The sequence below is a fragment of the Nyctibius grandis genome, chromosome 6 (genome assembly GCF_013368605.1).
Source record: "Nyctibius grandis isolate bNycGra1 chromosome 6, bNycGra1.pri, whole genome shotgun sequence".
Taxonomy (NCBI): domain Eukaryota; kingdom Metazoa; phylum Chordata; class Aves; order Nyctibiiformes; family Nyctibiidae; genus Nyctibius; species Nyctibius grandis.
Genome location: NC_090663.1, coordinates 72,118,627 through 72,262,805, shown reverse-complemented (window position 1 = coordinate 72,262,805; position 144,179 = coordinate 72,118,627). Strand labels below are relative to the sequence as shown.

At 38.3% G+C, this 144,179-nt stretch overlaps 3 protein-coding genes across 15 annotated transcripts; 1 reads left to right on the top strand and 2 right to left on the bottom strand.

The window, feature by feature from the left end:
* Nucleotides 1-44,272: 44,272 nt before the first annotated feature.
* Nucleotides 44,273-83,072, bottom strand: ANAPC10 (anaphase promoting complex subunit 10). 5 transcript variants are annotated; one of them, XM_068403465.1, is made up of 6 exons: nt 82,902-83,072; nt 75,930-76,046; nt 74,418-74,508; nt 73,501-73,621; nt 47,348-47,500; nt 44,273-44,659 (listed from the first exon to the last, which is right to left on the bottom strand). In XM_068403465.1, the coding sequence occupies exons 2-6, from the start codon at nt 76,042-76,044 to the stop codon at nt 44,429-44,431; spliced, it is 711 nt and encodes a 236-aa protein (XP_068259566.1). In that variant the 5' UTR covers nt 76,045-76,046; nt 82,902-83,072; the 3' UTR covers nt 44,273-44,428. The 5 variants fall into 5 exon arrangements, 3 of the variants coding, with proteins under 3 accessions (XP_068259566.1, XP_068259567.1, XP_068259568.1); XM_068403467.1 differs by lacking the exon at nt 47,348-47,500 and adding an exon at nt 45,767-45,826 and having other exon boundaries at nt 44,577-44,659; XR_011048401.1 differs by lacking the exon at nt 47,348-47,500 and adding an exon at nt 54,672-54,806 and having other exon boundaries at nt 44,578-44,659.
* A 156-nt stretch (nt 83,073-83,228) lies between these two features.
* On the top strand, nt 83,229-100,896 carry ABCE1 (ATP binding cassette subfamily E member 1). 3 transcript variants are annotated; one of them, XM_068404091.1, is made up of 19 exons: nt 83,534-83,661; nt 87,948-88,161; nt 89,483-89,650; nt 89,980-90,065; nt 90,588-90,685; nt 91,074-91,191; nt 93,168-93,305; nt 93,472-93,541; nt 94,643-94,739; nt 95,736-95,825; nt 96,433-96,554; nt 97,243-97,464; nt 97,964-98,023; nt 98,103-98,161; nt 98,333-98,443; nt 98,539-98,681; nt 98,780-98,902; nt 100,016-100,127; nt 100,370-100,896. In XM_068404091.1, the coding sequence occupies exons 3-19, from the start codon at nt 89,548-89,550 to the stop codon at nt 100,415-100,417; spliced, it is 1,800 nt and encodes a 599-aa protein (XP_068260192.1). In that variant the 5' UTR covers nt 83,534-83,661; nt 87,948-88,161; nt 89,483-89,547; the 3' UTR covers nt 100,418-100,896. The 3 variants fall into 3 exon arrangements, with proteins under 3 accessions (XP_068260191.1, XP_068260192.1, XP_068260190.1); XM_068404090.1 differs by lacking the exons at nt 83,534-83,661; nt 87,948-88,161 and adding an exon at nt 83,229-83,470; XM_068404089.1 differs by lacking the exon at nt 87,948-88,161.
* Nucleotides 100,897-103,191: 2,295 nt separating this feature from the next.
* On the bottom strand, nt 103,192-138,828 carry OTUD4 (OTU deubiquitinase 4). 7 transcript variants are annotated; one of them, XM_068404083.1, is made up of 23 exons: nt 138,608-138,828; nt 134,936-135,453; nt 133,299-133,382; nt 130,304-130,354; nt 128,368-128,414; nt 125,002-125,074; nt 124,431-124,512; nt 123,480-123,624; nt 121,474-121,531; nt 120,972-121,089; nt 119,779-119,843; nt 117,652-117,752; nt 116,173-116,297; nt 115,880-116,060; nt 114,902-115,067; nt 113,408-113,528; nt 111,349-111,404; nt 110,640-110,798; nt 109,946-110,084; nt 108,791-108,870; nt 108,601-108,715; nt 107,849-107,889; nt 103,192-105,856 (listed from the first exon to the last, which is right to left on the bottom strand). In XM_068404083.1, the coding sequence occupies exons 2-23, from the start codon at nt 135,098-135,100 to the stop codon at nt 104,612-104,614; spliced, it is 3,417 nt and encodes a 1,138-aa protein (XP_068260184.1). In that variant the 5' UTR covers nt 135,101-135,453; nt 138,608-138,828; the 3' UTR covers nt 103,192-104,611. The 7 variants fall into 7 exon arrangements, with proteins under 7 accessions (XP_068260184.1, XP_068260186.1, XP_068260182.1 ...); XM_068404085.1 differs by having other exon boundaries at nt 108,601-108,697; XM_068404081.1 differs by having other exon boundaries at nt 108,601-108,870.
* Between the last annotated feature and the right edge of the window lie 5,351 nt (nt 138,829-144,179).

The window sequence follows — 144,179 nt, the reverse complement described above, 5'->3', positions numbered from 1 at the left end:
TGTCCCATTGACCACCACTCTCTGGCTTCTTTCCTTCAGCCAGTTCACAATCCACCTCACTACCCGATCATCCAGACCACACTTCCCCAGTTTAGCTGCGAGGATGCTGTGGGAGACCGTGTCAAACGCTTTACTGAAATCAAGATAGACCACATCCAAGATAGACCACATTCCTCAAGAGTATGGCCATTAAGACTAGCCTGTCTTTATTTCTCCTTTGCACTTGGCTACCAAAAAGTTCTGGGCCAATTTTTATGTTCTAAAATTAAATATTCACACTCATAATTTGTACCTCTATATCACCTTCCACCCAAAGTTTGAGATAACTTTGAAAGGACTAATTAATTATCTAAATATATAATAAATATTAGTCACATCTTAGAGAAAAGGAACCAAAAAGAAAGCTGGAACAACAAATTTGAACCTGACTTTCAATGCTGACGACTCTAACCTCTGAAAACACACCATTTCTGTTACTGGAAAAATATGAATATAGATACTGAATAACAACTTCTAAGTTTGAAAACTATATGCTAAAATGGTGCTCAATAGATTCAGAAAAAACATGATTGGCATTATCCAATAACTTTTTCTTTCTCTGTGTTATCTCAGTCACTACTCTATACTCAGTTCTGTATGAAACTTCCATCGCTCACAAGACAGATTTTGTGGTATAACCCCTCTTTATCTGAAAAGAATCCATTTTCTCTGCAGAAGCCTGTCCCACTCCACTCTGCAGGTTCCGCAGAGCACAGCTGCATGACTTACAAAAAAAGTTTGAGATATTTATTCATTTGTGCTTGCACACCTCACTAGTCTTCACAATCAGTTTAATATGAAACCTCAGATGAACCAGAAGGCTTTTCTAAACATCTGTGGAAGTTTGTGATACCTATGCCCACAAACTATGTGCCTGTTGAGATAGCCAAAACCTGTCATGGTCTTTAAAAAGCTAGCTTCTACTGAAACAGAATCCTTCTCTAAACAGAGTGGGAGGTTAACCAATTTCATTCTATCTGCTTCTATTCTTTGATTTTATCTTTTACTATTAATATTCTTAAGACCACCCATCAGCTAACCTGTTTAACAAACCTTACTTCCCAGTTATCTGATCAACAATTGCAGTGAGGTATAACTTCCTAAAAAGATGCATGCATTTTAAGGTAATTATTTAATTACATTCTTATATCATGGATCATTATACTTGACTTTTTTTATATAAATACTCAAAACAATATAGTGGATATAAGTTCATGTTTAAGATGGTGTGACACTTTAGCACTGAGACTTGGTTCAACAAGATACTTAATACCAAGTAGTTCTGTTCAGATTAATTTGCAAATATTAATTCTCAAATTTCTTACCTTTAGAACTATTTTAAAAAAATTCATCCTCTCTATTTTGAAAACTTCACTTGATGTGAATAAAAAAATAATTCCTATGCAATATACAAGATTTACTGAATTATCTAAAGCTAAAGGAGTGTGAGAGGACTACTTGTGGTGGACTTGGTAGTGTTAGGTTAATGGTTGAACTCAATGATCTTAAGGGTCTTTTCCAATCTAAATGATTCTATGATTCTATTTTTAAAAATTCTCAGGGGAAAAAAAAACAAGAACAAGTGTTGTGCCTCTTTATCCTACATTGCATATGCTATTTGTTTCAAACAAATTCCAAAAGAAGGAAAGCTAAAACAGACCATTGCTAAAGTTCTATGGAGCCTCAGAAGATCGTAAATAAAAAAGGGTTCACATTAAAGATCAGATATTAAAACAGCTGACATTTCAATTTGGTCTAAAGCATACACACATTCTAATGTATTACTGCTCTGAAGACGTAGCCTCTGTCACACGGAAGGAAATACAGGATTAATAACGTTAGCTCCCAGAGCAAAATTTATGACTTGTAAAAGCATACAACGCTCACTATACATTGATTAAAGGAAAAATTTTCCATACAATTTCATTGATGTATTGACACCACCATGTCACCAAGTCTCCTACAACATGCCACCTAGTGGAGCACGTAAATAAATTCTACATTATAGAAGAAGCCAGCTCTGTACCAGCGCAGGCTTTGCCGTCTAGTAAAGCCTTCTGCCAACCTTCCAGCTCTTGTCTGGAAGCACAGCTTTGCATTTACCATTTGTCACACTGCACATCACCCATTCTCCTTAGCCCACCCTGCAAACTTTGCTCTGCTTAGAATTTAACTGAAGACATCTAAAATACCTAGTACTCATTACTAAAAACACGTACCCTAAATGAAGACCAAAATTAGTTGAGCACAGAAAATGTGTAAACAAGTAAAATGAAATGGAGCACTTTCTCTGCTGTCCACCTAAGAATCTGCATGGAATCTGCATGAGATGGTATTCCAATATAGATATTCTTGATTTTTTCCCCCCTAATCAGAAATGTACAATTGAGAAGATGAGAAAAGAGCTATCCACTGCTAAACAACAAGACAGACACACGCATAACTCATATGTCTTAAGAAACAGCTGGGAAAATTAATTTGGAGAGTGAAGAAGAGATATGAGACCAAATAACATCCAATTGCAGCTATCTATAGGAGAGTAACTTCTGAGTCTAAAGACTACTTTAACATGCAATTTTCCAAAGAATGACTTTATTTTTCCAAAATACCAGCATTTCAGACAGCAGTACTAGTTAATCGCTCCTATAAATTTATATCACAAACACAATGGCCTTTACCTTTTATCAAAAACTATTTGATTTTTTTTCTTGAATTTGAATACCAGAATACATGGATCCTTTCAACCTTACACTATAATTTCAGAGTGGAATTTTTTTAATAAAGTGTAATTGTATTAAGCTATAGGAATAGCCCACCACAGAAGGCACTATAGGAACAAACAAAAATTACATTATTTCAAAAATATGCAAGTTATTAGTTGTATACAATATTCAGTTAAAAGTATGAAGTTCTCATTGGTGAACCTCTCTTAGAAGCATACACATAAGACATGTTCATTGACCCTAAAAGACTCTGAAAGTTCTTATGTGCCCTTACCTGTTTTCTAACTGCAACAGAACTTGAGGGTGCTAAAAATAACTGATGGTGAGGTGTAATTTCACTATACACTTTTCTTTCGCATAAAATTTTCTGAGTTTAAGTCTCTTTATTTTGTGTAGTGGGAGGTAGAGTACATAATAAACCTAAGAAATCTCAATAGATGTAGAAAAAAAGTCCAGAGGAATATAAAATACATATTGAGATTCTCTGACAGCTGTATCACCATGCATTTTTAACAAGACAAGACCCACATTGACCTTAGAGGAATCACTTATAGACCATTTTCCCCCTCTTCAAAATTAGTTGTAAGTAAAAGTAACAGTGAAGAAGCAAAGGAACACAACCTACCCTCCACAAAGCACCGCACAAAACCTTTTGGGACTCTAGTCCAACACAACACTGTTACAATTGTGTCTTTTCAGAAGATGTGTACATAGGTATATATGTGAGTATGTAGATGTGCATTCTCACGTGCATCTATACATTTACGTAAGTATAGACGTTTGCTTTACCAGTCAGAGATTTATGGCAGTGCACAGGTTTTTAACACAGATCCAAGACAGGCCGCATCAGTGCTCTGTTAAACTCTTCTTGTTTATGCTTCGAGAAGGAGTAATTTGTCCAGAGAAAACAGACTAGGTTTGATGATAACAGGGAAAACCAGGCATTTGAGAAAACATCCATGTGTTAGGATCACAGGGATGGATATTAAGCGTCTGCTGAGGAAAATTAACATAAGTTAGATTTTTATCATCATGCCCTCTACACTACGGTAGAGCCCAAACACTCCATTTGATTTGCAGCCACATTATTCCAAACAAACAGAAAAAAAAATCCTTGCCATGCAGCCAGATGGTCTAAAAGACTCCATTGGGTGAAAAGCCAGGGAATGTTTTCACACTCTGAAGTAAGAAGAAAACCCCTGCAAAAGAAGGTTGGTTTTGTTTGGTGTCCATCTGCCCCCAAGATACAGCACCTTCTGGGGAACAAAAATAGGCTATCTTTGTAATTTCTTGTAAAAAATAAATTCAAGTGGTTGGTTTTTTACTCTTGTCTTCAAAAGCCTATGCACTTTTGTTGCCAGGACCCTAACTGGTAGATTGGAAAGTTAAAATGCTTCCACCTTCGGCAGATGCTAATATGAACAAAATATTCTATAATATCAGGGCAGCTGCAAAATTACCCAGCTAGTCTCATGAAGATTAATTTCCTTTACTTCTGGTTTGTCAAGTGGTGATTTCCTCTTCTAATAAGAATATTCAGTGTTTTGATAAGTATAGGCAGATCCACAGTATTTGGAACTTCACGCATCTCAATTTTCTCCCATGAGAAGTGACACATTCCTGAAGCTTGTGAGAGCTGGAAAAAAACTTCTTATTTAAAATGAAGAGCCAATTTTAATGAGAAAGAATCACCAAATTAATCATCACACCGCTAATGGTTTCCCCATACACATTTGCCCTGAGTTGTCCAGTACTGTCAGTCCCCACAGTCAGCATGTGCTTTGAGAGACACATGCACGTACATTGCAGTGAACGTGGACCAGAGCATCCATTAGTAATTAACGAGGGATGAGCAAAGCAACTGGTAACAGTTAAAGCAAGCATTTGCGGACCACTTTGAATGGGTTGCTCTGCATTCTTTTGCAATGAAGAGGGAAAGCTGTGATTGGCTCCATATGACTGGCAAAGGTGATGATAACATGACTTATGAGCAACCTGCCAAAAAAAGTATTTATCTAGCAATATATTACGTGTACACAACCAAAGATGCTTCTCTAGAGACACACCACACGGTAGTTAAACACATAGTTTAGTAAGGTGATTATAAAATCACCTCGATACTCATGGAAGGAAAGAGCTTTTACATCCACAAGGCAATCGCAGACAGCAGAACTGTGGAGGAAGTAGTAGAGTTTACTCACTTCCCACCTTTGAAAACAAATCTCTTTTAATCTCAGACCTTGCAACCAGCACAACATGCCAAACTAATTATGCAGGTATCATACTTAAAGAAAATGATAGAACTTTCCAAGTCAAAAGGCACAACCGTGTTCGTGTCCTGCTGCATGCCACGTTACCACAAAGCTCTCCTCTTGGCTACTTCTGATCTTTTCCAATCTATTGTAGTCTGGATTCTCTCTTACTAGTCGCACTTTTGGTTGTTTCCTCTTTCAAGTGAGTTTCCAGATGTTGTTGCTTACCCATTTTTTCCCTGCCACACTGCATCCTTTGCCTGAACTTCTACACCATTCCCTTCTGTGTTGCTCCCCCCCACTATTCCACTCACAATCTAAGTCAAGATTTTGAAACCTGTTGTAAATTACATTAATTGGCAGTTCTTTCCTGCAGCTGTGTGCATTTCTTAAGACCACATACTTACAGGGCTTAGGGGTGTGTGTCTTTTTTACCTTCTTTGGACAAATTTTATACTGAACCAAATTGCATCTGGTCCCAACACCAGCTGAAGAGTCCTGCTGGTACCTTCCAGGGGTCCTAGTAGGGTCAGGTTTATAATTATTTTGTACTGTATTCAAGTGGAAGAGAGATCCACTGGAACCTTAAAAGGAAAACTAGTTTATGCATAACATGCTTAGATACTTCATGCTATCATGGGTAGCTCACCAATATTTCCTACTTGCTCAATGCAAAAATGCATTAATGAATAAAGAGCTTTAAAAATGTGAGTCATAAGTTTGTCTGGGAAAAAGGTGAGGCTGCATGGGCAAAGAGTTTTATTAGCCCTGCAGGAAAGTTTCTTGTTTTCTTTAGAATCAACTCAACCTATGTAGTTTAGAAAATAATTATTTAGAAAATAATTTAGGTTATCTTAAAATTACAGTATTAATTTCCACAGTTTCTTTTTTAATATGGCCTCATAAATTAAAAACAAAATCCTGAAAATATTCAAAGAAAATAGGATTAAAACCTAGAAGTCAGACGACAGTATTGCAGCAGGCCAAAACAAAATCCTGAATCTCTCCAATATCTTTGAGTTCTAACAAAATCATTCAAGAAAAGATTGTTTCTTTATATTTGCCCTATAAAATCAGTAAGAAAGTAAGTGGGAAGAGAAAATTAGAGGGTAACACTTTTCAGCTTAGATATTATAGTGACACATTCCATTTAAAACTAGAAAAAAAAAACCCTAGCTTTGTTGGAAAATGTTAAAGTGCCATCAAAAGATTTTCATATATACATATACCTGAAGCAGAAAGCTCAAAAACACTGTGGCAGAATGTCTGTATCTAGTAAGGTGGACTGTAGAAGGCATGTTTACTCTGACCTCTCATTCATTTTCCCCAGTAAAGTTGACCAGTCTAAAATCTAGACAGCAAGTCCAAGAGACATCTATAGCCATGCAGGAAAATGAGAATTGCCTCCACCTGCTCTTTTAACCCACATATTTTCCAAGAATGTCTTCCCAGAGTAAAAATGGTTGCAGCCTTCTCCTGTCCTATATCCCCAAAACTGAAATAGCTGAAAACAAGGAAGTAAAAGATATGGAGAAGCCAAGGGTCATACAGATGAAGCAGAGAATAAACCTGGTGACAGACATATCTGAGGTCCCAGTCTCAATGTAGCCTGCTGTATTCAGTGATCGGTGAAGTGAACGAAGCCTTGCTCCTTGCAAGATCTGTGCCCCCTGTCCCCGCTTCCCTTCCCCTCCCCTGTGTAGTACTCTGGGTCTTTCCTATACCCTTTCTCCTCTTTCATACATCAATTCCCTGAACTTCTTATTCTCTTAAACATTTCAGAACATTTTTTCATAGCATATTTAAAATTTTCTTTTCTACCCCTCTCACCCACGTAACTGGAGATACGTCACACCTCCCACACCAACTTCCATTAGTAGCTGGTTGAACAGCAGCACATGCTATGGCTGGCTTGGAGGTACGGATGTGCTGCCTGGACAGTAAGCACATGTTCGCTGACTGATCAGCTGCTGGAACAAATAACACAAATGACTGTCAAGCTCAAACAAATGTTCTTCCTTCAGCAAGAGCACTAACGGTGGTCTCCATCCAGTTACCAATTTCCACCAAGACTGGAGTAACATGGTATCCTTCAAACCTCTATCCTTCTGCCAAATCAATTTACAGATTAGTTAGTGAATGCATTTCACTTTCTGTTGGTCTTTACTATACATTTGAAAGTAAACAGGCTGACAAGTAGCTTTCTTTTCATGTCTGGTAGAAGAATGATGCCACTTACTCCAATTCTTACAGCTCTTTGAGCTGTGAGACTCTATTGGCAACCTTTTCACAACTTTTAAATGACAGTATACTAACCAATTTATAGTTGAATACTAAAACGCATCCAAAATAAAAATAAGTTAACTCAATTGTTTTAATCTCTTTTAACAGATTTTATTCACATTTCTTCCAAGAAGATATATTATAAAATTAGGCCAACCAATGCCCTATCAAAATGACTACATGTGTCATTGATTTAAATTTTCTACACACTTTGTTTCACTTGCTGTGTTACCAGGTTTCTAAAACAAAGTTCCTGAAAGCAAGGGTCTTCAGTTTAAATTGACAAATGCTTGAATGCAATGAAGCTCCACAGTTTTACACCAGCAGATCTAAGACATGTTGTGTACAAAACATTGTGCTTTAAAAAGTAATGTTGCTACAATTAAATTAACATGTAATAATACAGAAATGATATGCATTTTTTAGGATTACATGCAAAACTCTGACAAGCGCAGCTTATCTGAGGCTTATCATTGCCCCAACATGGCTTTACAGCTAGCCAATCTATAATAAATTAGAGAGATTCAGTTGCATCCAGTGTTCAAAAACACTTGGGTTCAATTATCATCAAATCAACTAATAAAAAAGATAAATATTTTTATTTTTTTAAAAGAACTTGCATTATCGATTAGACTGTGTGGTTTAAATCATCTTTGGAATTTGGACAAACAAATAAGAAGCATTTTACATAGCCAGCTGCACATCAAAAGTAATTTTGCAACCCAGAAATTTTCTGGCCAGACCTGCCTTTTAGACAGTTATAGATCCCAGTGGAGGCATGGGAAGACCAGAGTTCAAATTCAGTTTACTATGGCAATTCTCCCAGCTCTGAATCTTAGCCATGTGACTGGCAATGCTTACTGTCACCACAGGGGAGTCTTAAAAGGGAAAAGTGGTAGCTCTGACATTCAAAGAAAAAGCAAATACTACCATACATAACTCATATAAGAGCAGAATGTTTCTCAGTAGAATTTCAAGCTATTTCTTAGCATTGTGCAGGTATCTCATCGTTGCTTGAGAATGATAGCAGACATAGAAGAAATACTATTACACAGGGAAGTGCATTTGTCAGCTTGTCTGCCTCACTGAGCATACCCTGAATAAAATAGATACACCACAAGGTAAAGGTAAGAGATACTACAACTGCGTCTGCATTAGCAAGCAGTGTGGTACAATAGAAGTGAGCCTACTGAAGTAACTAACATTGAAGTACTTATTGAAGTAACAGTTACTATACTGACAGCGTCAAGGACCTGACATCTTTGCATATATATGCCTTTTGAGGGGTTCTGTTTCAGAATTGCTCTAGTTTGAGGTTGCAGATGGAACACCAGTAGACTCTAGAGTGTATTAGGTGCACTCCTGGAGCACAAGTTTTGCTTGAAAGGAATCCAGTTTTTGTCCTCTGGGACTTCACTGTGATACAAACCAAAAATGCAGCAAGGAGACCACTGTGAGGTTTGTTTCAAAAGCATACTCATGGATCTGAACTGCAATATACATGTACCTGAGGTTGAAAAGCATTAAAAAGTGTTCCAGGGTAAACAAACCAGCCCCTATTACGATAATTCTCAAGTCACGGACGTATATCATCACAGCAACGTATCCATGCAGTGGGTTGAATACTTTCACGCCTATCTTAATGCCAATGCAATATTTGGCATTTGCTTGAATAAGTGGCATTTAAAATTTTTTTTTGGTGAACATTTCAAGTCCTTTTTTCCCAAATTCAACATTATTCAACCAGTTCTACCAATTAATGTTCTTTTGTATTTTTCACATTAATTACAATTCAGGGAGACTTCTTTCTTCTGTTAGCTTCTTTCAGCGAATTATTTATACTGTATCCAGCATCATGAACTTAAACAAACAGACTACACATTTATAGCAATATAACTTGAATATTGTTAACCGATCTGGAGTCAAATAAGAAAACGGAGCCCTGGCATTGCAACCTGCTATTGGTCAGATTTACCCCTATAATACATTTCTTATATGCCTATACACCAATAAGGAACTGTAACACAGAGGTTAGCTACAGAGAATTTTAAAGGGACTAGGCAAACATGTAGCACCTCTCCATACCTGGGGAATATCACAGATGAGGACTGACAATAAATCTAAATTCAGGATACTGCCATTATACTGTGGTGGCTGGTCGTGAGATCAGCCAGTCTACACTAAATAAAGCAAGAGTGTCTAAATGTGGCCAGTGCACAGTAAAAGCCAAGATGAGTATAAATGCTATTGTCATAGAAGCTTGTTGAGAAATCAAAATACAGCGTAATAATGCAAATCGAGTAGTGTGATTTGTGAGGAAAAAATGCACAATTTCCTAGTTGATTTCTGTTTAAATTTTTGAGGGAGATAAGTATACAGCTTTCTATGCCAAAAACACCCCAAATATAAGCAGATTGACAAGATACTTATTTTGGAGCAGTTTTGGGGAGCAGTCACCAGTACTGACACAAACAACCTCTATTTAGATTCCTCGGTTTTATTCATTCATACAACTGGAAGTAATGACCTCTTCTCCGCTTCAGCATAATGGTGGTTAAGCATTTAATCTGAACCTCTGGCAAGATAGTAACCATAGCTAATCACAAATTGGAGGAACTGATGCATTCACAGGCTGACCCTGCAATAAGAATCAACATATACTACCTCTTCTGTTACTTTTGAAACTCTACAAACTCATAAATGCAAAATTATAAACCGTAATAGAAGATTACTGTTAATGGACAAGTGGACAAATGCTTTCCATCCAACAAATTATTGAGATTTGCACAGGTCTTTTAGTAGTCAAATTTATCTAGATACTTTAAAAACAAATGGAAATAATGATTTCACATGACAGTCAATTTATATAGCATATGAATAGACTTTGAAAACTCCCCCTGCAACAACCTTCAGCTTTGTAATTTTTTAATAATTCAACATCCTTCTCAACAACAATACTAATGCTATTGACACGTCTCCTTGTAAAAAAAGTGTCTCTGACTCTGTATTGTAGAGCCAGTGACAGCTATGACAATACGTCTTTGGTATTTAAAGGTGTTTTCACTATCAAGAGAAAAAAGTGTTAAGCTGAACAGAATGTTTCAGGAGTTTCAGAGAATACAGGAATTTTTCATCTTTAGGTCGCTCTTCACCTCCAGTCAGGCCATCGCTAGCTGGTGTGACAGTAGAACGGATTAGTGTTTTAACAGTAACTAGCAGATAATCGACCATTATCAATAAAATTATTGCTATAGTTGCCAGCATTTGTCAAAAAGCCAGCCAAGAGTTCAAAGACTGCATGGGCATAAAAAACCCACAGAGATTCTATTTCTTCAAATGACTTTTATAATATATTTTAAATCTACACTGCTGACAGCACTACAGTTGAAGTATAAGAACATTTAAACTTGTTTCAACAAGCTAACTCCAGGACAAGAAACAATTCTGCTGAGGTATCAGCGAGCATGGTATTTGGTTAATTATCCTGCCAAAATGCAGTGATTAACCTAGCTAAGTGCCAAATATGTACAAGCACTGCTACGTGTATTGAACCTGTTCTGTACAATCACCAGATTACAGGGCTGTCAGTCTGCTACGTGCGGAGCTGAAATTCTTATGCAAAATGATGGAAAAGCTGGTCTACACAAGATACATGCACAGAATAAAATCGTGAATTGTGGCAGGATATAATTGTAATTGCTGAGTCAAAACTGTAGTCATATTTCTTAAAACAATTTAAGAGACATTTCTGACATATAACTTACAGACAAAACCATGATTAGGCTATTGCTCCCTATGCACTACTGTCACTTATTTTTCAAATCACTGCAAAGTTTCTTTTCAAAGAGAGTAGTGTGCCACTTTTACCCCTCAGACTGAGAAAGTTCGCAAATCCTGAAGTTCTGAAAAAATATTACAAACGTTTCAAATGGTTTCTTTGCCTGTTTTTCATGTAAATGAAATTTTCAACATTCCAAAATTGTAAAAGTTAGAAGGCAGTAGGTTCATATGCAAGGCTACTTCAAGTGCTTCACAGCTCTAGCTATTTGGGTTTCATGCAGTACCAATTTTTACCTGTGGCGAGATTATATTTCAATGATACAGCTTGGCAACTGCACTAGAAAAAGCTACAAAGATGAGAAGATATGTCACAAGATCATAGTCCCCAGAAAGAATAGGACTATTACTCTACCACAGGTAGTCACCTACCAATCTGATGGTAAAATAAAGCATTTTATTATTTTTAACAAATCAAAAATGTGCCATTAAGGAAAATACAACTGACTTTTTTTTTTTCTTCATTTCTTGTTAAGGTCTTTTCTATGAAGAAAACATCACTGATAGAGAAACTAAATTTTTCATTCGGAAGACAAAAAGAGGAGGTCATTCTCCACATATTTTAAATTCTATTTTCAGTGGACAAAATACAGCTTTCATATAGTGTACTTAATAGTCTTTTAGATTAGGAAAATTCCTCCTTGGAATCAGCTCTTCATAGTTCAATGGCAACAGTCAAACTGAGCCTCCATGCGAGCAAACAGGCTCACCAAGGTATTCATAAAAGAAGGAAAGACAAACTTGTTAAAAAGTTAAAGTTAAATGGAGGAGAATGTATTTTGATTCATTCCCCTGGTTGCACCACAGCCAAAGGGACTGCTGTCCTCATGGGGAGAGTGAAAAGACACCAGTTTTATAAAAGTCCAGAGGGCTAGAAGTGGATAACAACCAAAAGTGATGGCTTGAAGCCATCAGTATATTTCCTTCATTTACAAAAAAAGAACTCCAATATGTGCTTGAAATGCTTTGTTTTAATTTGTTAGCTGTTCTGCAAAGATCTCTTGATAATACAGAATGTTTCCACAATAAATGTTGGCCAGAACAAGTTTACTCTAGAGTTTTACTCCATCATTGAGCGTTTACAAAATAAAATAAATTTAAATAAGTAAGGTTGGCCAAATTCAAACCACAAATCAAAAAACCACCAAGTAGGACCATGCTCCCTGCCAAAGCTTAATGTGACCTAACGGGAGAGCTGTAAGAGGTTAGAGGTGGTTTTTATGTAGCTTCATGTAATATTTGGCAAACTGAAGGGGCTGGGCCAGGACTCCTGATCCTTAAACAAACATTTGATGTAATTTTTTTTCACTTTTTCATCATAATAGTACTCTGCATTCTGCCCTCCTATGACCTCAGCCCCTCTTCCCCAGGGTGGGTCAGATTTAGAACCTCCTCCTTCACTTATGAGTGCCATTTGAATCAGCTCCTTCCAGATGTGTTTCACCTCCACCCACAACAGGCCCTGCAGGTCCAGCAAAGTGCAGAGAGGGGAAAGGACCGCAGGGAGAAGGAGCCGTGCCCTGGCAGCACATCAGTTGGCTTGCAATTTCTCACTGAGTTTATTATTCCTAGCACTGGTGGGAGGGCAGGGGGCAGGGTGACTCACACAACATCTCGTCTAAATTGAAAACCAATACCAATCCACACCCCCGCAACCGAGAAGCAGAGCTGCGGTGGGTCACTGTGGTCAGTTTTGCTTCCAGTGGATGTCTGGGCCCCAAGGGACTTGCTGCTCCAGGCTAAGCAGGTCACTCATTATCATTAAAGCGAGAGAGAACAGCAAGTTTATCTTTTCCTCCAACCCTTTCAAAGAAGCTATCTCCACAGCCTGTTCTCTCTGAAGGCAGCTGAGAACAGTGAGAGCCAATGCGAAGTCTCCCAAATTATCTTTTAATTTGTATGAAACATATAGAGAACTGTATTAAAAAACCCACCATTCCAATTTCGTGCCACTCTAATAATGTGTAAAATTAAAAAAACACCTTATGAGCATTGATCCAACTAGAAAAAGGAACGTTATTTAGCCTGAACTCCACCATATTTCAAATGCAAGTGAACAAGAAAATTATGCTAACTACAGATTGAAAGAGTAATGTAGTAAGGCAGAAATAAAGTGGTACTTTCTTTCAGGTACTGCTATAGAAAAAACAATAGTTTAACTGTGTTGAATTTAATAGTAAAGCATTTGCCTAACAAAGTAAGAGTTAACACACTGTTCCAACCATATTTTAAATTTAAAACTCCAGTGTTTTTGACACCATCAGAGAACTTCACTACCTCAAGATATGTGTGTATGTTCAACAGCGATTATATTACTTTTTTAACTTGTCCTGCTGTCCTGGTTTTCTCTCACTGTTTAACAATTCTGTATAATCTTGTCTTCGGTTTGCCCTCCAGTGTAAATTTTGATGACCAAATACCTAAACCTGTTGTCAGCACACCCTGCCCTGAAGAGGGGTAAGGGCAAAGTAAAGAACTACACAGTGCCAGCACCTGGACTAGGTGCTCCCAGTTGGATGGGGAACTGGGATGGGGATCCATCAGCGCTAGTCCAGGGCTGCCGGGGAACCTGCTTAGTTGAGGAGTGATAGGAAGTTCCTGGGACGCTCGAGGTTCTTTCAGTCACCTGGAGCGAAGCAAAGGCAATGAGGACAATAGGAAATGGTCCTGCCTATATACTGCTGCAACTTCTACCTCCCAAGAGCTCCTTCCTGCCTGAGATCCAACAGGGAGGAGATGCTCCATGTTTCCTGCTCAAGAGTGCCACAGTGGCCCCAAGTGGTAAATAAGGAAAACTTCAAGCAGAAACCTGTAAGTCTTCCTGCATCAGAGCCAAATCCTAAATTAAAGGAATGTGTGACAAAGCTGCCAAAAGTGTGACACTTGGCAGCTCTCCCAGCTGCCTTCTACTACTTCCCTTCTAGCCCCCAAAGTATCTCGGATGTGAGTAAGGGGCACTCTTAAGTAGCCGCTGGCCCTTTCCCACTGCAACTCCTTGGAAGAGGACTCTTGGCTTCTTCAGGTGTCACTGGGTTAAGGTAGAGAACGTGGCTCCTGGGCCCTCTGCTGGATTCCTATTCAGATGGTGGAAAGCAGCATAGGAGATGGTTGGCTCTTTCTGAATTGAAGAAAGCTTCTAACAAAATTAGGCTCCTTTCTTCACAAAGCTACACAGAAGAAAATAAAGCATCAGCCAAAAATCTCCGCCCTTGCTTTCTCCCAACACTTTATGTCAATTCGAGTTAACTCCCACTGAACTACATACCTGCTAAGGACAGGGATATCTCACTGCCTTCACATCTGTTTCACAAACCAGTGCCCACCCCAAGGTACTGACTGTGCCTTCACAACCTTCTTTCGGTACCTTCAATCCCAACACCTTGGAAGTGAGATATGTAGGCTTGAGCCATTTTCCCTGTAGGTAGCACACTCGCTCTTCACCCAAGTCACAAAAGCCATAATTAGAGAAAAATCTCTCCCACCTCACCCTTGCTTATAAACTGTTTCCATCTGGCTAAAATTAAGTTAAAATTCTTTCTTCTCAGCTTAGATTGATATTTCTAATATTTCATTTCCAGAGGGGGGAAAAATAGCAAATTACCAAAGTGTTTCATATTATGTTACACTCTCCATTGAACTGAACATCTCACTGACTCCTTTCCACGTAAGGATACTTATGTTTTATCCACTAACATTAAAAAAGTAAAAGTATATGCCATCTTTTACCCTGAAAGTAGAGCACTGTACAAATATGCAGGTATTCAATCAACACAGCTAGCTGCAGACCAATGGAAAATGACTATTTACACACACAAAAGGCACCTCACAGAGGAGCAGAATAAAAATGGAAATATATCATACCCAAGTTATCAAAAGGATAATTTAATTATTCAAAATATAATTTTAGTTGGCACAGATACATACACACAATAGTTATAAAATGTTCGAAATGTGTGAGCAATGCTTTCATATCTTACTGATACCATGAGGGGCACAGGCATGCAATTATTGATCCAGAGAAAAAAGCAGCACTGCATTATTTCACGTTAATTCTTGCAGTTCTTCAGAACATCCCGTCCTGCTACCGATCTGACATCGCTCTGTGGACATATGAAATAGCACACCGTAACAAACGGTAGCTCTTTATTTTATAATTTTTTACAGACCAGAAGATACAGCTTGGTCCAGGGATTTAGATTCTTATCCCTACTGAGTCATTGGCTAATTGTGTGAAATCAGCAAAGTCTATTAATACCTGCAGTAATCCCTACTAGTAAAACCTACCTTTTGTAACCTCTGAATGAAATGTAAGATACCATTATTGCTGAGGTGACCTGAGGAATTTACAAATAAGTTTAAAATTGACAGATCTATGTTAGGGAAACAACTTTTATATTTCTAAACAATAGACAGATTTTTATAGAGAAGATATAGATAAGATATATTGAGAACCAAATCCATTCTTTGAGTAGCCTATTATTACAAAGACCATTCAGAAAGCTGTAGGCCAAAATAAGACCATTTGTTTTACATGACTGATGTCTTTGACAATTGGGCACTTCACAGATATAATTTAAATGTGTTTCAGTATGGAATTTTTAATTGCATCTTGTCAATGTATTTTTAATAGAAGTTGTCTTAACAGGGAAATGTACGGAATCTAGGTTAGTATGGAAGACAGTCATTTATCTGCTGGAAAGTCCACTGAAGAGTAACTGTGGAAAAGCAGACATCTTTCCTTTTCTAGAATTTTAGGTCTCCATTTGGGTCTGAATGCCAGAAATCAAAGGTTTCTACTCCTACCTGTCATCCCTAAAGAAGTAATCATACAAAGAAATTGCAGAGAATTTTCATATTCCTCACAGTTCTGTAAATGCAGCCACTTTCCATCTTCCCAAAATCAGAGACTTCACGCAGAAGTTAAGGCTGCTGTTTTCCAACGGTCTATCTCCCACTTAGCGACACAAGCTCCTTTGGAGCATAACTCTGCGGAAATACTCAAGCTCTATTTGCCTGCTTCTGCACCTCAGGAGCCATTCCTTTTTGAGAGGGATTTCAAAATGGAAAATTGGCCTTCTCAATGAAGATCTGACCATTGGCCCTCCATACAGCGTTCAGAGCCTAGCAGAAAGCTGCCTCACTGGAACTAAAAATTGGAAATGGATATAGGGAATCACTTTCCTTATGCATATATTTGTTCCCTTAGTATTCTTTGAAATACTTTGTTAAAAATCATAATCTGCTTATAAATTAAGTATATTTAAGCATAGGGGTGGGTTTTTTCTTTCAGAAATGGATTTTACTCCTTTTTTTATAAAAATATGTTAAATTTTTGAGGGAATGGGATACTGAGGAATAATGTTCTAATATAAAGTGAAGACTACACTGGCCTGTACTCAAGTCTCTCATGAATTGGTGTTTAATGTTCAGTGGCCTCCAATGTAAACTTTATCTTATGGGTGAAAAGCAGCACATCAGCATACAGTACAGATGCTTCCTATGAATTCAGTTTGTTTCAGAACCTTAAAAAACACCATAGCTGAGATTGCTACTTAGACCACAAATCACCTCGGCATGGCAACCCCAAAAGAGTATGAAAGCACTGGTTATCGTTACACAGCCTGCTATTGTATCACAGCACATAAAAGACAGGGACAGAGAACAGCAATTTTTTTACAAGCGTACAGAACATTCAAATCTGCTTAAACACAGGGATTTTGTAGAACAGGATCAGAGAATTAAAACTGCTATTCTACACATCCCAAACAAAAGTAGCTCAGCAACACAGTGGTACCATAATTGCATTGGGGGCCCTGTCAGAAAATTATTGAATAGCTGAAGCATTAGGTATTTTAAAATTTATTATATTTAGTGACCAAACTGGCAACTGCAGAGGGGTTGAGACTATATTACAGTGTAATAAAAACCTCATAAAACATTTAAACAAACTCACACATCTGCAGAGAGATGGGAGGTATTATGTAATGTAAGTCATTGCTAAAGTCACCTCTCACCCTACTAGCTGCTGCAGGAGCAATGTTCAGTATAAAGTGCCTCTGTGGTTTCTCACTCTGTCTCACTGACCCCCCACTCCCAACACACACACACACACACTCATGCATGGCTGTTATTTACAAAAGTGACACTCTGGTTTTGGGGGTGGTTTGGTGCTTTTGTGAAAAAAAAAAAAAATAAAAGAAAGTCAAAAATTTAAAAAATGAACAAACCTGGAATGATTTTGGTTTCAAAAAAACAAGTGTAGAGGCAAAGGAGATCCAAATTTCATTTTATCTTACTCCCCATAGTTCACAGAAGGAAGTCTTGGATACAGATCTTTCCTTTAACTCATATCTAACAACCTCCAGAGGATTTCACTGGATTTAATAAAGAATATTCCGTGGACAAATTCTTGACCTACATCCTGGGATGGCATTCCTATTGTGTTTGTTCTTAGAAAATGCAACAACAGCTCTACAGCTTTCCTTTTGCAGATTGCCAGAAAGCTTATGTCTCAATTATATGCAAATGTAGATGATAATGTGTGAGGTAGGATCCACAATTTCACTCAAGGGTCTACCTCAAAACCAGTCCAACAATCAACAATCCTCCATCCAAACCACAAAAGACAATGAGAGATGAGTGCTTGGAATGTTTTAAAAAATTATGGCCGCCAAATTGTTTGAAGGCAGTCAGGAATGTATACTGAGGACTCATTAGAGTTCCTCCCTGGCTGCTCTCTTCACTGCAGCATATTCTGATCAGCTCCCAGAAGACCCTTGATGAAATATTAAGTTACTGAGCTGGAAAAAAACAAATATCTTCAAAGTTTCATTTCTTTCATTCTTGATTTCATACTGACCTACTCTGAGACATGACACAACATGGGATATGGAATACACTGCAATGTAAAACAGCATAAACACCACCTTTCCTACTATTGAAAATATGGTTATTTTTGCCAGCTGGAAGCTGAGCAGAAGCTTTGTAAAACTCTGAAATCCTTTGTAGCCTGGTGGTTTATGTGAACAGATGTTATCTTAGAATACTGAAAACTTCCATGCACTTTGTTGTTAATTCAATACTTTTCTCTCCAGCTTTTATCTTCTAACTTAAGCATCACTTTTTCACTTATAAAGGTGCAGACCAACAGCACCAGCCTAAACTTTGTAAGCAGTAAAGCCAGTCTATAAGTGGCATTATATGCTTATTCCTCTTCGCCTAGCAACATCTTGTTAGTAAGAGTATTCTAGCACAGGATGAAGAGAAGGGGATGAATGCCTGAAAAATTCTAGGTGTAATGGATAAAAGGCTACTCACTTGTTCCTGAAGAACAATTCAAACACAATAATCTTTTCCCAGCTTTGAAAACATTTTTCAGAGCTATCATGAGATAAAACAAGCTGCCAATTAAAAAAGCTGCTGAAGACATCTAAACTCTAAATAACTTACCTATTTCTCTCCCACCTACCAGATCAATTTGAATAATATATGAAAGGATACAATAAACTTACACAGTACCTCTTATTTACCAGTCTACTGTAAAATCATTTTGTGATCATGGATTGAACGAGTTCTGAACTTTTTAATGATATTGTGAGAGAGACATTGAAAGAGGAGTTCCAGCTTTATCAGTTTATCTAATGAAACCAGATTAGCTCTTCTTTGAGACACTTCCTCTTAAATCCCCAATAGTTTTTCCTTCCAAAGTCAAGTGAGCTCTGCGCTTCACTGAACAGCTCTACATTGCACCATATAGTTTAACATTATCTGGAAGCTGGGTGCAACAGTGTTTGAGTATGAGGAGCATTGACAACATCTACTTTTGGGAGTCCTGACTGAAGATTTTTCAATGCCTGTGATTGGTAAAGCTCGATTTCTCCTTCAGTGGTTTTGAAAGATCAACATACCCTTCAAAATTACAGTATAAGACCCCATAAAATAAGCTCCTGGTCTTGCAATTTGGGGAGCTAGCCTAGCTGGACTCTGTAGAGAATGCATTACCTCTGCTTAATCTTTTAAGCAGATGATCGCCAGTATGGTTTCCACAAGAATTTAAAATAATTCTGGGACAAGTCATAGTTTCATCAGTTTATAAAGGCATTCAAGGAACCAGTACACTGGTCTGGGAGTACAAAAGCTTAGCATTGTTGCCCTCACACCTTCTTTCCTAATCACCTCTTGGAGTAACTGCTAAGAGAGTAATTTATGTCAGTATCAGTGCAAAGTGCAAAAGTTATGATTGTCTCACAGCAGTCCAGCAGTTCCAAACTAAGCTTCTGTCCAAGATGAAGGCTACATATACAGAATAATAGCTTCAAATGACCTTCATTGGCATTAAAAGATTTGAAATGCCAGTGATGAATTAGATACTTTCTAGGGTCCATATCATTTTTCTGTACTGAATTTTTTAAATACCTGATTGTTAGTCTTCTAATGTACATAACAAAACAAGTCACATGGACATATATACCTGCACACATATATATAGCCCAGTACCCTACCTGCAAGCAGTCATGGTGAATGTTCATTAAAAAAAAAAAAAAAAAAAAGAAACAGGCAAGCGTAAGTGATACTTCTCAGACACACTCTCCCATGTCTAGTCAGTCATGTGTGACTCGGAGATTGTCTGGGCTATCCATGTCATCCTCCTCCTCTTTCTAAAGGGACCATCAAAACCAATTTGCAGCTCATATACTACTTATAGTTCTATAGAACAACTTACAGTGATCTATTTCCTGACCGGAAATAGCAGATTTACAGTTCATTATCATATATATAAAGTTGAGGTCAACAGATAATACAATACAAAAATTCAGTGGAAATTATGGTCCTGTAAAGGAGAGAGGTTTGAGTTAAATAAATAGAAAATAATTATGAGAAGTATAGCTCAAAACTTTTAATTCACAGCAACTTAATTTAAAGCCTGATGTCAGCTGAGAAGTCTTGTGTTAGCTTCAGAGCAAGATGGATCAGGCTCTAAAGATCATAGAATCATTTAGGTTGGAAAGGACCTTAAAGATCATCAGGTCCAACCGTTAACCCAGCACTGCCAAGTCCACCACTAAACCAGGTCCCTAAGCACCACATCTACATGGCTTTTAAAAACCTCCAGGGATGGTGACTCCACCACTTCCCTGGGCAGCCTGTTCCAATGCTTGACAACCCTTTTGGTGAAGAAATTTTTCGTAATATCCAATCTAAACCTTCCCTGGTGCAACTTGAGGCAGTTTCCTCTTGTCCTATTGCTTATCACTTGGGAGAAGAGACTTGACACTCACATCACTACAACCTCCTTTCAGGTAGTTGTGGAGAGCAATAAGGTCTTCCCTCAGCCTTCTTTTCTCCAGACTAAACAACCCCAGTGTCCCTTAGCCACTCCTCATCAGACTTGTGCTCTAGACCCTTCACCAGCTTTGTTGCCCTTCTCTGGACTCGCTCCAGCACCTCAATGTCTTTCTTGTAGGGAGGGGCCCAAAACTGAACACAGTATCCGAGGTGTGGCCTCACCAGTGCCAAGTATAGGGGGATGATCCCTGCCTTAGTCTTGCTGGCCACTATTTCTGATACAAGCCAGGATGCTGTTGGCCTTCTTGGCCACCTGGGCACACTGCTGGCTCATATTCAGCCGGCCATCGACCAACACCCCCAGGTCCTTTTCCACCAGGCAGCTTTCCAGCCTCTCTTCCCCAAGCCTGTAGCTTTGCATGGGGTTGTTTTGAGCCAAGTGCAGGACCTGGTACTCAGCCTTGTTGAAGGTAGATTTGAGTAGCTGATACACAACACAACCATTACATTCTAATTAACCCTATAGCAATGTTATCTCAAAGATTTGCTAACACTCCTAATAGACAACAATCACAGTGTTTTCTTATCTGTGGATAAACTGGTATTTTCTATTTCATTAAAATGAAGTTAAAGTAATCAGTCATTTACTTCCACTTTCTGTCGGAAAGGCCACCTTTTAAAATTTTCAGTGCAAGCTCAGTAAGTTTTTCATACTCCACATAAGTAAAATGGCATCTTTAGTAAAGCCTCTGATGAAACTGTTTGTATATTTTTCTAATGTAGAAACGAGCTGCTGAGATGAATTTTTCATTTCATTATTGTTTCATGTTTTATCTTACTTCCTGGCTCAGGCCTGACTACTCAGTTTAAAAATCTTTCTCACAGTTAGAGCACACGTGAAAACATTTGTAGAATTTTTGCTACCTGCTGTCAAGTACCACATATAGGCATACAATGCAAATGCCCACTCTTGGAAAGATGCATCAAATGCCATCAAAACAAAGCCTTTTTCCAGCTCTAACATAACATTTTCTCAAGAGTGCAAAAGTACAAATAATTTGATGTTCGAGTAAGTTCTAAAATGATTAACATATTTATCAACAGAAGTATGTGTTCATTTTTCTAAGACAGAATATCAATGAGTTGCATCTTAGAGCAACGCATACTCCAGCATTTCATAGTAGCCCAGTATACATTGCCACCACTCATGTACTGAAAAATATATAAATAGCTTTTGTAATGTTAATCATGAAACACCATCAGAGCTGCCAGAAAAAAAAATCTGAAAGGTAATGTGACATCAAAAATAAAAACAAATACATAGGTATTCAAGGAAAACAGATTTTTACTTAAAGGGTTTAATCTCCTTTAAGTGAGAGATTTTGCACCCTATTAAGATTGCAGAACTACTGATTTTGAGCACAGACTATGCATAGATTTCTTTCAAACTGAATAACATAAGCTACGTATAGAAAATTGGTCAGCAATGTTTTTTATTGTGCATTCAAGAGCAAGGAGAGTCTATGCACAAATATCACTGTCTTACTAGTAAAGTAAATGCCATTTACTAAACTGTATTTTAGTAATTGTAGAAATCACAGTGTAGTTTAAAACACATTTTAGTGTATTCTTGGAGGAAATAAATCACCATTCTCAGCAACCAGTCTTGTTCCACTGATGTGCAATAAGCAGCACAACGATGTGTGACTCTTGTAGCTGAGGTCCTTGGCTGCTGCAAATTATATTAATTCTGCTGTAGTTATTGAAGCCACTTCAATTGATATAATTCTACCAGTGTAAACCTGGTATCAACTGTGAGCAGATTAGTCTAGCTTAATAATTCTTCAAGTAGGTATAAATTGATATTATCTAAATTAGTATATATAATATTAATATACTTCTATAGGCATATGTAAGATAGAAATGAGGACTGGAGTTGATGACTTAAAAGGTGTCTTCAATTCTGTATCTCTATCATTGCCAAAAAAAAAGTTTCTATGACTATGATTGTCAAATGAAATTCTAAATTAATATTTAATGATGTTGGTTTGTTTGTGAGTTAGCAAAAATAACAAAGAATAGGAATAAAATGAATTATTAATTCCAATTTAGGTTCCATCCGCTCAGTTGGGAACCAGATAATTGGAAGGACTGTACAAAAATGTCTTTGAAATTATACTAAAATAGAGAATGCTATTCCTCCACAGAGTATGGAAGGAAGATAAGTACCCCACAGAATAATTTATTAGTCTATTAAATTCTACATCTTGAAAAAATGCTGTAGAATTTAGATATTTCTATGAAAATTTGTTGGGTTTTTAAATCTCTTTCTGCCTTCTTATTGCTAAGCAATAGAAACATTAGAAATTCTAGACTTAAAGGCAGTATGTCAACTTATATCAGTTGAGAACATGCCCTCTTGGGAGAAAATGAGTTCTGGTAGCATCACCAGCTCAGTCTTGCAGTTTCAACAACTGTTCATTACTCTAGTCAATCCAGATCCCAGATTCTGAACTGTGTGAAGTGCTGTTCTCTAACAACTGAAGAAAGGAAGCAAATCTAGTTCTAAATAGAAAGCATGCAATCTCCCTCCACCTACCACCAGTAATTGCAGCTGTTTTCAGCAGCTGGTGACTGTTGTATTTGTGTGCCACACCACCTCTCTTTTCACCAGCACCAAGTCTTAGCACAATTTGTGAAGAAGTGATGCAGGGGCCACCCTGGTACACACATAGGAGAACATATGTCTAGCTTTTATACCTGCATAAAGTATGCCACACTAGTGTCCAGCAGCTTATCAGCAGGCCTAATGTCTGCTGAGTATGTAAGGAAATTAACATTTAAAAATTCTCCAGCTATTAGTAATATTACACCTCTATAAGATGAGAGCCTGACTAGAGCTTTGGAACAATCGGGTTGAAATTTGGAATGAGAAAAGTCTACAATTGCAGAAGCTCACCCAAATATTAATTATACCTAAAACTTTGTTGATATTAAATAAATTTGTGAATGAAGAAAACGTAAGTCCATGTTCTGAATTCTTCATTCATATCAATTAGACTAAGTAGTGTTGAAGCACCAAATTCTGTATGAGTAATGCAGATAAATCCCCACTGATTCAAGTGTATAATCTCAGTCAGCTGGGTCTTCTGCAGCAAGAAAGTGTTTTTCTAATTGTTGAGAGACTTGTTCTATTTGTACATAAAGGAACAGATGATAAGTTGGTAAGTTCAAGCTTATTTAGCCCATGTGGTCCAATAAAAAACCTATCTGCATCAAAAACTCTTATAGCAAGGGAATTAAAAGACTCTTACTTGGTGATTAAATGGCTAACTGTATTCCCACTGTGCCTTAGAAGCATGAGAAATCCAGGAAAAGAGGGTGGAGTAAGCTGAAAAGAAGTTGTTAGTTGCTCAAGAACAGTTCATGCCAATTCGAAAGAAAACTTAGAATTATTTCCAAAAAGAGGGAGTATAAGTGAAAGTCACAATCTGTGCTTAATCCATTTGTGTGGGATTTCACGTTGAGGAATGTATTGTTTACCTTTCAGGAGAAGTAGCCGTCATTATAGTAATCTCAGAAATATATGAACTCTATTAAAACACAATTTAATAGCATGGCCCATAAATTACCACTCCAATTCACAGCAGTTTTGTACAGTCACATTATGATCGGGCTTGCTTTCTTCCCTTTTAACATATCTTTATCCTACAAATAGGGCCATGGGGACCATCCCCAAGATCCATCCCTGTGAAGGATCTTCTGTGCTTAGTCTTCTGCTCATTTATAGATGAGGTCTCACCTGCCACTGTAGTGACATCATATTTCCTCAGGGCTCTAAACCAAAAAAATAGTCAGGAAAATTCAAATTCAAATTGTTCTCCCTTTCCCAGCTTACCAGAGCTTGCAAGACAACAACATTGAGCCTGAGTCACAATCAACATAAAGATGCAATATGACAGAGCTTTCCCAGAGAAACAGAGCTATATCACAGAAGGTACTCACAGCTCCCAAAACTTTGTTGTTTTGCCACCCAACGAAAACCACAGTCCCAAGCTGGCTATCTCAGTTCCCTTGGCAATGTGTGGTGAGAGACAAGCACTTCAGAAGAGAGTCCTCAAAGGGAACAAGTTGAGCTTGGAGCTGTCAGGCTTGTCTACAGCAAATGTCTTGGAGATGGATTTTCTTTTCTCCTGGAACTAGAGTATGTTTACACAACACTAAAAGAGTTCCAGCCAGTAAGTCTACAACACCAGTATCTGCGCTGTGGTTCCCAGTACTGATAGCTTAAGGATTGGTGTGCAGGCAGAGCCAGCCCAGACTCTGAGACAGTGGTGTAGATATGCTCTTAAACACCTAACTCAGGGCTACAGGAAGGAGCATTCCTTGAGAAGGACCCTGCCCTGGGGTTTGACTGGACAGTGGAATTCCCTCTCCTTTCACCCTTATCCACCACCAACGCGCAAGGCCAGAGCTCACTAACCTTTCTGATCCAGAGTGATCTTAATCCACATCTATCACTTGCATGGCAGGTCAGAGAGGAGGCAAGAATGAGGAAAGCAAAGGAAGGAAAACAGCTTATTGATTTTTCACGTTAAACTGACCCACTTGAAGGAAACATTCATTGGGCCAGTGCAGGGAAGAGAACACAATTTTTCCCCATTCCTAGAGACATGCCCAAACAACTAGACTAGAGTATTTTCCTCTGCTCTTTTTCATAAACACACACCTGACTCAATAATTGCTAATTAAAGTCAGATGTGGGCGATTCCATAGATATCCAGAGGAAATGAACCAGTGAAAATACAGGTCCTATGTTTTTTTTGATGCAGCCAGATAACAGAGTGGAATTTCTGGAAATCAAAAAAGGGTATTAGGAAACAGAGGATGGATCTTAGATAGCATTTAAGCCTCTAAATTGACTTTGTGATCTAGGCCAGAGCTTTCACATAGATATGGGAAAAACTTAAGTTCCTAGGGCTTCACAGGGCTCAGATGAGCCCAGTAAAAAATCTTTGCAGGTTTTCTGGTACATGTATCTCTTGGAACTTTGCTCACCTAAACTACATTCCAAAAGATGGAGAAATTGCCTCAGTGTTGTTATACCTACTTTATATAGCATTTCTGCCAAGTACTAAATTATCTCAGAAGAAGAGGTAGCTTTAACTGAAGTATTTGAAGGTCCATCGGAAATGTAGCAAAACAGTATTTTTCTTGCATTCTTAGGTTCACCTCTCATGCAAGATAAGCACACCAAGACAAGATTCTCTGATCAACTAAAAAAAATTGATTTGCCATTAATAGAAACTCTGTTTTTTCCTATCTTCTGAAGCCAAAAGAACATTGTCTCCTCTCCTCAAGACTGTCATAAGCTACACTAGTCATAGCTTGGTCTTCAGAGTATCTTACGTTAACTATTTTAATATTACTTTTCCTATTACTTTTATAATTAATTACATTTTTGAGTTGCAGAAATTATTTTATTTTTCTCTTGGCTTATTTCCCATATGTAACTTTCTGTAAGTGATATATAGCTTCATATGAGCTATGCACATTCAACTAAAGGAACAATAAGTTCCAACTCTTTTTCTATCATTAGATTAAAACTGATTAGGCATTTCACGTCAGGAAAAGAGTTGATGTGGTGCAATTTACCAGCACCAATCCCTTGTCTTACTCAGAGTTTCTCATCATAGTCCCTTCCTCACATAATATCAGGATCAGGGAGATAACAAGTATAAGAGAAGCAGACTTTGTTAGCTTTCTGGCACATAGGAAGTATTTTTCCCATGAAAACTCATACTCTGAAGCGTTCTCGGTATTGTAAGCCTCCTCAGCAGAACGGCAAATCTAGTCTTTGGTTTTGGTACAGATTGGTTTCTGCAAGTTTTGACAAGATTTTCCATAAATGTCAAAGCTAAGCACCTGTAGTGTTCTGCACATTTTACACTCTCTGAACACTTCGGCTTCAGAAAATCTGACGCCATTCTATGACCTGTACTCCTTATTTCCAGAGCAATAAAAAGAACTTTCTACTCAACAGCCATCTCTGCCACATGGAGTGAGTCTTGAGCGAAGGCTAGAAATTAGATCTCTGATATGTCAATACAATATATTAAATACAGATTAATGAGATTAACTTAAAGACTAAGGTCAAATAATTGATGCACTTGCAACAGTTCTTTAAGACTGTTCTGACAAATATTGTGTGTTATTTAATATTAATTTTAGTTGTACCACTGACTTTCAGGAGACTGATTCTGCTAAACATGTATGAGTAACAAAAAATGCAAACTGTCATTATTTAGATTAGTATGCCAAAACTACGCAACTTTAAGCGTAAGCTGAAGCATTCAGTATCACAATGCCTTCTTCATGGTCCCACAAAGGTCTTCGGAAGAACTAGACACAAAATAATCACACAAATCCTGAAGCTGTAATTTGTAATTAGAAGTGAAGTTCTACAGAAAAAGGAGCCTGCTTGATTTCCCCTCCCTATAACAACAAGAGGAAATGGTAAGTTTGTGTTTACGGAAGATGAAAAAACAAAAGTGTATTGAGTAACAGTCACAAATGTACTTCAACAACATTTTACTTTCTATTTTATATTACAATATAAATAACCTGCAAAACGTTACGTTTGGAGACTTAATGAATAAACCACTGTAGAAAGTGCAGTTCATCATCAAACAATTTTTGTTACACATATCTCTTGTATCTTCTTGCGTATCAGCCAGCACATCCCTTTACTATTATTTACACAGAATTCTTTGAGAATGATACAGCACAATGATATCATGTTGCCTCATCCACTCAGAGTTATTACAACTGTTTACATTACAGCAGTTTAAAAAAAACAAATTTTGGTCCTAACCCTTTCAGTGGAAGTGTCCTCAAGCACACTATCACTGACAAAACCCCCTGATTTTGAAAGCTATTTTTTCAGCATTAGCAAAGTATAGCCTAACAGTGCCTTTACTGTAGTCTTGCATGAAAGTAATCACTTTTCTGTACTTTTCCTATGACAAATTTATTTTTCCTATATGCTTTTACTGGCTGGTGCAGTTGGCATGGCTGGACTGACAATGAGCCAGAAAGATGTGAGTGTAAGGAAAACTCACAGCTCTCAGCTGTTGGCACAGGGGAGGGTAAGAGCATAGCAGAAGTGATGCATTCAAGCACAGCCCTGTGAGTTAGTATTACCTGCCTGCCAGCTTGTGAACACTACTGGCAGTGCATGTAAACGCAGATTATTCACACCCTTGTAAACTAAGAGAACGTGTTGGAAACTAACTGCATAGAAAAACGTAACAAAATATTGTAAGTACTCATCAATTGTAGGAGCAAGTGAGCACTGTTATTCAAGCCTAGGATTTTAAGAGATGAAGTAAGTCGATTTGCGAAATAAAATGCATCCTGAATCATGCTTAAAACAAAAACTTTTGTTAAGGATGTTAAGAGTGCGTCTATTGTTACCAGAATAGAATTATAGCCCTATTAGGACACCAATCTCATGTATTCTTATAATTTGGGAGACCATCTTTAAATCATGATGCTATAGTTGAGTCTTAAGGAGAACATCTTAATTCCGTCTACCTACTCTGAAGGTGATATAATGCCAAAGGAAATACCAAAGTTGGTAGTACTGAATAATAAATTCACATGACAACAACTCATCCTAAACATCCAGACTCCCAGTTCAGTACTTGCTGGGCATTAGTAATTTGAAGAAAAAGAAATTTTGAAAAAATTCAAAGAAATTTTGTGAATTTTCATTCGTGCATATGAAGTAGAAATCATAAAATATTTCTCTACTAAACCGGTTCCTCTGCTTTCTAAACAAATCCTAATTATGCACTTGCCTTCAGAAAAGTAACTTAGAAAAACCTCAGGAGTACTGAACACACACATTAAAGAATTATTCTCATACTTTGTAAAAAAGAGGGGGAAATCCCATTGTCAGATGAAACAAAAAGTAGTTTTGAATTAAGGAAGTTGAATGAGAATACACACATGGGTTTTGTGATTTAAGTAATGGCACAGGGCCACGTTCTAGGAGATAGATAGCACAAACACACAAGCAAGATAAGCTAATTATCCAGTCCAACAAATGCCCATAAAGTTAAAGTCTTTCTTTTTCCTTCAGCAGACCTCAGTAAGCTATAAAATCCAGGAGAAAAAGAAAAAGCATGCTGTAACCAGAAGATACAATTCAAGAAGAATTTATCTCAGTAAATGCTAAAGTAGACATGGACAGAAGAAAACATACATTAAGATCAAAAGCACTCTCTGGAATCAGTGACAACAGAAACCAAGATGAATATGACACTATCTGACTAGTCTAGGTTTAGTTGTAAGCAGCACTGGCCAAAAACTGTATTTAATACAATATATTTAAGATCCAGTAATGTATGTGGTTGAAAAGGAATGGCAGAGAGGAATATAAAGGGATCTTCTGCAAACAGAGTCAAGTAGATACCAAAGCTAGAAGTGGAAAAGCTTTAGAAACTACACTACTTGTGGTATTTTTGAGAACTGGGAAGTGACAAGTAAGTTCTGTGGCAAGGAGTTTACTTTAATAGAACAGCAGTAAAAGAAATGACACAGTGGAAGCATTTTGTGTGGTCCTGTTCATATTTTCACTGGATGGACAGAGTGCTGATTCCACCATAAGCTTTTATTAACAGCCAAATCTGACAAAATGTGATTTTAAGCTAAAATATATACATATATAAATTGTTTATTATTGAAATTTCAAAACAAGCATAGCATTCAGACTAAGAACTAAGCTCTTGCCAGTTTTATAGAACATAACACTACGAAGGTTATATATCAGTCTAAATATTTTCTCAGTGTACTGTGATGAGAAAACAGTTAGGGTCTTTTCCACCCGCTTTCTTAAATATACTCCTCCCTCAAAAGTTTGCTTTTTGGGGTTAGAGAAGTGAAATGCTTAATTCTCAAATCACAATGTTTCTACTCTCAGTCAGCTTCACATTCTAAGCAAATTTTGCCAACAGTCAAATATTCAAGAACTTAAACCACTAAAGAATATACAAATGGCAGAATCAAGTAAAACCACGAGGTCCATTTAGTTCAACAACCTGTCCCTGATAGGAGCCCCTGGGAAGTATCCACCAGATCCTCAGACATTTTCAAGTACTTTCTAGTGCTTTGGAGGGTGCTCTGAACAGCATCCCCTCCACTTCCTTGTTTTTCCATCTTTGATACTTTGAACCTAACACCCCTTCCTTTTATCACATTTGTTGTCCCCTGTAGTCACTTCATTTCTACAAGCTTTTGTTTCCCTTATCCCTTCCTCTTTTTCCAAGCAAAAGTTCTTTGGCCTTGCTAGGGCTTGACACCATCCTGTTCCTAAAAAGGAACTGGTATAGACCAATGTCAGCAAGCAAATACCTGGGGAAGAGTGTAAGATGACAAGCACGTAACGGCATTTCACTCAGTACTACAGAAATCTCCAACAATTTACGGCCTGTTTTGTATTTCATAATCTTCAATGGATTTTTCTCCCATGAATTTGTTCAGTCATGCTTAGAAACCATGCAAGCTTTACATGTCTACAACCTGCTGCAGTCAGGAGCTACACAGCTTAAATACAACTTTAAGAACAATATGGTTTTATTTATCTTGAACTTCTCATCTGCTGACGTAACTTAATATCCTCTCATTCTTGTACTGAAAAAGACATTGGGCAAAAAAAATAAAATCAATCCCTACTCACTCTATGGTATTCATGATTTTAATCGGTTAATTTGGTAGCACTCAGTTTTCAGCAGACTGCTTTTTAACAGGTGTGTGAAACAAGAAATTACATTCAATGGAGAGATTGTAGCACTCCTTGAGGTAGCACTCCTCTATCCCAACTCACCCATTCAGATGGTAATGGGAGCTAACATAAAATAGATGGAGAAAGACTTTCTATGCCTTAATTATCTTCCAGGGTGAACTGACTTTTTTTTTTTGCTGCTTTCATTTTGGTTTGCGTGCTTCAGGACCACCAGAGCACAAAAAGGCTCCATATGATCAGATTTGTCTTTGTCAAGTACTTCCTTGCCTTCAGCAGAGCTTTTGGGTTTAGGAAGTTTTGGGTTTAGGAGGTTCAGTGTTTAGAAACTCCTGATAGCCCTAATGTGCAATATGAAGTCTTGTATTTGAAGGCCAGATAGACAAAGTAAATTAGGTTTGTACTTTGAGACAATAAAGATGGTTGGAACACCTATCTAGCAAAGAGAACCTTGCACGACAGAAGATATTGGCTTTTTAACAGGTCACAGCCTGTTGGCAGACCTGTATGGCAGGTCACAGCCATACACCAGGAATCAAGAACCATCAATTAGCCCAAAAAAGGCCTGCAGTAATGAAAGTAAGCCTGGGTTGAAACCCAGTGAAAAGCTGGGAGGGTAAGAAAGAGAAGTTTAGTAATGACAGAGCTTGAAAAACAAGAGTGTGAATAAGTCTTGCTCACACAAGTAGCTAAGGAGAACTGGGGAGGAGAACTTTGCTTCTTTTATTACCATACAGACTGTGCACTAGGGAAGCAGATTCACAGCATGGTGCTACAGACAGTGGTAGGTTAAAACTGTCTAAGAGAGCCAGCTCTGTGACAGTGCTACTCTAGCACAAATCCCTGGTATAAACTATAAACAAGTATAAAAGAACAGAGATATTCCCACTACAAATGCCCTTGACAGACTATATCTATATAGAAAGCTACTTCAACTAATCTAGGGAAGCAAATATATTTTTTAAAAAACTTTGACTCTATAAACCCCAAATAAAAATAGCTTTTCTACTCTACTGAAGCTTAGCTACTTACTATAGAGAATGAATTTTAAACCAAATGCGAAGGTCCACACAAAGTGACAAAGCACATTGCCCAGAAGATGATATTTGGTGACACATGAAACATTACCCAGGGTTAATTCCCTCACAAATATCTTCTGAGTTTCTCAAAACAGCCAAATCACAACTCTTTCAGCTGAAATTTCCCATACCAGCTGTCTGCCTCAGGCTGAATTTATTTGGGAAAATTCCAGCCAAAACTATTCAGCCATTTCAGAGAAATACTCTCACAATCTTTTATTTGGAAACTTTTAGCACTCTAATGCCTTACAGTAGAGTTTCTGTAATTAGATGGGAAAGGTGAGAGAAGAGAAGATATACCTACAACCATTTATTTATGAAAGTCCGCCCAATTTTGGCTAAGCCTAAAAATGTGCACACCCCACAGAACAATCCTGAACATGATCTGGTGTGAAGCTATAGGGCAAAGTCAACCTTTCGCTGTAATAGCTGCTTCTAGGTATTGTATCCTTGGGCTGGGTTGACCATTATAACCAAAAGCAGGAAAGTCTCTCCCCTGTGCTCCCAATAATCTTATCTTACTACTTCAGCAGGACGGGAAGAGAGCTGACAGGCAGAATACATATTATGCAGTATGGGGTGGAAGCATATTATATTAGTTGAGACTAGCTGGGAAAGGAAGGAAAATCTTCATGATTGGAAGGGGAAATGGAAAGATTAGGGGATTTGGAGGGGAAACTGAGGAAATAGGTATTGGGTGAGAAAAAATTATGACTAAACAGGATAAAAAATGCTACAACAGTGAATCTGGGAAAGGGACAGAGACAGGTGAGAGCTCTGGGAAGCAGAATAGGAGCAAGGGGATAACTGAAGGCTAGCATGGGAAAGCACTCAGAGTTGGAGAGAAGTCTGGGCGCAGTTTGAAGACTGGGGAGGGAACAAGCTCTGCAAATGGGTGAAGCAGGGTCCAGAAATGACAGCTTCTAGAGCAAGAAATTCAGGGCTGTCACCAGAAGCCAGAGAAATGGACTAAGTGAATGCAAGCTTTTGTCCCCAATATAAGCGAATTACATTGTTTTTAATTAAAAGGTTGTTTTTTTATTTCTTTTAAACAGGCCAACTCTTTAGTGGAATAGAATGGATGATGCAAGCAAACCTCTGTCTTCAGCAACATCTGAGAACACTAAGTACTTTAGAAAATCTGAACCAGGGGTTTTAGAGTAAATCCTCCAAGAAAGAGACAATTAGTGATCACCTATGGAAATATTCAAGCAACTTTGCTAGAATCATTGTGTGAGAAGCTAAAGATGGAGTCCAACTTTCCAGAACAGCAATCTGTCTTAATCAAAAAACCATGTCCTCCCTTTCTGCAAGACTTCACCTCATTCACTCTATACTTTTCAAATTTCCAGATGATTCAGAGGTAACAGACTCTTTTCACTATGCTATTTTGATTCCTTCCTAAAACAACGTGGGGAAAAAAGAATACATAATTATCTAAAGATTGCATCACGATTTATGCGAACAAGAGGATTGCACAAACAATGCAGATAATTAATTTTTGACAACATAGATAAATCTAATTGTCATTGCAACCTTTGCAAGATACTTTTATCAATCTTTTTTTCATTTAATATTCAAGACCTGACTCCTCACTTACACTGTTCCACTGGTTTAATGAGGTTGCCCTTGCTTTATGTTAACATGAGAACACAATTAATTCTTCTATCTGGAAGAAATGAAAACTACAGTATCTGGAGGAAAGCAGTCTAAAAAGATATTTGATGGAAATTATATACTCAGAAAACAGTATTTCTGAGAGATCCAGGGATGACACAAACACTTTGTTGGTAAATACCAAAGACAAATCATCCGCTGTTTTTTCAGGTATACCCAGATAAGCTATCTCCTTTTAGAAGTACCACTACTTGATAACAAGCCTTCATAAAATCTGAACAAAGGAAAGAAAAAAAAAAATCACAGACAGGGAAGAATCAAAAGCAAATTGCTACTGGAGGTAGAAAAGGGAGGTTAGGGAAGAAGACAAAAACTAATAGAAAAAATATTTTGGGATTACCTACATCACTTTATTATGTGTGTGGGGCTTTAAAAAAAAAAACACATTGAATAGAAGTATGAAAATACAGTAGGATTGGGTATGCAGGATACAGCAAGAAGATGTGGTACATGCACTTCCACTGAGGTCTACATACTAGGAAGATGTACAATAACTTGAGACTTAGTTGAGAAGCAACAGAAAACACTCTCTCCTGGTTTTTCAATACTTTGAAGGATGGAAAATCCAACATAATGAAGGTATACATAACTCATTGAAAGATTAGCTAGCTCTGCTAGAAGATTAACAATAGCCTGTAAGCATTTCCACGCACCAAGATTTTGGTTTAAACCTTTGCTTCTTTAAACTACCAATCACATTGTTGGTTTCCCAATGGAAAATGTAGCTTTAGGAAGTGCTGTAATTCTCCACTGTCACCTGCCAAATAATGGGAAATAATATCTGAAACAGACAGAACAGATAAAGCATAATGTTTGAAATATTTAAGACTAGTCTTAATTAAAAGCAGGAGAATAAGCTTTAATATTGAATACAAGCTATCACAAGATCCTGGCCTAGCAGTAGGTATTAAACATGACATTGGGTTTAAAGATAAAAAAAAATTTTAAAAAAAAAAATCACAAATCACACCAAACAAAACACGAGGATTAATTTAAAGACAATTGAAGGATTAGATTGTGTGGGCTTATTTGTTCTTAAGAGTAGAAATTCTCTTCAGAGATGTGTGGTCCAAGATTAAAGATTCTACCCTGAAACACCAGAACGAACATGTTTATTTACAACTGATTTTCAATGGCAGCAAGACAGCAAACTGGAGCAGTTGTATAAAAAACCAGACTAATACTACCTTTGTGAAAAAGCAGTAAGAATTTATAGTTAAGTTTTTACCTGAAATTTCTAATCAGTTTAAACAGAGAAACACATTTTTAAAGGAAATGCACAAATGGAGAAAACAAGACAGTTCCTTTCACAAGGTGTTTCCTAATTAAAATGCCTAGACGTTACTTTTTCATAAATTCATTGCTTGGCATTATAGTTCTCGTTCCAGGGTGAATGAGAATCAGTTTTACAGATTGTTTTCTCCTTTGCTGCTTCAGATTACAGATTATATGAAACTCCAGTATAAAAATATGGTAAACATTGAAATGAAACAGCCATTAGCTATTTTGTTCGGTCAACTCTGTAATCTAGATATTGTCCCCCAGGCAATATTACAGTCTTATACTCAAGAAACCTAGGTAACTCCTTTTGTTAAATATTCCTTTTAGTCTAGTAGCACCTTCAGTTAGAAGGATATGAGTTTTTAATTACAAATCTCATTTTGCTTAAATTGATTAACTAGCTAAATTTTTATTAGCTTTAAGGTTTTTTTACTCAAGTTATAAACATTATTTCTTTTGGGGGTTATTTCCCTTAATTATTACAGAATAAATTGACAAAAACTAGAGAATTAAATTGTTCTTCCTAGCATAGTTTCAGCACCCAAAATCAACTCAAGGAATTGCATGAAATTCCATATAGTTCTCCTAGTGAGCTCTTTACTGACATGTAATATCAGGCTTTCTGTAGAGCCCTAAGCCAGTGCTTTTCCTTCTCAACTTGCATTAGTTCAACTGCCAAACTTCAGTTCAAACAATTAGCAGTGAAAAGTTTAAGCACTACTAATGCTAAAAACACACCTCCTAGCTCCAGATGAAGCAACAGCAAGATTACTGCATCCATGCCCACACTCATCTGTAAGCCAAGTCACTCATCACAACCCATCCCACCAGCAGTTACTACCCTTCAGGTGTGCCAAATACACAAGTCAATCATCCCATACATTGGACATCAATTCCTAACTCAATCAAAAGCAAGTGATAGTTTATATAAATTGTGTTTGTAAATCAACCTGTCTTGCCTGGGGGTGGGGTGGGGAAATATCACACTGTTAGCTCAGCTGCCAGATCTAAGTCATCATTGGGCTTTCCTGAAGATGGGGGAAGATAACCAGTCAGTGTGATGATGGTAGGCATCTTCAGTCAACACTAGAACTGAATCTGTAGCCATAAAATGTCTCAAAACTTAAGTGCTGCAGAGCTCTGATGCTCTCATCTTACACAAGGAATTTTTACTTTCTAATTTTAAAAGATTTCAACAAACGACATGGTCAATGCATGTGTCTGGAATTTACTCCTAAAAGAGTTTTGTATTTTGAAAGAAGCATTTGAGAAATAAATTTTCAAAACTGCGCCAGGTCAGCCTGTTTTTAATCTACATAACTGGGAAGTCACTGATCCCAGTCACTGACTCAATTTACTTGAATTAAAGTATTAAATATTGGCTTAACTGTTCCCTACTATAATTAACAGAGGTAATTCACTTCAGTGGGATCAGAGTTCAGATATTTAATGCTTTCAGTGATCCCAAACTTACTTTCTCATTTCATATATAATTATGTCTGGATTATATCCTCTAGCAGCATCCAGTATTAGCATCATTTTCATTACTTGGGTTTTTTTTCCCCCTCTTCCATTAAACTAAACCATTTTAATACTGTTGACTGGCTGCAAGAAATGTTTATTCTTTGGTGGAAATAGAGAAACTGTCACAGGTAATTGTTAGGCTGATGTAAAACAGCTTGTTGAAATGTCAGCCTGGAACTACAGCAAATGTATCACATGAAGGATTACTTAAAATTTACTTCAATGAACAATGTTTAATGATGGTTTATACAGTTTTATAAAAGCACCTTAACACCTTTCTGATCTAAAACAGAACACTTAAGTATTCCAAACCAAGAGCAGACCACCCAATACCTTTGCCTGGAAGCCTCAGCAATCCCATCTTTGGAGGGCAGCATACATACTCTTAATACTATGAACATTTTAATTGCATTTAGATTATCATCTCATGCTCCAGCAAAAATCACATTTAATTAAAGTAAAATAATGTGGTAGTTAAATATTAAATAAGCAGCTATTTTTGTGTACACATGCAAAGGAATGCAAAGCATTCTTGTAATCAATGGATCAGTGTTTAATAACAATTTACATATAATGACAAAATCTAGGAATAAGAGCCCAAAGGTTACCACTGATGAAACAAGTCAGGCTCTCGAAGCATAGCATTCTGCTGCATGTTACAACCATGTACTCTTCAGAGCCCCAAACCTGCATTTCCCCCACGTAGGCAAGCATGTGCTGATGTCAATCTGGAGTCACTCCAATGATCCCAAAGAATTCTGATGCATTTTACTTAAGTTGCAGAGCTGGATGGTAAATTCAAGAAAAATATCCACTAAAAATGATCTCCATAATTCATTCACATATCAAAACACAGCAAGAGCAATGATGACTAATTATTCTTTCAGTTAGACCTGGCACAGCAATGAACTCTCGCTTTTTGTATTACTAATCCAGATCCATCCTGAAAATAGGAGTTATAGAAAAACCCACTGGTCATTTTGAAACAAAGACATGTATTTACAGTTGACAATGTCTAAAGTCTTCAGGATTTCCTGCAAAGTTTACTACACTAGCTTCTGACTCTCCTCCTTTCTTTATACAACGTAAAGTGATTCAGCTGTAATTACTATATCCAGTCTTGTCACCCTGACTTCCTGCAAGTGGCACTCTGCTCTGTAGCTAGCCCAACTTACTGCACAAGGTGGTGGTACAAATTGCCTGAGCACCTGTTTCACTTGCAGTTCTCGACTCAAGACAATTACAATTATTGGTGGGTATCACGTTGTGAGAGATGTGGATTTTTCAAGCAACGGCCTGCTGCCTAGAGACACGGCTCAGTTTGTATTAGGTGAAGCAATGATCTGCCGTCCCAATAACCGGTAGCTCTCCATGGTCCTTCAGTCTCTTCCATCACTTGATTTATTACACACAAGTTCATGCATTTTTGCTAATCAGTACTGGAGATCTGGACATCTGGCTCTCTCTCCAGTGTATAAACAGATTTCAAGCCTAAATAATGTTTCAATTACTTCCCTTAAACTATTGTAACACAGATGAAGATAAACAAGTCCCAAGACTCACTTCAGTTCTTGATCTCTCATAATTCGTTCACGTCAGACTAAGCCTTTGATTCTCAGAAAACTACCTACATGCCAACTGTTCAGTAAACACCTAGTCTGATAGTCTTCATGTTGGGTTATCAATAACTTCAGCTTGAACTAGAGCTCGAAGCACCCCACAGCCTAGTAGCATACCCATTTATGAAGACTAAGGCAACTACAGAACTAGGCAACAACCGATGCTATAAGCAGGTCACTCATGTCTAAGTAACTGAGGGTCTGGGCTAGAGCCATCTGAAGTCCAATATATAGAGTAGCTATATAAAAAAAAAATAAAAATCAGAAGTCCAATATTCTACATTTACACCAAAGTGTGGAAAATAGCACGTACACAGATCTTTGAGCCAGGCTGCAAGCCAGTATCGATCTCATGTCAAGTATCCCATAGAAAATGCAAGGTAGCTTATCCCTCTTTCACTAAAGAGTATGCTATGCCTTTTTGATAAGGTAAGAGCAAGCACCAAGGCAGCAACTGAAGAGCTTCAGTTGTGCACCTATAGACACAGTGTTGGCAAAAGTATGGAATTACATACAGAAATTGCATTACTTTAAAACAGTATCATTATCTGACAATCTGCTTCACAGTCAAAGGGAAGATAGGTAAAGGAGATATGACTTCAACTTCCAGCTCTGCCAGAGACTCCCTGTGTGAGTTTAAGCCAAACATAAATGTTTTGCTGTTCTCCATTTTAGAAACCAGGAGCAGCAAACACCTTTCTCCCTCTCCTATCTGCCTTTTTTGTTTACACTGTATAGTAATGAGAAGACTTAGTCAAAATACAGTTAACTCAGTCATTTGAACAGGAGTTCCTCAGGATCCTGGTCACTCAGTTACCTCCCTCTTAGTGTCTACAAGAGAATTAAGTCAAGGTTTAAATTAAAGAAAGGCTTTTTTTACCTGCACTAGGAATCAAATTTCTGTTCTGCAAGGCAGAAAGGCCTAGTCTGGTATTTTTCAAAAAAGTTTTTAAAACCCTACATTACTACTATTTGAAGTGATGATTCAGATCACTGCCAAGTCATGATTTCTTAGAACAAATACATGTTCCATTTTGTCTCTTATTTATTTGAATATTACCTTAATCTTATAGTACTCAATATTTATCAGATGTTTCTCATACAAGAGAGAGACTACTTAGCAATGCCATCTTAGATGACAAAAGAAGAGGTATGAAAAACACAATCATCTGGTAATCAAGGAGTGGTATTTGCTATATAGTACATCTAATCATAGCAATTCACATATAATATACTAACAGTCTGTTATTTATCCCTTTTTATGGTACTCTAGTGTTCCAGTGAGTCCATTTAGGATTACAAACTGCTGCCTGCTTTGACAGTGAGGGACAATGCTACAGCTATGCTGGGGAGGGGGGGCGGAATTCACACTGCACAAGTTAAAACAAGATTATTCCTGCCTTTCATTTCTCATCTACCCTATAATTCTGCTTTTGATACTGCAATTAAACATAAAAGTTCAGGATATACTTTTATATCTTGCCTGAAATCAGAAAACTGCCAAACTTAAGCCATGGTGCAACTTGCAATTCTCTTTAATATTATCAAGTGAAGAAAATGTAAAAAACACAAAATTTAAAAGATTGAGGTAAAGTCATGATGAGATAACACTACTAATCAGCCTAGAACAAAAATTTGAAAACCTACGACTTAAAACTAACTGTAATTCAATATGCAAAAGGAGCTAACCCAATACTCTGTTGAAATTAATGACACTATTCCACCAACTTTAACAGAAAACAAATTAAGTACTCATCCACTTACCAAAGTGTGTTTTCAAAAAAGCAAAGCAGGCTTTAGAGTGTTCTGTGTCTTAACTTGGAATTTTTCTATAATTCATTGTTAAGTAAAAGAGAAACTTCACACCTTACTTGCTTTTATAAATAACTCTGCAGTTCCCTCCATTTTTCACATTAGTCACGAGGGACTATAAATTATCAAATATTTTAAGGTATGGCCCCAACAGACCATCACAGAATAAAGGTGGCCTCCTGTCTACCTCTCCTCTCCCTGATAGCATTATTCTCAGCATACAGCTCTAAAGAGTTCTATAATGCTTGAGAAACACACAACTCTCAACTCCCTTGGTTCAGTTTCTTGGACAGTTGTTAATTGATAAACTAGCCAGTTTTGATAGTGCTGTAGTAGTAACACAAAATCATCCCCTATAATCTTAGTCTCCAGCTGGAGACAGCACCAGTGTAAAGAAGGTACCTGTCTTTACAGACAAGGTTTGTAAAAACAAATTGGGAAATTACTTATGGTTCTACTGGGAAAATCTTGTGATTTGGGATAGGGGAAAACAGCCAAAGCCTCTGAAACATCTTTCACATAGGGACATACCTATAGTATACTGCTCAGAGCATTGTTTTAGTAAAAACAGTTACTTGAGAAGCATTTAACCTTTATCAGCCTAAAGTATTAGCCATTACTGAATACAAATATACACCCATCTTACCCTCTCTAAAACCTTTAGATTGGACATGTCACTGATTTGAATTCAGTTATAAACTTCAAATATCTTCAGTTAGTAGTCAGCTTGCTAAAAACCATGCTAAGTTGTATGTTTCTATTCGATAAATAGCAAAAAAAGTCTTTTCTGAGCATACACCTTGTAAAATTTTTAAAGTTTTGTAAAAGCTTTTTTTTCCATGGATCAAAATTCTTTAAGATCAGTTGTCCTTGTAAAATACTTACAAAACTACTCTAAGTTTTAGGCACAAAGTTATAATTCTTAGCAAGCCATGTTTGTGAATATCCGATTGTCTTTTCCTCATTACTTTGAAGCAGCAGTCGTTTGGTCATCATTAAAAAAAAAAAGTATGCTTTAAGCCGGCAACAAGTTGAAAACCTGTCTCTTCTTAGCATCCCCTGGAGTTAACATCTGTAACACCACCTTGTAGGGCAAATAGGTCCATCGTTGACTTTACGCTTTTTAGAGATATAGCTCTGTATTCATTTCTACTGAGAAGCTGACAACTTGGACATACTAAAGACTACAGATTCCCAGGACTTGTCTCCTTCCAAACAGCAGCCAAAGTGTGCATGTGTGGCAAAATAAAACAAAATAGGAATGTAAGATATTGTTAAAGGATGCAAAGAAAATTTATTTTTCACACTGAGCAGGAAGTGAATATGACACAAGTATATAGAGAGCGCTAAAATGTTATTCTCGATTTCACTAAAAACCTGCCATTTCATGATCAACATCAAAATTGTTCTAGTATTCCATCAGCACTATTTATACATGAGTCTAAGAACGTTTACTTTTGTGAATTTTCACTGCAAAGGTAACTCATTCTGGCTTTTCTTTGGGTTTGCAATTTGGGATCTCTAGCACACATCAGCAGTTAACTGTAATTTACAGCACTTGTTGACACCTTCCAAAGAAGCATGTGGCTAGGCAATATATAAGCTTTAACTAAATTAACATTACAGGAACTTCATGTTCTCAAACTCAGTCTTTGGAAAAATCTGTACGCTCAACAATTTTGGTGCTTAGTCACATAAAATTGCTCTTTCAAGTGATAAAATCCCAGACAATTTTGTCTATGAAAAATAAATGAGCAAGAAAAAAAAAGCAGCAGCTAAACACAACGTATGTGTAGTAACTTCCTGCAATGGTTTGGCAGACCAGTTTGTTTATCCCAGTTCAAATACTAAGTACTATATTAATACACAAAGGCAGTAACTTGCTTTATTTTCAGAGACAATCCTTTAGGATCTCATCACTTAAAAATCAGCCTTATGTGACTAAGCACCAAAAATGTTAACACACAAACATACTTGCACAGATGTTAAATACCAACGCAATGTATCTACAATTGTTACGAAACAACATACAAAAGATTTAAGATGGATTTAGAATGGCTACTGCACTTGTTTTCAAGTAACACTAAATATCAAAGAGCAAGGCACAAACTGTAGTAATGAGTTTGCACTTTTATACTGCCTTTCAGGCATGGTCATATATTATTTTGTCAGCAGCAGTTGAAGGAGTTACTAGTTGTACTCTCCCCTTTAAATCTATTCCCACCATCATCACGACTCACTGTTCACTCCCCCAGTCAGATTACTTGCTTCCACCCAATACTAAGAATATACTTATTTTAAAGGGCCAAGGAAGGACCAAGGATCTAACTGTTTCACAGATGCAGTTTAGAGAACAGCCATGGAAGCATCTGAAGAGGCTCAACCATGGAGATGGTAATCTCTGGCAATAAAGCAGAAACAAAATATTGGAATGTGCAGCTTCAGACTGGATCTGCTGTTGATAAGGCATAACTACAGCCTTAACCCTTAAAGACCCTTGTGCACCCTAGCATCTACTAAAAGACTGCATTAAATTTAATTTGTAAGTACAGTTTCCCTCCCCAACAGTAAAGCTTAACATCATCCAGTTTAACACAGGTATCATAGGTTCTTAAAACCACTTGAACACCATCTGTGATTTCAGAGTAGCAGGATAAGTAGTCAAGCCAGGTTTCAGCTTATTCAACTACGCTGTCAGGAATAACAATTCTGAATTTTGGAGACAAATACTGGCACCTATACTGCATGGACATAGAAGCCCTGAAAAATCAATAAAGCTTCATCAATAAAGATCTCTAAAGGTCCAAAAATGATGCCTCCTGAGGCAGGGCAGAAATAAGCAGAACAAGACTGCACTAACAGGCCTGTTCCTACTCTACTGGATAATGTTAGTAATAGAGCACTATTGCTTTGACTTCATTAGCCTGAAGATATTGGGTGCTGCTTTGAAATATGTACTCCTCACCTGGACACTTAATTGTTTATGCAACCCTTGAACTCCTACATGAACTATTCTTGGGGATGGTTCATGCAGAGTGTATCCATGTCCATTTCAAGGACTGGTCTTTTGTGAACTGATGAGAAAATAGACATATATATTATTGAAGCTTGTAACAAATAATGTAGAGTGACATGTAAGAGAAAAAGAATACTTCAAAGCTTCTTTGAATCGAAATATTTTAAGTGTTACTGATCAGAGTTCAGAATTACCACAGAATTATCTGTGGCAGAATCATTAAGTAGGGAACAGGGGCTTGACAATACAAAGCTAGGATGGATAACTGCAATCTTACCTGCTTGAAGAAACACAGGAAAACTGCAAGCCTAATAAACTCCTTCCTCAAAAATCCATCAATAACTTAACAAAATAACTTGATAAATCCAGGGGATTTCATGGATTTTTTTGCTTTGCTTGGGGTTTTTTTGACAGAAAAAAATGAAGTGGTATATCAAAAGTACAAACTCTGCTTCAAGTAAGTGAATAGGAATGTACAACTCCTTGACACTATATAATAAAATCCACTGAACTGACAGACTTGGTGAAAAGCACAAGTTCAACCAGCTTCTGTTGAATAGGAATCCCGCTGTTGATACATCCCATGCATGGAAAGGTAAAGTACCATTAAGGTCCTCCTGAAATGATTGAATGCACATTTAAATAGAGAACTCAGGATAGTCACAGACTTCTCTATAAGGTTCATTATTGGGAAATGCCCATTTTAATTACCCTGATGAAGACTGTGGAATTCAGCCAGAAGCCAAAACTGTTCAGTAAACAACAGCTTACTTCATTAAGTATATAAAGGATTTCAAGACCTGAATCTTTATCCTGCTTTGACAACCTTCCCATTTTCCTCTATTTCACCTTCTTTCATCCTCTGGAGGATGCTGTATCTTTGTTTGATGAGCCTCTCCTATTATTAGCCTTTCCTTGCTCACAATTAAGAGTAGCACCCGAAGTTTTCCTTGGTTGAGATTAGTCTGGATTTACCATCAACTTTTATGGTGCTAGGAGGAAGAATGGGTTTGATCAGTACTGAACATTTTAAAAGAAACTCTTGTACTTCAACAGCTTCTCTTTCTAAAATCTACTTTATTTTTTAAAAGATGAAATAACTAGTAGTTAGATTATGAGACATTAGTAGGTGTTAAATATTCCTACTCTAGCAAGTAGTAGTAGTATACATTTTCCTTGCAATGTTCTTTACTTTAAAACACACATTAAAGAAACTCCATGCTATGAGTCTGAAATTACCTTGTGTTACACGCTTGAGTTCTCAGTAGGTTAGAAGGTACATTGGACCTTCAGATTCATTCCTACTGTTATTGTATGATGTTGGAGCATTCCTAACTCTCCTCCACTTTTGAACAGCTATCACCTGTAGATGACCTACACTCAGTATCTCTATATTAATGTATATACTACACTGAGTAATTTGGAAAGGTTTGGTTTTCTTCACATCACTCATCTTCATTGCGTTATCGGTCACTGCAACAGGCTCCCCAGGGAAGTGGTCATGGCACCAAGCCTGTCAGAGTTCAAGAAGCATCTCAACAATACTCTTAGCCATATGGTTTAGTTTTAGGTAGTCCTGCAAGAAGCAGGGAGTTGGACTCGATCCTTATGGGTCCCTTCCAACTTGAGATATTCTATGATTCTATGATCTACTTTGCAGTTAAGGCAGCTAAATCCATGCAGACAGTCATTAAGCAGAAAAAAAACAGTACAGAGAAGGGTACAACACTAACATAAACAATGATGGGAAAATACTACTGGTAATGTCTTTAAACCATGTCTGCTCAAGAAGAATGCTCTTTTTAAAGAGCAACTTTTAGGTAAAGGAAGGAACAGTAACACTATAGAACAAACTATTTCCATGAATGATCATTAGGGGAAGAAATCACCCAAGAAAAGAACTGTATTATATCAAATCAATTATTGATTCTCAGTCACAAATACATTCTTTTAAAGTGCCCAGGATTTTTTCTTCTCAAATAGTACAAGAGCACTCAAAGACTCCAAGCAAAAGTAATGCAAAAATTACAGACTACAATATATTGTAACACAAGATTATCTTTATTTCAAAATCATACAAAGTATAAACACAAAGATATAATTACACTGAAGTAAACCCTGCTCTTTAAGTATCTGAATACTTAAGCAATGATACAGCCATCAAAAAATGTCTTTATTATTTCTCATTAAGAAATTTTATCTTATGGAGCGATACATCATGAAATCAATTGTTGTACATCTAGGAAATTTACCAATAGAGCTCTCTTCCACCGGGGTGTACACTTTGATTTGTCTCATGTGAGTGTCTCTTCCATTTTGGTGATTAGCTAGAACAGCAATCTGAATCATAAACGTGCGAATAGGCTTCTTATGAGTATCTGTTAAAGGAACATGAATCCAGCCGCTTGGTTCCACTAATTCAAGTTGCTGCCAAAAACAAGACAAAAAAGCAAAACATTCAGAAACAGTTAACATACTTAATATAAATGATCACATATTACACCTGTTTAGTATAGCAGAGTCTTGCAAATCAGATTATAGTTACTTTTTCACATGAATTTGAAATAGTACAGTTGAATACTCATAGCTAATTTACTGCTGATGTAATTGGATACAAATTAAATTCAGTTGACTACAGTTATGTTTGCTTTTGCCTTTCAGAATCTACCCTTCATTTTGTGCCTTAACCTTAAAATAAAAATATAAAAAAATATAGACTTGAGTATAAATTTGAGAAAGTCAAAGTAGTACTATTTGGATCTTGTTACTGAAGTACAATGCTCAAAGATGACAGAAAATATGCACCTTAAAGTTAAATTGTTTTATCTAGACACTGTGAACTAAAATAGCAACAATGAGTTATGCAGGAAACTAAATCCACATACACTCTGGGTTTTCAGAAGTTCCTTAGATTATTAGGGGGTCTGGGGAGGAGGGAGAGGAAGGTGACAGAGGAAAAAATACAGGATAACTCACAGACTTCATCTCACCTATGTGTCAAGATAGATGCCCGGCCAATTAATAATTGCTCTACAGCCATTTAATCACATTCTAAGGCCCATTTTGACTTGGTTTTTATACAACAAGCCAAGTGTAAAATGATTATATTTTTCTTTTTTAATTTTAATCCTACAGAAACCAATGTCAAAGCAAGCAAAGAATTGCATTTCATTGACTAAACCACATCACTGACACATCAGCATGCTGAAATCAAGCTAGATGCTATGCAGAAGTGTGGTAACAGCTTTTGTTTAAAGTTAGTTGCCCAACTTCAAAGCACAGCTCAAAACACATATGGAAGAGCACACAAGTAAGCGGAAGTCTTGAGGGGGGGCACGCAGGGAGGGGAACAAAAACCAAAACAGTTGTCCACAAGCAAGTGGATTTCACACAGCTAAGCAAATAAGACTGCTGTTCTTAGCAGCCGGAAGATCTAGATCTTAGCAGCAGGAAGATCTATGCTTTGAGCAGCTCAAAATTCCCATCTTTCTCCTGAAAATACTGCATGACAAAACATCCTGTCAAATGCCTTGCCTTTGCTGAAGCTTTCAGAAGACCCATCTGAGATCTACTGTTTCAGAGGCAGCAAACACCCTAAGGAAATGACCCAAGAAACAAGTAAAAACAAAAGTTTGATGACTACTTTAAGTTTAAAAAGACAAAAAACCATCTCATACCTCTACCTTAAATAAAAAAAAAAAAAAGAAAAAAGAAACCACAACCCAAAACTCTCCACTGCTGGAGGCTCTCCAACAAATAATTTCCAAAGCATTAAATCCACTAAACCTTAGCAGCAAATCTTTTCACTCCAGGAGCTAGACACTTCCACAAACACACATTCACTTATTTGTTGTAACCTTGTTCCTTTCAAAAAACCTACAAAATCTTTTTTTGCGTAGGAAACGTCAGGTAACGGTTGGCTTTACAAAGCGATAAAAATTATGTACTGTTGAAGTGACTTTACAAAGGGGAAAATTTATCATGGTGAGGTAGTAGTCAGTGGTTTGAGCAAGTATGCTTTCCGTCTCCACAGTGAACCGAAAGGATGAGGATTGCAGTAATATTTTATTCAACTAGTACTAAGGTAAAATGGCTATGATTTAGAAGAGAATTAAAAGGTTATTGCTAATTAAACTTGCATTTTAATATTATTCTCACAGTTTACAAATTTTTGACTACTGATCCAAAGTGGAAAATCTAAGTTCCAGAGCTATGATATTGGGATTTTTATGCTTGGATCTATATGAAATGGATTAGTTAATACAGTAAAAAAAAAAAATCTAGCACTTTATATAGGTTGACATCATTGGTTCCAGATAGATCCAATATAGTTCAGGTTTGCATGCTTTATTGGGAAAGAAACTGCAGAGTGAAATAATGACTCTACCTCCAGAACCAAGAGACCTACCAAGGGATTGGCAAAATTGTACTATTCATATAAGAAGAAGTTGGATGCTTATTAAAATCAGAGAAAAATCACATCTTTTAAGAGAATTATTAGCATCATAAAAGGTAAGCATTGGAAGGTTGAATTGCAAAGGTAATTTTACTAATGTAATAATTTATGTAATAAGATACAAGTGGATAAGTTTTTGATTACATATTTATCAATGCTTTGTTTCATCCATGATCAATGGGATGTGGTCATATGCTTTATTTATAGCATGTTATTTTTCAGTCCTGCTACAAAGGCAACCAATTTCTTCATGAGCCTTTCTACAGAGATGGGACAAGTAATTTCTACATCTGTAAAACAGGCAACTGAGGCATTAGGTTAATTAGATTAAAATATTCCCTAGTTCCACATGTCAAACTTCACATACTTTGAACCTGATTTTTACTGTCCTCAGTAACATACAGTATTTTACATGAGGTTTAGCGCCCACTGAGTTAACTTGCAGTTACAAGCATCTGCATTTCTGCGAATTGGTAAGAGTTCTCAAACCAGCCACCAGAACACACAGTACGAGCAGCCACCTAGGAAGAGTTATGCGAGTGCATCGTGTAAAAACACCATGACTAAGCACAGATCACACACAATTCATCAAGCAGCATTCAAGTGTCTTAGCCACAAAGCCTTTTTTTTTTTATTCCTGAAATCTCTCCTTCACTTACTCCACATGTTCCAACTTCTGTAACAGATGAATACACATCCTTTACTGCACAAATCCTGGATTCATCCCCAGAATAGACCCCCTTCGCCATTCCAATCAAATAGTTCCCTCTTGGACAAAGCATGTGACACTTGTGATGAAGTTGGAGGCTGTACTACAATGTATTAAGTGCAAGAGGTCCGAGTTAGACTTAAATGTTTGAAAAAAGTGAGCTCTTGATTTTTGCCCTCTAAATAACATTACTGTACTGTGACATTCTTTGAGTCTAACTTTTTTTTTTAAATTGATGCCTACATAGTTCAGTAAAATGATTAAAACCTTGAGACCCACCCAACTACTGAAGTTGAAATACAACAAATCCTAACGATTATTATCTGAACATCCACTAGAAATGGAAGTAATATTTTGCCAGTATGATACACATTTTCTGTGACCAAAGGAATGGTACAAACCAGACACACACACGCTCCTAAATTCTTCTCCTCCACATCTGTCATGCTCTTTCAGAAGAGTGAGACAGTTTCTTTTTCCAGAGGGCCCAGGTCCTTCACCAGCGAGAAGCAACAGGACATGGGAATAGGCGGTGGTGGTACAAGACAAAATGCTGCCCACTCTTAGTTCAATGTCAGCACCCAGATCCAGCCACTACAATTCCTAGCAGAAGTGGGATGAAATATGCAGCTCTACTATGCCTGGAGCATTCCCAGTGTGAACAGAATCTAAAGGGAACTTACTGTGAAGTTTTAAGAAATTCCTATTAAGCCCATGCAAATGGCAATCTTTCAAAGCCTTGTAAACTGGTCTGGAAATTTGGGTGGATTTTTACAGGGAGGCAAAAGGCACATCCTCAACACAAAGGCTGAACTATTGCCAAATTTCAAATCCTTGCTTCAGAGCTTGGGGGCACTGGAGCATCAAAGGAGGACACCAGAATATTCTCACACAAGCAAAATAGCATACTTTTCACTAGCCTTATTCTTGGAACAGAACTGCTTTGGCTGAAACTTTCAAAAAAATTCAACCCAAAGCAGACATCTGGCATGGAAAAATCTGTCTGAACTGAACTTTGGCAAAAGTTATAAAGTAACTAAGAGTTAAGGCTTAAAATTTAAAGGGTCGCACAACCTTAAGTACAGGTGGCACTAGCAGCTCTACCTATAGCAAATGCTGTATTTTAAATCCATTTCAGTTAACTTTGCTGTCAATCCTGTTCTTTAAAAGCACTAGCCACTGTGTGCATATATATATGTTTCACTCCAACTCTACAGCATAAGTCCACTATGAGAAAATACTAGATAAGTTTCCTCCTGTATTTTTTCCTCCCATATATGTCCTTAAGAATCAGTCACAATTAACTGGGTTCCAGGAAAGTTTTAAAAATCAGCTACATTATTAATTCCCTGAGTGAAATTAAAAATTGGAAATTTATGGGTTTTACCAGAAAAGGTTAAAAAAAGGGAAACAAAGAAAAGAATCAATGCAAGTTCAATATTAGTAACTCAGGACAGTTTCTACAGCTCTAGACTAATCTTACATACAACACACTAAAAAGCCTAGGGGGTTTTTTGGTTAGTTTTTTGTTGTTGTTGTTGTTGTTTTTTTGTTTTGTTTTGTTTTTTAAATTTGCTCCTAATACTATAAATTTTGTGAAAATTGGTAAACAAGAGCAAGAATCTCAAAATAAAGGAACAAAGGGATAAAAATTGAAATGGAAAAATCACTCACCTGTCCTTTGCTGCTGTTATATACTCTTATCTATCTCTTCTCCTGCTTTCTCTCCATTGGTTTCTTATTTTTCCTGTCCTCTGCGTGCTACAGCTTTACCTATGGACATACACTCCCAACTCCCATAATCCAGGTTATTTTGACAACCAAAGCAGAAATGTTCTCAATGGAAATCTCCTCCCCAGCCAATTTAATAGCCCTGTTTCTTCACTTTTTTTTTATAGTCCAGAGGTTCTACAGAATTCCATACACATTCAGCAAGGCTACTATTGCAACTAATGGGTGTTCTACCATAGAAGATGCAAACCACACAACAAAAAAAAAAAAAAAAATCAAGGTCAAAGCTACTTGAGGCTACACTTCAGAAAGATGACTGAATACAAGACCTGAACTTTTAAGAGGAAGCCTGTTCTACACTGGTATTGCTGGCCTCTTTATAGCATAGGAAATCCAAAGAAGGCTTTTCTATTGTACTTAATCCTACTTAAATTGAATATTGACCTCTTTTCCCTACTCTGATATTCTGCTTAAATTCTGTGGTGTCTTCAAAGTGGCATATAACTCAAACTGCTACTTCTACTAGACTTATAAACCCAATCTAAGTTGTTTGCTGTATTTACAGTAGGCTAACGTCCTTGAAACAATACATGATTTTTGTTGCTTGTTGTTTCATACATGTTGTTTGTATGAAGCTATCTTTTGTGAAGGTACGGAAAGGAAAAAAACCACTGTAAGTAGTTTCATATTTAAGGTCATTACAAACATATCCCAGAATGTATGTTAGGCAGAGCTCCTAGATTGCAGGGGAGTAAGTTTTTCTGTGCATATATAGGAAGAAAAAGCAACCTGTTTTCTTCCCCTGGAGGAAAAAAAATCCTCTTCTGCACACACATACTGACAAAAAGCTGAGAATTACTGCTGCTATCACAGCTTCAGCATGATATAACATGATTCTCTGAGATGTTAGTACATCATCACATTTCTATTTTATCATCTGTACTACTAGATCCAAATGACAACACATATTTCCAGTGGCTGCCTCTAAAACAGGCTGTGAAATCAAACAGCATTTGATTTTACTCCTACTTTTCTCCTAAAATTGCTAAAGCTGCTTCTTTTTATTTTAGTGAATTAGCCACCTTTGAAATTAAAAGTAGTGGCTAGTCTCTTCACAAATAGGATTTTGCCTTTCTACAGGCTTAACTAGTTCTTACCATACAATTACATAAAAAAACTAAGCTTTTCAAAGCAGGTGTTCTCAGTAAATAACGTATTCTTCCAAGCAGAAGATTATAAAACTAAATGCCAGAGGAAATAAATGCTATTTTCAGTAATGAAGTATTTGTCAATACACAGACTTTCTCTGAGTTGAGTGATCTACTATGTGAAAGGCTTTACCCTGTTTAGCCATTATTCAGCTACCCAAATATGCTTCCACAACAACTGGCAAGGAGAAAGACGGCTGGCTAAATTTCCAAAGTTCTCTTCCCATAACTGCCATGTCCTACCACATAGGTACCAGGATTAAGAATCAGTAGATCTCTCCATAATTCCAAGTATTGGAACTGTCAACACATGAAGTAGCAGAGCTTGGGCTTCAGCCATCACTTCACTTAGGAAGGAAGAGAACCAGTTAATAGCAGTGATGCACCAGTTCCAGCACAAAAATGAAGCATGTCCAAAAGAAACTTCGAAAGTTCCAAGTGAGTCAAAGGAGGGACACCACATTAGCAGCTTAACAAGAAACACAGAAACCTGCTCAAAGGCCCCACTATGAAAAGCACACTTCTTTGCTCTAACGAAGCGACGACCACCTAAGGAGGTGGCTCTGTGGTCTTAATCAGTCACCTCCTTAAACGGTCAAGAAATCTAACTTCAGTCCATTAGGTAAGAGAAGTTTTCCATTCTTCCAAGTAGCAGTTCCTGAAGAGTCTAGAGGAGCACAGTCCATCCCTCAGGAAGATTCAACTATGGATCTGGGCAGATAGAAGTCTAGTTGCAGAATAAGCTATATTTTTGTTCAAATGAGTTGAAAGAAATAAATTCTGGGAAGATTGGGAAGGTTGAAAAAGAGAAAGGTCAAAAAGATCCTTGCAAAAAGTTTTATAGAACCTCCTTCTTCAGACTATTCTGCTCCAGATTAAAACAGTAAAAATTAACCAATGCCCAGGTATTAGAAAGTTGTATCTGATTAAAATAAAGACAACTAAACACACAAGCAGGCTAAAAAGAGTAAGAAAAGTTCACTGATATAGATTACCAAAATAAATATTTGTCACAGAATATGTATCTGAGCCTAGAAGTAGCATAGAAGTCAGCTAGACCACAGAGACTCTGAAAATATACTAGAGATGTGCTCAATCAGCTCAACTTAACAGGGAAACACTATGAAAAATGACGAAATATATTAGGCCAAATTTTCATGAATGCACTAAATTTGACTTCATTTTGCACAGATCGGTTTTCAACACATCTTGCCGAGTTTCTGTTGGAATAATTTGTACCCATTTAAATAATCAAATGCATCAAGTGTGCCAATTCAGTTTATGCCATTAAGCTGTTTGCAACAGTGTATATAGGTCCGGAATCACCCATAGCCTGTCTTCATTTCACTTATTTCTGAAATGTTGAATGAAGTGGTAAGAAGTCTTGTAAAATTAAATATCCTTTAAAAAAATGCTCTGTAAAGCACCACTCCTGCTTTATTATGTCAAGCAAAAGCAGCTCACCACCATTTTAAGGATCTTTCACTGTGAACTCCTGGTAAAAGGCAGACATCTAAAAACTAGAGTTATAGCCTCTGATGAGGAAGGAATCAGCTAAGACAATGTTATCCCACTATGAAAATCTCATCCTTTAAAATATGATCAGCCAAGTTTTAAACACACTTGACAAGTAAAACAGCAACAACCTGATGTGCCAAAAGGATTCAAGCCACAGAAGAATTTTTTTTTAAAAAACCCAATACTTGGTAAATAGTATAAAACCATGAAATTGGAGGCTAGTGTAATACTTGGAACTAAAAATATAATGCTTCTACACGGGTATCACTGAAAACTCGCAAGTAGTTTTTACATGAGACGTGCAACTGGATGGATGGAGATCTGCAGACAGATCACTGATACAATGCAAAAAAAGTTATTGACAAACCTGTCTGAAGTCTGATCCAAACTTTATTCAAACTGTGCCCCCCCTCCTTCCCCCAGCTCACTGCCGTCATTACCAACCTAAGCACCAGTATGAGTTTGTCACGGCTATTCAACAGGCACTGTGGTACAGAATTGCCAGTAGGCATCACCTTTGGGCATCACCTCAGGGACACAAAAATATATTTGAAGAACTGGAATTGCCCAAAACAGCCTCATGTATAAGTCCTATACTGCCTAGTGGTCCCCTATGTAAGAAACAAGTTTGATCCATTCTTATTTCTTTATGACTTAACACTTAAATTCCTATGGTTTCTTAAAACAATGCAGGTTCATTCATAGAAGCCAAACTACAACACCTCCAAGAATCACAGTTACTGTAAGTAAATGGCTACTCTAACAAAAATGCATTGATAGGTTCCCAGTGTGGGTAATCAGCAAGCCATATCCTCCTTGCTTGGTGGGCCAAGGATTAGGATCTATGATGCTCAAATAGAGATTCTTATACTGCCTTTCCAAATTTCATGTTTGGATTATGGAAGCAGCACAACACATGTTGGAGAATGTCTGTGGCTTATATCACATTACCACCTTGTAGATCACAGAAACAAGCATGTTTCTGAAGTGGATTATATCAATTGAGCTATGATGTAACCCAGATTTCATTTAGCAGAAGTGATTCACCAGCCAACCCATGAAATGGTTTCATTGACTAGTCCATTTTGATATTCTTTAGAATGAGGTGTCCTGATTAGAATTTCCCCATTCAGTTAAAAAAAGCAAGGAACCATTCGATTTGATTCTGCTGATAAAACAATGCAATTTCTTCCCAGATATACTTCATCTGATTCAGACAGAATTTCAATACTATAACAGGAATAAACTTAGCAAGAATACAGTATTGAAACTTAATCCATGAAATGTTAAACAGAGAAAGTCAGGTTTTACATTATTATTGCCCTCATAGTTTGCCTTTGAAATCTTCTGAAATCAGATGAGGAACATGTAAGAGGACAACAATTAAGTCTTAGACATGAGGGGAGTCTCTGGTGAATGAATATGCACATAAGACTATTGTCAAATGGGAGAAAGTGGGGTACAATTGCACATGCTGTGGAACACCAAGAATTCGATGACATGGACCCACAGGAAAAAACAGCCGTTTCAAAAGTATCAGGTGATAAAGAATCAAAAGTACTGATGCCTGCAAAATGGCCAAGGCTGTGCTGAACTGCCCACATCAAAAACTCCTGACAGGTGAAGTCACTTTGGTGGAAGTCCCACAAGTTGATACAGGGATGGTCTGGACAGATGTGGAGGGACCCCTGTCCGTGGTACTAAAGCAATCACCACGCTGCCCATCACACTCACACTACTGCATCTGCTCACGGAACTTGCCAGTACCACTTGTACAATCAGGTACAGGCCAGCCTGAGACACAAATAAATAGCCTGGCAAATGCTCGGCTACTGTGGATTTGTCAGCCAAAACAGTCTTACTCAATTGTAATTTCAGAAAATATGGTCTGCTTTACTCTGGGTGGCAGAAAGAAAACAAGCAAAATTAAAAATAGACAACAATCTTTGAATACTTCATCCTCTAGAGTTTGGCTGAAAACAACTCTGCATTCTAGAAAATGCATCTGCAGAAACCACTGGGAATTTGTCACAGATTGTTTGCTAGGAAAGTCTCTCCGGAAAGAAAGGAACACTTTTCACATTTGTTGTGCCATATATACTTTTTTTTTAAAATGTTCTGTGAGGGATGATGCATAGGCAGCTCAAAATTCATTACAAAATATAGTCTCAAGATGTACATGATGTTTCAGAGAAGGCCAAAAATGTTAAATAGGCTTGGACAGTTTGCTCTCAAGTCACACATCTTTAAAATCCTATTTTTTTGTTGAGCAAGGTCACTTGAACTTTTACATAATAGAGTTTATGCTTGATACATCCATAAATTAAATCTCATTAGAGAAGGACTGCCTGTGTATGTTTTAAATGGCAGCCATTCTGTCCACTGGGACTTGAGAAAAATACGAAAGCCTTCTTCCTGTCCCTTTAGAAAGCAGAGTGATCAAATCGGCAAAAATAGAGTGACAACGCAGCCTATCATGGAGTTTCATATGTGCATGGAAATCAGGCCCAAAACTCCAAAGCAAACCTTCAACCCACAGCAGGAAATTATCTAAGTTTAGTTTGGTTTCAGCTAAAACAGATTCCATCTTAACAGGAACCTGTTGCTCCAGAAGAAATACTGTCTCCAACTGAAATCTGTCATCACAGCTGTGAAATTTTGGATCTCTGATTTAATGAAAAATGGTTTTCATAATTCATTTAAGGATCAGTCAAGAGTGGAGGAAGGGAAGGCAAACATATCCTAAGCTCATTAGCATTCTCCTGCTGGGACCTACGTCTCATTAACCAGCTGTCACAATAGACAGGAATGCCATACCTTTGCAGGTGCACTGCTATTAAACTTTGAGAAGACTCCTGAAGGTATCGGGGGAAATCCTTCGGACCTACAGGGATTTGGCTCCAATGTGAATCTCAGTTACTTCCCTTGAGCTTGGCAGATAGTATGCTGAAGCTGAAAAAGCAACAAAAAAAATTCTTGTGCTTATACTCTAGAGCAGTGGCCTGGCTGACAGTGTCAAAAATAGGTAATGCAGCCCAAAACAAACTTTCTGCTTCAGTTTGCCTACTTCTGGTACCTAAGTTGTTTAAAGTCTAAGTTGCAGACATACTGGAACACACTGAATCTGGACAGTCTGGTCCTAAAAATGAATGGTAGAAAAGCTACGGTTTGCTGCAAGTCTTTAAACTTTCCAAAATTCCAGCATTCTGAAAGAGGGATGAGGGATTTTTTTTTTTTTTTTTTTTTTTAAAATGAGGGTACTATCCAACTAAAATTATCAGTAGTGCAAAGTATTATAGATGCAGATGGGAGAAAGGAAACAGTACATTTAAAAAACAAAACAACAAAACAAAAAATTGCTAGAAAATATATAGGCAACACTGCACATTTAGAAAGAAGTGCAAATCTCATTTAATGAAATCAAACATTTTGTACCTTTTGGGAAGCACTTCCAATCATAAAAGCTTATCTCACTGCAATGTTTTTTCATTTTACAGACAAGTAACTAAGGAGGAGGCCCCATATACACAAGGTAACAGGTAAGTATCCTACTAAGTAGGATTTTGGCAGATGATGACTGATACAAGTAATTTTCAGTATGCTGTGTGACGATACAGAGAATCTTCTGGTTCTGTTTTAACAATTATATGTTTAAAGGATCAACTGTTGTAAAAATGGAGCAAACGACAGCATAAACATGGCAAATGTGATTCATAGAACTCTTTCGTTGAAAACCCTTCCACTAACTTTTACCTGATCAGATGACAGGAAAATAACAGGGAGACTGCTTTACAAAAAAGAAGTGTCAAACACAACAAAACAAAAAACCCTACCATTTCCCAGGTTCATTCCAACAAATGGCACTATCTGCATTCAATTTTTCTAGTCACAACACAAAATACAAAATAGTGACAGAACTATCAAAAAAACCCCATCTGGTTAAGTAGGTGGACTAAGGTTTTCATAACAAAGGAAATATGGCACAAAGTTGTTAAAAATTACTTAAGATGACACATTACTAGCCCTTTTATTTAAATTCTTATATTAGTCATGAATTTGAGTTCCACCCCCCCACGAAAAAAAGCCCTAAGATTTTCCAATTCCTGTACTAAGATCTAAAAACCTTAGTCTCTCTTCAAAGCAGCATCCATCCAAAATAAGGACACATCTTCTACAATTTCCAGGTGAGTCAGGCTGCTCTCAGGGTAGCACTTCAACCATCTACTGAAGAGAGGTAGGGGAAACCAAGACGTAGGATAGCAGAAAGTGACAGAGCAGACAGCTATACCAAGAGAACAGAAAACAGACTGAACAAGAGCAGTAGAACATGCTACAGCAAAGAAGTCTGAAAAATATATCAAAAAAAAACCCCTCTGAAGTTCAGGTGAATTTACATTACAAATGGGACTGCTGACTGAAAAACAGGACAAGGCATTAATATTGACAGCTGCCTTTTATGAAAGGTAACAGAACACCAGAGAATCCTACAAGAAAGGAGAGAATAAGCAGTTTCCTGTAAGCAAAGAAACAAGTGCTTTAAAAGAAAATCCTACAATACTTCCTTGTTAAGCAATGGCCTTATACAAGATGACCCTAAGGCAAATAGAATTAAGACATCAGAAGCCAGGAGACAGAAGATCATAAAGGAAGAGGGCCTATCAATTTCTCCAAACCAGAACTGCTGGATACAAGCAGAAACAATATAAATGGACTGTATGGATGCACTGCACAAATTTATTGCAAATGGAAGTTAAATGACTGAAAACACTACTGGGAAATAACTAATCTTACAAAGGTGCAGAGGTTTGCAAAAGGGATGAAAACTGTACTTCCGATTTCTGCAGTTCCCATTTGTTCTAACATATATAATGGAATGATATTATGTTTGTGTGAAAGTGCAAAAAAAAAATCAGCTCATAATTTACCTTCAAAATAGTTTAGCCATATCCAGGAAATAAGTCTAGACATAGCTACAGTTATATTATACAAAGAAAGTATTTGAAAAAAATCAGATTATGCAATGAATATTAAAGATTTAAGTGTCTGAAAACTAGCCACACTGAGTTAATACTACATCAAATCATTCTGAATAACTTAGCAGAGATAGCCTAGTGATTACACTTCACACCTTGCACTTTGCATCCCAGAGAATGCTGGAATGCTTCAGAAAATTAATATGGGAAATGAATAAATATAAGAAAAATGGGAATATCATAAGATTTTTAAAAGTCAGTAGTAGTAGTAGTATAGAGCTGCTAGCTCTCAATCACCCTTTACAGGTGAGGGGAAGAAAGTACATCTAAAACAAAAGAAAAACATTCCTCTTGCTGTAAAGGGCTCTTATTACAGACTGAAGAGAACTAGATTTCTGATCTTCTACCAGAAGACAGGCCCACAAAGCTGCATAGCTCTAAAATTTTATCTGTTACACAAAAACGTAGTTCCTGAGCGACTTAAATTGTTAGAAGATGACTGCAATAAATTATACCTGAGTGCTACCCCAAGTTAAAAAATGCTATTTATTCTTTACCAGCAAGAGGACAAGTTGTTGCTTTGTAAGACACAAAAACCACTGAGGTTAAGTGAAAGCATTTCTCCTAGTTCCACAGGCATGACCTGTTTCTGAGGAAGTACAAAATGAAAGAGAGTTGCCTCTCCTAAAATCAAGGAATTTAAAGACCCTAAACCTATGTAAATAATCCCCAAATCCTACAGAAGTATAGTATACAAACAAGTAAAACATTTTTGCATCTGGATAAGGACTGTGTGGATGTGGATACTCAGTAAGGGCGAGTGGGGCAAAACCTCATAAACTGTAACATTACTCAAGTTCATTATAGCATGCCAGATTTCAACAAGCAAAAGCAGAGTAACATTTCACAGGATCCAGAGCAGATGTAATGCTCAACTCAAGGAATATTTACTCATTGGAAATAACTGCAAGAGACTGTTGTGAAAACTATTTGTGTAAATTTAAAATGCAATGCAATGTCTCATCTGAGAAAGATCCCAAATTCATAAACATGTCTCACTGGAGATATATTTTCGTACAAATGAACTTTAAAAGAGAAGAAATAGGAGTATATCTGTCAGAGGTTCAGCTGGGTAGTTTTATATGAGCCAGAATACACTTTCATAAATTTGCAAAGTTGGAATCAGGACTGTTGCCCAATGGAAGCATTTAATTTTACATCTACACACAATCTCTTTTTCTTTAATGTACTGGAACAAATGCAGTAGAGTTTTTACCTTTTGCTTGTGCTTTCTTATATATCCATATGTAAGTGTGTCCAGAAAAATGCAAGACTATGTTTCATTGTTTAATGTGGAAGTCAGACTCTAGACTCTGCTTCTCTCAGTCTAGATGAATTCTATTTTTTGACTTCTTTCTCAGAGTCAAAGATTCCTCAAGTCATCATTCACTCAAAGAATATACAGTTCAAAAAGATATTCAGATGGAGCTACGCAGTGTTGGGTTAATGACTACCTTACTGCAACAGCACGTCTACTATAAACAGCAGTCTGGAGTAGTCTTAATGCTACATTCAACAGAAGTAAGAATATCAGCTCTTCCGCAGAAACTGTATGAGAATCAAAATAAAATTACATCATGTATGCTCCTGAAGAATGAGGCGGCAGTGGAAAAAACACACAAGAATGACATAACTGAAAACTTGCTTACCAATAGGCCTTCTAAGTCCTAAATCTAGAGCTACTGTTGGATATCATCTTACAACTTAGAGTGTGAAGTCAGTAACAAGCTGATGGAATTGGATTACAAATGTATGTGACTTACTGTATATCTTAAAGTTCTATGGGTACATATGCTTCTCTGCTTAATTTAATTCTGCTATGCAAGTAAATCTTTACCTCCTCATGATTGACAGTATAAATAAAAAGAAAGTATAATAATTCCACAACAGAAGTTCTTATCCCAGCAGTGCTGGATTTACCCAAAGTCGATTTATGAAAACCTCTCCATTAAACATGGTGACCGTCATAATCACAAGAGACCTGTTCAGAGGGAAGACTACCTGAAAATTTTACTGAATCATTTCTCCCGATATAGAACTACAACTCTTTTCACAACAACGAAAAAATAAAGTATGATTTGATTTAACCTTACTAATTATCCTCAGTAACATCATCTTGCTAAATAGTAACATATTAATCTCAGCATAAGAGAAACAAATTAGGATTTTCTGCATTTGCTAGTAGAAATTATCCAAGAAATCCTTTACACATACAGTTGAATTTGACCTCTGACAGATACAGAGGGTGGGAAAAAAAATAAAGAAAAGGAGCATAATAAGTATTAGGGACTAGACTCTCATGGTTCACTCGAAGACTGTGACTGAGAACAGCGTTCATAAAGAGCCTCAATAAAAACTGTATTTGTTAACATTCCTTTAACATGAGACATAAAACACTCCAGAATTCATTCTGAAATAAAACAGGAGTGTGAGATAAACCTAGTTTAGGAATTGGATGAAGAAGGCTGTAGAGTACAGGCCATCAAGCCAGACACATACACTACATTATTACTCTCATTGCACCCTCTCTTTCATATTCCTGCAGAAAACAGGAAAATCCTGGGAAAGGTTTTTCCAATTCAGATGCATTATCTCTGTTACCTCATGACAGAGTAAGACAGAGAACCGTCCTCAGAAAGAAATAAATTATACTTCAGATCTATAGAAACGTTTCCATGCACTACTTGAGATAAGGAATAGGATAAAACCACATTTGATTTCCCCTCCCTGCCCCACCAGAAAACTTAGCAAAGGATATGATGCAGACACTGTCTAGCAATGTTCTCATCAAAGCTTCAAGCAGACACGTGATCCCTGACCAAAATAACATTTCAGCAATCAAGGGAGCAAGACCTAACTCTAGAAAGGACTACCATGATGATGGTTCTGAAGCAACTGAATTTCTTGCTCATGAACTCTGTATTTATTCTAGATATCTATTACTTGCCAGGTAGAATTTTCTTCTAAATGTCAAGGATTGCTTTAACTTACCATGTGAACAACATTCCTTTCCATAACTACCCTCTTAATGACACTGAATAACCTCAGTTTTCCACTAAAATGTTAAGCTTCAAGAATAAAAAAAAGGATGGTTGCAATGACAACTCCCCCATATACCTACATGAAATACATTTCTTCATCTACTTTTACCTGAAGAAAAAATGTGTTTTCATTTTTAGAGATACAGAATAATATATTCTTACTCCTGTTTACACATGCTAACACTACTTGTGAATTTATGGAAGTTTTCCGTTGTTTGTTTTGGTGCTGGCCTGACATAAAGCATGGCACATCCAGTGCATTTTATGGATTTGTTTGGGGATTTTGTTTTGGGTTTTTTTGGAAATCTTACTTAGTAGCAGCACCTGATAACTTTGCCACAGGGCAATACCTACTACAAATAGTAGTTCTATACAATTAGAAATTGTACTGATGCAAATAAAGACACTTACAACATGGAAGCCACACATAGGCCAGAAAATAAGTGGTGGTCCAATTGGCTCCTAATTTCTTCTACCCTGGGGCCACTTCCTTCCCCCACCCCACTGCTAAACTGTTGAAGAAGAGTGGTTAAGATAGTCACAGGATGTTCCTAACTGCTGTTACCTACGAGTTGTTTAAGTGAAACAGAAAATAAGGTGTGGTGTGCCAGCTGACCAGCTCTAGCTGAGATGATGGCACAAGACTTCCTTAGTTCTTAGGTATCCTAGAAAGTTCCCATTCCTTCTATATCTTCTTTTCTTCTGCTTAACCCAAATTAAATGTCAACTGCTGGCTTTCCTCTCTGAAGGATTTTAATACTGTGTTAGTAGTAGCACCCAGAGGGATCAGAATCAATCTTTGATTTGACCTTTCTGCACATATTTAGCACTTCTCACTGTCTGAAATTATCTAGTACTCTCCCTAAGGATTACTTTCCACAATTAAGTCTGTGAAGACAATTAGGTAAATCAAAGCTGATTATTTATAATTCACTGACTTTATCATCCCAATTCTGATCCACAGTTTGTAGAAAAAAATAGCTCAAATGCCACTGCAAGATATTTCCAACTGGCTAGCAACCTCTCCAGAAACAGAAGAGCAGGAGTGAGTGAGCAATGTCTCACTATCATCTTTGACACAAAACAACTAGGTTTTAAATTTTTCAAGGAAGATGCTGGCGTTCAGTATTGGACTCCCATGATGTTCTTTTACATATGGGATCCAAAAACAGAGCAGGTAACTTTGCATTTTTCTGGTCTGGGGAATTTCAAGGAGGTGAAAGAACATGGTTGTAGAATGTGGTAGGGGGGAAGAAAAAGAAGAGGAGATAGGTAAACAGCCCCCTATTTAACAATTTTCATGCAGTATGCAGGGCCCTTTACTACAGAAAAACATCATTCCTCTTTCAAATACAGGTCTGCTGATATCAGAAAGCACTCCTCCAAGACCTCCTCCCTAGCGGCCTGCTCCCTAGAGACTAAAGAAGAGTCCCTTGTTCCAGACAGTTTCTTCACCGGTACCTACCTTTTTGCTCTGCTACATAACTGGTAAAGTCAAGTGTCTGGATTCTTTCTAGAATACTCATCATTCCCCCCCACACTTCCCCAAAAGCCAATCAATGATACAGCAAGCAAACAAAGAAAGCAAAGATTTTCAGCTTTCCTTAGCCCAAACCTTGAAGCCTTATGTGACCAGAAGCCTCTTCAAACATCTAAGAAAAAAACCTGACAATCGACACAGCAATTTCCCCTTGAGGACACACACAATTAAAATTGTTACCAGAAGCTTCCCTTCAAATCTTTACAAGCAAGGAAAATTAAGAGAGATGCGTGGTGTATGGAAATTCAGAGTGTGGGCATTCTCCTTGCCAATGATAAAAAAAAAATAAAATAAATCTAATTCTGTGCCCAAACAGCCTGTTGACCTAATTTCCGCAATGGATTGTAGCACATTTGTTCACAAGAAGTTATAAAAACAGGAATATAAACTTGTAAGTAATTTGCTGTTTAATATAGAAGACCACACCTGGGTGGAAAAGCATTATGCTTTATTCTGAAAAAGAAATTAAGATAACCTATACCTAAGAACTAGTCCATTACCATATTGATAGCATAAAAAGGAAAGACATACACTTTTGCAATTACTTCACTAAGCAAAAAAGACACATGTATATAGTTCTGTGGTCATATGACATGATCTTAACCACAGCTGAGGCAGGCAGGAACAAAAAAAAAAAACCCACAAGTGAAGTCAGTCTGTAATATTTTCTAGAGAGATAACCAAAAGCATAATTTCTATACTGGCAAGCATACACTGACTTCATTTGCTAGTGGCAATTATACTAGTAGAAGGACTTCAGCAGCGTTTATTCAGTCAGATAAATAAATGTCTTGATACTCAAGGTAAACTATCACACTTTACCTAGTTTGAACCTTATAATCTGGTTTAGCCATTTCCTTTTCTCTTAACTTTTATGAATCTAGCAAAAGACTAGAAACTGTAATCACCTGTCCCTGCATTAAACAGTCTGCCTACCAGGGTCTCCAAGAATATACCCAAGTGAAGAGAGATTAAAAACAAATGAGAAAATCGATGTGGCTACACACTACAGTTTGCAAGTGTATTACAAGTTTGCAATAGCATTACATGTGTTTTGTAAACTACAGTTAAAATGAATTCTGATCAACTGAGGGGGGTGATCTGATCGAGCACCACGAAGACGTTCTAGATGAGCCTGTACACTGAAATCCAGTATAAGCTGTAATACTGGACGCACTTACACTGTTTTAAAATGTCAACTAGACAACCCATTTGCATTAAAAAGGGAGGAGTGCAGGGGGAAGGGGAAGGAAGGGAAGAGGTTAAAATATTGAAGTAGCGAAACTAAGTATTTGAGTCTGCTGTCATGCTATCATCTTCCCCTCCACCCACCCACCTTATTCCTCACTCCCATGTTCAGTCTTCAACCAGAATGTTTAAACGAAGGGAGGAGAATCGAGCTCTTTCTTGGTATGGTTTTTATGTTGCCAAAACCAAATCTCCGCTTGCTTCTCTTACCTATGAGGCATTAATGATTATCTGCAAGTAGTATCTAGTGAGCTTACATTGGTAAACTTAATTAGAAATCCCTACAAATTTTGAAAAAACATTGACCAACAAATATCCTGGTGCACTCTCCAAACACAGAACCTTTATTCCAACAGGAACTTTCAGTAAAAAATGATGTGCGAACAGCAGACACTGATGTTCACACAAGCATACTGCATACAACCCAGCAGGCGATTTTTCTGTTTTTTTTGGATTATGCCCTGGAGGTGCTGGCACAATGGAATTTCAATACCATAATTGCTTATTTCTCTGTGTGCCAGCCTCTGAAGTAACAGGTAAAAAGAAAAAACACACACACATAAAAACAAACATTCTCTTTTTTAAATTACAGGAATCACAAAATAAAATGTTTTTAATTCTCTAGTTCAAACGATATAATTTATAACCATGACACAAGTAGAGAAGAAGCACAAAAGAAGGGAAAATACAGAAATAACATAACGTTCCCAAGGTTCAGTTTACAAGGACCTCACACAAAGTTTTTTTTTTGCGACTCTTACTAGAAACAGTATTATTTGCTAAAAATGCAGTAGCTGCCAAAAGCTATGATCCATCTAAAGCAAACATGTTTAAGATGGAAATAGAGTGTTAATGCTGAAGAAAGACAGAATTGAGTATACAAGTTTTCTTTTAAAAGCATTGAAGCAACTGCAATACAGTGTTAAGTTTGTTTTGCACCTTTCTGAGCAAAAATTGATTGCATTTGCAGATAAGCACCCAAATTAGAGAGAAGTGCATTAAGACAATAACAGAAGTAATCAAATCTCAAACTTTCTAATTAAACCTCTTTTTCCTGCAGAAGGTTATTGGGAATTCAACACTAGCCTCGGTTCACATGATAGAACAATGGGAAAATTTTCCGAATGGTTGAACGCTAACCCTGACAAGTGTGGAGAGCCAACTACAATACATTATATGGTAGCATAACCTGCCACCCACGTTGCTGAGAGAACAGCTTTCAAACACATGCACCGAGCTGTAAAACCACAAAATCCCTTATTACACATTGTCCCTTACTTAAGGTGAAATACACTATCCCCCCCCTTTTGCAAATCTTGGTGCTTTTTTTAAATCTCCATCTCTGAAGTTTATTTAGGAGCTAACTAGACTGTTTTTCAGACTTTTTTCTCCAAATGCCATTTTTCCTGTTTTGTTTTCTAACCAAAATAAAACCATGTTTTTATAGTACACATTGAAGCCTGTTATGTCTTCCACTGTTGCTTTTTTTTAAATACTACTTCCACCTGTGTGACATTATCCAAATTTTTAAAAGGAAATGTCTGATATATGACTAATTCATTTGTGAAGACTTATTTCTGGAGTGAAATATTTTCCTTTTTTTTTTTTAATAAGATACATGACTCATCACTGGTAGAGTAAAAAATGGTTCCATCATGCTTTTGATTGGAAGACCAGATATTCTGTTATTTACTGTGATTCTTTTCCATTGTTACACAATTTGAACAAATTCAAAGAGATAAACTGCCACAGTATATGTGGTTATAGGCACTGGCATTCATGTAAGTCAACCGTTGCTGTAGAATGACAAACATACTCCACCCTCATTACAACATGCTGTGGTTACTAGCCAAACATCTTTGCCTTTTTTGAAAAGGGTACATTATAATAAAAGCAGCCCAGCAAAACAAATAATACAAGGGGACCTGAGATATGGTAAAAGTAATGACAATTGTTCAAAAACATAACTCTGAATAGGGAAAGTGAACTACTTAATGATTTTAGGAACGCATATAACCTCATACCATGAAAAGAGATCACTGAAAAATGCTGGTATATAAAACTTCCTTAGTTAACGATTCCTCCCTCCTACCCCCCCACCGCACATGTCTGCTGCTTGAATCATTGCATTCCAAGATAGTTAGAGGATATACACAGTTTCTTCAGGGGTTTTCAGTTGCAACTTTGCTGGCAATGGAAATTTTATTTGCAAGTGTTTCTATTCTACTGACAAGGTCAATTAGTCCAACGAACTATTGGTTGTTCTGTCTGATAGCTCAGTGTATTTATTCAAGCAAGCATTTTTATAACCCACAATTGAATTCAGCCAGTTACCCTTGTAAACACGACTGTCCACCGGGATTTTCACTACATTTTGGGCATGTAAAAGAAAAACATGCTTTTCTTCCCTCAGCCTGATAGCACATAAGTTTGATTACAACTTGAATTTCAGGGAGCTAAGGGCGGGGGGGCTACTGTTTTAAATATATGTGATCTATTGTACCTAAATATACATATTTGGACCAATTCCTATGAGCTAAAGAACACAGACATTTGATTGATCTCCCTAGGAGCTCCAAAAATTTGGTAATGCTATCAAAGAGAGACAGATCAGCATCTCTGCTCTATCCAGGCATTAAAAAGAGAAAAGCCATGGTTTAAAAGAAACAAAGAGATGCTATATGTAGCACTAAGGGTTAAAGGCGACATAAAATGCTTTCACAAAAGCCAGAAGCATGGAGGGGAGCGGGGGGGGGGGGGGGGTGAAAATCAGCTGCAGAAGTTGGTAGAATTAAAAAAAAAAAAGGACTATTCGACAGCTCTAGCTAGAATTTTTATAGGTCAGCAGCATGGCCATGCCACTGACAAAATGTGCAAAGAGGAAAAATGACAGCCCCTAGAGTCTCACAGAACTTAATTTATTAACACATAAATTTACTCCCATCATATAAAATCTTCTTGCAAAGAAAAGATTCTTCATTTTTACTTATTAGGAATGGTAAAGGGGCTAGTCTATTAGTATACTGCTCTTCACTATTCAAGTTTTCCCTGAACAAATCCTTCAGGGATATAAAGAAGGTAAGAAACAATCATGGAAAACCAGCTATCTTTCATGGCTGTATTCTACGACTTTGGGAATTATACAGATACTACAAAAATTGAAAAGCCTACTGAAACCACCTGGGAAGTGTATAGTATAGGAGGCAATCACAGAGATAATAAATAGGGAAATATGAATTCCATAAAGCAATAAACTTGGTGAACAACACAGGAGTATATACAGTACATTCAATCTCTAATAGCTATTTAATCAATATTAAAGCACCACTGAAAACAAATAGCTTTCTGAAAAATGTTACCAAGAAAAGCTGAGTCAGTATAACAAAGTGATGAACAAATGGGAACAACAGGTTTTAAGGATTGGAAGGGGCAGTGCTTTATTTTGGCTTCTTAAGAAGATACTTTATACATAAGCATGTATGGTGCTTTACCTTGGTTTTGTGGGGTTTTTTTAGGCAGATGTAAATTATACCAGTGCAAACCAGGCAATTCTAGACAGAACTAATGCATTTGAATAAAAATGTCAAGCATGCACAATCTGGTACCAATGAACGTCTCAACTACACTTTTCAATTGGTCAGCTATAAACTGGACACAACCCGATGTAGACTTTGACTTGGGATAATGGTTCAATAGCATAGATAGTCTGCATAGACTACAAAAAATAACTTAGCCTTACTACAAGATGACTAATACTATTACCATTCTACAACAGTATTATCATCCTACATACTTCAAAAGAGTGTTGGAGAATATGCTCATCTAAACTTGCAGTTGGTTTCCTATACTATTCTATACTTGCTATAAGGCCACAATTATATCCCTACTTTTTTAAAAAATACTAATATAAAAAGTTCAAGTATTTGGCGTTCTCCCTCTCACACACAGAGCACTATCTGCAGCCTGCTCCTGTCCAGCAGAGAAAGGACTGGAATTTGTTTATAGTATTGTAATTAGAATACACTAGCAGAGGCTTGCACTAAAGCCTATGAAAAATTCCCCCATCATATTGGAGGTTTCCCTGCATTGATAACATCCTTTTTTTTTTTTATCTGAAGTTTTAAGGCATCCACACCAGGCAGATTTTTACAGAAATAAAATATATAACGAACGAGCTTTTTAAGAAATCTCTTCAAACCCTCCTACTAGAACTTCATGCACAGAAAAAAAGATGAAACCACGTAACTGAACACTCACTACAAAACAGGTATTACACAGCATAGCATAAATGATTAGTAAGTTATCTTGCCTTTTCCCATTGTCAGTGGAGAGAGCAGCTTTTTCACTTTTACATGAAAAATCATATACATTTTCTAATTCCTTTTCCATGGTGGAACTTAAATGGAATAATCATGGAAAAGGTTATAATTCCAGGCAAGGCTTTCACATATATGTAAAATTTTGTGCTTCAATCAGTTCCTACCCTCTATATACTTGAGTTCCCTTGAGGAAAGCTCTGTACTTCATCAAGTTTCTGCCTTCCATGGAGCTGTTGCCACTTTTTTTCACATGGCTTTTCCTCTGCTTCAGAAGGTAAAATCAGACTGACAGTATTAAAAATACAGGGCCTCTTCAATGTACCCTTGCCTAATTGAGTCCCTCTGTGGCAAGAAAAGGTTCCTTCATAGATTTGTTTTTGAATGCTGTGATACAAAACAAGAAAAAATATCTTTCTACACACGACACATGCCATAGCATAAAAACAATGTTTAGTTTTCCTCTTTTCTGTTTTCCTCTCTAAGATACAACAGAAGGGATGTTTATTTTCATTAAAATACCATTTCAGAGCAAGGTAAGATAAAACGCTTAACAATTTTATTATGTGTGGACCAAAATAATCTTTCATTCTTCAGAATTCTTCTAGATCTAATGTGGATGTCGCTATTTGTACACACATACCGCATATGCACAAAAGGCTATTTCAAGAACTGCATTTCTCATGATTGCATAGTAAGCTCCATTCCAATGTACTACCATTTCAGGGCATAAAAAGCAGGAAAACTGCAATCCTGTTCATAATTTCCACAGTTTGAAGCATATATTAGTTGATTATCATAAGCATAAGAATGATGAGCAGGTCATATAATCTATAGTGATGATGACATTGGCAGGAAACAGTGATGTTATGTCATTAAATTAGCCTTTCTTTTCTAAAGAGGGGTTCATGTGAACATCCTAGCTGGTGACTCACAAAACACCCTCTCTGCTGGAAGGTGGAAATCTGGACTACCAACTGCATCAAATGGAAATAACCCTGCTTCCTAAACTTGACTCCTACCCTTGACATCAATCACAAGGCTTAATAACTAACCAATACCAGTGGATCATTCTACTCCCCTGCTTCGCAGATTTCAAGTACTGGTAAGTTTTAGATGTAAGGAACAGGTACTGTCTGCATCCTGATGAACTAAATCCACACCCAACTAGCATAACAGCAAGGCAACAATCAAAATGAACAAGCTGACGTGATGACCTGAGCTGCAGAGCATCCTAGAGACAGACAAGAAAGACTACAGTTTGAAATTCTGTAAACCTAAAGCTTACTCAGTCTTTTCTTAGCATCAACTGTAGTTTACAGAAAACAGACTGAATATTTTTAATTGACATTCTGAACTCAAGGAATAATTAGGGGTCAGAAATGCATCTTTTCTAACATGGAAGAAAGAACACAGAGGAATGGTTTCTAACCAAAGTACTTGAAGCCTAGTCAGGAATCCACATAAGCCATAAACAACTCAGTACTCCATCTTCAGAGGGAAGCAGTTTAAAATGCACGTTAGAGGTGTCTGATCAGAGATGCAGCAGCAGTACATTTTCTTGATTCATTAGCTTGCAACAGTCCTATGACAAGTTAGCATCTCCTTGTTCCTCAGTATCTAAGTTTACTCCACATACAGAAAACAGGTTGAGACTGCTATCTGTTGAATTTCAGAAAATGTCTAGAAAAGTCCAGCCTCTTCACTACAATCACTGAACACTGTAAGAGTAAAGAGATTACAATAGGGCCATACTTCCTTAACTACCACCCGGAAAAGCTCCCCACTTTGGTCATTCCTCTGGTTGATAATTTTCTGCTCTAGTACAGAATCTCTTAAAACAGTGAAGAAGTGGCCCTGTCCGTGGTGCTTGGTCACAACACCAGGGAAACTGCTGTGCTTGCAACAGCTCAGGAGCACCTGGTTACCAAACACCAAGCAAGACCAAAAGGGCTAGAAAACTAACTGAAAACAAAATAGACAGCAATTCAACAAAAGACAACAAAAAAGATGAAACAAAGGACTCACACTGTTGCCAGCAAAGATGTATTAAGATAACAGGGCCTTCACCTCAGCCTTCAAAGTCATCTTCAGAACTGAGTCTTGTTGAAAAGGTTAAGTAGGCTTTTGTCCCAGGAGGAAAGCGTACAGCAACTGAGTTAAAGCAGGCCTCTTCCAAAGCAATGTTTAATACTTAGCATTGTTCTTTGATGCAAACTCTGCTACATAGGACCTCCAGCGACAAAATGCCTTTTTCCTACGTGAGGGCTATCCATCGCTGCCCAGTGATAGAGCATGGCATACCTATAAAGGTTGTTAACCAGGGGAGTTACCCTGTTCCAGCAGCATTGCTTCAGACTGAATGGCTTCTGAAGGAAGCAAAGAGTAGACACCTTGCTCACCTAGGTCACACAAAGCCAGGATGCTATCTGCTTACAAATTTGCTCTACTACATAAAGCAAGCACACTCACAGCCAGAGTCTTCCTGTCCCCCCCCCCACTTCAATGGAGTATTTCTGATCATTTCCTTTAGGCCTGAACATTGATATGTCTTATCTGCCACGTGGATTATTACTACCCTTAAGCAATTTGAAAAGCAAAGTACACTTAGCAATGCTATGCTCTAGCAATGGTTTGGTCCTATCACAAAGCATGCCAGTTTCTCTGAACTACACAACCAACCACATGAAAAACACATCCTACTCCAAATCAAACATCATGGGAAAGTCCAAAAACTGTGCTGGAAGAACTGACTTCTACTGGAATAGGAAGAAAATTATACCTGTCTAGTTGCATCTTATCCAGTTACAAACAAGACATAACACCGCATTCCATTGTTGAATGCTCTACATCACACAGCAGAAGGGAAGACTTTGTCTCTTTCAGGAGGGGTTCTGCCTCTTAAAGCAACTTTAATTTTGGATTAAACACCAGCGGCTTCTCAGATGTGAACTAATGCAACGAGTATTTTCAGAAAGCCTGATCCACACCTTCCCAGAGTGTCTTTTGTATCCAAAGACATAGAACTGGCTAACACAAGAGTTTACAGGTGTGTAAAGCCCGTATGTTATAGGCCAACAGCAGAAGCCACTGAAACTACTAGGTGAATATAACCTCAGTTATATATCCTACCTGCAGTTAGCATCATAACACTTGATCTTTTTACGGCAAAATGAACTACTTATGACCTAAATGTCTTTGAGAAGTGCAAAGGCAACAAGCAGGTGAGCATTATTTGAAGAGACCAGAGGCCTCTTACAGCCAACACTTCACTCACATCCTTTGCAGCAGGTTATTTTCATACCATGAGAAAGTGTAATAACTTAAATCACATATTGAAGAGTCTGGATGCTGTTCCAAAAATGCCTCTATGGACTATCTTGTCCATCCAGACCTTTTGCACCATTATGTGGGAGAACTCTGAGACTGGAAATGAGAAAATACTTGCTCTCCAAGCTTGACAGCTATGATAAAAAGGCACTTAAATCAGAGGAGAAGGCTTACTGCACACATCTTAACTGTAGTTCCTCCAGCTGAGCAAGGGAATAATACTGCCAGATTACGATGACTGTGCTGACCCATACGATGAGGTACAAGTGACTTGTTTCTCAGAGGGGAAAAAAAAACAAAACCTTTTATTCAGAAAATAATTTCATCTTAGGGTCCAAAAAAGACATGCCTACATACTAGACCACGAACTAAACCTAATCTTCTACTAGTGATAAAACCTAGCCTAACAGCACATTGCATTGTTTTGAAAATTAGACCATTAGGAAGAAAACACACGGAGGCATCATAGGACTTTCATTAGACACTATGAGCTGGGCAAGCATCCATGGAAAAATATAAAATTATTTAGCTGGATTTTCCATCCAGTTAATCAGTCCTGAAGCCAATGGAATCATTGTATAATTAAGCAGATTTCTCTAAAGAGCTCATAACAGTTCACACTGCTTTAATAACCTGCCTATGTGTCAGCGAACCTGAAGAAAAGAGAAAGTTTCAGGACTGAAAGAAAATTTAAGAAACACATTCCAAGTATCAAGCAGTTTAGGAAATATGAAAATTGATAGCAGCATTTAACATTACAGTGGCAAAGTTAGTAACTAGTATTTTACAGCATCAAAATATCGTATTTCATTAGTAAGCAGCTTGACCATATTGTCATCTCAGTTTTGAAGTAAAAAAGCATATGTGCATGTGGTATGCATACGAATTACTGCTCTCATGTAACATATTAGTCATATTAATATACTATAAAGGATACTAGTAACTTGTTTTATTTAGAAGTGCCTTTTTTAACTAAATATATTATATATAGAACCCTGTGTTTAGCAAGAAAAAAACTAAAGAAATATTGCCTGAGAAACTGCAGAACACTAATATGCTTATTATACATTTTATTGTTTCTATAGATTTTTAATAACAAATATACCCTCAAAAGTAGAAGTTTACCACTGTATAAGAAACTTAAGCTATTGCAGTTATATGTATAATGCTATACTAAGCATTATTACAAAAGGATAATCATTTAGTTGTTGGAAGAGTAGACAAGCACAAAATCAAAGTGCTAATTAAGGACAACGATGACATCTAGTGGACACCTGGAAAACAGACCCATAACCTAATACAAGGCAAAGATTCTGCTGCTATTACTGTTATACAATGTGCAACTCCCAAATTGCTACGATACAATTAAGGAGATTAAAAGACAGAATTTGCAGCTGATGAAAGTAAATGTAACATGATGATTCATTTCTTTCAAGAGAACATTAAAAAAAAAGTCAAGACCCTTCCATTTAGTCAAGACACAAGATTTAGGATAAAAGTATAGGTCAAAGCTTGAGATCATCACAAGTCATTAAAAGGATATAGATAGATACATAGTGCCAACACGAGAGGCATATGTGTTTACTACACTTTCTATTCCCACTGCATCTACAACTTTCTACTTTCAGTTGCTCTTGTTAGGACTTCAAACACTGAAAAACAAAGTGAAAACAATAAAAATCCCAAAAGTAAAAATTCAAACCACTATTTAGCACCTCCCTTTTCTCATCATTCTGATCCTTCCGTTATTGTAACACCTGCCATATAAGGGAGGCAAGTTAAACCTTCCCAATACATCAGCCAGTAGCTGCTGAGCTCCAGAGAAGAGCCATCTGAAACATGAGGCTACCGTAACTCAAAATTAGCAGAAATACCTGCTCACGAGTAACCTGATCAGTTTACAAGGTGGACTTCTACAAAGATCATGGACTATTTTTAATCTGCTTTTACTATTTACCAAAAGGCTAGCAAAACTAAGCAGTTAAAGCAACTCAAATCTGATCTCAGTTGTTCCATCAAAGAAACTTTTTCTGGCTAGAAGTGCCACCATGAAAAAATACTCATTTTGACTACTACACTTTTGTAAATAAACACATTAACAAAACACTACAAATGTATGTCCCATTTGAAGTCTTAAGCATCAAATTGTATATCTACAGAAATGGAAAGTGGATTTTGCATCATATCATTAAAAACAAAAATACTGCATCCCTTCCAAAATTTTTACATCTCAGTGACTGCCCAATATAAAAAACAACATTGCAAAAGGTTAGAAACTATACTCAAAAGTAAAACATTTATGAACACATTTGATTGCAATTTACATTAGACTTCCAATTTAAGCTGGTATCTTGCTTGCTTTATATAGGATCTTGGAAAACTTAGTGTTGCAATTCCCCTAGCTCTCACCATCAGTAGTGGCTAGAGTCAGCTATTAGCAACTACGTAACAAATTCTCACTTATATGAAGATTCTCTAACCAGTAGAATACAAAGAAACCTTTGCCTAACTGACGATCAGGCCTTGTGTCCCAATTTCTTTTTGCCAGGGTCTCAAAGCGAGCTTTCAGTCAGATGCTACTAGTTAATAAGAACACATGCAGCCTCCCAAAAATGAAATCCAGACTCCAAAGATATTTATGCACCACAGACAGCCATAACTAAAACCTGTAGTTTTAAATGCTGATTCCTAGTGACACTCAATAGCTAGGCAACCCATTCATGAGAAAAAAAAAAAAAGGCATGAATTCAAGTTAAGTCTAAAAATGCAAGTATTTAAAAGCTAAGTCTCCCTTTTGATGTATGCAATGCATAAGGTTTGCAGATATTTTATGTGAGATCAAAGTTTAACCAGTTCTAAACAGTCCTGTTCTGGAAAACCCCACTCTTTATTCCATTACAGGATCTATATATCAAGTCTGTTATAACCCTGTTGGTAATGCAGCCTGATAAAAAACAGAAACCAGCCTAGTAAATTCACGAGATAAAAAACTAAAAGCAAACATCAAAATAAACCCAGCCATTTTCCCGCCCTCCAAGCACAATGTCATATTTTACCTCCAAAAAGAATTTTACTACATCAGATGTCCTAATGGAAGAGGACTATTTTAAGACAGAAAGCAAAGCATCATTGACCTACCCGGATTTCCTGGAGATTATGAAAATTATTTCCTACTCTGACAGAAATTTTGCTCGGAGTGTAACTTTCATCAGATTTGTAGTCTGCATAAATACATAATGTCTTCACTGTTGTTTTTCTTCTGCAATAAGCAACAAAAGCTATGTAAGCATCATAAAGAAAAATATTCAGGATGAGTTTGTTGCTAGTTTGTAATAACTAAGTATTCAAGTGTTCTAAAACTTAATATAAGTGTGTCTACTAATTTGTAAGATCCCCGCTGTTAAAGCGGCTAGGTGTTTTTCCACATTGAGTTATGCACACAGAACTGCTTTTCACTGTTCTCCTTTGTCTGCCTTCAGAAGCATCAGTATATCAAGAAACACAACAAAAGGCCAAGATACCAAATAAGCACTCATTATGTGATGAAGCATATGTTTAGCTTATCAAATATGGGCTCTATTATTATACCAAAGACTTCTCCAGAAAGCAAATTAAAAAAAGGTGACAAACATCTAACCTGATCTTAAGAGTCTAGTTAAAGAAAAAGGACTGAAAGCATCCTACACAGAACAGAATAGGAAAAGGTTTCTCAATCAGTTAAGTCACACAGGACTACTTTAAAAGAGTCATTTACCCCTCAAATTATACTCAAAGACAGAAAATCAGGACAAAAAATGTCACCTTAGGTAGGTAAATGTGAAACTGTTACAAATTACATACTATTAAACATTCCTTTTCGTTGCTTATTCAGGGATTTAGTAACCATAACGTTTGAAAATCTCATTTTTATAAATGCTCTCTAACTGGCTTCTTACCAGTTGGGTAACAGGATCATCCCAGGAGTCCTTGCACTTCCAAAATTCCTATCTTGGCAAACAGTAATCAATACAAAGTTACACAAAACACCCTAACCCATATAGAGTAATTTTTAATACCTAAATTGGATGTTCACCAAATGGGGCTGTGATCCATCTGACTGCCAGTAAGTTTCTAGATTATCATCTCGTAACTGATCCACTCCAAATCCTAAGAAAAAGAAAAAGTGATAGTTATATATAATATCCCATTTCCATGATATAAACATCACAGACAAATTTTCTACAGCTGTTACAATCTAAAGTATGTAACCTAAGTTATAACATAAGGAAATATTTCTAGATATCCAAGTTGTGCCTATGCTTTTGTGACACAAAACTGAAACGGGGAAACCTGTCAATCAAAGCTCAGTAGTCAAGTGTCTTTACATCCTTATCTCCTACTGAAGTCTGTGGGGTTTGAAACCATTCAACATGTCCTGGCATTCCAAACGGTTAAGTAGTAATTCACATTAGTTGCAAGAACAATACTTAATGGTTAGGCTTTTCCACCTATTCTATAATCTAACTGGCAAACTAAAGGAAAATCATTAGCAGAGACCATTCGTTTATTATAAAATTTTAGCCAAATCTAACATTTTCTTTCCAAGTAATCTCCTGAAGTATTTTTACTTTTTCAAGTTAGTAGCTAAAACAAACAATAGATGCCAAAACCAGTATTCCTGAAAGTTAACGCTGTCACATTTAAAGAAACAACTCCAAATCTTTATTTTTCCATTCCCTCATTATCTGTCCTTTTACTAATCACATCCTTTTATTGACTGCCCACACTAGCTGCAGTTTTAATTCAGAAGTTGAAGTTTAACCTGCAATAAAAAAATTATCTTCACTGTTTGAAGTGACTAAACCAGATGATATTTTCCTCCCCATAAGGTACCAGGATATCAGACCAAAGACATTCAGCCTGAAAAGAATATTATGACACAGAAGGATCATTGACTCCAGGCTGCAGCAAGATACCGGATCAATTCCCAACAGATATTTCTGAAATAGCAACTCAACCACCTCAAATAAAAAGAATACAGATTTTCAGATATTTTGAGCAGGTATAAGCTATCATGAACTGCATCTCATGGCCATTTATGATAGTTTCGTTTTATTTGCAGGATTTTAGGGAGCTACACTATAATGGCAGAGTCCACACAAAGTTTGGACAGAACATTTAGATCGCCCAGTGGCATTGTTTTTTTAAGTTAAAAATCGAAGATATCCAGGCAAAATGCCAAAGCATAGAAACAATTACACAGTGCTGGGTATGTTTCTGCTCACACCGTTTAGTTTGTTCACTGTGCAAGCAAAAAAAAAACCAATTTAGTGTAAAACAGGTAAAAGATCTGTTTTGTTACTATGAGATTTCTTCACTGTGGGATTTCTGATATAGTTATAACTTTCATATTGCATCAAATATAGACTAGACCAAAATTATTTGTAGTGGCTGCCCATAGAGCTTACACTACAGCAGTTTTACTGCTACACTCTGTATGTACATCTTCTTATCAAAACATAAACCACTATATATTCTAAGAAGAAAAAGGTACATTCAGCTTTTTACATCATTTGTTGTGATTTTACCTGGCTTACAGGATGAAAGTGACCAAACTGCTTGTGAGCCTATTTCTCTAACAGTACCAGTCCTCTCTAACTGCTTTGGATCAGCACCAGGTGGTGTCTTGTTCGGGGTAGTCATTTCTAGTAAAAGAAAACAAGCGAGTTAGTTAGTTGATACATTTTTAGCTTGATGGGAAAATTAAAGGGTTGTATTTGTTCACATACACACTTTAATTCTTTGGCCTCACACTTACAGTCCACAGAATACATGGTTTATACAAATACACGTATATGTATATGTATACATTTTTGCGTGTCTGTAGAACCTTTTATTTATATATAATAAAATTATATACATAAAATAAAAAATAAATTATATCTTCAAAGAAGAGGTTCCACATACATGTAAGTTTTTTATGTCCTTAAAAATTCAATACACACTTGGAACATTCATAAGACATAATTTTACTTGTATCATTCTAATTCACATATACAGAGTTAGTCAGGGTTTCAGGATTTGTTTTTTCATGGTTTTGTTTGTTTTTAAGAAATTAAAACAGACCCTGTTGATTTAAAGGCTCACAATACAACTTCATTTTCCCCCCACATACACTTAAAGAGTTTTCTTAATCTACAAGTTCAGAAACCTATTCAGAAGCTAGAGCAAGCCTGTCTTCCTGAAGATACTTCTCCTTAAAAATAGGAAATGCAAATTTAAACAATCATAAAGTCTTCAATGTGGTAGGGTTTGGTTATCACCACATTTATCATGGTCCATTTCCTTAACTTCACAACTTCATCTTTAATCATTAACGTGTGACTTTCACTGCTCAAGAAATCCCATTCAGTCTCAACACTGTCCTGGTTTCATGGGATAAAACTTGTAGAATCAAGTTTCTGTTAGATTTTTGTTTCAGTTTGTGGCTAGCCATGGTATGGTGATCAGGCCATTAGCAGTGAAAGCCAAGGCAGCTGACCCAGGCTGGCCCACAGATGTATTCTATATCATTAACATATTGGTTATTGGTTTCTTGATTTTATTAAATCTGTTCAATTTTAACCCACCAGCCTCCCTCCTTTTCCCAATTTCCTTCCTCGATTGGGGAAGAGACATTGGGTGAGCGGGAAACTGTTTTGTTTAGTTACTGTGGGCTAAACAAAGTCAAACACCTAGACTACTGCCATATATACAACATAATCATGTTGGGTTTCATATGGTATAGAGCACCTCACTACTTCCTAGAAAGTAGCATAAAACTTTTTTCCAAAGAAAAAAAAAAGGGTTCCAAAGCAGCATAAGTTCCACGCAAGGAACCACATTAAAGCTTAAAATTAAACATAAAGCACTCAGGGGTCAGGGAATTTGAGCTGACTTCTAATCCTTTGCTTACACGCATGACATATTACGCTCTGCTAATCTCAGAAAATTCAGGACCTCACCTAGATAGCAAATGAGGTACTGAACTAGCTGGTATCCACAGCATCCAGACCTTACCCACTACAGAAGTGATATAAGGCAGAAAAGATCTTCTACCTAAGAATAACTCTGCAGCTAAAAACTCTTTGTCGGGCACAGGAAAGCTGAATTCTGCAATGTACACTGCTGTTGGCAAACAGTTGCTACTGGCCCTTGGCTGATTTTTTTTTTTTTTTCCTCCTCATTTTGCAGACACAAACTTGAGACTGACTTCCAGGATTTTTTGCTACTTTCTCATATACAAGACTGTGGTCCTGACTACCATAAAAAATCTGAAGAAATAATTACATGTGTAGTAAAATCTAAGTACTGACAATAGCAAGTGTCACAAAAGGCCACAGCCAGCCTTGCTCAAATACCGTCCTCTCAGGAGAATGGGTTGAACACTACACAGCTAATCCTACAGATATCACATACATATTCATATAATTCACAGATACACCTAATCCTAATACCATCCAACCAAAAAAACCCTCATGCAACAAGATGTTTTAAAGTCCTTGGCTGCAGAGAAGTTTTGTTCAAAAAAAGTCAAGCTACCAAAAAAAAATGAAACAGGCAAATCCATTTAGCCATTCCTATAACAAGACATGAGCACAGAAATCTTCCCAAGTCACTGTATTTAAATATTGCATTATCTGTTTTAAAACTTTTATCAGGTGTTTACAATAGGGTCTTTAAAACATAGCTGTTCTCTATTGAATTGGCTACACCAAAAACCTGTGTATCTGTAGAACAGATTATAGGCTAGAATAGAAAATAAATTTAGTCCAGTTGCTACTTAGTACAACTTTAAATTTATTGATAGTAACTTCAATAAAGCACAATGTCACAAGTATTCTAATCTTCTAAGAACTTAAAACAGTCTTGGAAAATACAAAACACTTAGTTCACAGCTACCTGAAAACCACACATTTTTCACAGAATGGTTTGGATTGGTGGAAGGGACCTTCAAAAATCATCTAGTCCAACTCTCATCCTACACCAAAATTCAAACTATGTTTATTAAGCATTGGGGGAGACTATTTTCCTGGACTCATGAATTTTAAAGCTCAAGTCACCTACTAGGCCAAGCTCTGCGCTATTTTGTTACTTATGTGGCATCATTGTCACATAACTAAATGACCAACTAAAAGAGGGTGAGTTACATTCAGTTTAATTCCCAGGCTTATATAGAAACCAATAATGCTGTTCTTCCCACCGCTAAAAGTATAAACAGAAAATTCAACTTCACAAAGTAAAGCTAAATTATTCATTTGATACAAAACATTTCTTGAACATCATCACCAGCAAGTCTTCACGCTCCTTTATTATTCTGACTTCAAGAGAAAATTACTGAAAAACTCAAAATCTGATAGTCACATCTTCATTCCTAGAAATAGCTGTTGTCAGATTAATGACAAACCCAACCCTAAGACATAAGGAATATGCAAGCTTCCCATCAAAACCCACCAAAATAAGGAAAATCACAAATTACATTGTACACTCAGGTTATCTCAGAAAGTTGATTACACGTGCTTTTTAGAAAAAATACTAGAATTTTAAAGTACAGAGAATCCCTTAAGACATTGAGATTTCTTGTAAGCTTCAGCACACACAAGGAAGTTCTAAATAACTTAACACTGCCAAGATTTGTATTGCACTGGTTCACAAGTTTGAGGCATACGTTTTGGGGGGTCTGAAATATACAGCAAGTAACACCAGCCAAGTTTCCTACTGTCTTAAACTGAGCTTGTTTCCTCCTATCTAACAGGCAAAGCTAGTCAAGATCCAGATTTCAACTCCAAACCACTGCTGGCAAATAAGTCAGCCACAAATTGTGCATTAGTGATGTGAAAGACTGAAAATCTTTAATGTTTGAACTAATAAGTTGAACTTATCAAGTCAGTTTTTCATGGCAGAACTTCTGTTTAACCAGCTTAGTAACAATACATTCCGGATAGCTTTGCTGAAGCTTCCCAATACTCTAAGAAATTTAAATGCAGAAAGCTGATAGAAGTACTAAGGAAAAATAATACAGCAACAGGCCAGCTCACTCAAGTAACACTTTTGGACATTTTACTAGCAGAAGTGCAAGTACCTCATTTTCGACAAGACACAAATACTTAACTAAATAATTTAAGTCATCAAATAAAATAAAATTTAAAAAAAAAAACAACCAAACAAAAAACCCATGACATTTTCTTAGCCCAAGAAGATAATGGAATGAGAATTGTTTTTTCTTGTTTTTACACAGCCCGAAAAAAAATAAGTAATCTGCCTAGAAGCCCTTCTCCTTGACTTGCTGAGAAATGGAAAGACACACTGCGCCTATAGAAGCATTGGCTGGAAACATCTCCAATTTTCCAATTCAGTTATTCCAAAAGATCTTTAATAGGCTGCTGTTTCCTTATGAACAACATTAATACATTAATGTCTTAATGACATGATCAATGTCACACCTTCATTTTGCCACTTTCCCCTATATGGTACACACATCCTTTGATCAGGACAAGGTAACTAAGCTTTTTCCCTGCCCCCCTTTGAACTCTTTATCCCTCAGCATCTTCCTTAGAGAAGTTTGCTCTTTTCCAGAGAGCATCCCTGTGAAGTAGCAGCCATTAAAGATGTTTTAACAAACATACAGTTTATAAACAGAGTGAAAGGGCTTTAAATGGTTCAACAGTCTGCCTTCCACAGTCAAAACAGACAGGTCATTCTCAGTATACCAGTGGAAGACACTTTTAAAAGGTGCAAACCCTTCACTGAGCACACACATATTCTTTTGCAACAGACTGAAGAGGAGATAGGGAAGGAAACATGATGGTCCTTTCCTACTGAAGCTCCATAAAAATCCAGGCTCAAGGAAACTTTTGCTGATTCCAAAGCAGTCTTCTCCAATTAAAATTTCTAATGCCACCATGTTAGTACACACAGAGCTGTTAAAACACACACCTGTAAGGACCTTTGAGAGACCACACTGTCCTCAACAGATGCCTGTCCAGCCATTTACTTCTCCAACAAAAGAGATTTCACACTCTTTGTGGACAGCCAGCTTCAGTGTTTCATCAACCTAAAAGCCAAATGTTTTGCTTTAACAGCCAACCCAAGCATTTTACCTTCTAAAAACAAGCACGATTTCTTCTCTTGCTCTACAGAGAACTTGAAGACTAGTTAATCACTAGCCTTTATGTAGCAACCTTTTTATAGATGTGAGGGCAGGGCACCCATCAAATTTGCTCTTAGTTTCTTCTTTTCTAGTGTGTCTACACCTTCCAAGTTTCCCTTACAAATCAAGTTTTATAAATCTAATGTTCTTGCACAGTCTAGAGATCTATGTGCTACAGTTAAAAAAAGTAGCCATACCATTTTAGCTAAGGCCCTTATTCAACAGAGCAATCGCTTTCCTCATCTTTATACTTAACCACACCTGTTAACATGCCATAGTAATATTTGTCTAGTTGAAAGGTCATCATATTATTGATTAATATTTCATTTACTACACACTACAGTGCTCAAATGCTTTTTTGAGATGCTGTTTGCTGTTCAGTAATACCCTTTCCACTAACTATGCCTTTGATTTTCCCTCCTGCTGTTCTCTTCCTCCCTCAGTTCCTGTTAACTGGGCTTAATTACACTGATTTCCAACCTGCTATCCATCTTTTCAAAATCATTTTGAATTCTGACCCTGAGCTGTACAGCACTTCCAATCCTTCCAACTTAGCAACATATCTATTTTGTGTTCACCATTACAGAAAACAATGAAAATACATTCAAAACAGAACTCCCCAGGAGGATACTTCGTGACAACCCTGCTTAAAAGTAAATTATTTACAAGTCAGCTTCAAAAGCAATTTTTCAACCAGCTGTACAAGATTTCACAAAATTTATTTTTAGACCACATTTCAGTAGCTTGTTTTTAACGTCAACCCAGACAATGGCAGAAACCCTGTAAAACTCAAGACAAACCACTTAGATTCCTTCCTCACTAACTGCATTGGCTACTGTAAAAAAAAAGTTTGATCCAGACTGTTCTTAACAAACCAAACCAGTCCAGTTCCTGTTTGCACATTGTTTTTAATTGTCTTCTGCTTACTGACAAATTCTCCTCCCAAACCATCTCCTCAGAATCTTTCAGGAGATCAAAGCTCAGCTAGCTTTGCTTTGTTTTTTAAAAAAATTATTATTCTGATTGCATTCCCATCATATCTTTTTATTCAGTTTTAGCAAGTATCCAACTACAACTTTTCCAGTAAAACTGAACAAAGGCTGTACTGACTACTCCATCATTTTTGCAACATCCATGATTTATAAGACTGTTTTTCCTGTTCTTCCTAACAGAAAGGGATTTCATACCTTAGATCCCCTGACTTTCATACTTGCAATACTCATTTTACCTCACAAGTTCTTCTCCTTGCTCTCATTTTCTTTGGATGGACCCTTGCTGGTTTTAAGGCCTTTAAAGATCTCAAGATATATCCAGAAACTAGTCTCTTACTATGTTTCCTGTTTTTTATTCAGATGGAACATTAAACAGTAACATTGAACACTCAAATTACTAATGTTTAGTTAATATTTAGTAATGATAGGAAGTGTTCAGTAGCAACCTAATTCAACAACTAGCTCACCTGTACATTTGATCCCTCAGATTATTCTCACAATGCAATTTTAAACACCTATTATTTTTACTCTTCCTTCAGTATACTGCTTTAAGCCTATTAGCAAAATTTACTTGTCTTCCATTGTCACAAACATTAAATATATTTCACTAAAAATGAGCTAATTAGAGCAACTGCACAAGAGAATATTAGCATTTTTTATACATGTATCCCTAATCAATCTAAACAAAAACACTTATAAAAAAATGTATTTTTGTACAAGCCCAGACTTCCGAAGTTACCTAGTAAGGATATAAGCTGCTCTTTAAAGGATGCAAGCACTTCTTTACAAGTGCTTACATTAAGCGAGAGCAGCCTTTTAAAAACACAGTAACCAGAGGGTGAAAGCCAGTTTGACAAATCCAGCTGCTTTCACTCAGGCCTCCTTGGTAGCCCTCCCCCCACGACTTCTTTGTAGGACTTTTAATTACGATTTTAAGGATAATTAATTAGCTTTACAACACTGTATTATGCTGTGTCCCCCAGGCCTACAAAACACTAATAGCAGAAATAAATCCGCAACGCCTACTCACGAAACACACCGGCTGTGCTCACCCACCAGCTCACGCTCCCCTCTCCCGGCTGAGGCGGGGGGGTCAATGCAAACACCCACCGCGCTCAGAGGGAGGAACCCGGGGGAGGTACCGGTGAGGCAGCCCTCAGCCCCCTACCCCGAGCCGGTGGGCGCGTCCAAGATGAGCCAGGGGAGCTGCTGCCCGGGCGCAGCCACAGCTCCTGCGACTGCCGTGACACCTGCAGGCGAGACGCGGGAGAAGCCGCCACCCCCCCGCTCGGTCCCCGTCTGAGGCGGGGCGGCTACGAGCTACGCTCCCCCCTCCTCCTCCCCTCAGCCCTCCGGGTCGGTACGAGCAGCGTCCCCACCTGATCCTCGGTGCCGCTGCAGCGGGTGAGGGGGCGAAGCGGCAGCAGAGCCGGCGCCACGCGGGTCCCCTCAGCGCGGGCAAAGGGTGGGCAGGGGCCGCCACCTCCGCGAGGGCCCGCCCGGGGCGCCCCCGCCTGAGGGAGCTGCCGGGCCCGCTCCCGCCACGCCACCGCGCACGCGCAGAGCCCAGTACGCCGCGCGAGCGCGGTTTAAATGAGAACGGCGGGGGGCGGGGCGCAAGGGGGGAAGGGGGCGGAGCCCGCCCGCAGGTGGCCGCGGGCAGCCGGTGGGGAGAGGCGGAGCCTGGCGCGCGCTGGGGGCCCAGGGGCGGGGCTCGTCGCCCCGGAGGGTCCCCTCAGTGCCGAGCCGGTGTGGGCCGTAACGGCCTGGTTCCCTCTCACAGAGCGCCCCGGGATGAGGGCGGGGAGCCGGGACAGCGGACACACCTCGCGTGTAACGCGCCCCTCCGGCGGCGTCACCCGGAGATGGCGTCACCAATCGTCGCGTCCCCAGCGTCCCCGTGGTGGGAGGCGCCGCTCTCTCCCTGACCGGCCGCCGTTTCTCTATGGTGAGCCTCCCTTCCTTCCCCTCTCCTCTATGGTGCGCACCCAGGCCCCTCCCTGCGGGGGCGGCGGCCATCTTGGCCGGGTGGCGGCGGCGGGAGCACGTTGCGTGCCGGCCCGCGGGACAGGGGACGCGGTTCCCCGCTGCGGCCCGGCCGGGGAGCGGGGTCGCCTCGCTCTCTCCCCCTATTTCCCGGTAAGCGGCCTCCGACGGGGCGGGTGGGGGGATAGCGGCGTTCTCGCACGGGAAGAGGGGGTAGGGAAGGGACCCCCTCTCCCTGCCGGGAGCCGCCGCCGGATTCCCCTGCTTCCGGCCCTGCCCCACTGCCGGGCTCGGCCCGGGGGGCGGCCTCCTCCCGCGGCGCCGCGGCCTGGGGCTCGCCCCCACCTACCACGGGAGCGGGGCCGGCCGACCGCCCCTCGCCGGGGCCTCAGGGCGGGCTGCTCCCGGCCTGGCCCGGCGGGTGGACCGGTGCGCGGCGGCGCCGAGCCGCCCTAAAGTCCGTTTGCCTCAAAGGGAGCCGGGCCGCTCCATTGAATCGGGGACTCGCTCCCGGCGTGGGCACGGCCCGGGCTGAAAGATGGGCCCGTGTGGGGCGGGAGGCCGGCCCTTCTCTGGCTGCCGCTGCCCGCACATGCGGTTCCTCGGCTCTGGCGAGCGTCTACCGGTGCTTCGCTTTTTTATCAGCCGTCCCGTGCCGTGCGGCAGCGGCGGGGAGAAGAGAAAACGTTTCCGTGTGCTGCTGGGCTCGGCCGCAGGAATGGCCGGCGTGTGGGGACCCTGCGCCGGCCCCTCGCGTCGTGCGGGCCGGGGAAGGGAAAGCCGGTATTTTTCTCCTGTGCAAGCAGGACCTTCCTCTTCTGGAGGAAAAACCACCATACTGTGCCTTATTTTGGGGAAAGTTCATATCCATGTGCGTGCTTGTGTTGTGAGGAGATCAAGCCTTCTTGCAGGTTTGCTAAGGTGATACAGTAAGGCTGGTTTTTACAAGGTATGTGTAAAAACAAAACAAAAACTCGGCAGGGCTTTTCTCTAGGACCGTGGTGGTGGTATTTCCTCTCTGGAATGCGCTTCGTTATTTCACCCGCAAGTTTCTGTGACAGTTTTCAAGTTCTAATTTAAGTTTCTGTGCTATGGTTTCCTAAACGCTAGCCCTAAACAAGTGGTCATGAAATACTTCTGTAGTTTTCATGTGGTAGATTGGTAATTTATGGGTTGTATTCTCGTGCATTTCACTTCATCTTAAAAGGAAGTATTAAAGATTGAATGATAATTAATACTGTTCTACACCAGCTAAACACACCCACTCATTATGCTGCGTCAGTATATTTGACCATATGCTTTTCATGTTAACATTGCATTTATTTTCATATTCATGTTGTGCCTTATGAGTAATATAATGAGTTAAACACTGTAGGGAGATTTGAGGCTTGTTTAAACTTCTTTTTGTACATTGCCTCAGTTTCTAAAACAAATGTCAAAACCTAAAGCATTGACTAGTTCTTAATTCTTAGTAGATTTTGTTCTTGTAGCATTTACTATTATTTCTGCTTTGACACTTACAAATGCAGTGATCTCCCATATGCAGTTTGAAAATCTGTTGTCTTTCGTTTAAATTTTCTTTGGGTATTCTAGTTCTTAACTTTCTTGTTATGGAGTGACATATATGGATAATGGATATGCTAATGGATATAGTCCATTAGCAATGGATTGAGAGATAATTCTTGAAGTTAATTATTTTCAGAGAAAGTGCAAATGCTGCTCATCCTCACTTCTTTCCACAGTGTTTATCTTTGAGTTCTGATGCAATGTCATTTAATAAAATGTTAACTGTTTTTCTGCAAAGTAACTAAAGTATGGTTCAATTCTGAACACGGATCTTGCCTTCATGTCATTTAATTGAGTTGTCTCGGGTTGTGTTTCAGTCTTCAGTTACTTTTTTTTTTTTAATGTTTGTTTAAGTCTGAATAATTCAATGCAATTAAAAATCCTTCTTGGTCATAATTGACTTGACTTAGTAAATTCTAATATAATTCTAATACCTGTGAAAGAAAGAAATATTCTTAATGCAAGTACATTAGATTTGTTCTACAGATTGTACATTACTGTTGCCTTTTGTGACAGGTAGCAAGGTCTGCTTACATCACTTTTTTTTTTTAATTTCTCCTAGTGTATCAGAGAGACCAGCAGCTGTGTCAGCCTAAGAATGCTGACTTTAAATGCTTGTGATAACATGTTTTGTGTCTTATTTCTAGCTGTGTTTTAGTGTTCGTATTAAGAGCCATAATTGGAATTAATAGTCAGCTTTTGACTTCAATAAATGATACCGTCAAGGTTTTTAGAAACTTTTTTTTTTTTTTGCTAGCAGTTGTTATTCCTCTCATTCTTTCACCTGTCTCGTCAGTCCATGGTTCTGGAAAGATTTTCTGTTGTCACTCTATCATAATTCACTAGTTCAAAATAACACTTTACTCTTGCATTTAGTAACAAATTAATATTTTCATACTTTGTTTTTTGTTCTGTTCTTCTTGATTTGGAAAGGAGAAATACAGACATGAACTTAAATGCTTCTGAATACCAGTTTCTCCTGCCCTTAAACTGCTGACTATACTTAACAATTACAGGTATGCTGTATTGTGGCGTATGCATATTGTATGTGATGCTGAATTCTGTTCAGTGTATTGAGAGTTCTGCATTCTGCACCTTGAAATCAGATGCTCCTATTGGGTATGTTACGTTAAATGCCACCGAAGAGGCTGCATATAAATATGTAACTTGAGTTCAGTCTGGTTTTGGACAGTGTTGTTTAATTTGCACTAAACTGTCAGTTCTAAGTAGAAATTACTATTTTCTCCTGTGGACAGTTATCACCACAGGCATCAGGGCAGTCCCGGAAATATTGCAGAAGTGATAGAAGTCACAATTATTTTTTCTGAAAATGGTTTAAGACCACTGGAGAGTTCTCGATCAACTGACACTTCCATCATGTAGATGGGAGCAGAGAGGCACGAGTGTATGTCTCCGTACTGCTTCATTAGTTCTGTTCCCCCCCACCAAGTACTTTAGAAGTGCTTGCTGTACTTCTGTGGCCCCTTCAAAACTTCACCACAGATGGGCATTTCCCATATAAGTAAGTCAGAAGAAAAAGAAAAAAAATTCTGAGGCTGTTTTAGTACTTACTGCCCACGGTCTGATTCAGCAATGGGTAGTAGTGTAAACTTTAGTCTGATTATCCCACCAAGACAGGGTGGGCAGCTTGCTGAGGTAGGTGGCAAAAATGAATTGTTTCAAGGCATATTTGACTTGGTCTTTTAGAGCAACCCCCATCGAGTTCTCCTGGTTTGGTGCTTTAAGCTAAACACCAGGCTGGAAGGGCGCGTGGCTGAGGGGAGAGTTTTTCTGGCCTGCTATCTGTACTGCTCAGGCGGTGGCCTCGAACAGGAGTTTGGGAGGTTGGATAGGGGAGGCAAGCTCCTGAAGTATGGCTGCTTTGTCTTCTAGAGCTTGCTTTTGTAACCCATAGAAATAATTTACATGGTAGTTAGAGCTAAGATGACTAGCAGGGAGAGCCCTGCCTGGAAGACAGCGTGGTCTGTCTGCTTGGGCTGCTCAGCCACACAGGCATTGTTGGAGAAAGGGCTGACCCCGATTAGGCACTTCCCTTGGGAAACCAAAGAGTGAGTGATTCACCCCCAAATACTCTGTGCACTGCAAACTACAGGACTTTTATGAAAAGCGCTGGAATATATTCCCAAGGAATGTATCTTTATTTGCCGCGCTGACAAAATCCAGTATGTGTCTCCTAGAAAATTACCCTGACTCAAACGTCCTTATAGTTTTATGAATAAGACTTTCAGCTTCTTTTTTTCTTATGTAAGAAAAATGTATTAAAGTGAGAATTGCAAACCCATTATTCCATACCTGTTGGCCTGGTCTGTGGACATAATTGCAATGTTCAGCCCTACTTTGTTAATCTGGTCTGATGATACAGAACTGTAAAATCACTTTTAAAATTTTTTTGAAATATTCAGTCATTTATTTGAAACATCAACTATGTTATTAGGACTTTTTGGCTTAGGAAATGTTAAAAGATTAAAGGAAAAAAATAATTATTAGAAGTGGAAACTGTGACAAGAAGGTTGGCAGCATGACTAATAATTACATTCATTTATGTCTGATGAAGAATATCGTTAGACATTAATTTTAAAATACTTTGGAAATTGAAAAGAGGAATAAGACTACCACTTTTAAAAGGAACCACTTAAAATATTCATTACTATGGTAATAATGGATTTAAAGATACAATAACATCTTCATTTCTGACCTTTGCTCCCTGTTAGATGCCAGCCTCTTCCTTTCTTTCATATTACAGTAGTATCTGTAGGATTCCTTCCAACTGAAGTTCACAGGTGGGTTTAGGGAAGGATGGAGTTCAACATAATAAATGTGCCGTACATCTTTTTTATTCTTGCTTCTTTCAGGAGATTGAAAGTCACAACCTTTCTTCACATAATAGCCGTATGTAGTAAATAGTCTCTGAACCACTGCAGGATACTTTAGCTTGATGGAACAAAGATGAACTGGACATCCAACAGAAAATACTTTCTTTAATAAGAAATGTTGGAATCCTTTTCTTGGAAGGGAGCGCACGTGCGGACTATGTGGAAACCTGAAGTATTTCAAGACTCTTTCCCAGTTATGTCTTTGAACTACTGGTACATACTGTGTTGAATTGAAACGATTTTGAATTGGCATCATCTGTAGGGCTGCCCTCCTTCATTTAGTGGTGTTGCACTGGAAATGCTTTGTACTTTATTTCTGGCCTTTCTTTAGACCTAAAAAAATCTGTTTGTCATCTGTAATATCTTGTAAACTTCCAAGAGCTTCATAGTTCTGTTGTCCTTGTTCTGGAGCAGGAGCGAGTGGAGGAAGTTGTCCTTAGGTGTGTGTTGCTCATAGGAAGATAAAGTCATCATTATTGTTATTCTCAGTACTATGTGCGAAAATGGTAAAGGATATATAAATGCACTTTACAGTACATTCCACCTTTTTTATCTATCAAGACTAAAATTTTTTGTCCTTCCCTCCCTTCTGCTACAATTGTTGACATAAATTCCCAGTACAGTCCAGTGCTTGTCAATGTGCTTTACAAATATCTAAGCAAGGAAAGAGACGGTTATCTAGAGGAATACAAGTAGTAATTTCACTTCTTTGAATGCATTTATTTGTGAGTTCAGGAATATTTAATCATCTAGTACTCCAAGACCTTTCTCTTCTAAAAATAATTTTATAAAGAATCTTGTTTATTTTTATTGGAATAGTCATTGATACCATATTAGGAAATGCAGAATGTAAGTGTAGTTATTCAAATACTAATGAAACTCAAGATAAAAGAATCAAACATCATCATGTATGTCTGTTCACATTGCCTGGATTATTTTTCTATATGCAACTACAAAGTTTCACTTTGAAAACTGGTTTAAATTTTACAGTATTTTAATTAGTGTAATAATTTACTATAGAATATTGGCATACAGTTTGCAAAATGAATATTATAATCAGATTCTTGGGGTAAAATAGTTGTAGTCACAATTTGACTTTAGCAGCCACTGTAGCATAAGCAATGTTACTTTACACAAGGCAGCTTGTGAAACTGAAATTTGCAGCGCTATAGATTCTGCTGTTCTTACTATGACGTGCTTTTCTTGGAAACAAATACATTCGCAGATATAATCACAGTTTTATTTTACAGTGGAGAAATAGTAATGGAATGGAAAGCTGATATTAAAGATCTGCACAGTTATTTACACATCAGTACCCTTACTACTTGTGTCTGAGACTTTGCCCTGTTTGCCATCTTGCTTAGAAGGGGGAAAAAACCAAATCATTTTGTTTTTTTCATCTCTGAACACTGCTAGTAATAACTTCAGATCTGTATGTTCTTCTGTGTGCTGTCAGTAATTAGGTTCTCTTTTGGATTTTTTTCTTTTCTTTTCTTTTTTTTTTTCCCCTTAAGATCTGGAAGACTCCCTCTACTCCTCCTCATAATTGGTGTATGTGTTTAACCCTAAATTGCGCATCATGGCAGACAAATTAACAAGAATTGCTATTGTCAACCATGACAAGTGTAAGCCAAAGAAATGCCGTCAAGAATGCAAGAAGAGTTGTCCTGTGGTTCGAATGGGTAAGAGATGTAATTTAACAAAGTATTTAAGGAATTTGAGATATATGTTTTATATATCATTTAAATAATGTTCTGCTAGAAGGAACTATTTTTTTATAATTGCTAGTTTTTTGTTTATCATTTGTGCTTCGTTTCATCTAAAGTCTTTAGAAGTATCACTGAAAGCATGAACAGTTCATAGTAATAATGCCACATTTCAGGTCTTTGGATGATCTGAAGCTTCAGAGAATGTTAATCAGTTACATGTTCTTCTGTGGAATTTAGTAGTACTGGCAAGAATTCTGATTCGTCAGAAACTTTTTTGAGTTATTCTTGTTCTTTTTCACCAGGAAAACTTTGCATAGAAGTCACGTCACAGAGCAAAATAGCATGGATCTCAGAAACACTTTGTATCGGTTGTGGTATTTGCATCAAGGTAAAAGTTAGGCTGCTGTATTTAAAGTGATAACATTTCCTTATTCTGCTATTATATTTAGTAGTGCATACTGTAACTTCAAAAAGCAATTTTGTTTCCCTGAATAATCAGATCTTGTTAACTGTTATTGTTTATAGAAAGTGAAGCACTGTCTCAGTTCACTGAACTGGTTGGGTTGCAGGGTGTGGGTTGTAACTTCTTGTTCGTGGCTTTGATTTTGTTTGGTTTTGTTTGTTTGTGGCTATAGACACCTAGCAGTAGAAAGATGTTTTTGTAAAAGAGCTAGAGAATATATGTGTGCCTTATTTGTGTTGTAGACTGACAGTCTAAATTGCTAACTGTTTAATTTGAAAAATGTGGTATAGAATGTCTTTGGAAAGTTGACTATGTAAATGAAAGTGAAGTAATTTGGTAAAAGTTCTTTTAAAAATATTTAAATGCACAACTAGGTGCGGTAGAGAACATAGCATTTTGTTAATAAATTGTGTGCACTAGTCATCTATAAATTTCTTTCAATTACAGAAATGTCCTTTTGGAGCCTTGTCAATTGTTAACTTACCTAGCAACCTGGAGAAAGAAACAACGCATAGATACTGTGCCAATGCCTTCAAACTTCACAGGTATTTTATTGTAAATGGTTGTAAAAGAGACAAGAAATTCAAGTTTTTGCTAGTCTAAACATAGTGCACATCAAGGTGTTCTTGGTTATTACCTCAGTAGCTTCCTTTTTGAATGTTAATTACTTTTTTCTTATTAAAAAGTATTATAATGAGATAAAATGCTAGTGCTCATTTTATAGAGCGCCTGCTTAAAGAACAGACTGCTCTTAAATCTTCCATATGATCTTCTGTTTTTAAGGAATATTGATATAATTTGAATTATGTATTGGCAAGTTAACAAAGCAAGCTGAAATAATCGGAAAGTCTGAAAACAGGTTGTAACATTTACCACCAAATGCTGGTGTCTGATGGCATTAATATAATCCAAAGTTATCGATGTTGTGTACAGGTTGCCTATCCCTCGTCCAGGTGAAGTACTGGGATTGGTTGGAACCAATGGTATTGGAAAATCAACTGCCTTGAAAATTTTAGCAGGAAAACAGAAGCCAAATCTTGGAAAATACGATGTATGTATCAGCGATAAAATAGAGCTGGCATTAGAGATAGCTGTGGTTATATTTTTTCAGTGAATTTTCATATCTGTGAACATGATAGAATTTGCGAGGCCGTTGGCGCTTTCCCTATTAGCAGCCAGTGAGCTACTCCGCACAGAAACAACAGTAGAAGGATGTTGCTAACAAAGGCTTTTTTGCAAATTCTGTATATCTTCAAGAAAGATAAGGATACTAATTATAATTGTAACTCACTAAAGATAAATATCAGAGGTAGGTTTCTGTCTTTAAGTCACACTTACGGGTTTTTCTAATACCAGTCTTTAAAAATGTCAGCTTTTTTTCCCTGCACAATTTACCTGTTCGCCATCAAGGGATTCAGGTAGCTCAAGTTTTGGAGCTTCTTCTAAGTGCAACATTGCTTTTACCTGACCAGCTCTAGTGTCTATGAGCACTTACGATGTATCCTTATGATCTCTTAGGCTTTTTTATCTTTGTTTCTTTTGAAAATGATCTCTTATAAAATACGTTGTTATCATAAGTTGTTGTTGAAGATATTTCCCACTGTACACTTCAATACTGAGTTCTGAAAATCCTTAGCTTCTTCATGTTGCTACATAGATAGAAATTTTGATAGTATTTTTTGATAACCAGACATGGAACCACCTGTAATCTGCTGGTCTTCATGGGAGATCATAATCCATTTTCGTATGTGTTTACACTAAGTCAAGCTGTGCAGCCAGCAAGCAAAGTAATTTACAGGGCTTTGTTTACCTAGCACTACTCCACAGAGTGAATCTTAATAGAGAAAAGACATAAATAATATCTATTCTGACTCTTATCAGGCAGTATTTTGGTTATCACCTTCTCACCTTCAAATTATGTCGTGACAGTTGAATTCTGATGCTCACTTTTGTCCTTCAAGAAGGACTTGTAGGAACAAGTGTGTTCAAACTTTCTTCATCAGGTTCTTTACCTGAAAGAGTAACGTTTTAATGAATTATTCATTTCATGGCTGCCACTTATAACTGCAAAAAAATAATTATTTCCCAGCTACATTTTCCATTCTCTTTCAAGTTTGGTTTATATTATTTTGTGTTGTTTCAGGTGGTAGTATTGCAGAAATAGCAAAACTTTTGACTTTCTGAATGTGTACTTAGTTGAATTACCATGCTTCCAAAATCAGACTTTCCTGTGAAGAGCCAAATCATTATGACCACAGAAACACGTGGTATGAATTGAATCTTCCATGTTGCTTCTGCTCTAAAACTTACGAAGCATTTTCTCTGTGTATTTGCTTGGTCTGGAAATATGGCTGTGTCGCTCTGTTTCCATACTGTTTGCCATCAATATAATTAGCTCAGCACCATGCAGAGTAGTGCGCTGTGTAAAACTGTATGAGTTGGGACTTTTCCCTGGATGATTGTTCTGAACAGTTCCTTTTTTTTTTTTTTTTTTTTTGGTCATTTTTCCTTTGTCTTCTCCTTCTGTTTCCTTGGAAATGTTTGCTAGAAGCAGAGAAAATAACCAAATTCTATTGCATCTTTTGTGCAAGTTGATTTTATCAGTCCAACCCTTTTCCATTAGATTAGCTGGATCAGATAACTCATGAGTGCAGTTATACTAATCCATGCTGTCATTTTCCCCATGAAATGGTTTCACTTGCAGCTTCTTAACTAAGAACAGTTTTGGATGTCCTAAGTGCAGATTTAAAATGCCTTTTTTTGAAAGGGCTAGTGACATGTGGAAAAAAAAAAATCTGAATTTCTGCCCTCCATTTTGCAATTTTATAATTTTTCTATTTTTTTTTAATGGAAACTTTGCAGGGGCAACATAACAGTTTGGTAACCAGCTTTTATCCAGGTTTTGTTTTTTTTTTTTAAATCTTGCAAGCATATTCTATTTGCTGTATTGATCAGAATTTTAAAAGCAGGTTTTTTAAAATGTTTTTAGAATGGTATAAGTAAACACAGGCTTTAATTTTGTCACAGGATCCACCCGACTGGCAGGAAATTTTGACTTATTTCCGAGGATCTGAATTACAAAATTATTTTACCAAGATCCTGGAAGATGACCTGAAAGCTATCATTAAACCTCAGTACGTGGACCAGATCCCTAAAGCTGCAAAGGTGAGAAATTTCATGAGCTAGTAGAAAGCTGGGAGCTTCTCCTGTAATACTTCTCTTGTGTATAAAGATGTTATTTAGCAGCATAATTCAATGTCAAAAATCCACTACTGTCTGAAATTTTTCATGTTGAAACAATGTTGTGGGGGTTTTTTTATGTATCATGCAGGGAACAGTGGGATCAATTCTGGATAGGAAGGATGAAACTAAGACACAAACTGTTGTATGTCAGCAGCTTGGTAAGTAATTTTGTAGATTCAAACTTCAAAGCATTTGAGAAATTCATATTTACTGAAGAAGTTACTACTAAGGTGATAGTAGATTTAAATTATACCACTTAAAAAAAAAAAAAAGAGAGAAAAGTAAGGATGCTTTAGTGTAAAGCCTAGGGCTTGCTGTAAGCGTATCTGAACCAATGCAAATAAGACTTTCTAGTGGCAAAAGCAAACTAATTGATACATGCTAGCTAACAGAATCTAACGCAGTTTCTATTTCATGGTAGAAAGTGTTTCTTTTTACATCTGGAAAAATTCCAGTTACCATCTGCTGCTCTTGCTTGCTTACAACTGTGGCAAAATCTTAGCATCCCCTCTTGTGAGAAGCATTGCATATAGAAAATATTATTCAAGGACAAAAAAACTTTTTTCTTCCCCCAAAAAACCTGTATGTAGCTAATTATAGTGGGAATAATACTGACTTCTGAGAATAATGCAATTAATAAGAAGAACATTTGTATAGTCCAGCCCTGGTAGCTTTTATAGGTGTTTTGAATTCAGCGGTTATTTAATTTAGGTGTTGCTAAGTTAACAAGGTTCTTTTTGATTAGATCAGGGTCGTAAAGGTGGGGCTGCATTGTGCCACCAGGAACATGGTCTTCGAGTCCCACTCAACAGTATATTCTCAGAATTAGCTGTTCATAAAGCTGGTAAGAAAATACTGGCTTCACCCGTTTGCTGTAACATTTGGGCAACTTGATTTTCCTGAAAATCAGAACTCTTCAGCCAGGTCTAACAAGAAACACTTTTAAAACTGGTATAGTTTCTTTTTGTGGCTGGAAGTCTTTACCAAATATACTGTGGAAAACCAAATAGAAACGTAATCCTTCTGCATGATAAGAAGCAGCCACACACATTAATCAGCTAACGCTGCAGAGAAGCCATAACTTGCTGTGACTTACAAATAGCATTATGATGCTTCTATGTAAGCCAGACACCTATTTTACTTCTGGTCTTTTCCTCTGTGTAGGATGTCTGCCATAATTATACATGTTTGTGTATGTAATAAAAATATGAACTGTCATGTTGGTTATAACATATCTAAAATTAACCACTTATTTGCAGACTTAACCCATCTGAAAGAAAGAAATGTTGAGGACCTTTCAGGAGGAGAACTTCAGAGATTTGCTTGTGCAGTTGTTTGCATTCAGAAGGCTGATATGTATGTTTATTTCTGTTACACATTGCTTCTAATAATCTCAGAATATGGTCCTCTAATTTACATTTATTGTAATAATACTTTTGTATTATTGTATTAAAAGTAAGAAATAATACTTTTGTTTGAAATACTTAAACAAAAGGATTTAAAAAAAATTTTTATCAACTCGGCAGCTGAGATCCACATTTTGTCCATATATAATCTCTGGGTTTTTTATACTTTAATTCATCTGACTGGAAATAGCTAATTTCAGAGGCCAGTGTTAAATTTCAGCATCGCAACTTCATAACCTTTCCCTAATCCCACATAAATGTATCCCGTTTGACAGCGTACCTCCCTCAGCCGCTCTGATAAGAAACAGGCAGATGCTTCCCACCTCTGGGAACCTGTGTCCCTTTTCTCCCATCTTGGAGACAGGAAATTACTGTCTATTCTGTGCTGTTTCCTGACTCCTTGAGACCAAGAAAGCAAGATCAGAAGAGTTATGGTGTTTCGGTTGTTTTGTTTTGATATTTTTTTTTTTTAGTGTGGGTTTTTTAGTGGTTTTTTTTTTGTTTGGGTTCCTTTTTTTTTTTTTTGTTGGTGTGGGTTTTGGGTGGGTTTTCTTGTTTGTTTTGTTGTTTCGTTTTTCTCTTTTGGAAGATGTCCTTCTTCCAGTCTCCTAAAGTATTTTTGCACTTTGCAGTTCATGTTAAATTTAAGCTGAATCAGAACTGAGTGCATGGGATTCCTAACTGATGGCTGATTTCTCATTACATTTGATAACTTTGTCAGAGCTTTTGGCAAAGCAATACTTACCTCAAACAATTTAACAATTTCACGTGACAGTCACCAGAGATTCAAGGCAGGTGTCAATACATAATTCTCATTTTTTTTGTCTTAATATAAATAATGATAATTTTTTATTTCTGTGTCATTAATGGTTGAGATGTTAGTATTAGGTTTGAATATGTAGAAAGCTGGCATTCACTAAGAGTTCATTCTTTCTTTTGGGGCTAGCTTCATGTTTGATGAACCTTCGAGCTACCTAGATGTCAAGCAGCGCTTGAAGGCTGCCATTACTATTCGATCCCTAATAAACCCTGACAGGTAAACACAAACTTTAAATCTTTTGCTAGACTGTCATAATAGGTGACTGTTTACAGAGGGAAGAAACATCCAGTCCATCTTCCTAGAAGTGCGAACTTCTCAGTATGGTACACTAGTAGATGTTTAAAATAACCTAAGTCAGTAATATTCTATTCCTTTGCATTTTGGAAACTTATTTCTTATAGTTTCTGTACTATTTCAGCATTGGGGTAAATTTTGTAATAAGGATGTGAAAATATAGGTGGTTATTTTTCACCTGAATATTGCTGTTCCATCCCCTTCTCACAAAGATTTTTTTTTTTTTCTTAAAATGTGCTAAGTGTTTTTTCCTCCAGTCAATCAATATCCTTCCACTTACTGTACATAAAGAAGCTGCCAGTTTACACTGAAGATGGACTTTCAACTTGTCATTCCCAGTGTCTGTTTACTGGACAGTTTTAAAAAGATGTTTATCAGAGATTTGAACTCTGTCTTTAGTATAAAGCTAAGAAACCATATTAAATGAAAATCACATTGATAGCTTTTGCTTACACAAGGCTAGAGTAAGAAAGAAAGAAAAATGTTTTTTATTGAAGTATAAAAGTATCTCTCTGGCTCTATTTTTCAGGTACATTATTGTTGTAGAGCATGATCTAAGTGTGTTAGATTATCTCTCTGACTTTATCTGCTGCCTGTACGGTGTGCCAAGTGCTTACGGTGTTGTTACTATGCCTTTCAGCGTAAGAGAAGGTAATTTTTGCCATATTTCTCTTTTTAAACATACCAAAAAAATTCTATGGAATCAAAAAAAGGTACCAAAATGCTAGGTGTCTATTATGTGAACATGTCTTGTTCCTGTTACAGTTCAGTAACTAAAAAACTACTGGTTTTTGTGCAGAATTTCTGTTTTACATGATGCTAAATTTATAACTCAGCCCAAAAGTCTTAATTATGAAATGCCCTTTGTCTCTTGCTGTGGACATGATTTTGATACTTGCAGGTGTTTTGTAAACAGTGGAGTTAGTTACACAAAAGACCCTATAAATAGTAGAGAAAGGGCAGGAGACAGTTTGCACGGCACAGAGGTACATAGTGTTCAACTGAATTGACCACACTCATAGCACTGAGAGTCAGTAATAACTGTTTTTGTGAGAATGGGTCCAACAGCAGTAGGTTCTTTAAACCCTACACACATTACTAATACAAGGTGTTCAGGAAGAGCTTCTATAGCCTTTCTGTAATTTGCGTAAGATTTTTCTTCATTCAATTTGCATAATGTACAGACTTTCAAATAGGAGGTTTTGTTGCCTCTTTTAGCATGCCATTTAAAATCCAGTGTTCTCCTTACCTGATTGGAATTTACAGCCAAGAAATGAAATTCATCTTGTCTTGCTTTGTTGTAGACCTTTTTAATGATCTTTTCTTCCTCGCTTCACAGGCATAAACATTTTCTTAGATGGCTATGTTCCAACTGAAAATCTAAGGTTTCGGGACGCATCTCTGGTATTTAAAGTGGCTGAGACAGCTAATGAAGAAGAGGTTAAAAAGATGTGTATGTACAAATATCCAGGAATGAAAAAAAAGATGGGAGAATTTGAACTATCCATAGTAGCTGGAGAATTCACCGATTCGGAAATTATGGTGATGTTAGGGGAAAATGGTAAGTACAATTCTTGTTGGAAACTGCTTCTACAGCCCTAAATATCCTCCTAAAGCCCTTTTTCAGTCTGGGAGCCAGGCTTCAAAATGACTGGTTTTGAGTCAGGTTGAACTGCTTGTTTCCTAGTGAAGACATCCCACCATGAGCTTGCTCCCTAAATAGCGGGAATTTGAAGTTACTGAATGTTCGTGATGTCATTGTGTTTGTCTGTTACCCCATTTTAAGAACTCAGATTGGCAGGATGATGATTGACCTGGTGAGCTTAGCCACAAGTCCTAGACTATTGTGGCTTTAGGTGCCGCTCCCATTTGGAAAAGCAAGTCATAGCAAATGCTGCTTGCTGGAAGCGAATATAGGAATTCTCAAAGCAGTCTAATTTTAAAATGTATTCTTCATTAAGTCTTTCTTTTTTTTTGTGTCAGTGACTTAAGGTCTAAGTTACTAAAAAGTCTGAAGTAATATAAAAATCTGAAGTAATGTAACTTGCTTTTTATTTTAGGAACTGGCAAAACTACGTTTATCCGAATGCTTGCAGGAAGACTTACGCCTGATGAAGGAGGTAGTGCTTAATAGTTGAAACCTATTTTGAAGATCCTAGAAATGCTCTTGTTTTCATTACAAATTTTATCTTTTTCTAGGTGAGGTCCCAGTTCTAAATGTCAGCTACAAACCACAGAAGATCAGTCCTAAATCTACAGTACGTTTAAGCCTTATTTATTAAGTATTGCGTTTGCTATAAAAAGCATATTTGTAGTACACAGGTAGAATTCCTTTACACCTGGAAGAAAAAGCTCTATTAATTCTATTTCTTCTTGTTTTCTTGTGGTGTGGTGCATAAAACTGAGTGGCAACACTTTTCTTTTAATAGGGAAGTGTCCGTCAGCTACTGCATGAGAAGATCAGAGATGCCTATACACACCCCCAGTTTGTCACTGATGTAATGAAACCTCTTCAAATAGAAAACATCATTGACCAGGAGGTATTCATTGCCTGAGACAACATCCTCACTTTTCTTCTTTAATTCTCTACCTGTACCTGAACTAAACACGGCCTTATTCCCCCTGGCCCCAATAGGTTCAAACATTGTCTGGTGGCGAGTTGCAGCGCGTTGCATTAGCTCTTTGTCTTGGTAAACCTGCAGATGTCTACCTAATTGACGAACCTTCAGCATATTTGGACTCTGAACAACGTCTAATGGCTGCTAGAGTCATTAAACGGTAAAGTATACATGATGGGGAAAAAGTACTGAAATTTTCTGTACTTCTACAATAAATTTACATTCAGTGCTCTTTTTTTTTTTTTATTTCTATTTCAGTTTCATTCTCCATGCTAAAAAAACAGCTTTTGTGGTAGAACATGATTTTATCATGGCTACATATCTTGCTGATCGTGTGATTGTTTTTGATGGTATTCCTTCCAAAAACACACTTGCAAACAGGTAAGAGACTTGTTTGGATTAGTAAACAAGATAAAGGAGAACAATGTAGAAATAAATTGTTTATCAGAAGCATCAACAAAACTAAGGAGGTGAAGCATCCCTGCCTGTGGAAATTTAAGCTGCATTTAAAGTGATCCAAGGGTGTCCTGAGAGTTCTGGCTTTTCTTCTGAAGCAAGGAAAAGAAAATGGGATTGACCCACACTTAAAGGCTGCCTAGACACACAGAGTAGGGGCATAGTTGGAGAATGTAACCAAGCCCTCAAAAACTAGACCAGCTCCTGGTGTAAACTAGCCTTAAGCACACCAATCAAATTACAGTCAGAGGAGAACAAATAAGTGGCATCAATTGTAAGGAATGAAAAAAAGGACCAATTGTAAACTACGCTTAGGAAAGTAACTTTCAAATGTTTTAAAAGCAAGCAGTGTGCTAAGGGTACCTGTAAGCAGATCTTGTAAAGTGCAAGTCTTGACAGCAGCACGTAATGTACACTATCTATGGGTTTTACTCTTCAACGCTCTCCCTTTTGATATGTCTGCTTTTGTTCCTGTAAATAATTTAATGTAAATTACAAACTTTTTGAGGAGCAGCCTTATTAGAAACCAGGGTTTTAAACAGTGTAATTACCAAGTACTTAACACAAGCCAGATGAAGTAAACACCAATGCACTGCTAGCCTGGTTTTGGTGGTATTCCTTCTAAGAACACACTTTTTTGGATTTAAAAAATCAGGATCACCTAACCGTTTATCAGCATCAGTATATGTTACAATCTTTGTTACATCTTGCTCATGGTGCAACTGTGTTTTTCTTTGAATGTAAATAACTAAGTGTGCCAGCACACACACATGTGGATATAAAGTAAAAAGAATTGCAGAGGTAACAGGCTGAAGACTGGTCGTGCCGTGCTGAGTTACTGCTGAGAGCAGTAGTTACAAGTTCTTGTCCGAGACATGATTTGACTGACAATGCTGTAGCAGACCCTGGTACGTCAACTACAGAGCACATGTATGTTACCAGACCTGAATGAGCTCAGGATGGAGATCAAAGCTGCCTGTAATCTGCATAGTATAGAACTTCTGAAAATTCAGCTGGAATGTTCTTCTCTCTTAACAGTCCACAGACTCTTCTGGCTGGAATGAATAAGTTTTTATCTCAACTTGAAATCACTTTTAGAAGAGACCCCAACAATTACAGACCAAGAATAAACAAACTCAATTCAATCAAGGTAAGAGAGAAGCAACTTTACAGGAAAGAAGCCATGACTGTTTAATATAAAGACAGGTTTTAAAATAAGGAACAAAATGAAGATTAACCTGGTAGTTTTGCTGTGCTGGAAAACAGCACGTGAAAGGAGTAGTGAGAGTAATAAGGAAAGTAGAAAGGAGTTTAGATAAGTGTCTTACTTCAGCTATGTTCAAGTCTGCCAAAGACTACTTCTCTAACATTCACCTTTTTTCTCTTCCCAAGGATGTGGAACAAAAGAAGAGTGGAAACTACTTTTTCCTGGATGACTAAATATTGAATCTGAGCATCTTTGTAACTGGCATATAGAAATGCATATTGGAATGTAAACATTTGTGGATGAGAAGGCTCAATCAGGTTTTAGAACACTTAATCTTTTGGAGCTTAAAATCTCTTGCTGTGTGTAACATCCGAGACCAATAGCAGTGTAAATCCTAGTCCGAGTAAAACTGCCACTTTCTATATTTTGGTGACACAGCCCTGTTTTCAGTGTAAGAATTTCAAAATAGACCACCTTGAAATTGTGCAAATGAGTCTCCTGATTTCTCAAAAATTTAAGGGAAGTTTTCAATTCAATATATCCTACTCCTGTACCAAGTACTGACTGCACTTCCTCATTTTAAAAATCTTTGAAGCCGTTTTCTGTATGAGGGAGGCGTAACCAAGAATGTGAAGCTACAGAAACAACTATTTTAAAAAGGTTGAATCTCTCTGGATGAGGGTTTCATAAATAAATACCCTCCTAACTTACAGCTCTTCTGTGACACAGTGCAAAAATTCTTGAATTACTAATTTAAAAATGTGTATATTTATATGATGTTGTCCCACGCACCTTTTCTCATACTCTAGAAAAGAACACAAAAGATGGAGTACAAAGGAAGATACCTAGACCTTTTTTAATCATCTGTCCCCGTGCATCTTCTCAGGTCTAGATACAGGAGAATAATCAGTTAAATAAAGTCTTAAAGAAAATACTAAAATCCTTTCAATCTTCTGTAACTTAAACCTACATCATGAAGAAAGGTCAATGGCTGTACTTTCCAACTCATTCCTCCGCCTGTAAGTGCTGGCACCCACCATCCTTCCAGGGAAAGACTAAGGTTTTTTACAAGGTTAAGATGCAAGAATTACTTTCACCTAAAGCAAAAGCTTTGATCCTTACTATAGGTAAAAATGAAGGTAAATAAAAAATAGCTTGTCAAAAATCAATTTCCAGCTAAAGTGAGGTCCTTCAGGGAGACACAGGGCCTGTATTTAAGGGTTTCTATGTAATTGCCTACGTAAGTTTTTCAGAAGTGCAAAAGTAACTTTCAGCTATATATCTTAAAAGGAAGGGAACAATTGTCTGTTCTGCCTTCATTGGCATGTGAAAAATGTTAGGAGGGATAAAACAAAACACAGCTTTGTTCTTTATTTACATTTTTGCCTCATAAGTTACAGAAGGCAGTGGCTTGTAGGGTTTGGGGTTTTTTTGAGCCATTATGTGTGTTACTAACTTGGCTATTTTACAACCTTGGCAGTATCGGGTGTTACATACACTCTACCTCGCTATGTCTGACAATGGAAATCCATCTATATTATGCCAGCAGAGGTTCACCATGAAGAAGAACAGGTAATGAATACAGCCTTACAGCACCACCACCACGTGGTTAGACAAAAGCTTTGAAAAGTGAACTGAAACTTATAGTTAAGTCAGGTAGATGAGTACAAATCCCTTTGGGCTTGAGTTCTGCACCTTCTCTTAATCGGTCCTAATTAGGATAAGGTAAAGATGTGGTTTAGCAAATACCTGAAGCTGTATAATCTCAGTTCATTATACACTAAATATTGCATATAGTCCCCTGCTAAGCAGTGGGATCCTGCAACCTAAAACATCTTGCCCCAGGCAGGAGGTTTGGCCAATCAACCTACAAGTCTTTCAGCAAAAACAGAGCAAACTGTATTTAAATCAACAGTGAAGGTAAAGAAAATACTACGCATTTCAGTCCTTAACTGTCCTAGAGTGGCAAGGTGGAGCATAGGCCCAGCTTTAATACTTTTAAGTCTATTTTTAGAATTCTAAAAGCACAGCCCTACCCCTTACTGCCATGCCTATGGTTTCCATCGTTTCCTAAGGTACTGCCTTTGTTCTTGCAACAAAGCTCATGCTTGCATGCCTGCTCGAGTACTGAATGATTATTTCAGTGACAGCTGGACAGATGTGGGCTACAACTGGAGATACATTTTTAGAGCCTCCCAGGAAGGATGACAAGAAGCCCCTTCTAAGCCTTTGGAAGTAGTAGAGGTAAACAGAGAACTGCAATGGTATCAACTGTTAAATCCCTCAGTCCTTGCTTAGTTTCCAACCTGAAAAACTGAAGACTGCCTCTTCCAAAATCCTGAATACATTTCAGAATGGAAAACTATTTAGACAAAAAAAAAACCAAAAACCCCACAGCACAGCCCCTACCACTACCATTTTGAATAAGAACTAGAAATCCAGTTGTCCTCGTTTAGCCTGCACCCAGGGCTAAACAATAAACAGTTTTTCTCTCACCCAATGTCCCTTTCTCAAACAAGGAAGGAAATTGGGAAAAGGAGGGAGATTTATAGGTTAAACAGATTTAATGAAATAAAGAAATCAATATAAATGACAACACAAGAGACAAAGCTATACTTATCTACAGAGCACTGGCAAGTTCTTAGAGGAATCACAATAGGGAGAAAAGGAGAGGAGAGCAAAAAGAGCCCCACCTCTCCCCAGCAAACCCTCTCTTTTATAGTGAACTTGATGTTAATGATGTAGAATACACCTGTGGGCCAGCCTGGGTCAGCTGCCCTGGATTTAACTGCTAATGGCCCTGATCACCATGGCTAGCCACAAACTGAAACCAAATCCCAATGAAACCAGGACACCAGTTTACATCCCCTTTTAGTTTGCAGCTTGCCTACGTATTAAGTAATTGTTTATAGTTCTGCTACTGTCTGCAAGTGGCTCTACCAGAACAAAACCATACGTTGAATGTCACTGCAACAGTTCCAAATATGTAAATAATTCAGAAAGAAAGTGAAAAGACAAACATTTATTTTAAGTAGGCTTTTATACATGGCATGCATCTGAAAACAAATTCTCTATCGCATAACTATCGCTCAAGTTTCCTGATCAAGGGTGTACAATCTCAGACGTGAATGAAAAGGGTACCATCACCTACACTAGTATATACAGAGAGATAAAAATACACACAACAGTTAATTTTACAGAGCAACAGAGCTGAGTGAATACTGTGCACACTGCACTCTCCGAGTCTGGACAACTGACCATCCAAACTGCAAAGGCAACAGGAACACTGCAGAGATCACCATCAGGGTCAGAAGAAACAGCATCAGAATTCTGACACAGTGTAAAAATATAAGGCAGAAGCCACTTTCTTCTGACTCGTATGGAAGAGCAGAGCACACCAAGACTCTTCATCTTGCTTTTAAAAGTAGTTCCAGCAAGGAGTTGTACATGCAAAACCACAAATTTGCATCAACAGTGCAACAACAAAAGAATACTGAACAGTAGCTCAATCATACAAACTTAAAAAAGGTAACGTACTTTATGCATCTCTCCTCACAAAATATCTAGGATTTGTCAGTGCATTAGTGTTAAAGTGGCATTAAAAAAACTTCTGCTATTATAACAGATGCAGAATTATTTTGGAAATGCATAGCATCTACATTTTTATTGTCTTTGTAATTATTCAGTTGGCATAGGCACCATTCTAGTCACACCAGCATTAAGAATTTCTTGGTGGAAACAGCCATTCTTACCAATTCAAACACAGCTATTCTTGACTGCTTGTCTCGATTTTGATTTCAACAAATAAATGCTTTTTAAAATTCAAAAATATACCCTATGAATATGAAAAGAACTATATACAACATACCTAAGACACAGGGTTAGCTGGCTGCCATACGTGTAACGCACTGAAGAGAAACATTCAAGTTTGACAGTTGTTTTTTTTTTTTGAGATGAAAGGCCTTTGGGTTGGAAGCATATCAAAGACAACAGTGCAGTAGGCTGAGAATTCCTTTAGCTCAGTTCAGAACTAAGGCATTGTATGATAAAATAGACATTTATATTTGGTGCAATGTTACTGTCAATTTTAAAATCTAGATCACGTCAAATGCTATAATTTGTCACTCTAGTACGTATCCATCTTCTATCACAAACTCAAACCTTTTGTGGGGAAAAAAAAAAGTTATCAAACACTAAACCTATATTGTTTTTTTCTAATTTGACATTGAGGAAAAAAAACACTAAGCCACACAAACTCTATAATACCTCAAAAACCACATGGTGGGAGTTCATGGTTCATGTCCTCGTAGTCTTTACTCACCGAAAGTTAAACATATCCTTGAACTTTAAAATCTTAATCTTTCATTTTATGAACTGCTACTTCAAATTACTTTTTGCATTTTAAAATTTTCAATTATCCATTCATTCTATGCTTGATGCCCCCTCTGATTATCTCCCAGTGTTGCCCTTCTCCTGTCGTTCCTATAGGGCCTCCCTCTAAAGTTTCGCTGATACTGGTAGCCGTCATCTCTGCTTCTGCTGGGTGGGCCTTTCCAGCCTTCCTCGTTTCTTTGGAACTGGTATCCTCCCCTACTGGAATAACCCCACTCCAGTCTAGGCCGCCTGCCTCCTCCGTAGGTCTGGTTATAAAACTGCTTGGATCTGCCACTTCTCAGCATATCGGAAACTTCACTCTCGTCTTCGGAGCTCTCTTCCCTCGTTCTCTGTGCCCTGCTTTCTGTCTGCAGATGACCAGCACCCTTGGAATCTCTACCTTTATCAGTCTTCTCCTTACGACCAGGGATGCTATTTTTCAGTTCATTTTTCAGTGGTTCTGCCAACAGCGGTGGAGTGTTGGGCACCACCGTCTGCCTCTCAGTCCCCTGTCTTTGTGGAGAACGATTTTTCTGCCCAGCTGTTTTTTGCTTAGCAGGAGAAGCCGAAGGACAAGTCTGCTCCAACAGAGGTGCCCTAGCTGAAGTTTCTTTTGGGGCGCTGCATTCACTGCTTGCACCAGCCACAGGGAATGGTACGGCATTCGAGCCGCTGCTGCTGCGAGGCTTCTGAAGCTGTTCCACACAGTTTACTACAGGAACCGGAGGGCTGCATTCTTTAGCCACGTACATGTTGGCAGAGGTGCCAGCTGTTGCCTCTTTGTCCTCAGGTGACATGACAACATTGGGTCTTGATACTGAATTTTCAATGAAACCCTGAACGGGGTACCCATACCAGAAGTGAGGAAAGAAAGGAGGGGCTATTGGAACAGCTCCTAGAAAGTGATTGTGTCCAAAGGGTGGCTGTGGGAACATGTTTTTCCCTCTCAGGGACTCCTCATAGTTTGCATGAAGAGCTTGCACCGGATTCTCCGATTCTACACAGACCTGTCCTTGACCTTCTGACACCTGAGCCGTAGGGATAATCAGAGGCAGTGATGGAGATCGACTATCAACCTGTGGAATTTGACCATTGGATCTGGCCTCACTCTGCACAGGAAAGTGCCTGTTTGTTCGTGCAGCTTCGTTCTCATTCTGAGCCGGCAGAGCCTCCTGGAACCAGGGGTTGTGCGGATACACAGGAAGGGACACATTTGGGTACATTCTACAAGCAGCTAAATAGGCCTGGTGCAGGGGGTACAGGTAAGAATGGGGTGCCCACATGGGACAACTGTATGCCTGCAAGACAGGGGGGAATAAAAAAAAAAAAAAAAGTATTTGGTCTTTTGAATGTTCAGACAGACATAATAGCACAGAGGTCATTTACCATTTTGAAACAGCTGATTACAGGAAGTAAAGGTTAATTTCATTTACAGTGATTGCCCTCAATTCTGAATATCTAGGACTCCAGGATGATGTTCTCATTTTTTGTTTTCCTTTCAAATGCAGTTGCAATGGGCACCAGTTATGACCAGCAAGAAAACTTGGTAACAATTTCTATATACTTAATTTAAACACATGATGCTATTACGCCAAGCTTTAGCTATGCATTTGAAGACACATTTCAAACTCATTTTCCAGAATCACAATTATTAATCAGCAATTTGCCCTACTAGCTCACTTTTCAAAATTCTAAAATCAAAACAAGAAGTCACACCACGCACATATTTCCACTTCAAAAAAAAAAGACTAAGCTGAGACCTGAAGTTAGATCATTTCCCCAAGGACAATTCGTAAAGATTGAAATCCATATTTATACACACAACCCACAGATCAGCTTTCTTAGAAGCCCTTTCATAAAGTAGGGGGATAGGTTTCATGAGAATTTACAGCACACTTTCCAGCTACTGGTGGGAGTCACACAATGGACACACACCATTTTCAGCAGCAACCTCTTCCATGCTGTTCGTGAGCATGAGCTACGTTCACAAGACCGAAGTCACCCACCTCAGGTGGCAACCCCCTTCCTTTTCCTCAACTCCCATGTTAACTAACTAGCATGCAGTGGCTTACATTTACACCGCTCAGAGTTAAGAGTTTATAAACACAGACTTTGTGTTTGTACTATGGTACATACCAACTGGCCCAAGAGCAACATCGTAGGATGTTTTTATAATACAATGTGCCAAACATACATATTTCAGGCCATACAGAACACCATGCAAGGCTGCTGGAGGCACAAGGCTGTCTAAGAAAACATTGGAGTAGGTAGCAGGCAGCCCAAAATCTGGCTAAACCTGGTCTGTGTCATCTGTAGGAACAGTCCCTGGAGCAAACCATCCTGAGAAGCCTCCTCAGAGCTCCTCTCAACGCAAACTAATCAGTTCACTCTGAAGCCTCCTGAGTTCCCAGGTCTACCACAGTATTTGGTCACCAGCTGAGGAGCACAACTACTAGGACATGGTACTTTGACCAGTAGATGGTGCTTCAGCACCAAAATGAGACTATATCCGAAATAATATAAAGTACCAGTAAGGAGAGTCCCAAATATATGCAGGCTTATGAAACAAACACTGTTTACATATATTGCAGTGACACTTGCTAATGACTTACAGATTTTCTATTAAGAGACTTGTATTAGGCACACAGAAAATCATTACTTATGGCCAAAGTCATGCGGAATAAGCCTGAGAGCTCTCTCCAAAGTCGTTTGCCTGACAGAAGGAGTAAGAGAAGGTAAAAAAAAAAAAAAAACCAAAAAACCATTTTTATGTGCAGAAGGGAGAAACTAAGCAAACTAGTCCTTACCAAGAAATGGAAAATGTTGCCTTTTTGCATGAGCCTCTTCCCCAACCACACATACAGATTTGCACCACATAACACACGTCAACCGCTATTCTAGTTACTTAGAAGGTTAGAAGTAAACTACTGTTGTCCTTAACCTGAGCAGAAAGGACACACATGCAGGTTACTTAAGGGAGTGTCCACAGGGAAAGCCATAGTAGGTATTTGTACTGTAAAGCACAATCTGTTGACTGTATAGCCACAGCTGGAAGCCAATAGTTCTCACTATCACTGTTGAGATAAAATTTATTTCTGTTGACTTGAACTGCAATGTGGACCATTGTTGGGATCCCAGTTAATAGGAGACAAAATAATAAAGTATTTCAAATTTAAAGATTAACTTGAAATGTACAGCTGCAGTAACCAAACTTCTGTACTCTACTACCAAATACAAGCAAACTTTATGGTATAACAAACACAAAAACATAAGTAAGTTGGAAAAGTTACCTTCACACCAAGATTGAAGAAAAATCTAAGAATATTCTTATCTAGGAAAAAAAAACAGAAGAAGATCTGTGAAGATCTAAAATATTACACTTCATCTGATCCAAAAATTAGTCCCTGCATAAAGCAGAGAAACCCTGGTATTAAGTTGCTGCTTGCATGTCTGATTGATTTAGTGGTTTTTTTTGCCACAGTAAGATAGCTAGAACACAACTGCAGTGTTATTTCAGTTTTAACAGCTTGTGGAACTGAACTTCTATTTTTTTAAAGAAACAGTTCAGTAAACAAACACCACCGTGCAGTCAGACATGAGATGTTCTTTATGGGCATATCCCATATTTGTAGTATGCCAAAACCTTTATTTTCCCAGACCAGTAAGGAAATGCTCAACAACTTCCAAGCTTTTGATTACAAGAAAAAACCTGTTACTGTAAAAGGAAGCAGTTCTCCAAAGAAAATCCTTTACATTCTCAAAACCTCAAGTTATGGTGGGTCAAGCTAAGGACCACAAAATAACCATATCAGACTTCCAGGAGTAACCACTTAAAATAACAGCAATGTTAGCAACGCAAACCAAAGAGTTACAACTCTATTCGATAGTCCCTCCCATGCCTTAAATCACGGCATGACAACAATTAAATCTTTTGACACAGACTAACAACAAGACCAAAGAAGTGGTCTTTATCTACACTTTAAGAAGAGAAAACCTATTAGGAAAAATGGTATAAAATCCAGACCTCCTTCTACCTTCTCACCTTTAGGTAAGTCTTCCCCAGTATTGCACAGGGAGTAAGAGGGTGCAACGGCTCTTTCTCCCTTTTCACTGAAAGGGAATCCAGGGTATAGCGGATCCTGGTAAGGATTCAGAGTCTGAGGCAAAGGCATTAAAGGCTGGTTAACTGCTTGTAGCGACACGGGAACTCCAGCAACTGGAGCAGATGTTACCTGAGCCTGTGATACAATAGAGTCAGGTCCTGTTGCTGGGGCTGGCATCAATGAAGAAGCAGGTATTTGGGCTGGAATACCTAAAGGAAAAAAACACATATATATACACACACACACACATATATATATCTCAACTATATACAATCACAAAAGAAAATTACAGTGGGAAAGCAAGTTTCAAAAGACAGAATAAAAAAAAAAAAAAAAAGGTATTCAGGAAGACATAGAAGGAAGTTCTTGAGTCGGGAAGTTACAAACAAATGAAGAGTTGGCTAAATGCAGAGAATAGTTTTCAGAAAGAGTGAAACAGTTAAGCTTTCCAGAAATAGCTAAACCCTTCCCATATTTATTTTTAAAATTATGAACAGCAGAAGGAAATATGAAGGGGAAAATAAGGGAGGGAACTGAAACTTATATGTGAATCTCAGCAGTTCTCATTCTGACTAGTCATTTACAGTCAACTCTGAATCTGAGCTCAGATTATGGGCTACGCAGCTTCTGTCACAGATGCAGTCAAGTACAACAGGATTATTACTGTATCATGTAAACATAGTATGCTGATTTGAAAGCTAGTTCTTGTACAGAAACACAACAGTGGGAAAGAAAATACAGCACCTCATCTAATGAGCAATATTGAATCTAAGCCAATTCCATGTATCAGAAGATACGCACAGCACAGAAAAACCTTCATACTGGCTTTACAGCTCAGGTCCAAATGGATCTCATTAGTTCCAGACATGCCAGACCCAAGCTGAGTCCTCAGTGAATCAAGGAGCTTATTACACGGGACACAGAGCACAGACACATACCAAGTTTCAACATGCTGACAACGTGATCTACCTTAAGCAGATCCTCAGAATACGCCCCCTCAAACCTCAATGCTATCCCACTCAGGAGAAAAGCAGAGAGTTGAGTACACATCCCTCTTCCACCTTCATGTAGGGAGTAAAGCAAACTATACATATGGGCAATCAAAGATCTACTAGAACTCTCACTAGCTTTCAGCAGTGAGAAACTATATTCCTATAAATGACTGCCTTTGGAATGTGAAGTTATATGAAACAGTGTCTCCTGGAGGCATCTTCAATTTAGCAAGGCAGTTAAAGAATTTTTCAGGGTTAGTAGTTTCTGATTTATGTTAATATTTCTTCTAACCTGCTGGTCCATAGGTTGTTGGCTCACTTGGCCAAGCTGGCACAATGGCTGGTACAGAAGGCACTGTTGGAGGTAAATGCACCTCAGAGAAGACTGGTGAGGGTGTTGGAGTTACGCTTGGTATGCATTCTGTCACGTTCTATAAAAACAAAGAGATCACATGAAATTATTCTGAATCGCTATTGTTGGTGACCCCTAATGTGACTTCTACCAAAAAAGGCTTGATGACTCAGTATTATCCAGACTACCACATCACCACAGCAAAATATTAACTACATGGCTGTATACATAAAAGAGGTCTGAGATCTGTGTGAAGATCTGCACTGAGCTCTACCCAGAACATGCCTGTACCACAGACAGCCATCAGTGGTATAACCACTTCCACAAGCATTAAATTTAGTCTCTCCCATCCAAAAAGAAAAGCCACCCTCACAAACTATTACCAATAACCTTGGGGAAACCTGAAAAAGCAAAGGTAAAGAATTTAAAGTGAAAAGCATGGTTATCTTAGCAGAAAAATATGACATAACCCTTCTCTCAGAAGAGAAAGGATACACTTTTACTTTTCTATCAAGGGTTGTCCTTTTACATTCTTTATGTTGGACATAACAGATTCCTAACTGTAAATACAGAATTTTAGCATTATCACCATGGAAATGACTACATAATTAAAAGCCAGTATTATAATACATACGTGGCTGTGATGAAGCTCCCCTTTGTCTGAAGTCTCCTGACTGGAAAACTTTGAAATCAAACAAACATTCCTTACTTGCTCAGCAAGAATCGGAGAATCTGTTTTTACTTGTTCCAAAGGAGATGAAGCTTTTGGGTAACTCTCATCTTGACTATTCTTCTAAAGCAAAGTTAGAAACAACAGACACAGCTAGTCTAATAGTCAGATTTACTTTTCAAAGAGGCATTCAAAGATATTAAACCACCCTACATACAAAGTGGGCTAAGCACCCAATCACTATTATAGTAGTGTAACATTTTGCTCATTGGAAGGACAGCAAAGGTTAAAAGCCAACAAGAGGCCACAAATCTTCACTGAACTTCAGAGATCATGGTCTGTTAGCACAGTAGCTATTAGTAAACATCAAATCTTCTGTGGTTCCATTATACTGAAAGTACAGACTATACTAAGCAATTACAAATCCAGATTCGTAAGTGCTCTCGATAGCCCAGATTTGAGAACTCAGACTGCAGAGAAAGACTATAAGTATGGGTTACAGGGGCTGAGGAAAGCTGACAGCAATACAAGCCTCCAACCTTAGAAGTATTTCACTAAAAGCTGTAAAGCAGCAGCAGCAATCACAGCTCTAAAGGCAGCTATTGCTCTGCTAATCATGTATCAGAGAAGCAATAACATTAACAAAAAAATTTGGTCTTTTCTTTAAGATTACCTCAGATGAATTTGGCTCAAGCTTCTGACTTAAGTGGATCTGCCTGGAATTTGACTCTGTAACACCAAGACATAACCTAGTAAATGAACCATTACACCATTTATGGCTATCACAACTTAAGCCAGTTAAAGTTTGTTTTTCCAAAGTTAAACCTTCAAAACAAAACCTACCTCAGCATATATAACTTCAGAAAACTTAAATTTCCATTTTTATCAAAGCATCCTAAAATAAACAGTTGTTAGGGCAGTAACAGAGCAGCTACTTCAACCTGGGTTTCCAAAGCTCTACAGGCGTTCTTTACAGATGTTTGTTAACCATTTTGGTGATGATTGAGGGAAGCAGGAACGAAATGTAGCTGTCTCTTTAAACACATATCACTCATCCTAAATCCCTCCTAGTGAAAAAGAAGTAAGTTTGTACTTTGACTGAAGTGAAAATGTATTGATCTGCATTTCCATATTCAAGTGTTAAGATAATAAGAGCTTAAAGTCTTGCCTACTTTTGACTAAGAGATCAATTTAGAAGGCTTCAATGGTTCAAAAGATCTAGAATGTTTTCAGACTGATGCACAAAGTTTAATTTCTCGAGCACCAGCAAACACTTGGTGGGGGAGAAGGTGTTGAAAACAGTCATGGCATAATCTTCATATAATATGATCTGTACAAGTTCTTCACGTTCTAGCTTACGTTCAAATCTGGTTACCACTGCTTGTCAATCCAATTCATGCCCTAAGTTTAACAGTAGCTGCTAAATAGATACGTACTTTTTAAAAGCTTACTATATGCACCATCACAACTAGACAACAATGTAAATTAAACCAATACTGATTATGAGAATTACTGCCAATTCCCATAGCACCAATAAGAATCTCAAAATACTCGGAAGTACTGTTTATTCCTATAGGATTTTTAACCTAGTTTCAGAGGAGGCAACGCAATCCAGAGTGTCACAAAAAACAGAGAAAGCTGTACATGCCATGCCCTTCAGCAAAATCTATCATGACACTGTAGTAAAGAGCTTTCTCTACATCAACATTCTTTTTGGCATTGCTGATGAAACAAAGTTTTCAAATGAAACGAGTTTTCAGATGTTTGGAGAATAAACAACAGGTAACAACAGTCCTTGTGAGACCATTCAAGAAGGCATTACATGTTGTAAGAGGGACTACCATAAATACACAACAGCAATGCCTCTGCTGATGCCAGAAGTAAGGGAACAAAAAAAATTAAAAAAAAAAATGGCGGGAAGGAAGAACTTCTAAGAGGAGGCTAAAGGGTTTGAACTTTATTTAGTCAGGGGAAAAAAGTGGAAGAAGCAAAGATCAAATTCATTGTTTAGTTATGGCAAAGCCGACAGGACAAAATTAAAAAAAAATACTATCAGTTGCATTTAGCAAAGATTTACTAACTACCTCCTGACAGCTACGACTTTCATCTATTACTGCCACATTCCACTTTCTCACAGAAGAGGAAAAGCTTAGAGTCAATAAAGAGAAGCTAAGGAATGTTAGAACAGACTGGAGGGAGGGAGAAAACCCAAACAAATTTTGCCTATGTGACAGCTCTTTCTACTGTAATTGGGGGGGGTGGTGTTCAACTCTTCTGTACAGCATCTTCTTCCCTCTTTCTGTACCATTATATGCTAATTCTTAACAATGCCATGTTGAATACTTTCACCTGCTTTTCTCTTAACTGACTCCAGTAGGCACTCTTAATACTCTTCCCACTGGCACTTTCTGCCACATCCACTAGAATTTAAACAGCATCTAATTTAAGGTTGCTCTGAGAGTCTTTTCATTTCTCTCATTCCTCTTCCCATTTACTACAAAAATCCCAGCAAGGACCCTCCTCTCTCAGACACATTCACAAAGCAGGAAAACATGTACTTTCTTCCCCAACCACACCTTTGCTACCTTGAGCCTAGCTTAATTCAGCACTATTACTTAGGATAATTTTCCCCTCATTGCGTAAACAGATGCCTCATCTTGAATAAATTCTGAGTCTGGTAATAAAAACAAGCAAATAAAAAAAAGCCTTGATCTAAAAACATTTATTTTTACCTTTATCCTTCTGCTCTTCCACCTCTGCTGTCCTCTTGCTATTTCTTCTCTCATTACTTGAGAACTTTTTCTGGTTTAAATTATCCACAGTCTGTGTAGCAGCCTGACAGACTGGTTGATTCTAAAGAAGTTTACAAAAGCAGAAATATGAATTTATATAAGAAGTCCAATGACATTTTGCCATCATCTGGTATGATACTGTTATACCTTCATGACACATAATACTTATCTCATCTCTGACAGGCAGAAAGGTGGGTGAAAAAAAAGCAGTCTTGATCAGTATCATTTTCATCCACTCTTTCATTCATTGCTAAATTTTGCAAAGTATCCTTTAGAAGTATTCATGTCATTAGTTTGCATGACAAACAAAAACTGCTTCACTCAGACAATATCCACTTTAAAATCACATCCTGCAGGTGAGCAAATTCAGCATACCGTTAACCACAGCTCAGAGAGAGTGAGCAGCCTCTGTCCATTAGGCTTCAGTTTTAGTCTGCTCTTTGCAGCACAGAAGAGCTGTACATTTCTTCTCAATCACACCAATATAAGTCACTACTGCTCAAGAACTGAAAGGTACCACGCAGGAATTCGCTTCCACAAAGCAAGGGATTTAAGGCCCATCTTTCACCTACTCATTCTTCCCAGCCTGGGTCTTGTTTCTGTTTGCCCTGGGATTTAAATCCAAAAAGCCCCACATGCCTCTAGCATAAACCCATGTAGACAGCACCTCTTAACCCACAGGATCTGCTTGCTCCCTGGATGTACCGAGACTCCAGTCCGCTTTCTTTAAAAATTGCATCAATAGAATAATCTCTCAAAATCTAAAGGCTACATTCTTCCCTCAGACATAGACAAGTCCACTGAAGCTAGCTCAGCTCCACAACAGAAAAAGAGCAAGTCTGAGAAAGAATTTGCACTACTTATGACACCAGGCAAGTTCTCATACCAGTAAGTTCTCAGGCAAGAAAGAAAAGTCACTTATAAATAAAACAGGTTTTATGTGAACCAAATCAATCACCTAGTCACCTCTGATATTAATTCAAGAACCACGATGCCATTTTACTGAGCTGTTTCTCAGCTAAATTAAACTATAGTTCAGAGCAAGTTCTGTCCTCACTTTGAAGTTTGATCCCAACATACAAGAAAGACAACAACCGAGTAACTGTAGGGGAGTGCAAAGCCTTCCAAAGACCAGAGATACATGAAGAAGCCCACAGCTTCAGAAGTTCATGTGTCTACTATATTTACATGCCTAAAGAACTGTGTATGGTGGACATTAATTATTCCAGGGGAAACTACTACGTATGTGTCTTACCTTGAATATATAAAGCATTATAGAGTGACATACTTCTATGTAGAAAGTGAGTGTGAAGGTAATATCCTTAGCTTTTGAACTGTATTGTAATGCAAGGACAGCAAAGCAACAATTGCTAATTAAAGATTCATGGACAAGTATGAAAAATGCACTATTAATTACAATGAAAACCAACATACATTGGAAAGAGCAGGAAATGCTTGTTCATCCCTCTGCTGGATCTCATAAAGCGAACGAGATTCTTCTATAGCCTGTTTTTCCCTGCGTTCCTCTGGAGACAGGCCAAAGTAGTTACAATCTTTGCTGCCATGGTTCAGATCCTCAGTTCTCTCCCGCTCTGGTTTTCTGTAAAGGAAAAAAATGAAACGGGACCACTTTGACAAAGAAATCCAGTTATCACCAATATCGTATTTATGTATTTAGGTTAAAGGAAGAAGAAAAATGCCCTTAAAATGTTGCATGTGGCAGACTCCAAAGACACCCCAGCCCCACTTATGCCACAAGGAGTTACGACACAGAAGAGTGACAAAACAGACCATGAAGAGCTTGGTTTTGTATCCAAGTACAGAATAGTCTTTTAGATAGGATAGAAGAAGAGTGGCAATGATGAAAACAACTCTACTTCAGTAGCACAATGAACAAAAAAATCGCTACCAAGAAATACAGGCAAAATGTTATTCTCATATTTCTTCAAGTGATCAGCCAAAACATGGAGCAGTCCTCTATGACAGGTTCTGCAGAAGCTGAGGATCTGCAGATCCTAGCCATGCTCAAGAAGTTCTACATGCAACATTACTTCTGCCCCAACCAGAAAAAAAAAAAAACAAACCAACCAACATCCACTTTCCAAGAAGAAACTGCAGTTTTGTGTACGGTGCTTCCAGGGAAGATGCTGCCATGCAAGAAACACAGTGGGAGCTCATGATGGCAGCAATCTTGAAAAAGGTTGTTTTGTTGTTGTTTTTTTTTTTTTTAAAAAAAAAAAAAAAATTCTCTTTCCTATCCTTGTGTGTATTCTTAAGGACTTGGAACACTTCTTAAGCACTCAATGGCAACATATTTCAAGAGAGCACGTTGGAAGCATCTGAAGCAGGCACCTGGGCTCCAAGAAGCTCAGCTGGAGTTCAAGGTAAGGAAGATGTTATTTGCAGTTTTACCTTACAGTTTGGGAAGGATTCCTGCCTGGAGCTTTTTGCTCAGTTGAGGTCTGATGAGGTTGGGATCCAGAACATAAGAACTGATGCTGCCTGGTTCCCACAGTATGCTGAAGTCGAGGAGGTAGTGCTGACTGGGGTTTTATTGACTTGCTCTGATTCTTCGGCCCTCTGCAATCTGCATCTGTGATAAAGATGTGAGAATAGATATATTTTTTTCAATCATTTTTTAAGTTCTTTGGGACAAAACATCTGACAATAAAGATTCTGCCACACAAAGACAGGTTCAGTCCTACCGGGCTGAGCATTCTGCCCCCATGTTGGGAAAAACTTTTTTATCTTCTTCCCTGGCACAGTGTTCCAGCCCTCCATAGGAGAGGCCTGTGGAAGAGGTTTAAGGCTCTTCAGTGAGACAGCATGCCTACAAAACAAGGAATTATGGAGGGAAAAATATCTTAAAGACCAGACTGGGGCTTGCATAAATTAATACCACATGTTTACTAAGACTGATGGATCTTTCCGTTTTTGAGAACATCACAAAGTCGTTTGTCTTTATGATTACACTCAAGCAATGCATAGAAGAACAAACTTTTTTTTTTTTTTAAAAAAACAAAACTCTCTGAGAAGTTGATGCAAACTTAGCCAAAAAAGAACAATCAGCTATTTGTGAAGTGAGTATTCTAATGTCTTCACGGCAGACAGAAAAGGAGAATGAAAAAAGCAATATACTCAACAGATAAACTTATCACAAACACTGCAATAGATGTCAAGATTGAAAAACATTACATTGGTGGTTTATATCCCAGAGCATTACTGCATTTTTAATTGAGGATGCTGTAGGATGTCCAAGCAACTGTTCACACTATTTGAAAGGAAGACATTCAAATCAGGTTAAATCTCAATTTAAAAAGGGAACAAACTACAAGACAATCTTCAGATCTCGCAACATTTTCTTTTTTTTTTTTTTTTTTTTTTTTTAAACAGATCGCATGAGATTAATGGGCATCTTTTTCCTTCCTCGACTGAAAGTTTTTCCTCTTCCCAAACTACACTGAAATGTGGGGGTTTTTTTGCCCCAGAAGAGTTAGAGAACCTACAGCAGTGCTCAAGAAGATGTCTCAAACCACCCCTCCCAAAAAAAACCCAACAAACAAAACACCCCCACGACCCCAAACAACCAAAACCACCACCACCCTCCCAGAAAAAACAACAACAAAACCAGCCAACCAACAACACACAAAAAAAACACGCAACTCCCACCAACAACTTTAAACACATAGTTTGTCCCAAGGTACGGCAAAGAAGACGTTGATCTAAACAGCAACTTGGCACTCTGTATGAAATCTGGCAGAGCTACTCAACCAACAAAGCACTTAGGTGCTTTGATGGACCTTTTAATATGAAAAGCTTGTCACAAATCTAGCATCTAGTTATTAACACAACAAGCAACACTTAATTAGGATGATGTCAATCTGTTCAGGATTGAATCTTGTGCAAAAAAAAAAAAAAATCTAATACTAATATAGTTACTGTTTACTCTGCAAGTAATATCCAGACTACTTAGCACTAAAGAGAAAAGTCTAAGTGACAATTAATGCAGAACTCCTTTTTCCTTTTTTTATTTAGTATGTTGTTTTCTTAACAGTTTTGTGGTAGTACTGCTTCAAGTAAAGAAGTAGATACACTTCAGGGGCTGAAATCAACTCTGAACTAAAGTAATGCTGCCATTACCAAGGTTCAGTTTGGCACTCTTCCAAAAGAGATTAAGCACTTACTTTGCTCCAAGCTCTTCTACAAATACAACAACTGGCCCACTCTCTGAACAAACTTCTTGAATATGGGCATTATAAAATTTCCCATTATGGTCTAAGCGCACCTATAAAGAAAAAGAGTAAAAAAAAAAAGGTGCATTAACTTCAAAGAAGACAATGAGAGGACGTAACTCACTCAAAATATCAGCAATGTTAAAAATAGAACTTTTCCTCTGGGCAACAGAATACCTGAGAAATAAACACGTTAATTCAGTAAATATATCAAAAGCAAATCTTCAATCCATAAAAAAAAAAAAAAAAAACAAAACACAAAAAGCTTGCTGGGTAACACTATTTAAGGAAACACGGCTTTCAAAACTACATGAGAAAGTTAAAAGTAATCAGTGTATCAAGGCTTTTCAGCTTTACTGACAACACTTTCTCTTAGAATAAAACCCAAAGCTTTTCCTTGTTAAAATCCATGTAAAGAAAAGAAAAATTCATTACTAGCTTCAGTGAAATTTAGTTTAATTAAGAACATAATGAACACCAGTTACTTCTGAAGTTATTCTTCAGAAATTTTTTTAAAACAACCAAACAAGTTGCTCAGACATGACCATAGTGTTACTTATCTGACTGACATTCCATGTTCTTAAAATTCTTCTGTTAAATATAAAATAAATTTCATAACATTCTGCTACATTTGGCTTTCCAGTTGTACTAATTTCGTCAGCTCCACTTTTCACTATTTACTTCATCTTCCCTTCCCATGTTTTTATCCCATATATTTACTGTCTTGCCACATGCATATAAAATTTGACAGAGAATGTTAATTACCAGAGTTTTTTCTACTAATAATATCTGTACCCTTTAGTAAATACTACACAAGACAGCCTTAGGGTCTTAAATATAAAATTTTAAGCCTGTACTATTAAGCATTAATAAAAAAAACTAATGTGGAGTTGGTTATTTGTTTTGCATGGGGTTTTGTGGGTTTGTGGGTTTGTTTTGGTTTCTTTGTGGGTCTTTTTTTTTTTTTAAAGTTGAGAGATGTGTTTTTCCTGCAATTTATTCACTATGCTTAATTCCATCGCACAAATAAAAAAAAAAAGTACAAACTGAAAGAGCCCCCATGCTGCATGATAAACCTAACTGTATATTTTCACATTAATCAAATGGCCTAGAAGGAACCATATTTAGCCAAGTACCACCAGTTAACACACCTTTATGAGATTAATCTAAAATTTCAGTACTATAGAATTTAACGGTAAATCCTACTTTTTCTTAAGCAGCAATACATACTACAAATTCTAATAGAATTTAAAGGCCAATTGTGGAACACACTGTGAATACTTCAAGAGGAAGAATCACCCAAAACTTCAGGATCTGCAGCAACTAAAGCAAGCTATATTCCATTACTTAAAAGTAACGAGATTTACAAACAGCCAATTTACAATCAGTAATCGTTATCTCCAGAGTTGAACATAAATACATAGAACTATGGTGTTGGGTTTGGTCTCTCCAAAGAAAAGCCTATATAACAGAAAACACTAAAATTTCATTCTTCATCATGCAACTGTATGCATGCAAAAACTTTATCATGCAGCAGTATGACAAAGCAAGCGCAGCCATCAGCAAAAGATGCAGCGGAGATAACTATTAGTTTTATAAAACAGACCTACCCCACACTTTTGCACATCAGGGGAATAACTAGCGAGCTTACAGAGCGCACCAAGAGAAGAACAGAGCTTGGCCTGAATCAAGTAAACTGCCCTAACTGTACCCACTTCTGACACAGAGGCTAGCACTCTACAACACCGAGCAAGAACTCACCATGGAAGCAAGCCTGCACAAACTTATTTGCATACTTAACATTAAGGTCCACAGTCATCTCATTAAATACACTCTCGAAGTCAACCTTGTGACTTCTTAATGCAGTAAAATTGCACTGATCAGATGATCCATTACATGTATGCTGTAAGTCATGAACACCACCAACAATTAAATAACGAGCATATGCGCAGCTGAAGACACAAGCAAAGAATATTTAGAAAGTAGAAATTATATATCCAAATCATTGACAAAGAGGGAAAATTGGCATCTTGAGCAAAACATTAATGTCTCTGTAAACTATAATTCAATACTACTTACTTTACATTTATCTCCAACTGAGTATTGCATGCCAGCAGCAATAGAAAAATCTTGTTTTTGCTGATCTGCAAATACATTTTCAGTAATATACCGTTAGTTCAAATACACCAAAGAGTTCTTAGAATCATAGAATGGTTTGGGTTGGAAAGGACCTTAAAGATAATCTAGTTCCAACCCCCCTGCGACGGGCAGGGACACCTTCCACTAGACCAGGTCGCCCAAAGCCCCATCCAGCCTGGCCTTCAACACTGCCAGGAAGAGGACACTTACAACTTCTCTGGGCAGCCTGTTCCGGTGTCTCACCACCCTCACAGTAAATAATTTATTCCTAATATCTAATCTAAATCTACCCTCTTCCAGTTTAAAACCATTACCCCTCGTCCTGTCACTACTTGCCCTTGTAAAAAGCCCCTCTCCCACTTTCCCGTAGGCCCCTTCAGGTACTGGAAGGCTCCTAGAAGGTCTCCCCAGAGCCTTCTCTTCTCCAGGTTGAACAACCCCAACTCTCTCAGCCTGCCTTCATAGAGAGGTGCTCCAGCCCTCTGTTCATCTTCGTGGCCCTCCTCTGGACTCACTCCAACAGCTCGCTCCACGTCCTTCTTATGTTGGGGGCCCCAGAGCTGAACGCAGTACTCCAGGTGGGGTCTCACGAGAGTGGAGCAGAGAGTGGCAGAATCACCTCCCTCGACCTGCTGGCCACGCTTCTTTTGATGCGGCCCAGAATACAGCTGTCCTTCTGGGCTGCAAGCGCACATTGCTAGCTCCTGTTGAGCTTCTCCTCAACAATCACCCCCAAGTCCTTCTCCTCAGGGCTGCTCTCAATCTATTCTCCACCCAGCCTGTATTTGTGCTCTTGGGATTGCCCCAACCCACGTGCAGGACCTTGCACTTGGCCTTGTTGAACTTCACATGGTTTGCACAGGCTCACCTCTCAAGCCTGTCAACATCCATCTGGATGGTATCCCTTCCCTCCAGTGTGTCGAACGCACCCCGCAGCTTGGTGTTGTCAAGTTACTTTCATGATGCAGTAAAAATGCAAACCAGATGTTCAGGCCCTAAATCTGCACACTGACCCATGTGAGGAAGACCACTGCCTAAACCCAAACTGCCCTTTGCATCACTGTTCTTCAAGAGGGCTTCACTTTCTACACCAGCTTGCAAAAGCTGGAACTTTAAAGTATTCCATTACTTACCCCATTTGGATTGGAGCCAAACATCATACTCAACATTTCTGTAAACTGATGGATTGAGTGATTTAAGAACTTTTTTAGGTAAGACCAACAAGGTAGGATTCCCATTGCTCTTAAGGTGCTGTATGAAACAGAACAAAGTGCTAAATGGTCAACTACATCAAAATGTACAGTTTTCCATTTTTCAATCACAGTGCTCAAGCTTTAAACTGAAATATAAAAGAGCTGAAAATACATAAAGCATAAATAGCTTTGAAAAAATAATTCAATTGTGTTCTTTTTAACCTTACCAGAACAAAATTAAGAACTAAGCAGCATTAAAAAGGACACTGTCCACCTTTTGGCACATCAAAAGCAAACATTACTTTTCAAAGACATAAGTAGTTTTTAAGATATTACATGTTAGGAAAATCAAAAACTCGAGATTCTCTCATGAACATTAAACACTGAAAAAATAGCAGAATACAAGTTATTAGGAAGAAAATAAATCTTATCATATAAATACCTTGTTGCCAGAAAGAGACTTCAATCCATTCACGTCACTAACTGTTGTATCTTTACTTCTGCAAAAGGACAGAAGCGAGCTGTGGTAATATGGTATTAATAAGGCCTGAAAATCAGGTAAGAAACATCTTGGAAGCTGATAAAAATACTGAAACTACCACTCCCTACGTATTTTTCCACAATAAGCATACTGCAGACCATGTCTTAAAATGAAAAAGCTAAGTCTAAAACAAGAACTACAATTCTGTATCATATAAAGCTAAAAATAAGATTTTAGTTTCTAAGTTTTAGGAAGTCTAACTTATGTGTACTGACTTAACCATCACTTAAAGAAAAGGTGGGGGCAGGCAAGGGAAACAAAAGATTCCTCTAAAATTTTTGCAACTACGTAAGGAAAACATAGCAAAAGCAGACATTAAAGAACCGCAAAACCAAAACACACTCCATTAGTTAACTGGCATCAGGTACTCTAACTTACTTTTATTTTCTACAGCTGGCATTGCTGGAACATTACTTTCCACAGAGAAAAAACAAGTATTTTTCCTTACAGCAGTTGTAGGCAACTGTCAGCATTAACTTCTCCCAAAACCAAATTAAACTGTTACATTCCATAAAAGCATAACTGAAAAGCTCACATTTAGAAAATGAAAAAGATCTTCTGGAAAACTAGGTAATGAAACAAGCTGAAGTCAACTTTAAGACAAGCAAAAAATTTAAAGACTTCATAAACACAGCAAAATGTTTGTAATTTGTGTTAACTAGGTCAAGAGACACACACACCCTAGCTCTTGCGTCATAAGACATATGGTTTAAATCAAAAACATTTGAGTTTGATAGTCTCAAGTGAGTATATGACCCTCATTTACAAAGGTGCTATGGAGGTTAGCAGTGTATTTTCTTATGAATCCCAAAGATACAGCGTAATGCTACTGCATATGAAGCCCAGGAAAGCTCCAAGAACAGAAAGGAATCAAGAAGGTTTCCACCCTCTGACATTTAACTACAATAACTGTTCCCTGAGGCAGAAATACTTTGTATTTTAATTGGAAATGTTCCCTAGTATTTTTTTTTCCAAACAAGAAAGGAAGCTAATCCCCTTCCCAGAACTTAAGTTTTCTTTCTGCGGTGATTTCCATCATTTTCCTTTCTGTTGTTTTCAGCTTAAAGAAAAAAAATCAGCTCCCAACGTCTCAAAGAATTTCTTCTGCCACATGCCACACAGACTACAGCAGCAGCAGAGCCTCCAGAAAGGACTTTAATGACGTTCAGCAGGAAGAGGGGACATGATGCACTAACATAGCATAATCTCCATGGCTTCAATGGAATTTCACACAGGCCAAGGTTTTAAGAACAGTATTAAACAGAAGAAAAACTGCCAATATGTAAATGCAAAAATGGCACTGTGAAAGACTTACTGTGCAAAAGGAATCAGTAGGTCAAAAATCTCAAAGCTAGCTAGAGCATCCAGGTCCAGCAAAAGGAATACAAATCCACAAATATAATCACTGCACAAAGATCAAGGAATAAAATGGAGCAAGCTACATCTGTATTTCCCCATTAGCTGTATCTCAAGCAGGCATTTCAGCCCCTAGATGTGGAAGCAACACAAGCGGGATTAGATTCCTGTAACTCTACTAAGTTGCAAGAGTGAGCCAAGTAATTCTCATGGAGTTTACCATGCCAGACTGGCACACTGACAGTTCTCCCAGGGGATTCTGGTACTTTAAAGAAGAAGGACATGTTGCAATGGCTATATTCCATTATGTAAAGAGACCCAAAGCTAGACTGCAGGAAAAACAGAGGAACCAGAATCCTGTCCTTCAGTACAGTGAAGACTACACATTTCATTCTTTCAGAGTTCTAATCTTACCTCTTTGTGTTTCTTAGTAATTTGTAAAGGTTTTCAGCCCTAACTATTAGATTCTACCTACCCACCAGAAATTCAGAAAACTCATTTAACATGTATTGCTCACGGACATCTTTTGTTAACTTTTAAATCCCATTTACCTGTAGTTGTCATCTTCTGAATCTGAAGCAGATACTTCACTGCTACCATTACTTTCCTCTGTCCCACCAACAGCACTAAGTTCTGCTATGATTTTCTTTACATCTGTATCAAATACTTTCTCATAAAGCAACTCATACAGCAGAGCTGGGGAAAAGGAGGAAAAAGCAGAAGGGCAAAATCAATTACAAGGTAAATGAGATTTTATACCACCATTACTGATGCATTTCAAATTACTTCAATCAAAGCAAGCAAGCATTCTGATGTGTTAACGGAAACAGTGAAGGCATTAGGAGCAAAACCAGCTGCAGCTACTACGGCTTAATGGGTATGCATGAAACTACTAGAAATCAGGCCTCTTAACAGGCAAATTTGGCCTTAGCCTTGTAGCTCTGCACACAGGCAGAGATTTCATGAAGAATAAGAATCCTTGTAGGGATTGTCACAGTGACCCATCAAACCTGATTAGGACCTTTGGGCATTTCTGCAATCTAGTAAAGAAAACAATAATCCATGAAGACGGTTATTTTTTGCACGTGCAACCCACGTAATTTCTGTGACAAGTTACACATGCAAGGATAGTTTTAACAGAAACAATTAGTTTGCTAACACAGTCTGAAATACAAAATTAAAACCAGAATACTGACCAAAGACAATGCAACAGATTATAAATTAGTACACCAACATTTTCTGTTTACATTAGACCACCCAGATTCAAAGGGGCAGATAAGTCTTCTTATGGTATATAACATGCTTTGTCAAGAATCAGGACACAGTAAGAATTCATGCTCTTGCAAAATTATACAGTCATTGACAATCCAAATGGAAAACTAAGCTACTAAAGAATGACTATAATAAACTTTCATACAGAGCCTTCTCCTGAAACCTGAAGATAATAATTTTAAGATTTTTGGTAAAAATACATGCTTTTAACTAACCAACATAATACTTACACTGGCACAGAGCAGCCTTTTCTGAATACTCTATGGGATAAACAATATCATAGTGGTTTCCATTTGAGAAGCACAGCAATACCTATTAAAACAGACCACACAGACACTGTAGGTTTTGCATCTCACTTGATTTTTCATATCAGCATTACCTTTTAAATTCAATTTAATGTACCAATGCACTTTGTTATCTCTCGGGATCTCAAAGTATCAATAAAATTATCAAAATGTTTAGTGGATGTCCTTTAAACCAAAAAGCATTTGATCAAAAGTTGAAAAGAATTTAAGACAGAGGTAGCTATGTGAGTTAGCACTTGTAAATTGATTTTTACAGAATTTTAGATTACTAGGAAGATACACCACAGCCCAACTATGGACCATAAAAAGAAGTGCTACACGTATTAACAGAATAGCTGCCTTAAACTGGTATAAAACAAATTTTTAAAATTGAATTCTCAGAACATTTCATTGTGTTGAATACTAAAACTCACATGGAACTACTTGCTGTTTATAAAGTAGTCTTAATTCATCCTTTCAGAATAGCCATAATTTTTTTTTTTTTTTTTTTTTTTACATTATCAGAAAAGCCATTTTCAGTTACATGTGAAGGAGAAGCATTTGGTTCCTGGTATATTATGAAATCTTTCCTGAGAAAAAAGTAGCAGTTAAAAATTCATTTAAAAATTAGTATCGATAAAAAATAGAATATTCAAGTCAAGTTCAAGGAACATACATAACCACAGAAAACACCAGTGAAAAGAACACTGAACAAGATGAGTACAACTATCACTGGTCAAAAAAAGGCTTACTTTTATGAAAGAATATACTAGAATAAGATGTGCTGGCACAACATACACAGAACATATACATAAGCAGAACAAATTTCCAGACACCACTTTCTGGAGCTGTGTCTAGAAAGATGATGGCTCCCCAGTCCTGGAGAAATTCATTACACTTCGCCATTTGGAAACCCACCAGGACAAAGAGGAGGCTGGTTTTATGAACAGACACAGGAACAGTGATAAGTTTCCAGAAGGTGAGCAATGGCTTAGGCTAAATCTGTACCAGCAGACTGATTACATCCATGCGAGACCTCTTTTGGGCACGGAGGCCAGCTAACAGAAGAGCCCATGTCTGTGCTCAGAAACTCTTCCTGCCTCCCAAACCAAGTTCTCGTGCTCAGAAGGGTCCACACAACATTTCTGCTCCCAAACAGTGGCCCAGCTGCCACAGCGTGCTAAGCAGCATGCCAAAAGTCCAAGAGACCACCAGCAGGCATTGCATGAGGATCAGATATTGTCACCATCTCCAGCACCTCTGAAAATCATGCCTTCCATGTCTCTTTTTTTCATGTGTAGCAAGAACCTTTTCCTGCATTTTAAAATTGATAATACACTGCACAAAAGACGTTCAGAGGGCTCAGTTCCCCCTTCTCTTTGGATAAAGACTCCATGAACTGTAGAGTCTAACACCATGTTGTGTTCATTAGACTCAAATTGCTGGATTTAACGTGGTAAAGAAGCCCCTCTGTTGTCTCGTCAACTGAAAGAACGGAAACAAACTTTTTGGGAAGCTTGGACCAAACCCACAGATAGTTTGTGGTGATAAAAAATTTTCTAAACTTGTTCTGAAAAACTATACTAGATTATACCCTTGATGATGAGTATCTGCCAACACTGCAACGGCACACTAAATTTGGGTACCTCATTACATTTAAGAGGATTAAGAATACCATAAATGAAGAGTTGAGCTACTACAGTTAAGCAAATTCAGAATTTACATTCCACACTTATAATTCTTTTTTCAGCTGGTTAGATTAAAAAGCATAAAAAGTTGAACTGGATATAAAGTGACAAATACAGGAAAATTCACAACTGATCCTGACATGCTATTTTTTTTTTTTTTCCTAAAAACTGCAAGACTATTGATCCTTGCTACTTGTTTTTCTGCTACAATCAATCTCTATCATGATCTTACATTTAATTACTTTCTCTCTCTCTCTTCTATCCATAACCCTCCCTTTGAATTCTTTGCTAAGCAACCTATCACTTCCTTCAACTTCTTCCTTGCTCACACATGGAAAAGTTTTATTAGTCTTGCAAAATGATTAAGTATATTCACAGATGCAGTTTTTGGATTTAAAATAAAAAAGACAAACCAAAACTTTCTACAACAACTCAGAAAAAGCAATTCTGAGAGGAAAAGAATTTCATAGCTCAGAGACCCACCCGCTTCAGGGAGGCAAGGAAAATTTACTAGATAACCAAATTATGCTTGTGACAGGTCCAAGGAGTGAAAATGAAAACAAACCTATTCACACTGCATTTCTGTCCTACGCTTGAGAAGTCTGAAACTCCTTCACTTCTCCTCTTGGCACAGAACAGGAAGTTCCTATTTCTGCTTTCCTTCAGTCTGCCAGCACGCAGGAAGGGAAGCACCCCTTTCCCCCTACCTCCATCACCATTCCTACTTTCCCAGAGCCTCTAAATTGCCTTTTTCATAGAAGCCAGTCTTCCCAAAACAAGTATGGCAGTAAGAATTCTTGTGTGTTCAACCCTGCAGTGAAATACTACATGCAGTTGCAACTATGCCACATGCTTCCAATGGAAATTTTAAAAATACTGTTATCAACCAGGATTTGTCTCTGTATTCATTTATCAGCTGTGGTCCTGCATACCAATGCATCATGACCACAAAATCAACTGCTTCTATTTCATAAGAATACATTTCTCATGGCCAGAAATACAACAAGCAGATCACAACCATCCAGTTCCAATGTGATCAAGCATGCAATTTTGTTGATTTGAGTTACATCCCTCTACACCCTGGCTCAATCTAACCATCAGACCTTCTCTCTAAGCCTCTTCAGCCAAACTTTACCCTGACTTCCAGTTCAGTCCTCTTCCACCCATGCAGCACACACAACTCTAAACTGTCCCAAAAAACACATAAAATGCAAAGATGGGATTCCATGCAATTTCCTGCCCTTAGCACTCATCTAAGTACCTGAAAGTAATATTTAACTGGTTTGTTTCTTTCCTTTTATCAACTGTTTCATCACAAGTCAAAGTATAAAGTCATTAATTTACAGTAAGCATTTTGAAATACTGGATTTTTTAACTTGTTTACAAAGAGCAGAAAGAGAATATGCTGTATATCGCTCATTCCCTTGCACGGTAATTGGGAAGCAGTTATAAATATTCAGCATATTGTTTCCTACTAATTTGTGAAGTAAGATTAATATATAGGATTACATTTAATAAAAACATATCAGCAAAACTTCATCACTAAGACAAGTGTTTATGCACAAATACCGAAACATTTCTTAAGCATAGCTCAAGCTATGGCCCTTGACAAACTCGTACTATTTCATCTACACTGATGCCGTGGGAAAAGGAAAATTTATACAGAAAAGAGAGCAAGCCACAGCAGTACACCAGGTAGTCTTGTATCAGTACATACAATTTCATACCAGAGAAGGTGAGAACGGCTCTAGCACACAGCCTACAATACTCATACCACTAATCTACATCAGAGCATTTGTACAGAGGTAATAAAGAAATGGGTATAGCCCACAGCTTAGCAAAAGGGTTAATATTAAAGCCTTGGTGAGAAATAGGAAGAAAAGCAATTTTAACAGAAAAATTAAGATATGAAAATTAACAAAATACAAACTGTATGACTCTACCCACGATTAGTTGTGCAGGTGAGATGCATGACATGATTGCAAACCTGTATTCAAATCCCAGGTTAAAGGTCATTTTCAAAGCTCACTTTTCTATTTTTATTTAATACCTTGACAGCTGCAATTTTCCAAGCATATTTGTAGTTTTCTGGAGAACTACGGTATAACATGCAATTCCATCTTTGCTATTCCAACTGATTCACTAACAAAACTACTGAACTGATCTCAATAAAATATATTTAAAGGTTTTCTTACTTGTACATAAGAGAAAGGGCACTTATTTCTACTTGTCCAACCCATTCCTGTATTGAAAAAAACAAAATGAAATTAAAGTTCAAACAAATACACAATTATTATACTTCCTGATGTGTAGATCAAGAGAAGCAAGAAATCATTGTTGGAAACAAATACATTAACACAGAGTCTGGAGTTCAGCCGAGACACTAACTATTCCAGTAAGGTGGTTAAGGGGTACAAGCTGGAAGAATTTTTCCCCAAACTAGAAATGGATCTGTATGAAACCAGCGACAACTAAAAACAATCACATAAATGCAGACCTATCATTAAAGAGTATGATCTTGAAAGGCGATAGAGTGTTTTTATTTTTTTTCTTTTGTTAAACTTCAACAGCCAGCAGTCTAGCTTTTCAAAAGTGCTTTTTGAAAAAAGCAAGTGTTAGATTTACCAAGTGCTTTTAAAAATGTTACTCTCTACCTTCAAAAATGTCTGGTTTTGTGGGCCTTTAGCTGTAGATGAACTGGAAGAAGAACCTTGAGGCTTAACTCTCATGCCTAAAACACAGATAATTTCCATACAAACGTTCTGACACTGTCTTGTGAAGTGCTCCAACATAAAGTAGACCACTTCCAAACAGTGGTGCATTTCTCATGCAAGCAGCTGTATATCAATACCTGAAGAAAGACCAAAAATCTGCCCTTTAAAGCTGTTAAACAGTGAAATGTCAGTAACACCATAACCCAGACTCAAATCATAGAAAAGTAAAAGTTGTTGCTTCCATTACCAGCCTAACTGCTCTACTATGCTCCAGTATGATGTCACTAGACCTTTCCTATTATTTTTTTTTTAACTTTTTTTTCTTTTTAAAATTCTTACTAAATCAAAAACTACTCAAATTAAGTTTGGGGAAGAAATTTGTAGCAGTCCGATTTCTTTTTTAATAATTTTTTAAATTCTCATTACAATTTTAAAATATAGAATAACTTAACATTAATTTCTCTGATCATGTAAAAAAGCTACTGTATTATTTTTCAAAAAAAATTTTTAAATGTTAGCAGACATGTATGAAAAAGACATTTTCTATACACACAGTGCAGTGCTGTAAACCATTTACACTGGCGTAGTTCAGAGCAGTGTAAGTTCTACCGGCAGACTGCATGATTTACCATTTAGCATAGCTTATAACCTCGGGATTTGACTAACAAAGCTTTGTGATTAAAAATCCTGGTATAAATAAAGCAAAACAAAAGCAGAATGGGCTAACACCCACTTTTTTCCCCTTTCCACCATTCATTTTGGAAACTGAAATAAAGAACCATCTGGTTAGCCATTCTAACTAGTGATGCTGTAGGCATGGCGGGGGGGGGGAAAATAAAAATTAAAAGTCATGCTTTAATTTCTAGGAGGGGAAGTTTAATAAAATTTATGTACAAACGCTTAAAAAAAATTAACAGATTTTGCAATGTTGCACTAGAGAGTCCTCTTCCTCCCCCTCTGAGCTTACAGAAATTGTTAACTCCCTAATAAAAATACTAAAATTAAATTGTGGAAGGGGAAGAATAATAATAATTTTGTTTCAAATCAGTATCTTCCTAAGAGCCTGTGGCTACTGTCCATAATATCCCTTACATCAGTAACTGTCTTTTCATCACCTAAACTTTTAGATCTTTATTCAAGGCTGTCTTCAAGAAAAAGCTGGCCACACTATGTCTGTTGATAAGTGCAGAAGCTAGAAACATTTGGACACAATTTTGAGGAATAACAGGTTTAAATCAAGACACACAAAAAATTCCCCAAATCATTTTACAATAGAATACATGCACAAAAGTACATATTCACATAATTCAAAGACCTCTTAAGATCAGTCAAAAACATTTGTAAGGAAAAAAAAATCCAATTACCTACCAACTTCAACAGAAGTACTGCTTTCCATTATAAATCAAGCTTAACATACCTGTGGATTTTCCAAAGATTTTAAATACTCTTCAAATGGCCCCTCTATGAACTGTATTTTAAAAAAAAAAAAAAGTAATAATTACTTATTTTTATTAGTATAGCATATGGAATCCCCAGTCTATGACCCACTGAACCAATGGAAATGTACCATTGGAAATTTAAGACTATCCTGCCCTCAAAGAGCTTACAATCTAAGTATAAAGTGATGTAGAGATGAGGGAATACATGGTCAAACATATAGGTCTGCATTCCAGAAAATAATCAGCTTTTGGAGTCATCACACAATCCAAAACAAAACAAACAAAAAAACCCAAAAGCAAACCTAGCAGCCCAAATGAGAAATCTGAAAGAAAGTAAAGATGCTGACAAGTAGATGTTTATGGGTATTTCATCCCAGGTGTGCACGGCATCACTGGAGAGAGCAGGTGTGGGCTTATTCAAGTACCTTGTTAAAAGAAACAGGCAGCAATGGGACAATCAGAAATGGGAGTCACATTTCTGTAGTACCCAAGCAGCGACAAGATACAGGACAGGCAAATCATAAAGCACTTTTTCCTCCTTTCTGTATCACTTCAAACAAACTGCTTTTACTTTCAGTGAAAGGATGCAAACAAATCGGGCTACACTGCAAGTGCCAGGCTAAGAAAGTAACCCTTCAGCTGCACTCCCTAACACGCACAAAGAGCCCAAACTCACATTTGTCAAGGACAAAGATGCTGCAGTAATTGAGACATGTTAACTTCAAAGTGTTTCAGCCATCCTGGCCAACAGAGAGGCTATATTTAAAACATGCTATTTAGATACAATCTGCTTGATTTAGTTAAAATAAAGACCCACAGAGGTCCAAACAAAGAAGTAATTCCCCTTATGAACTTACGCTACAAGCAGGATGGCCTCTTTACCCATAGTGATTAACAAACAAGGTAACAGAGAAAACTGAGCAGAGTATAGAATCATAGAATCGTTTAGGTTGGAAGAGACCTTGAAGATCATCAAGTCCAACCATTTACCCAGCACTGCCAAGTCCACCACTAAACCATGTCATAGCCAGCAGTTGTTTTGTGTGTCAAAGCTAAATGATCTAAAGGTAATGCATAGAGGAAGAGAGGAAGGGCACCAGAAAGTTCTCAGAGAAAACTGAAGAGCTAAAAAAGAGAATGAAGACAGCGGCAATCAGAGATAACACTTCAAGAAAGGATGAGGATGCAAATGAAAATGGTGGTTACACACAGGCACCCAAAACTTTGGTTACAGCAGTATCAATGGAACAAAAGAGACATAAATCCAAGCTGAAATGGTTACAATAGAGAGAAGAGGAATTTCAATGGGTACTACCAGTAAATGTCAATAGAGCAATCTACTAAGAAGGCAGATTGGTAAATAGTCAAACTAAGAGATAAGGGAAAGAGGCATTTGTTGTTTGCGTTGCTTGGGGTTTTTCTAAGAGATAAGTTAACAATGCTATATTCCAGATGGAAAATACAAAGTATAGTAAGAGATACGGGGAGCAAAGGAGATCAGCAGAGCTGAAGTGAGGTACCTGAGGGAGTAAGAACACTAGGAAATGAGAACAGGTACGAAACACCTCAACTTTGTACATGAAACACCTATTCTGAAAAATTACAAGAAACTTTCAGAAAAGAGACTTTTCAGAAGGACAGCAAAGATGGATAGAGCAGAGGTCATATCACTTGGATCAAGTCTGAAGAAAAAAAGAACTGTCGGGCTGGGGGTTTGGAGGAGAGAGACAAAGATAGTAAAACCAGCTAGGGTTGACAAAGCAGTTACGCAGCTGAGAAGATGCCAGAACTGGGGAGGGGAAACAACACCCATCAAGAAGAGTCATGGTATTTCCAAAAACTACACAATGCAATGAGAAAACTGAAGTAGAGAAGCAGATACTGGAGCGAGTGGGGTAATTCTGGAAAGAAAGGGATTAAAAAGTCAGCAGTGAAAAGACAAAATAGTGTGAATCTCTCTGGGAGAATGCAGCTCTGATTTGACTATTTCCATTTGCCAGGAGTGTTTGTTTCCAGTTCATCTGAGGAATTATCAACTCTTAGATCTCTCTCCCTTCTTTTTTTTTAAAAAACTTCATTCATTCTTGACAACTTCCACATTAAAGGGATCAGTCACATTTGAGCACAGGGCACTTTGTCAGAAATTACAGCCAATACACACACTCTTATTCCTGCTTTCCATCTCTTCCCTGTGCCAATGTGCATCTAAAACAGCCTTTTTATTTTGAGTCCTGGTAAATTTAGAACAGAGAAAGAGAGCTGAGTAATAATCCTCCAGCAACAAATGCTTACACATACTCCTGTTTTGGCTATCCTGGAAATTAGTTAAATGGTATTTACACTAGAACACATACAAACACAAACAGGAGTGCCATTATTTATTATTGTTCTTTTAAAAGGAACAAAAAAAAAAGGATTTTATAATGTTAACATTGACGACATTGGCCAAATATAGATCAATATCAAAATATTTTATGTCCATTGTTGATGAAGAACTTCATTACAGATGTTTACATAAAAAAAAACCACAGTGGCAATAAATTTTAGACCCTGAAACAAATTTCACTAATCTCATCAGTCAAATCCCTTATATACTGTAAAAGCAATTAAATAGCACAATAAGAACATTTTATGACCTTCGTTAAAATAGGCATGATACTAAAATAAAATCCAGATTTTGGTAACTTCACTACAGCTTAAGAAAGTTTGTTTTGTTTTTTAATGAGCATTAAAAACTCTTTCCACCCCACATCCCTCCAGTCCAAGCAGTATACAGGTCTTTCTCCAGGCTTATGAAAATGAGCTACTACCACAGATATGCCCATTAATTTAAAGAGCACTCACTTTAAAAAGCATCAACTAGGATATAGCTACGATGAATACTGTCACAAACATCAGAATATGCCTTAGAAAAGTACAAGGAATAAAGTAACATTTTTTTTAAATGCTCACAAAGAAAACAAAAACACTTACTGCTTCAAACTTCTCCCTGTTTTTCCGAAGATAGTCTACACAAGCCATCCTAACATCAATATGCCGAGACTGAGAGTGTAACACCTACAAAGGGAGAAAGAGAACAAGGTGACACTGGTTCTTAGGAGTTTTGGTGACAGGTCACAAATAATTAATGACTGTTGTCTAAATGCAGGCTTGGAAATACTCTAGTTTTATTTTTAAGAAAATGTAAAATGTATATTTATTCAGTTACAACATCTGTGCAAGTGAAACCTCAATTACTTTATCAAAAGTTAAGTAACTGCAGAATTCATAGATTTACTAAATTCAAATGTTCAATTTCATGAGGATTTACAGAGCAAAAGGAATAGCATTTGTTGTCATTCTTTAACTGACTCCTTTGTAACGGACTTCAATTAATTGAAGTAGTAAGTTACCGCAGGAGCAGATGAGGAAATGAACTACCAACATGCACGCATTGAAATGAAATCCAACCAAATCTAAGAGAGGGCAGGGTTACTTTCTCTTGATTTTAAGAGGTGTAGGTCTGTTCCCCAAATACTAATTTGGAAGCTAGGAATTCAGATCCCAATACGACACATGTATTCTACCTCCTGCTCAAATCTCTAGTGGAAAAATATTACTTTCATTCAGAGTTAACTCTAACGTCACTCTGCATCCTCACTACAATGTAGGGAAGTTCCAGTCAACTTAAGTTGCTGCCTCTCTGGCAATCCTTACACACTACTCTCAATTTAAAACACTTCCAAATTCAGCTCAGTTCAGTTTTTCTGCATGAAGAGTACAGAGATTAGGCCAAATTTGTGGATAAACACCTACTAACTATGAATTAAAGACCTTCCCTTTAATAAAGTAAGAATGGGATGTTAAAAATTTAATTAATAGTTGGAAAAAAGTTCTATATACACTGGCGTGTGGGAGAAACCTTATATATATATTAACTAAAACCATCAGAATATCAATGTATATTCATTGATTATTCCCTTGAAATAAAAAAAAACACACTCACTACAGATCAATAGTGTTTGCTTGCCTGAATTTATAAATACAGTGGGGGAAGTAATTTTACTTTTTAAAAAAAAGTGAACTGTGTATAATTAGCATAGCAATCTGGGCTCCCACAATCAGAAGCACCAGAGCTCCCACTGCTGTTTGTTTGTATTTAAGACAAGATGACGCTGTCACTTTTTCCCTTTAACAGTTAACACTGAAATGGGGGAGGGGAATTCAACAGGAAGAACTGAAAATAAATTACTCACTTTCTCTAATTTTATAGTAAACTACTCGAACAAAACTAAGAACAAGGCATTTCAGCTCTTTCCACTAAATTCCATTTCCTAAATAGTCCCATACAAAGCCGTTGTACCCAAATGTTGAAATCTTACACTGAAAAAAAAGCTCTGAGGAGGCAGCGGAAGGTCAAAACAGGTAACAATTTCTTGATGACAGAAGGCAGCTGTACACACAGAACTTCTCTCACCCCAGAAGACAGAAAGTATTTATTTTCCCTGGCACACGACTGTTAAAGTTACTCAGTGTATACTTGTCTGCATTTTAACATTTAATTATCACCCACTAATGAGACCACTTCCCATGCTTTCATGCCAAGTAGCTTTGTTTATGTAACCAGTTACCTGCTCGGCCACAGCCCTGAAAAGGCAAGATCCATCCTTGGCAACTCTCTTTCTGTACAAGCCCTGAGATCGCAAGTAGCAGTCCATAGAAGCGTCCCCAGGGGCGTCCATGCCGCTGCTCTGATGACTCTGCTCCCCGCCGTCGGCTCTGCACGCCGCCTCCATGTTTACCGCTTCACGCTGTGGAGAATCGCTGCACCTCTCCTAGCCCCACATGGCCAGGGAAACGCACTGAGCAGCTCTAGGGCCGGGTAAAGGAAGCAGCAGCAGGTGGGGAGGCGAGCGCTGCCCCCCCAGCACCAGAGGTAGCAGCAGCAGTAGGAAGAGCAGCCGGTCTCACGTTATCAACTTGCATGTGTGAATCGCGAGGAGAAACGGCAAAGTTTTACTCCGCGGTCTGCACTTCCGTCGCTTCTAGGCTTCTCCGGAGGGCCGGGCGGCAGCTCCCGGACGCTGCTCCGGCGGGGTCCCGACCCCACTGGTCCCTCGGGGCGGCGGTTCCCGAGCGCGCAGCCGGCCTGCCGGGCGGAAAACAAAAGAGAAAGGACATGTGCGACCGCCGCCGGGGAGGTGGGGGGGGGGGGGGGAGAAAAAAAAAAAGCAGCGTAACCTGGCGGTTATTTTCACTTTCAGCCCGGGCGCTTCTGGGAGCGGTAGTTCCGCAGGAGGAGGAAGCAGCGGGAGCTGGACACGGCGCCCGGGGCCGGGCCGGGGCCCCCGGCGGGAGCCACCCCCGGCGGGGCCGCGGCGGCCCGAGAGCGGGACGGGGCTACAGCCGCCGCGCCCCGCCTCCGGGTGGTCAGGGCTTGGCTGTTGGCACCCAGGCAGGCCCGTTTCGTTCCGTAACGGCTCTTTAGTTTTATAACTAACACCGGGATGTCCAAAACCTCACCCACAGGTATGGGGGGGGTTAGTTCGGTTTTTAGAATCACAGAAACGGTTTCGTTGGAAGGGACCTTAAAGGTCATCGAGTCCAACCATTAACCCAGCACTGCCAAGTCCCCCACTAAACCAGGTCCCTAAGCACCACATCTACACGGCTTTTAAAAACCTCCAGGGATGGTGACTCCACTTCCGTGGGCAGCCTGTTCCAATGCTTGACAACCCTTTTGGTGAAGGAATTTTTCGTGATATCCAACCTAAACCTCCCCTGGCACAAACTGAGGCCGTTTCCTCTTGTCTTATCAGTTGTTACTTGGGTGAAGAGACCGAGATCCACCTCACTACCACCTCCTTTCAGGTAGCTGTAGAGAGCAATAAGGTCTCCCCTCAGCCTCCTTTTCTCCAGACTAAACAACCCCAGTTCTCTCAGCCACTCCTCATAGGACATACCCTCCGACCCTTCACCAGCTTTCTCGCCCTTCTCTGGACTCGCTCCAGCACCTCAATGTCTTTCTTGGAGCGAGGGGCTCAGAACTGAACACAGTACTCGAGGTGGTGCAGCCTCACCAGTGCTGAGTACAGGGAGACGATCACTTCCCTAGTCCTGCTGGCCACACTATTTCTGATACAAGCCAGGATGCTGTTGGCCTTCTTGGCCACCTGGGCACACTGCTGGCTCATATTCAGCCAGCCATCGACCAACACTCCCAGGTCCTTTTCCACAGGGCAGCTTTCCAGCCACTCTTCCCCAAGCCTGTAGCATTACATGAGGTTTGTTTTGGTTTTTTTTTCCCCCCAACAGATTAGATTGTAAGGTTATTTTTGAAATCCATCCACTTGCAGGAAAGAAGATGGAAATAAAACTGGGATAGTAAAAGGAGGCTTAAATAAAAAGGGATTTTAAAAAAGCCATAGCTGTTCAATACTTTTAATATACTACTATTTTTGTATACCACTCTTAGTGGTAAGAAGCAGCAAACATTTTTATTACAATTCCATGACTAAATTTTGCTTGGCATTGTAAACAGGCTTTAGAAGATTTTCATGCACAAAATGTGACAAGAAAGGAAACTTTCCAAACTTTCAAGGCTTTTTTCACTGTGGCTGTGTGACTTACCTAGAAGGGAGAGCCACAAAGCTCTCAGTAGCACTAGTGATAAATAAAATGCTACCAGTTACTTCTTAGCTTAAATGAACAAATTCAGATGCAGGAAAGAGGCAAATAAAAGGAATAAACCCCCTGATTCCTACTTTTAGTCAACAGGAATAAGACCAGGGAGGGCAATGACTTGAGCTGAGATCTGTATATAATAATAATAGATGGAACAAGCAGAAGTTACAAGCCAGGCTGAGTCCAGTGCTCTGGCAGCTCTGTACAAGCAGTATCAAACCCCCTTTTCATAACAAACTTCTCAGCAGAAGATGGGAAAGGTCACCTAACAAGACTGAACTATAAACAGCTGTTGCCACTGACTCAATTACCATATTCGCTGAAGAAACTCAGACTAGCAGAGTCCTGCATGTGAGAGGTGCTTCTTCTGTAGATAAAAGTGATTTGACAAGATGCTTTTGAGACCTGTCAAACTAGTGTCCAGTTACAGAGTTTCTTAGGAATATTCCATTTTTCCTCACCCTATTTGTCAAGGTTTGAGACAGAACTATCCTCTAACTTGTTCACAAATTTGTCTTCCTTCATATTTAAGCCTTTTGTCATCGTGATTCTAAAGGCCGGTTAGGGGAAAGGCAAATGCCTTTCATCGCATCTGTTAGACTCAAGAATGCCTGTACAAACGAGGTCATGCAGTATGTAACAGAATGTAAATGTAGTTCTGATAAGTGAACACATTGAGAAACTAAAAGTCATATAGTTGTCAGTTCCCTAAAAGTCTGCTCTTTTTGCAACCGACTCCTGAAGTTGATCAGGCAATGGTGACCCACAGATTTTTTTTTTTACCAAGTACAAGAAGCAATCTATTTCTAAAAAGGTGAAGTTCTCACTGAAGAAATCTAGTCTGTAGATGTAGTTTCTAAGGCATGAAGAGAAGTGCATCCACTGAGAGACATCTAAAATACCTCAATGTTAAAATAAATGCTCCATCAAGATACAAACGACCAAATTATAACTCATGAGTTATTACAGATGTTCTAATTAGCAAGCAGCTTTATTAACACTTTCAACCAGCACTTCTACCACAAGCAGCAGCTCCAGCCACCAGTTCCTCCCTCTGCACCAACCTCTATTGCCCACACAAATACTTCTGCAGCCCATACAGTGAATCAGCTCAGGAAGCTGACTCAAGCTAAAAAAAAAAAAAAAAAACAAACCCAAACCAACCCCAACTTTATTTTTAAACTAAGATTAGTTTTGCGATTCAGTTCACGGCCTGCCTGTGCCAACACCTGGGCCAGCAAAGCGGGGCGGGGGGGGCAGCCTTTACTCATCCAGCTGCAACCTTGGGGAGAGGAGACCAGCTTTCGCCCAGCTTCGCGCCCGCCCTTTCCCGCTTCAGACAGCGCCGGTTCACCAGAAGCCTCCTCTCAGCCCGCGAGTCTGGCCTGGGCGACTCGGCACAGGCCGGGGACAGGCACCCGGGCAGGGGCGGCCCCTCGGCCTGCAGCCTGGCGGCCTCCCGGAGCAGGAGCAGACCCACAAAGGCCCTGCCTGCTCGGCTGCCCGCCCTGCGCGGGCACACCAGCCGCCGCCGGGGCTGCGGGGCCGGACTCCCCGCCCGGAGGCGCCGCGGCGCGGCGGGGCCCGCACCCTTCCCCCACCCGCTGACTGGCACTCACCGGCGGAGGGGCGGGCGGGCGGCCCCCTCCTCCTCCTCTCCTCCCCCTGGGCAACGGCGGCAGCGGCGCCGCTCCCTCCTCGCCTCGCCGCGGCGGCGGCGCAGGCACTTCAATCTCCCGCGGCGGCCGCTCTGCTCGCGTCGCTCCCCGATGATGCGGCCGCTGCCAGCCCCAGCCCCGTCCCGGTCTCGCCCTCCCGCTTCGCCGCCTCTCATCACTCTTCGCCACACCGCTCCCCCTCCGCCCGCTGTTGGTTTGTCCCAGCGGCCACACCTGTGCCGGCTACTGCGGCTCGTACCATTTGCCGCACAGGGGAGGAAGGAGGCAGCAGGGGAGAATGCCCAGGTGCTGGAGGAGGAAGCGGCGTTTAGCGCGGGGCTGTTTGATCTGGGATTAGTTGCTGGATGGCTTTAAGGAGCCGGATGGTGCCGAGGCGAGCGGCAGTCGCTTCATGTGTGTGTCCCCCCCCCCCCCGCAGGGGGCACGCAGTGGCACAGCCCCGAGGCCGTCTACCCCCTACCCAGCAGGACCCAGTGCTGGGGCCCGCCGCCGCGAAGGGCGGGAAGGCGGCTCCCGGCCCGCCCTCGCACCGCTGCCTCATGGCACCGCTCCCTCCAGCGGCCTGGCCTGGTTGTAACCCCCGCACCCGACTGTGGGATGCAACGGGAAATATTTTTAAGAGTTTTTCTGACAGGTAATTTTTTTTATGAGTTAACAGCCCGGAAGAACAGGTGTGGGACAGGAGAGGAGGGAGCCAGCGATCAGATTGTCCGGCCTCGCTGCCGAAAGGAAAGATTGTTAAACTGTGCCCTCGGTATGTGTGTGCTGTTACAATAACAGTGTATGTTTTCATATAGCATTGCTTTTTCTCAGAAATTCTACAACAGACATGAAGAAATACATAAAATGTCTGTAAATCAGTAGTGGGAAGGCTGTGAGAAGAGTAAGCAAGTGTGTAGCAAATTCAAATCTGATTATGTATTTTTTTTTTCCAAATAAAATGCTGATTCAGGCTAGGAAATCATCACTTTAAACACATGATCGAGCCAAAGTGTTTAGGGGGAAAATAAATAAATAATACATACATCCATACATCCTTCAAGCTAGCAAGCATAGATATTAATAGTGGTGATAAAACCTGATGCTTAAGGAGACACAGTAAAAAAAAAAAAAAAATCTTTCTAGGTTGCCTATTTGCTTAGTAGTCCACTATGAGATTTTTGGCCTTGTTTGAAATGACCCTTTGTTGGTTGAAATAGACTGTGAGGTTATACAAACCATTAGGCTTACCTGGTAAGGTGCAATTCAGTCTACCTTTTCTGTGCATGTTAAATAGAAGTTAGCATGTGAACAGTACTTTTGAAGACAGTAAGCTAAAAAACAATCCAGTTTAAGTCATTTTTAAGTCATTTATCCCTATCTGGTCTCAGGTTTCCAAAGTTACAGTACAGTACACATTTAAGCTGGTAGTGCCTCCATGTGCCTGCGTTTGTGCCAGACAGTGAAGCACATTAAGAAAACTGACTCGGCTGACAGCCAAGCCTTCCCCTGCAATATTTTTCAGCGAGATCAGGTCTGCTACCATTATGTTGTGCACTTGCTGCTGGCACAAGAGAGGGAGAAGGTGGGAAAGAGAAAATAGATTAAGAGGACACGACAGGTTTTGGTTCTGGTGTAGCACCAGACCAGATCCTTGTCAAAATTCAACCTGAGAGACCAAGGATGTTAGAGTTGTCCCAAACCCCTTGTATGAAATCTGAACAGTCTGTTCAAAGTTCTAGTTTAATCCTTCCATGGTAAAATTGGTTCCCCATCAGAAGTGTGCATTCTGACAAGTCATGATTACTTGAAAGCTTTTGTGAATGTTTACAATTTTCTATCCAGGTTGTGTTCATACTGACATCTACAAAACAGTTATGCCCCTCATGCAGAAGCTTTAAAAATATATATACACAAAGTAATTGAACTGTAAGTGAGAGATTATGTTACCTGTTGAAAGGAAAAAATAAACATTTCCTGACATCAGAGGTAGCATAAATAGTTCAGTCCAACATTAAATGAGTCAGTAGGAAGATTTCTATTCCCATTAGTGTGTGATGGATCGGGCTTAAATAGAGGGATAAGAGCATCTTCATCATAAACCATTTTATTTATGGATCTCTGTGTGTACACAAACTTGTTTTTAATTCTGCTGATGAAGAACAGACCTGGATTTCATGTCCGTCTTGCGGAATAGCCGTGCAATCATAGCAGAATATAGTAATGGTTGCATTACTCCTGCACACTATTTGTAGCTGACTGCATCTTTGTGCTCTATGCACAAGTCAAAGATCATACACTCCCAGGTTCTACATTCCTTCATTACATCTCGGGGAACTACAGTTCCGGAGAAATACAGAAATGCAGCCTACTTGAGGTTGAAATTATTATTCTTCAAAAAATGTAGTAATCATGTAACATTTTGCCTTCTGGAGAGTTTTGGTCAAGGCTAGAACCTCAGCAGGATATTTTAACTGCTTTCCTTCCATGTAGATTTAATACCACATCAGATTTCAGGTGCTTAACATTCAGGTGGGCGGTACCTAAAAAATGATGGGCTGATGGCACAGTCAGCAGCTTAATATCTCAGCACAACAGAGCAAACAACAGAAGGGTTAGTTTGAGTTTATGGAATGAATTCCTGTGGGAGCAACTAATTAACACTGTCACACATAGAATGAAAAAGACAGGATAAAAGGGCTGCATATGACACTGGTCACATTTCTTAATTCTTCTGGCCAGAATATCCCATTGCAGACTCTAATTTGAGGAAGAAAATTTTCCTTGGTTGGATTTTTTTAGACAAATGGAGACCATTCAGTACAACAGAAATCATAAAAAGCATGTTGTGGTAAAAGCTGTTCCTTCTACCCTTGAGGAACACTTCTTCATAAAATGTCTTGAAGATGTTGGTCTGAAGGCATAGGTTTGTGTAGTCAAGAAATATTGAGAGGTGGGGCAAGAAAAGCCGTTTAAAAGGTTTTGGAAGTCATGAATGGTTACGTTCCAAGCATAGCTCATCTTGGAGCAGCAGAAATGCTGCATCCTGGTTTCCCACAGTTGTGTGTCTTCTGTCTTTACATCACCTATACCCCCATCCTGCCACAACAATAGCACAAGCTTCCTGCCCTGTTCCCTTATTTCTAGTTGCCACGCACATTGCTCTGGCACCCTATTAGACTTTTAGCTCTCTGACATGCCCAGTAATACGTTCATCTTCCCTCTGTGCTCCCAAAGTGTTAGCTGAACAAGAGGTAGCAGGTGTCGTGCCTGATTCTGAAATACGCTGTGGGTTTGTGCTGTGGGGCTTGGCATATGCTCATTATCCAGCCAGGAGGCCAAACAGGACAGGTAACTTCAGTGTTCAACAGCAACAGCAATTTGGGTCTTTCTCCTTGACTCAGATATTGATTTTCATGATGCTTACACAATCTTATCATCAGAGACTTCTGCTCCCCTGTCATATTTGTTCTCAATTTGCATATTGATTCCAAACATGTATGAGAGAGAAGAAACCAACAGCTAATCAAGCAGGCAGTATAAATGATCCTTTTTTTCTTTTTTTTTTTTTTTTGCAAACTACAGTAAAAGTGGTAGTCTTAACATTAAAGACAAATGAAGGGTTTGTCTTTATGAGTTTATAATGCCTTTCACAGTCAGGTTTTGACACCGAAACGGGAAGATGTAAGTCCATCTGTAAACCTTCAATTAATTCAAAGCCAAATGTGTTACCTGAGGTATTGGGTGATCAGAAGAGAACAGAAGACCACAGGGAGAAGTTTGTGGGGTAGTTGGTACATATGTAGAGAAACATTACATGCATTAATATAGGATTCTAGTATAGCTATGGAGTTAGATGAGGGGTCTGGAGTGCTGTGTGATATCAAAGTATGATCTGAGGCCAAGAAAACTGGTATGAAAGAAGATGGCAGAGCCATATCTATTTAAAAGAGTGTCTTTAGTTGTAGAAAGATAAAAGATGAGTAATTGGGTTCAAATTGGTGTAGGATATTGCTGTAGGTAATGTGAACAGTTACATTATACCCAAGAAGTATACTGTTTCCCCAGGTTCTTTATACTAACATAGACTTGTATTGGGTTTGGGTGGCAAGGTTTTGGGAGCAGGGAGCGGGGCTACAGGGGTAGCTTCTCTGAGAAGCTGCCAGAAGCTTCCCCGATGTCTGACAAAGCCAATGCCAGCTGGCTCAGACAGACCTGCTGCTGGCCAAGGCCGAGCTCATCAGCAACAGTGATAGCACCTCTGTGATAACATATTTAAGAAGGGGAAAAAGTTGCTGTGCAACAGCGATTGCAGCTGGAGAGTGAGAATACATGAGAAGAACAACTCTGCAGACACCAAGGTCAGTGAAGAAGGAGGAGGACGTGCCTCAGGCACCAGAGCAGAGATTCCCCTACAGCCTGTGGTAAAGACCACAGTGAGGCAGGCTGTCCCCATACAGGCCATGGAGGTCCACAGTGGAGCAGATATCCACCTGCAGCCCATGGAGGAGCCCAGGCAAAAGCAGGTAGATGCGTGCAAAGGAGGCTGTGACCCTATGGGAAGCCTGCGCTGGAGCAGGCTCCTGGTAGGACCTGTGGACTCAAGAGAAGCCCACGCTGGAGCAGGTTTGCTGGCAGGACTTGTGACCCTGTGGGGGACCCACACCAGAGCAGTCTGTTCCTGAAGGACTGCGCCCCATGGAAAGGACCCAAGCCAGAGCAGTTCAACGAAGAAGTGTAGCCTCTGGGAAGGACTCATGTTGGAGAAGTTTGTGGAGGACTGTCTCCCATGAGAGGGACCCCACACTGGAGCAGGGGAAGAGGAGGAAGGAGCAGTAGAGACAACATGTGATGAACTGACTGCAACCCCTGTTCCCTGCACTACTGGCAGAGAGGAGGTAGAGGAAACTTGTGATTTAAGTGATTGCTTTTAATCTTGCATTACAGTTGTATTTTTTCTTAAAGACTGATTTTTCACTGATTGGTAACCATTAACTTCAGGAGTGAAGTTAAGCCTCAGAAGAAGGGAAAGGTGGGGGGGAAGAAGTTTTAAGATTTAGTTTTTATTTTCTCATCCTACTCTGATTTTGATTGGTAATAAATTAAGCTAATTTCCCCCAAGTCAAGTCTGTTTTGCCTGTGACAGTAATGTGAGTGATCTCCCTGTCCTTATCTCACCCTACGAGCCTTTTGTTATATTTTCTCTCCCCTATCCAGCTGAGGAGGAGAGTGACAGAGGGGCTTTGGTGGGCATCTGGTGTCCAGCCAGGGTCAACCCACCACAAGACTGTTATAGAGAAAGAGCCCCACCTTTTCCCCAGGCTTGTTCCAGCTCCCTCCTCTTGTGCCTAGACTGTCCTTCATAAAAGGTAATTTGCTATTGTTTTCAACAAATTTGTTTCATCGGGATCAGGGAACTGATGCAGCTGACTGCTTGGCTGCAAGTACTTTGGTATCAGTAAAGGGCGGACAGGGGAAGTCCATGATATGGGTTAGGAAGGGCCATAATCCTGTTTACAGAAGTAAATGTGTG

Bases quoted from the DNA above. Each gene is read 5' to 3' on its own strand.
- ABCE1 (XM_068404090.1), top strand. From the start codon at position 89,548: ATGGCAGACAAATTAACAAGAATTGCTATTGTCAACCATGACAAGTGT. The intron at 93,306-93,471 runs GTGAGAAATTTC...TGTATCATGCAG, and splicing joins AGATCCCTAAAGCTGCAAAG to GGAACAGTGGGATCAATTCT. The intron at 98,162-98,332 runs GTACGTTTAAGC...TTCTTTTAATAG, and splicing joins AGATCAGTCCTAAATCTACA to GGAAGTGTCCGTCAGCTACT.
- ANAPC10 (XM_068403465.1), bottom strand. From the start codon at position 76,044: ATGACTACCCCGAACAAGACACCACCTGGTGCTGATCCAAAGCAGTTA. The intron at 74,509-75,929 runs GTAAAATCACAA...TCTTTTTCTTAG, and splicing joins ACTTTCATCCTGTAAGCCAG to GATTTGGAGTGGATCAGTTA. The intron at 47,501-73,500 runs GTAGGTCAATGA...AATACATTGTAG, and splicing joins ATAATCTCCAGGAAATCCGG to TACAGCCTCCAACTTCATCA.
- OTUD4 (XM_068404081.1), bottom strand. From the start codon at position 135,100: ATGGAGGCGGCGTGCAGAGCCGACGGCGGGGAGCAGAGTCATCAGAGC. The intron at 124,513-125,001 runs GTAAAAAAAAAA...CTGTTTTAATAG, and splicing joins AAAATGGCTTTTCTGATAAT to GTATTGCTGTGCTTCTCAAA. The intron at 123,625-124,430 runs GTAAGTATTATG...CCTTTTCCCCAG, and splicing joins AAAGGCTGCTCTGTGCCAGT to CTCTGCTGTATGAGTTGCTT.